Source organism: Dermacentor andersoni, chromosome 7 (genome assembly GCF_023375885.2).
Source record: "Dermacentor andersoni chromosome 7, qqDerAnde1_hic_scaffold, whole genome shotgun sequence".
In the NCBI taxonomy this organism is placed as follows: Eukaryota; Metazoa; Arthropoda; class Arachnida; order Ixodida; family Ixodidae; genus Dermacentor; species Dermacentor andersoni.
The window spans coordinates 6,598,842-6,743,020 of NC_092820.1; the positions used below are offsets into that span (position 1 = coordinate 6,598,842).

Consider the following 144,179-nt stretch of genomic DNA (forward strand, 5'->3'; position numbering starts at 1 on the left):
CCGTTACTTTTCTTCAATGGATCTACGTAGTGGGTACTGGCAAATTGAAGTTGACGAACGGGACCAGGAAAAAACGGCGTTTATAACACCCGACGGTCTCTATCAATTTAAGGTCCTCCCTTTTGGATTGTGTTCCGCTCCGGTCACATTTCAACGCATGATGGACACAGTTTTATCTGACCTCAAGTGGAACTCGTGTTTAGTCTACTTAGACGATGTAGTTGTTTTTTCCACCACGTTTGAACAACACATCCGGTGGCTTGAGGCGGTTCTTCAAGCTATCCGCACCGCCGGCCTCTCCCTGAAGCCCGAAAAATGTCACTTTGGCCACGAGGAGCTCAAATTTCTAGGTCATATTGTCAGCAGCACCGGTGTGCGCCCTGACCTTGACAAAGCCCTGGCAGTTGCTCTGTTCCCGATACCGAAGACAAAACACGATGTCCGCCGATTTTTAGGGCTTTGCGCGTATTACCGCCGTTTTGTACCCAATTTTTGTGAAATTGCCGAACCTTTGCAACGACTCATCAAGAACGACGTCACATTTGTTTGGAGCCCAGCACAATCCGACGCCTTCCACGACCATCAGCGACGTCTACAGACACCACCGATACTTGGTCACTTTGACACCGAGGCTGACACAGAAGTGCATACTGATGCTAGTAACGTTGGTATCGGAGTGACACTCGTACAGTTTCAAGCTGGTGTTGAGCGCGTTATTGCGTATGCCAGCCGAACCTTGTCCGCTGCTGAAAAAAACTACTCAGCAACTGAAAAAGAATGTCTGGCAGTCATATGGGCTATCCAGAAGTTCCGCCCATACCTGTACGGACGCCCCTTCCGTGTCGTCAGCGACCACCACTCTCTCTGCTGGCTGGCGGATCTCAAAGATCCTTCAGGCCGTCTCGCAAGATGGAGCCTTCGGTTGCAGGAATTTGATGTGACCATCGTCTACAAGTCTGGCCAGAAACACACTGACGCCGACTGTCTCTCCCGCGCCCCCGTCGAACCCGCACCACTAGATACTGACGACGATTCTGGTTTTCTTTGTACTCTCCCGTCTTTAAACCTTGCTCACCAGCAACGCCAAGATTCCGAGCTCCAGCCCTTGATTGAATATCTTGAAGGAAGCCGCCCACAACCCCCACGGCTGTTCGCGCGTCACTTGTCCTCTTTCTGCCTACGTGGCGACATCCTATACAAGCGGAACTTTCACCCTACGGCAGCCGTTTTCCTGCTCGTTGTTCCCGCTACTCTCCGCGACGACGTTCTACGTGCATGCCATGACGAACCAAGGTCCGGGCATCTTGGTTTCACGCGTACTCTCGCGAGGATCAAGCAGAAGTACTATTGGCGAAAACTCACAAAAACCGTGAAGCAGTACGTCAGAAGTTGTCGAGATTGCCAGCGCCGCAAAGTTCCACCACTAAAACCAGCCGGTCTGCTTCAGCCTGTCCGACCTCCTTGTTCACCTTTTGAACAAGTCGGGATGGATTTACTCGGCCCATTTCCCAAGTCTTCGGCTGATAACCGCTGGATCGTCGTCGCCACCGATTACCTCACTCGATACTGCGAAACACAAGCCGTTCAGCGAGCTACTGCTTCAGATGTTGCTAACTTCTTTATCAAAAATATCGTCCTTCGACATGGTGCTCCCGCTGTCGTCATCACAGACCGTGGTACGGCCTTCACTGCCCAGTTGGTCCGAGATATTCTGCAGCTGAGCGGAACAACGCACCGTACGGTAACTGCGTATCACCCGAACACTAACGGTTTAACAGAGCGTCTCAACAAAACGGTTGCGGATATGCTTTCCATGTATGTTGCCACGGATCATAAAAATTGGGACGAACTGCTCCCGTATGTGACATTCGCGTACAACACTGCCCTACAAGAAACCACCGGGTTTCCTCCTTTTCGTCTGATCTACGGACGCGACGTCACCACTATGCTCGACGTGATGCTCCTACCAACTTCGTCTCAACCTACCGCACCAGTAACCGACGCCTTTGTTCAGCGTGCCGAAGCGGCGCGGCACCTTGCGTGGCAACGAATTCTATCCCGACAAAGTCAAGATGCTCGTCGATACAACATATGCCATCGAGACGTCACGTACAACCCGGGAGATCTTGCATGGGTTTGGACCCCTATACGTCAACGAGGCCGGTCAGAAAAATTATTGCGCCGATACTTTGGACCCTACATAGTTTTGCGTGGTCTAAGTCCTGTCAACTACGTAGTTATTCCAGCCGACACTTCGCACCACTCCCGTAGACCACGTTCTGACATTGTTCATGTTACCAGGAGGAAGCCTTACCATTCGCGCTGACTCTCATCCACAAACTTTGTGATGCGGCCCCCGTCGTCTCGTCCGTTGTCTTTCTCATTTCTTTTATTTTTTCCTTGTGGCATTTAACATCTCCCCAACTTTATTTATTTCTTTTTTTTTGGAGGGAGGGGTAATGGCACGCACTAGTTACGCTAGAGGTCGAGGAAGAAGAAGTGTGCGCGGCTGCTGCTGCAAACACGAACTGTAAACGGCTGTTCGCTTAGAACTGACTGACTGGCTTTTTCTCTCGTGACAATATGATTACTAAAAATCGGGCCCCGCGATTAACCCCCTTTCTTCTCGTTTATTACACAACGAGGGTCTCGAGTCCGGCAACATTGATGCCTTCAGGTAGCATATGTGGGTTTATTGACCAGTTGCTTTCACCCAAAAAGATCACGTTCTCGTGACGCCTGTGGCAACAAGGACGTTCCACGCCCGCCGCCAAGGTCTGTGAGTGGTGGCGCGGGCTAACACTCCCAGGTTTCTACTATAGGACACATAAATACCCAAGAAAGTGGATGGGAAAACGGCGGCGTGGTAGCTCAATTGGTAGAGTGTCTCACGCGAAATGCGAAGGTTGTGGGTCCGGTTCCCACCCGCAGCAAGTTGTTTATTCATCCACTTTATTTTCCATTATTTATCGTTTCTTAATTTCATTTATTAGGCACAAGTAATTTCCCCTATGTTGTCCTTGGTGTCAGTGTTTGTTGGCGTCTTATGATATGACTAGTAAAAATGAGGCCCCTCGGTTAACCCCCTTTCTTCTCGTTTATTACAAAACAAGGGGCTCGAATCCGGCAACATTGATGCCTTCAGGTAGCATATCTGGGTTTATTGACCAGTTGCCGCCACCCGAAAAGATCACGTTCTCGTGACGCCTGCGGCAACAAGGACGTTCCACGCACGCCGCCAAGGTCTGTAAGTGGTGGCGCTGGCTAACACTCCCAAGTTTCTAGTATAGGACACCTAAATACCCAAGAAAGTGGATGGGAAAACGGCGGCGCGGTAGCTCAATTGGTAGAGCATCGCACGCGAAATGCGAAGGTTGCGGGTTCGGTTCCCACCTGCGGCAAGTTGTTTATTCATCCACTTTATTTTCCATTATTTTTCGTTTCTTTATTTCATTTATTAAGCACAAGTAATTTCCCCTATGTTGTCCTTGGTGTCAGTGTTTGTTGGCTTCTTGTGATATGATTAATAAAAATCGGGCCCCTCGGTTAACCCCCTTTCTTCTCCTTTATTACGTAACGAGGGTCTCGAATACGCCAACATTGATGCCTTCAGGTAGCATATGTGGGTTTATTGACCAGTTGCCTTCACCCAAAAAGATCACGTTCTCGTTACGCCTGCGGCAACAAGGACATTCCACGTCCACCGCCAAGGTCTGTGAGTGGTGGCGTTGGCTAACACTCCCAGGTTTCTACTATTGCACACATAAATACCCAAGAAAGTGGATGGGATAACGGCGGCGCGGTAGCTCAATTGGTAGAGCATTGCACGCGAAATGCGAAGGTTGTGGGTTCAGTTCCCACCTGCGGCAAGTTCTTTATTCATCCGCTTTAATTTCCAAAAATTTATCGTTTCTATATTTCATATATTAAGCACAAGTAATTTCCCCTATGTTGTCCTTGGTGTCAGTGTTTGTTGGCTTCTTGTGATATGATTAATAAAAATCGGGCACCTCGGTTAACAACCTTTCTTCTCCTTTATTACGTAACGAGGGTCTCGAATGCGGCAACATTGATGCCTTCAGGTAGCATATGTGGATTTATTGACCAGTTGCCTTCACCCAAAAAGATCACGTTCTCCTTACGCCTGCGGCAACAAGGACATTCCACGTCCGCCGCCAAGGTCTGTGAGTGGTGGCGTTGGCTAACACTCCCAGGTTTCTACTATAGGACACATAAACACCCAAGAAAGAGGATGGGAAAACGGCGGCGTGTAGCTCAATTGGTGGAGTATCGCACGCGAAATGTGAAGGTTGTTGCTTCGGTTCCCACCTGCGGCAAGTTGTATTTTCATCCACTTTAATTTCCATTAATTTATCGTTTCTTTCTTTCATTTATTAAGCACAAGTGATTTCCCCTATGTTGTCCTTGGTGTCAGTGTTTGTTGGCTTCTTATGATATGACTAGTAAAAATCGGGCCGCTCGGTTAACCTCCTTTCTTCTCGTTTATTACATAACGAGGGTCTCGAATCCGGCAACAGTGATGCCTTCAGGTGGCATATGTGGGTTTATTGACCAGTTGCCTCCACCCAAAAAGATCACGTTCTCGTGACGCCTGCGGCAACAAGGACGTTCCACGTCCGCCGCCAAGTTCTGTGAGTGGTGGAGCTGGCTAATACTCCCAGGTTTCTAGTATAGGACACATAAATACCCAAGAAAGTGGATGGGAAAATGGCGGCGCGGTAGCTCAATTGGTAGAGCATCGCACGCGAAATGCGAAGGTTGTGGGTTCGGTTCCCAGCTGCGGCAAGTTGTTTACTCATCCACTTTATTTTCCAATAATTTATCGTTTCTTTATTTCATTTATTAGGCACAAGTAATTTCCCCTATGTTGTCCTTGGTGTCAGTGTTTGTTGGCTTCTTGTGATATGATTAATAAAAATCGGGCCCCTCGCTTAACCCCCTTTCTGCTCGTTTATTACATAACGAGGGTCTCGAATCCGGCAACAGTGATGCCTTCAGGTAGCATATGTGGGTTTATTGACCAGTTGCCGTCACCCGAAAAGATCACGTTCTCGTGACGCCTGCGGCAACAAGGACGTTCCACGCACGCCGCCAAGGTCTGTAAGTGGTGGCGCTGGCTAACACTCCCAAGTTTCTAGTATCGGACACATAAATACCCAAGAAAGTGGATGGGAATACGGCGGCGCGGTAGCTCAATTGGTAGAGCATCGCACGCGAAATGCGAAGGTTGTGGGTTCGCTTCCCACCGGCGGCAAGTTGTTTCTTCATCCACTTTAGTTTCCATAATTTATCGCTTCTTCATTTCATTTATTAAGCACAAATAATTTCCCCTATGTTGTCCTTGGTGTCAGTGTTTGTTGGCTTCTTGTGATATGATTAATAAAAATCGGGCCCCTCGCTTAACCCCCTTTCTGCTCGTTTATTACATAACGAGGGTCTCGAATCCGGCAACAGTGATGCCTTCAGGTAGCATATGTGGGTTTATTGACCAGTTGCCGTCACCCGAAAAGATCACGTTCTCGTGACGCCTGCGGCAACAAGGACGTTCCACGTCCGCCGCCAAAGTCTGTGAGTGGTGGCGCTGGCTAACACTACCACGTTTCTACTATTGGACACATAAATACCCAAGAAAGTGGATGGGAAAACGGCGGCGCGGTAGCTCAATTGGAAGAGCATCGCACGCGAAATGCGAAGGTTGTGGGTTCGGTTCCCACCTGCGGCAAGTTGTTTATTCATCCACTTTATTTTACAATAATTTATCGTTTCCTTTTTTAATTTATTAAGCACAAGTAATTTCCCCTATGTTGTCCTTGGTGTCAGTGTTTGTTGGCTTCTTATGAGATGACTAGTAAAAATCGGGCCGCTCGGTTAACCCCCTTTCTTCTCGTTTATTACATAACGAGGGGCTCGAATCCGGCAACATTGATGCCTTCAGGTAGCATATGTGGGTTTATTGAGCAGTTGCCTTCACCCAAAAAGACAACGTTCTCGTGACGCCTGCGGCAACAAGGAGGTTCCACGTCCGCCGCCAAGTTCTGTGAGTGGTGGCGCTGGCTAACACTCCCAGGTTTCTAGTATAGGACACCTAAATACCCAAGAAAGTGGATGGGAAAACGGCGGCGCGGTAGCTCAATTGGTAGAGCATCGCACGCGAAATGCGAAGGTTGCGGGTTCGGTTCCCACCTGCGGCAAGTTGTTTATTCATCCACTTTATTTTCCATTATTTTTCGTTTCTTTATTTCATTTATTAAGCACAAGTAATTTCCCCTATGTTGTCCTTGGTGTCAGTGTTTGTTGGCTTCTTGTGATATGATTAATAAAAATCGGGCCCCTCGGTTAACCCCCTTTCTTCTCCTTTATTACGTAACGAGGGTCTCGAATGCGGCAACATTGATGCCTTCAGGAAGCATATGTGGTTTTATTGACCAGTTGCCTTCACCCAAAAAGATCACGTTCTCGTTACGCCTGCGGCAACAAGGACATTCCACGTCCGCCGCCAAGGTCTGTGAGTGGTGGCGTTGGCTAACATTCCCAGGTTTCTACTATTGCACACATAAATACCCAAGAAAGTGGATGGGAAAACGGCGGCGCGGTAGCTCAATTGGTAGAGCATTGCACGCGAAATGCGAAGGTTGTGGGTTCAGTTCCCACCTGCGGCAAGTTGTTTATTCATCCACTTTAATTTCCAAAAATTTATCGTTTCTTTATTTCATATATTAAGCACAAGTAATTTCCCCTATGTTGTCCTTGGTGTCAGTGTTTGTTGGCTTCTTGTGATATGATTAATAAAAATCGGGCCCCTCGGTTAACAACCTTTCTTCTCCTTTATTACGCAACGAGGGTCTCGAATGCGGCAACATTGATGCCTTCAGGTAGCATATGTGGATTTATTGACCAGTTGCCTTCACCCAAAAAGATCACGTTCTCCTTACGCCTGCGGCAACAAGGACATTCCACGTCCGCCGCCAAGGTCTGTGAGTAGTGGCGTTGGCTAACACTCCCAGGTTTCTACTATAGGACACATAAACACCCAAGAAAGAGGATGGGAAAACGGCGGCGTGTAGCTCAATTGGTGGAGTATCGCACGCGAAATGTGAAGGTTGTTGCTTCCGTTCCCACCTGCGGCAAGTTGTATTTTCATCCACTTTAATTTCCATTAATTTATCGTTTCTTTCTTTCATTTATTAAGCACAAGTGATTTCCCCTATGTTGTCCTTGGTGTCAGTGTTTGTTGGCTTCTTATGATATGACTAGTAAAAATCGGGCCGCTCGGTTAACCCCCTTTCTTCTCGTTTATTACATAACGAGGGTCTCGAATCCGGCAACAGTGATGCCTTCAGGTAGCATATGTGGGTTTATTGACCAGTTGCCTCCACCCAAAAAGATCACGTTCTCGTGACGCCTGCGGCAACAAGGACGTTCCACGTCCGCCGCCAAGTTCTGTGAGTGGTGGAGCTGGCTAATACTCCCAGGTTTCTAGTATAGGACACATAAATACCCAAGAAAGTGGATGGGAAAACGGCGGCGCGGTAGCTCAATTGGTAGAGCATCGCACGCGAAATGCGAAGGTTGTGGGTTCGGTTCCCAGCTGCGGCAAGTTGTTTACTCGTCCACTTTATTTTCCAATAATTTATCGTTTCTTTATTTCATTTATTAGGCACAAGTAATTTCCCCTATGTTGTCCTTGGTGTCAGTGTTTGTTGGCTTCTTGTGATATGATTAATAAAAATCGGGCCCCTCGCTTAACCCCCTTTCTGCTCGTTTATTACATAACGAGGGTCTCGAATCCGGCAACAGTGATGCCTTCAGGTAGCATATGTGGGTTTATTGACCAGTTGCCGTCACCCGAAAAGATCACGTTCTCGTGACGCCTGCGGCAACAAGGACGTTCCACGCACGCCGCCAAGGTCTGTAAGTGGTGGCGCTGGCTAACACTCCCAAGTTTCTAGTATCGGACACATAAATACCCAAGAAAGTGGATGGGAATACGGCGGCGCGGTAGCTCAATTGGTAGAGCATCGCACGCGAAATGCGAAGGTTGTGGGTTCGCTTCCCACCGGCGGCAAGTTGTTTTTTCATCCACTTTAGTTTCCATAATTTATCGCTTCTTCATTTCATTTATTAAGCACAAATAATTTCCCCTATGTTGTCCTTGGTGTCAGTGTTTGTTGGCTTCTTGTGATATGATTAATAAAAATCGGGCCCCTCGCTTAACCCCCTTTCTGCTCGTTTATTACATAACGAGGGTCTCGAATCCGGCAACAGTGATGCCTTCAGGTAGCATATGTGGGTTTGTTGACCAGTTGCCGTCACCCGAAAAGATCACGTTCTCGTGACGCCTGCGGCAACAAGGACGTTCCACGTCCGCCGCCAAGTTCTGTGAGTGGTGGCGCTGGCTAATACTACCAGGTTTCTAGTATAGGACACATAAATACCCAAGAAAGTGGATGGGAAAACGGCGGCGCGGTAGGTCAATTGGTAGAGCATCGCACGCGGAATGTGAACGTTGTGGGTTCGGTTCCCACCTGCGGCAACTTGTTTTTTCATCCACTTTATTTTCCATTCATTTATCGTTTCTTTATTTCATTTATTAAGCACAAGTAATTTCTCCTATGTTGTCCTTGGTGTCAGTGTTTGTTGGCTTCTTATGATATGACTAGTAAAAATCGGGCCGCTTGGTTAACCCCCTTTCTTATCGTTTGTTACATAACGAGGGTCTCGAGTCCGGCAACATTGATGCTTTCAGGTAGCATATGTGGGTTGATTGACGAGTTGCCTTCACCCAAAAAGATCACGTTCACGTGACGCCTGCGGGAACAAGGACGTTCCACGTCCGCCGCCAAGTTCTGTGAGTGGTGGCGCTGGCTAACACTCCCAGGTTTCTACTATAGGACACATAAATACCCAAGAAAGTGGATGGGAAACGGCGGCGCGGTAGCTCAATTGGTCGAGCATCGCACGCGAAATGCGAAGATTGTGGGCTTGGTTCCCACCTGCGGCAAGTTGTTTTCTCATCCACTTTAATTTCTATTAATTTATCGTTTCTTTATTTCATTTATTAAGCACAAGTAATTTCCCGTATTTTGTCCTTGGTGTCAGTGTTTGTTGGCTTCTTATGATTAACTAATAAAAATCGGGCCCCTCGGTTAACCCCCTTTCTTCTCGTTTATTACATAACGAGAGTCTTGAATCCGGCAACAATGACGCCTTCAGGTAGCATATGTGGGTTTATTGAGCAGTTGCCTTCACCCAAAAAGATCACGTTCTCCTTACGCCTGCGGCAACAAGGACATTCCACGCCCGCCGCCAAGGTCTGTGAGTGGTGGCGTTGGCTAACACTCCCAGGTTTCAATTATAGGACACATAAACACCCAAGAAAGAGGATGGGAAAACGGCGGCGTGTAGCTCAATTGGTGGAGTATCGCACGCGAAATGTGAAGGTTGTTACTTCGGTTCCCACCTGCGGCAAGTTGTTTATTCATCCACTTTATTTTCCGTTAATTTATCGTTTCTTTTTTTCATTTATTAACCACAAGTGATCCCCTATGGTGTCCTTGGTGTCAGTGTTTTTTGGCTTCTTGCGATATGATTAATAAAAATCGGGCCCCTCGGTTAACCCCCTTTCTTCTCCTTTATTACGTAACGAGGGTTTCGAATGCGGCAACATTGATGCCTTCAGGTAGCATATGTGGGTTTATTGGCCAGTTGCCTTCACCCAAAAAGATCACGTTCTCGTTACGCCTGCGGCAACAAGGACATTCCACGTCCGCCGCCAAGGTCTGTGAGTGGTGGCGTTGGCTAACACTCCCAGGTTTCTACTATTGCACACATAAATACCCAAGAAAGTGGATGGGAAAACGGCGGCGCGGTAGCTCAATTGGTAGAGCATTCCACGCGAAATGCGAAGGTTGTGGGTTCAGTTCCCACCTGCGGCAAGTTGTTTATTCATCCACTTTAATTTCCAAAAACTTATCGTTTCTTTATTTCATATATTAAGCACAAGTAATTTCCCCTATGTTGTCCTTGGTGTCAGTGTTTGTTGGCTTCTTGTGATATGATTAATAAAAATCGGGCCCCTCGGTTAACAACCTTTCTTCTCCTTTATTACGTAACGAGGGTCTCGAATGCGGCAACATTGATGCCTTCAGGTAGCATATGTGGATTTATTGACCAGTTGCCTTCACCCAAAAAGATCACGTTCTCCTTACGCCTGCGGCAACAAGGACATTCCACGTCCGCCGCCAAGGTCTGTGAGTGGTGGCGTTGGCTAACACTCCCAGGTTTCTACTATAGGACACATAAACACCCAAGAAAGAGGATGGGAAAACGGCGGCGTGTAGCTCAATTGGTGGAGTATCGCACGCGAAATGTGAAGGTTGTTGCTTCGGTTCCCACCTGCGGCAAGTTGTATTTTCATCCACTTTAATTTCCATTAATTTATCGTTTCTTTCTTTCATTTATTAAGCACAAGTGATTTCCCCTATGTTGTCCTTGGTGTCAGTGTTTGTTGGCTTCTTATGATATGACTAGTAAAAATCGGGCCGCTCGGTTAACCCCCTTTCTTCTCGTTTATTACATAACGAGGGTCTCGAATCCGGCAACAGTGATGCCTTCAGGTAGCATATGTGGGTTTATTGACCAGTTGCCTCCACCCAAAAAGATCACGTTCTCGTGACGCCTGCGGCAACAAGGACGTTCCACGTCCGCCGCCAAGTTCTGTGAGTGGTGGAGCTGGCTAATACTCCCAGGTTTCTAGTATAGGACACATAAATACCCAAGAAAGTGGATGGGAAAACGGCGGCGCGGTAGCTCAATTGGTAGAGCATCGCACGCGAAATGCGAAGGTTGTGGGTTCGGTTCCCAGCTGCGGCAAGTTGTTTACTCATCCACTTTATTTTCCAATAATTTATCGTTTCTTTATTTCATTTATTAGGCACAAGTAATTTCCCCTATGTTGTCCTTGGTGTCAGTGTTTGTTGGCTTCTTGTGATATGATTAATAAAAATCGGGCCCCTCGCTTAACCCCCTTTCTGCTCGTTTATTACATAACGAGGGTCTCGAATCCGGCAACAGCGATGCCTTCAGGTAGCATATGAGGGTTTATTGACCAGTTGCCGTCACCCGAAAAGATCACGTTCTCGTGACGCCTGCGGCAACAAGGACGTTCCACGCACGCCGCCAAGGTCTGTAAGTGGTGGCGCTGGCTAACACTCCCAAGTTTCTAGTATCGGACACATAAATACCCAAGAAAGTGGATGGGAATACGGTGGCGCGGTAGCTCAATTGGTAGAGCATCGCACGCGAAATGCGAAGGTTGTGGGTTCGCTTCCCACCGGCGGCAAGTTGTTTTTTCATCCACTTTAGTTTCCATAATTTATCGCTTCTTCATTTCATTTATTAAGCACAAATAATTTCCCCTATGTTGTCCTTGGTGTCAGTGTTTGTTGGCTTCTTATGATATGATTAATAAAAATCGGGCCCCTCGCTTAACCCCCTTTCTGCTCGTTTATTACATAACGAGGGTCTCGAATCCGGCAACAGTGATGCCTTCAGGTAGCATATGTGGGTTTATTGACCAGTTGCCGTCACCCGAAAAGATCACGTTCTCGTGACGCCTGCGGCAACAAGGACGTTCCACGTCCGCCGCCAAGTTCTGTGAGTGGTGGCGCTGGCTAATACTACCAGGTTTCTAGTATAGGACACATAAATACCCAAGAAAGTGGATGGGAAAACGGCGGCGCGGTAGGTCAATTGGTAGAGCATCGCACGCGGAATGTGAACGTTGTGGGTTCGGTTCCCACCTGCGGCAACTTGTTTTTTCATCCACTTTATTTTCCATTCATTTATCGTTTCTTTATTTCATTTATTAAGCACAAGTAATTTCTCCTATGTTGTCCTTGGTGTCAGTGTTTGTTGGCTTCTTATGATATGACTAGTAAAAATCGGGCCGCTTGGTTAACCCCCTTTCTTATCGTTTGTTACATAACGAGGGTCTCGAGTCCGGCAACATTGATGCTTTCAGGTAGCATATGTGGGTTTATTGACGAGTTGCCTTCACCCAAAAAGATCACGTTCACGTGACGCCTGCGGGAACAAGGACGTTCCACGTCCGCCGCCAAGTTCTGTGAGTGGTGGCGCTGGCTAACACTCCCAGGTTTCTACTATAGGACACATAAATACCCAAGAAAGTGGATGGGAAACGGCGGCGCGGTAGCTCAATTGGTCGAGCATCGCACGCGAAATGCGAAGATTGTGGGCTTGGTTCCCACCTGCGGCAAGTTGTTTTCTCATCCACTTTAATTTCCATTAATTTATCGTTTCTTTATTTCATTTATTAAGCACAAGTAATTTCCCGTATTTTGTCCTTGGTGTCAGTGTTTGTTGGCTTCTTATGATTAACTAATAAAAATCGGGCCCCTCGGTTAACCCCCTTTCTTCTCGTTTATTACATAACGAGAGTCTTGAATCCGGCAACAATGACGCCTTCAGGTAGCATATGTGGGTTTATTGAGCAGTTGCCTTCACCCAAAAAGATCACGTTCTCCTTACGCCTGCGGCAACAAGGACATTCCACGCCCGCCGCCAAGGTCTGTGAGTGGTGGCGTTGGCTAACACTCCCAGGTTTCTACTATAGGACACATAAACACCCAAGAAAGAGGATGGGAAAACGGCGGCGTGTAGCTCAATTGGTGGAGTATCGCACGCGAAATGTGAAGGTTGTTACTTCGGTTCCCACCTGCGGCAAGTTGTATATTCATCCACTTTAATTTCCATTAATTTATCGTTTCTTTCTTTCATTTATTAAGCACAAGTGATTTCGCCTATGTTGTCCTTGGTGTCAGTGTTTGTTGGCTTCTTATGATATGACTAGTAAAAATCGGGCCGCTCGGTTAACCCCCTTTCTTCTCGTTTATTACATAACGAGGGTCTCGAATCCGGCAACAGTGATGCCTTCAGGTAGCATATGTGGGTTTATTGACCAGTTGCCTCCACCCAAAAAGATCACGTTCTCGTGACGCCTGCGGCAACAAGGACGTTCCACGTCCGCCGCCAAGTTCTGTGAGTGGTGGCGTTGGCAAACACTCCCAGGTTTCTACTATAGGACACATAAATACCCAAGAAAGTGGATGGGAAAACGGCGGCGCGGTAGCTCAATTGGTAGAGCATCGCACGCGAAATGCGAAGGTTGTGGGTTCGGTTCCCACCTGCGGCAAGTTGTTTATTCATCCACTTTATTTTCCAATAATTTATCGTTTCCTTTTTTAATTTATTAAGCACAAGTAATTTCCCCTATGTTGTCCTTGGAATCAGTGTTTGTTGGCTTCTTGTGATATGATTAATAAAAATGGGGCCCCTCGCTTAACCCCCTTTCTGCTCGTTTATTACATAACGAGGGTCTCGAATCCGGCAACAGTGATGCCTTCAGGTAGCATATGTGGGTTTATTGACGAGTTGCCTTCACCCAAAAAGATCACGTTCACTTGACGCCTGCGGGAACAAGGACGTTCCACGTCCGCCGCCAAGTTCTGTGAGTGGTGGCGCTGGCTAACACTCCCAGGTTTCTACTATAGGACACATAAATACCCAAGAAAGTGGATGGGAAACGGCCGCACGGTAGCTCAATTGGTCGAGCATCGCACGCGAAATGCGAAGATTGTGGGCTCGGTTCCCACCTGCGGCAAGTTGTTTTCTCATCCACTTTAATTTCCATTAATTTATCGTTTCTTTATTTCATTTATTAAGCACAAGTAATTTCCCGTATTTTGTCCTTGGTGTCAGTGTTTGTTGGCTTCTTATGATATGACTAGTAAAAATCGCGCCGCTCGGATAGCCCCCTTTCTTCTCATTTATTACATGACGATGGTCTCGAATCCGGAAACATTGATGCCTTCAGGTAGCATATGTGGGTTTATTGAGCAGTTGCCTTCACCCAAAAAGATCACGTTCTCGTGACGCCTGCGGCAACAAGGACGTTCCACGTCCACCGCCAAGGTTTGTGTGTGGTGGCGCTGGCTAACACTCCCAGGTTTCTACTATAGGACACATAAATACCCAAGAAAGTGGATGGGAAAACGGCGGCGTGGCAGCTCAATTGGTAGAGTATCGCACGCGAAATGCGAAGGTTGTGGGTTCGGTTCCAACCTGCGGCAAGTTGTTTTTTCATCCACTTTAATTTCCATTAATTTATCGTTTCTTTATTTCATTTATTAGGCACAAGTAATTTCCCCCATGTTGTCCTTGGTGTCAGTGTTTGTTGGCTTCTTATGATTAACTAATAAAAATCGGGCCCCTCGGTTAACCCCCTTTCTTCTCGTTTATTACATAACGAGAGTCTCGAATCCGGCAACAATGACGCCTTCAGGTAGCATATATGGGTTTATTGAGCACTTGCCTTCACCCAAAAAGATCACGTTCTCGTGACGCCTGCGGCAACAAGGACGTTCCACGTCCGCCGCCAAGTTCTGTGAGTGGTGGCGCTGGCTAACACTCCCAGGTTTCTCCTATAGGACACATAAATACCCAAGAAAGTGGATGGGAAAACGGCGGCGCGGTTGCTCAATTGGTAGAGCATCGCACGCGAAATGCGAAGGTTTTGGGTTCGGTTTCCACCTGCGGCAAGTTGTTTATTCATCCACTTTATTTTCCGTTAATTTATCGTTTCTTTTTTTCATTTATTAACCACAAGTGATCCCCTATGGTGTCCTTGGTGTCAGTGTTTTTTGGCTTCTTGTGATATGATTAATAAAAATCGGGCCCCTCGGTTAACGCCCTTTCTTCTCCTTTATTACGTAACGAGGGTTTCGAATGCGGCAACATTGATGCCTTCAGGTAGCATATGTGGGTTTATTGACCAGTTGCCTTCACCCAAAAAGATCACGTTCTCGTTACGCCTGCGGCAACAAGGACATTCCACGTCCGCCGCCAAGGTCTGTGAGTGGTGGCGTTGGCTAACACTCCCAGGTTTCTACTATTGCACACATAAATACCCAAGAAAGTGGATGGGAAAACGGCGGCGCGGTAGCTCAATTGGTAGAGCATTGCACGCGAAATGCGAAGGTTGTGGGTTCAGTTCCCACCTGCGGCAAGTTGTTTATTCATCCACTTTAATTTCCAAAAACTTATCGTTTCTTTATTTCATATATTAAGCACAAGTAATTTCCCCTATGTTGTCCTTGGTGTCAGTGTTTGTTGGCTTCTTGTGATATGATTAATAAAAATCGGGCCCCTCGGTTAACAACCTTTCTTCTCCTTTATTACGTAACGAGGGTCTCGAATGCGGTAACATTGATGCCTTCAGGTAGCATATGTGGATTTATTGACCAGTTGCCTTCACCCAAAAAGATCACGTTCTCCTTACGCCTGCGGAAACAAGGACATTCCACGTCCGCCGCCAAGGTCTGTGAGTGGTGGCGTTGGCTAACACTCCCAGGTTTCTACTATAGGACACATAAACACCCAAGAAAGAGGATGGGAAAACAGCGGCGTGTAGCTCAATTGGTGGAGTATCGCACGCGAAATGTGAAGGTTGTTGCTTCGGTTCCCACCTGCGGCAAGTTGTATTTTCATCCACTTTAATTTTCATTAATTTATCGTTTCTTTCTTTCATTTATTAAGCACAAGTGATTTCCCCTATGTTGTCCTTGGTGTCAGTGTTTGTTGGCTTCTTATGATATGACTAGTAAAAATCGGGCCGCTCGGTTAACCCCCTTTCTTCTCGTTTATTACATAACGAGGGTCTCGAATCCGGCAACAGTGATGCCTTCAGGTAGCATATGTGGGTTTATTGACCAGTTGCCTCCACCCAAAAAGATCACGTTCTCGTGACGCCTGCGGCAACAAGGACGTTCCACGTCCGCCGCCACGTTCTGTGAGTGGTGGAGCTGGCTAATACTCCCAGGTTTCTAGTATAGGACACATAAATACCGAAGAAAGTGGATGGGAAAACGGCGGCGCGGTAGCTCAATTGGTAGAGCATCGCACGCGAAATGCGAAGGTTGTGGGTTCGGTTCCCAGCTGCGGCAAGTTGTTTACTCATCCACTTTATTTTCCATTAATTTATCGTTTCTTTATTTCATTTATTAGGCACAAGTAATTTCCCCTATGTTGTCCTTGGTGTCAGTGTTTGTTGGCTTCTTGTGATATGATTAATAAAAATCGGGCCCCTCGCTTAACCCCCTTTCTGCTCGTTTATTACATAACGAGGGTCTCGAATCCGGCAACAGTGATGCCTTCAGGTAGCATATGCGGGTTCATTGACCAGTTGCCGTCACCCGAAAAGATCACGTTCTCGTGACGCCTGCGGCAACAAGGACGTTCCACGCACGCCGCCAAGGTCTGTAAGTGGTGGCGCTGGCTAACACTCCCAAGTTTCTAGTATAGGACACATAAATACCCAAGAAAGTGGATGGGAATACGGCGGTGCGGTAGCTCAATTGGCAGAGCATCGCATGCGAAATGCGAAGGTTGTGGGTTCGCTTCCCACCGGCGGCAAGTTGTTTTTTCATCCACTTTAGTTTCCATAATTTATCGCTTCTTCATTTCATTTATTAAGCACAAATAATTTCCCCTATGTTGTCCTTGGTGTCAGTGTTTGTTGGCTTCTTGTGATATGATTAATAAAAATCGGGCCCCTCGCTTAACCCCCTTTCTGCTCGTTTATTACATAACGAGGGTCTCGAATCCGGCAACAGTGATGCCTTCAGGTAGCATATGTGGGTTTATTGACCAGTTGCCTCCACCCAAAAAGATCACGTTCTCGTGACGCCTGCGGGAACAAGGACGTTCCACGTCCGCCGCCAAGTTCTGTGAGTGGCGGCGCTGGCTAACACTCCCAGGTTTCTACTATAGGACAGATAAATACCCAAGAAAGTGGATGGGAAACGGCGGCGCGGTAGCTCAATTGGTCGAGCATCGCACGCGAAATGCGAAGATTGTGGGCTCGGTTCCCACCTGCGGCAAGTTGTTTTCTCATCCACTTTAATTTCCATTAATTTATCGTTTCTTTATTTCATTTATTAAGCACAAGTAATTTCCCGTATTTTGTCCTTGGTGTCAGTGTTTGTTGGCTTCTTATGATATGACTAGTAAAAATCGGGCCGCTCGGATAGCCCCCTTTCTTCTCATTAATTACATGACGATGGTCTCGAATCTGGCAACATTGATGCCTTCAGGTAGCATACGTGGGTTTATTGAGCAGTTGCCTTCCCCCAAAAACATCACGTTCTCGTGACGCCTGCGGCAACAAGGACGTTCCACGTCCACCGCCAAGTTCTGTGAATGGTGGAGCTGGCTAATACTCCCAGGTTTCTAGTATAGGACACATAAATACCCAAGAAAGTGGATGGGAAAACGGCGGCGCGGTAGCTCAATTCGTAGAGCATCGCACGCGAAATGCGAAGGTTGTGGGTTCGGTTCCCAGCTGCGGTAAGTTGTTTACTCATCCACTTTATTTTCCAATAATTTATCGTTTCTTTATTTCATTTATTAGGCACAAGTAATTTCCCCTATGTTGTCCTTGGTGTCAGTGTTTGTTGGCTTCTTGTGATATGATTAATAAAAATCGGGCCCCTCGCTTAACCCCCTTTCTGCTCGTTTATTACATAACGAGGGTCTCGAATCCGGCAACAGTGATGCCTTCAGGTAGCATATGTGGGTTTATTGACCAGTTGCCGTCACCCGAAAAGATCACGTTCTCGTGACGCCTGCGGCAACAAGGACGTTCCACGCACGCCGCCAAGGTCTGTAAGTGGTGGCGCTGGCTAACACTCCCAGGTTTCTACTATAGGACACATAAATACCCAAGAAAGTGGATGGGAAAACGGCGGCGTGGCAGCTCAATTGGTAGAGTATCGCACGCGAAATGCGAAGGTTGTGGGTTCGGTTCCAACCTGCGGCAAGTTGTTTTTTCATCCACTTTTATTTCCATTAATTTATCGTTTCTTTATTTCATTTATTAGGCACAAGTAATTTCCCCCATGTTGTCCTTGGTGTCAGTGTTTGTTGGCTTCTTATGATTAACTAATAAAAATCGGGCCCCTCGGTTAACCCCCTTTCTTCTCGTTTATTACATAACGAGAGTCTCGAATCCGGCAACAATGACGCCTTCAGGTAGCATATATGGGTTTATTGAGCACTTGCCTTCACCCAAAAAGATCACGTTCTCGTGACGCCTGCGGCAACAAGGACGTTCCACGTCCGCCGCCAAGTTCTGTGAGTGGTGGCGCTGGCTAACACTCCCAGGTTTCTCCTATAGGACACATAAATACCCAAGAAAGTGGATGGGAAAACGGCGGCGCGGTTGCTCAATTGGTAGAGCATCGCACGCGAAATGCGAAGGTTTTGGGTTCGGTTTCCACCTGCGGCAAGTTGTTTATTCATCCACTTTATTTTCCGTTAATTTATCGTTTCTTTTTTTCATTTATTAACCACAAGTGATCCCCTATGGTGTCCTTGGTGTCAGTGTTTTTTGGCTTCTTGTGATATGATTAATAAAAATCGGGCCCCTCGGTTAACGCCCTTTCTTCTCCTTTATTACGTAACGAGGGTTTCGAATGCGGCAACATTGATGCCTTCAGGTAGCATATGTGGGTTTATTGACCAGTTGCCTTCACCCAAAAAGATCACGTTCTCGTTACGCCTGCGGCAACAAGGACATTCCACGTCCGCCGCCAAGGTCTGTGAGTGGTGGCGTTGGCTAACACTCCCAGGTTTCTACTATTGCACACATAAATACCCAAGAAAGTGGATGGGAAAACGGCGGCGCGGTAGCTCAATTGGTAGAGCATTGCACGCGAAATGCGAAGGTTGTGGGTTCAGTTCCCACCTGCGGCAAGTTGTTTATTCATCCACTTTAATTTCCAAAAACTTATCGTTTCTTTATTTCATATATTAAGCACAAGTAATTTCCCCTATGTTGTCCTTGGTGTCAGTGTTTGTTGGCTTCTTGTGATATGATTAATAAAAATCGGGCCCCTCGCTTAACCCCCTTTCTGCTCGTTTATTACATAACGAGGGTCTCGAATCCGGCAACAGTGATGCCTTCAGGTAGCATATGCGGGTTCATTGACCAGTTGCCGTCACCCGAAAAGATCACGTTCTCGTGACGCCTGCGGCAACAAGGACGTTCCACGCACGCCGCCAAGGTCTGTAAGTGGTGGCGCTGGCTAACACTCCCAAGTTTCTAGTATAGGACACATAAATACGCAAGAAAGTGGATGGGAATACGGCGGCGCGGTAGCTCAATTGGTAGAGCATCGCATGCGAAATGCGAAGGTTGTGGGTTCGCTTCCCACCGGCGGCAAGTTGTTTTTTCATCCACTTTAGTTTCCATAATTTATCGCTTCTTCATTTCATTTATTAAGCACAAATAATTTCCCCTATGTTGTCCTTGGTGTCAGTGTTTGTTGGCTTCTTGTGATATGATTAATAAAAATCGGGCCCCTCGCTTAACCCCCTTTCTGCTCGTTTATTACATAACGAGGGTCTCGAATCCGGCAACAGTGATGCCTTCAGGTAGCATATGTGGGTTTATTGACCAGTTGCCTCCACCCAAAAAGATCACGTTCTCGTGACGCCTGCGGGAACAAGGACGTTCCACGTCCGCCGCCAAGTTCTGTGAGTGGCGGCGCTGGCTAACACTCCCAGGTTTCTACTATAGGACAGATAAATACCCAAGAAAGTGGATGGGAAACGGCGGCGCGGTAGCTCAATTGGTCGAGCATCGCACGCGAAATGCGAAGATTGTGGGCTCGGTTCCCACCTGCGGCAAGTTGTTTTCTCATCCACTTTAATTTCCATTAATTTATCGTTTCCTTATTTCATTTATTAAGCACAAGTAATTTCCCGTATTTTGTCCTTGGTGTCAGTGTTTGTTGGCTTCTTATGATATGACTAGTAAAAATCGGGCCGCTCGGATAGCCCCCTTTCTTCTCATTAATTACATGACGATGGTCTCGAATCCGGCAACATTGATGCCTTCAGGTAGCATATGTGGGTTTATTGAGCAGTTGCCTTCCCCCAAAAACATCACGTTCTCGTGACGCCTGCGGCAACAAGGACGTTCCACGTCCACCGCCAAGTTCTGTGAGTGGTGGAGCTGGCTAATACTCCCAGGTTTCTAGTATAGGACACATAAATACCCAAGAAAGTGGATGGGAAAACAGCGGCGCGGTAGCTCAATTGGTAGAGCATCGCACGCGAAATGCGAAGGTTGTGGGTTCGGTTCCCAGCTGCGGCAAGTTGTTTACTCATCCACTTTATTTTCCAATAATTTATCGTTTCTTTATTTCATTTATTAGGCACAAGTAATTTCCCCTATGTTGTCCTTGGTGTCAGTGTTTGTTGGCTTCTTGTGATATGATTAATAAAAATCGGGCCCCTCGCTTAACCCCCTTTCTGCTCGTTTATTACATAACGAGGGTCTCGAATCCGGCAACAGTGATGCCTTCAGGTAGCATATGTGGGTTTATTGACCAGTTGCCGTCACCCGAAAAGATCACGTTCTCGTGACGCCTGCGGCAACAAGGACGTTCCACGCACGCCGCCAAGGTCTGTAAGTGGTGGCGCTGGCTAACACTCCCAAGTTTCTAGTATCGGACACATAAATACCCAAGAAAGTGGATGGGAATACGGCGGCGCGGTAGCTGAATTGGTAGAGCATCGCACGCGAAATGCGACGGTTGTGGGTTCGCTTCCCACCGGCGGCAAGTTGTTTTTTCATCCACTTTAGTTTCCATAATTTATCGCTTCTTCATTTCATTTATTAAGCACAAATAATTTCCCCTATGTTGTCCTTGGTGTCAGTGTTTGTTGGCTTCTTGTGATATGATTAATAAAAATCGGGCCCCTCGCTTAACCCCCTTTCTGCTCGTTTATTACATAACGAGGGTCTCGAATCCGGCAACAGTGATGCCTTCAGGTAGCATATGTGGGTTTATTGACAAGTTGCCGTCACCCGAAAAGATCACGTTCTCGTGACGCCTGCGGCAACAAGGACGTTCCACGTCCGCCGCCAAGTTCTGTGAGTGGTGGCGCTGGCTAATACTACCAGGTTTCTAGTATAGGACACATAAATACCCAAGAAAGTGGATGGGAAAACGGCGGCGCGGTAGGTCAATTGGTAGAGCATCGCACGCGGAATGTGAACGTTGTGGGTTCGGTTCCCACCTGCGGCAACTTGTTTTTTCATCCACTTTATTTCCCATTCATTTATCGTTTCTTTATTTCATTTATTAAGCACAAGTAATTTCTCCTATGTTGTCCTTGGTGTCAGTGTTTGTTGGCTTCTTACGATATGACTAGTAAAAATCGGGCCGCTTGGTTAACCCCCTTTCTTATCGTTTGTTACATAACGAGGGTCTCGAGTCCGGCAACATTGATGCTTTCAGGTAGCATATGTGGGTTTATTGACGAGTTGCCTTCACCCAAAAAGATCACGTTCACGTGACGCCTGCGGGAACAAGGACGTTCCACGTCCGCCGCCAAGTTCTGTGAGTGGTGGCGCTGGCTAACACTCCCAGGTTTCTACTATAGGACACATAAATACCCAAGAAAGTGGATGGGAAACGGCGGCGCGGTAGCTCAATTGGTCGAGCATCGCACGCGAAATGCGAAGATTGTGGGCTTGGTTCCCACCTGCGGCAAGTTGTTTTCTCATCCACTTTAATTTCCTATAATTTATCGTTTCTTTATTTCATTTATTAAGCACAAGTAATTTCCCGTATTTTGTCCTTGGTGTCAGTGTTTGTTGGCTTCTTATGATTAACTAATAAAAATCGGGCCCCTCGGTTAACCCCCTTTCTTCTCGTTTATTACATAACGAGAGTCTTGAATCCGGCAACAATGACGCCTTCAGGTAGCATATGTGGGTTTATTGAGCAGTTGCCTTCACCCAAAAAGATCACGTTCTCCTTACGCCTGCGGCAACAAGGACATTCCACGCCCGCCGCCAAGGTCTGTGAGTGGTGGCGTTGGCTAACACTCCCAGGTTTCTACTATAGGACACATAAACACCCAAGAAAGAGGATGGGAAAACGGCGGCGTGTAGCTCAATTGGTGGAGTATCGCACGCGAAATGTGAAGGTTGTTACTTCGGTTCCCACCTGCGGCAAGTTGTATATTCATCCACTTTAATTTCCATTAATTTATCGTTTCTTTCTTTCATTTATTAAGCACAAGTGATTTCCCCTATGTTGCCCTTGGTGTCAGTGTTTGTTGGCTTCTTATGATATGACTAGTAAAAATTGGGCCGCTCGGTTAACCCCCTTTCTTCTCGTTTATTACATAACGAGGGTCTCGAATCCGGCAACAGTGATGCCTTCAGGTAGCATATGTGGGTTTATTGACCAGTTGCCTCCACCCAAAAAGATCACGTTCTCGTGACGCCTGCGGCAACAAGGACGTTCCACGTCCGCCGCCAAGTTCTGTGAGTGGTGGCGTTGGCTAACACTCCCAGGTTTCTACTATAGGACACATAAATACCCAAGAAAGTGGATGGGAAAACGGCGGCGCGGTAGCTCAATTGGTAGAGCATCGCACGCGAAATGCGAAGGTTGTGGGTTCGGTTCCCAGCTGCGGCAAGTTGTTTACTCATCCACTTTATTTTCCATTAATTTATCGTTTCTTTATTTCATTTATTAGGCACAAGTAATTTCCCCTATGTTGTCCTTGGTGTCAGTGTTTGTTGGCTTCTTGTGATATGATTAATAAAAATGGGGCCCCTCGCTTAACCCCCTTTCTGCTCGTTTATTACATAACGAGGGTCTCGAATCCGGCAACAGTGATGCCTTCAGGTAGCATATGTGGGTTTATTGACGAGTTGCCTTCACCCAAAAAGATCACGTTCACTTGACGCCTGCGGGAACAAGGACGTTCCACGTCCGCCGCCAAGTTCTGTGAGTGGTGGCGCTGGCTAACACTCCCAGGTTTCTACTATAGGACACATAAATACCCAAGAAAGTGGATGGGAAACGGCGGCACGGTAGCTCAATTGGTCGAGCATCGCACGCGAAATGCGAAGATTGTGGGCTCGGTTCCCACCTGCGGCAAGTTGTTTTCTCATCCACTTTAATTTCCATTAATTTATCGTTTCTTTATTTCATTTATTAAGCACAAGTAATTTCCCGTATTTTGTCCTTGGTGTCAGTGTTTGTTGGCTTCTTATGATATGACTAGTAAAAATCGCGCAGCTCGGATAGCCCCCTTTCTTCTCATTTATTACATGACGATGGTCTCGAATCCGGAAACATTGATGCCTTCAGGTAGCATATGTGGGTTTATTGAGCAGTTGCCTTCACCCAAAAAGATCACGTTCTCGTGACGCCTGCGGCAACAAGGACGTTCCACGTCCACCGCCAAGGTTTGTGTGTGGTGGCGCTGGCTAACACTCCCAGGTTTCTACTATAGGACACATAAATACCCAAGAAAGTGGATGGGAAAACGGCGGCGTGGCAGCTCAATTGGTAGAGTATCGCACGCGAAATGCGAAGGTTGTGGGTTCGGTTCCAACCTGCGGCAAGTTGTTTTTTCATCCACTTTAATTTCCATTATTTATCGTTTCTTTCTTTCATTTATTAAGCACAAGTGATTTCCCCTATGTTGTCCTTGGTGTCAGTGTTTGTTGGCTTCTTATGATATGACTAGTAAAAATCGGGCCGCTCGGTTAACCCCCTTTCTTCTCGTTTATTACATAACGAGGGTCTCGAATCCGGCAACAGTGATGCCTTCAGGTAGCATATGTGGGTTTATTGACCAGTTGCCTCCACCCAAAAAGATCACGTTCTCGTGACGCCTGCGGCAACAAGGACGTTCCACGTCCGCCGCCACGTTCTGTGAGTGGTGGAGCTGGCTAATACTCCCAGGTTTCTAGTATAGGACACATAAATACCCAAGAAAGTGGATGGGAAAACGGCGGCGCGGTAGCTCAATTGGTAGAGCTTCGCACGCGAAATGCGAAGGTTGCGGGTTCGGTTCCCACCTGCGGCAAGTTGTTTATTCATCCACTTTATTTTCCATTATTTTTCGTTTCTTTATTTCATTTATTAAGCACAAGTAATTTCCCCTATGTTGTCCTTGGTGTCAGTGTTTGTTGGCTTCTTGTGATATGATTAATAAAAATCGGGCCCCTCGGTTAACCCCCTTTCTTCTCCTTTATTACGTAACGAGGGTCTCGAATGCGGCAACATTGATGCCTTCAGGTAGCATATGTGGGTTTATTGACCAGTTGCCTTCACCCAAAAAGATCACGTTCTCGTTACGCCTGCGGCAACAAGGACATTCCACGTCCGCCGCCAAGGTCTGTGAGTGGTGGCGTTGGCTAACACTCCCAGGTTTCTACTATTGCACACATAAATACCCAAGAAAGTGGATGGGAAAACGGCGGCGCGGTAGCTCAATTGGTAGAGCATTGCACGCGAAATGCGAAGGTTGTGGGTTCCGTTCCCACCTGCGGCAAGTTGTTTATTCATCCACTTTAATTTCCAAAAATTTATCGTTTCTTTATTTCATATATTAAGCACAAGTAATTTCCCCTATGTTGTCCTTGGTGTCAGTGTTTGTTGGCTTCTTGTGATATGATTAATAAAAATCGGGCCCCTCGGTTAACAACCTTTCTTCTCCTTTATTACGCAACGAGGGTCTCGAATGCGGCAACATTGATGCCTTCAGGTAGCATATGTGGATTTATTGACCAGTTGCCTTCACCCAAAAAGATCACGTTCTCCTTACGCCTGCGGCAACAAGGACATTCCACGTCCGCCGCCAAGGTCTGTGAGTAGTGGCGTTGGCTAACACTCCCAGGTTTCTACTATAGGACACATAAACACCCAAGAAAGAGGATGGGAAAACGGCGGCGTGTAGCTCAATTGGTGGAGTATCGCACGCGAAATGTGAAGGTTGTTGCTTCGGTTCCCTCCTGCGGCAAGTTGTATTTTCATCCACTTTAATTTCCATTAATTTATCGTTTCTTTCTTTCATTTATTAAGCACAAGTGATTTCCCCTATGTTGTCCTTGGTGTCAGTGTTTGTTGGCTTCTTATGATATGACTAGTAAAAATCGGGCCGCTCGGTTAACCCCCTTTCTTATCGTTTGTTACATAACGAGGGTCTCGAGTCCGGCAACATTGATGCTTTCAGGTAGCATATGTGGGTTTATTGACGAGTTGCCTTCACCCAAAAAGATCACGTTCACGTGACGCCTGCGGGAACAAGGACGTTCCACGTCCGCCGCCAAGTTCTGTGAGTGGTGGCGCTGGCTAACACTCCCAGGTTTCTACTATAGGACACATAAATACCCAAGAAAGTGGATGGGAAACGGCGGCGCGGTAGCTCAATTGGTCGAGCATCGCACGCGAAATGCGAAGATTGTGGGCTTGGTTCCCACCTGCGGCAAGTTGTTTTCTCATCCACTTTAATTTCCATTAATTTATCGTTTCTTTATTTCATTTATTAAGCACAAGTAATTTCCCGTATTTTGTCCTTGGTGTCAGTGTTTGTTGGCTTCTTATGATTAACTAATAAAAATCGGGCCCCTCGGTTAACCCCCTTTCTTCTCGTTTATTACATAACGAGAGTCTTGAATCCGGCAACAATGACGCCTTCAGGTAGCATATGTGGGTTTATTGAGCAGTTGCCTTCACCCAAAAAGATCACGTTCCCCTTACGCCTGCGGCAACAAGGACATTCCACGCCCGCCGCCAAGGTCTGTGAGTGGTGGCGTTGGCTAACACTCCCAGGTTTCTACTATTGGACACATAAACACCCAAGAAAGAGGATGGGAAAACGGCGGCGTGTAGCTCAATTGGTGGAGTATCGCACGCGAAATGTGAAGGTTGTTACTTCGGTTCCCACCTGCGGCAAGTTGTATATTCATCCACTTTAATTTCCATTAATTTATCGTTTCTTTCTTTCATTTATTAAGCACAAGTGATTTCCCCTATGTTGTCCTTGGTGTCAGTGTTTGTTGGCTTCTTATGATATGACTAGTAAAAATCGGGCCGCTCGGTTAACCCCCTTTCTTCTCGTTTATTACATAACGAGGGTCTCGAATCCGGCAACAGTGATGCCTTCAGGTAGCATATGTGGGTTTATTGAGCAGTTGCCTTCACCCAAAAAGATCACGTTCTCCTTACGCCTGCGGCAACAAGGACATTCCACGCCCGCCGCCAAGGTCTGTGAGTGGTGGCGTTGGCTAACACTCCCAGGTTTCTACTATAGGACACATAAACACCCAAGAAAGAGGATGGGAAAACGGCGGCGTGTAGCTCAATTGGTGGAGTATCGCACGCGAAATGTGAAGGTTGTTACTTCGGTTCCCACCTGCGGCAAGTTGTATATTCATCCACTTTAATTTCCATTAAATTATCGTTTCTTTCTTTCATTTATTAAGCACAAGTGATTTCCCCTATGTTGTCCTTGGTGTCAGTGTTTGTTGGCTTCTTATGATATGACTAGTAAAAATCGGGCCGCTCGGTTAACCCCCTTTCTTCTCGTTTATTACATAACGAGGGTCTCGAATCCGGCAACAGTGATGCCTTCAGGTAGCATATGTGGGTTTATTGACCAGTTGCCTCCACCCAAAAAGATCACGTTCTCGTGACGCCTGCGGCAACAAGGACGTTCCACGTCCGCCGCCAAGTTCTGTGAGTGGTGGCGTTGGCTAACACTCCCAGGTTTCTACTATAGGACACATAAATACCCAAGAAAGTGGATGGGAAAACGGCGGCGCGGTAGCTCAATTGGTAGAGCATCGCACGCGAAATGCGAAGGTTGTGGGTTCGGTTCCCAGCTGCGGCAAGTTGTTTACTCATCCACTTTATTTTCCATTAATTTATCGTTTCTTTATTTCATTTATTAGGCACAAGTAATTTCCCCTATGTTGTCCTTGGTGTCAGTGTTTGTTGGCTTCTTGTGATATGATTAATAAAAATGGGGCCCCTCGCTTAACCCCCTTTCTGCTCGTTTATTACATAACGAGGGTCTCGAATCCGGCAACAGTGATGCCTTCAGGTAGCATATGTGGGTTTATTGACGAGTTGCCTTCACCCAAAAAGATCACGTTCACTTGACGCCTGCGGGAGCAAGGACGTTCCACGTCCGCCGCCAAGTTCTGTGAGTGGTGGCGCTGGCTAACACTCCCAGGTTTCTACTATAGGACACATAAATACCCAAGAAAGTGGATGGGAAACGGCGGCACGGTAGCTCAATTGGTCGAGCATCGCACGCGAAATGCGAAGATTGTGGGCTCGGTTCCCACCTGCGGCAAGTTGTTTTCTCATCCACTTTAATTTCCATTAATTTATCGTTTCTTTATTTCATTTATTAAGCACAAGTAATTTCCCGTATTTTGTCCTTGGTGTCAGTGTTTGTTGGCTTCTTATGATATGACTAGTAAAAATCGCGCCGCTCGGATAGCCCCCTTTCTTCTCATTTATTACATGACGATGGTCTCGAATCCGGAAACATTGATGCCTTCAGGTAGCATATGTGGGTTTATTGAGCAGTTGCCTTCACCCAAAAAGATCGCGTTCTCGTGACGCCTGCGGCAACAAGGACGTTCCACGTCCACCGCCAAGGTTTGTGTGTGGTGGCGCTGGCTAACACTCCCAGGTTTCTACTATAGGACACATAAATACCCAAGAAAGTGGATGGGAAAACGGCGGCGTGGCAGCTCAATTGGTAGAGTATCGCACGCGAAATGCGAAGGTTGTGGGTTCGGTTCCAACCTGCGGCAAGTTGTTTTTTCATCCACTTTAATTTCCATTATTTATCGTTTCTTTCTTTCATTTATTAAGCACAAGTGATTTCCCCTATGTTGTCCTTGGTGTCAGTGTTTGTTGGCTTCTTATGATATGACTAGTAAAAATCGGGCCGCTCGGTTAACCCCCTTTCTTCTCGTTTATTACATAACGAGGGTCTCGAATCCGGCAACAGTGATGCCTTCAGGTAGCATATGTGGGTTTATTGACCAGTTGCCTCCACCCAAAAAGATCACGTTCTCGTGACGCCTGCGGCAACAAGGACGTTCCACGTCCGCCGCCACGTTCTGTGAGTGGTGGAGCTGGCTAATACTCCCAGGTTTCTAGTATAGGACACATAAATACCCAAGAAAGTGGATGGGAAAACGGCGGCGCGGTAGCTCAATTGGTAGAGCTTCGCACGCGAAATGCGAAGGTTGCGGGTTCGGTTCCCACCTGCGGCAAGTTGTTTATTCATCCACTTTATTTTCCATTATTTTTCGTTTCTTTATTTCATTTATTAAGCACAAGTAATTTCCCCTATGTTGTCCTTGGTGTCAGTGTTTGTTGGCTTCTTGTGATATGATTAATAAAAATCGGGCCCCTCGGTTAACCCCCTTTCTTCTCCTTTATTACGTAACGAGGGTCTCGAATGCGGCAACATTGATGCCTTCAGGTAGCATATGTGGGTTTATTGACCAGTTGCCTTCACCCAAAAAGATCACGTTCTCGTTACGCCTGCGGCAACAAGGAGATTCCACGTCCGCCGCCAAGGTCTGTGAGTGGTGGCGTTGGCTAACACTCCCAGGTTTCTACTATTGCACACATAAATACCCAAGAAAGTGGATGGGAAAACGGCGGCGCGGTAGCTCAATTGGTAGAGCATTGCACGCGAAATGCGAAGGTTGTGGGTTCCGTTCCCACCTGCGGCAAGTTGTTTATTCATCCACTTTAATTTCCAAAAATTTATCGTTTCTTTATTTCATATATTAAGCACAAGTAATTTCCCCTATGTTGTCCTTGGTGTCAGTGTTTGTTGGCTTCTTGTGATATGATTAATAAAAATCGGGCCCCTCGTTTAACAACCTTTCTTCTCCTTTATTACGCAACGAGGGTCTCGAATGCGGCAACATTGATGCCTTCAGGTAGCATATGTGGATTTATTGACCAGTTGCCTTCACCCAAAAAGATCACGTTCTCCTTACGCCTGCGGCAACAAGGACATTCCACGTCCGCCGCCAAGGTCTGTGAGTAGTGGCGTTGGCTAACACTCCCAGGTTTCTACTATAGGACACATAAACACCCAAGAAAGAGGATGGGAAAACGGCGGCGTGTAGCTCAATTGGTGGAGTATCGCACGCGAAATGTGAAGGTTGTTGCTTCGGTTCCCACCTGCGGCAAGTTGTATTTTCATCCACTTTAATTTCCATTAATTTATCGTTTCTTTCTTTCATTTATTAAGCACAAGTGATTTCCCCTATGTTGTCCTTGGTGTCAGTGTTTGTTGGCTTCTTATGATATGACTAGTAAAAATCGGGCCGCTCGGTTAACCCCCTTTCTTATCGTTTGTTACATAACGAGGGTCTCGAGTCCGGCAACATTGATGCTTTCAGGTAGCATATGTGGGTTTATTGACGAGTTGCCTTCACCCAAAAAGATCACGTTCACGTGACGCCTGCGGGAACAAGGACGTTCCACGTCCGCCGCCAAGTTCTGTGAGTGGTGGCGCTGGCTAACACTCCCAGGTTTCTACTATAGGACACATAAATACCCAAGAAAGTGGATGGGAAACGGCGGCGCGGTAGCTCAATTGGTCGAGCATCGCACGCGAAATGCGAAGATTGTGGGCTTGGTTCCCACCTGCGGCAAGTTGTTTTCTCATCCACTTTAATTTCCATTATTTTTCGTTTCTTTATTTCATTTATTAAGCACAAGTAATTTCCCGTATTTTGTCCTTGGTGTCAGTGTTTGTTGGCTTCTTATGATTAACTAATAAAAATCGGGCCCCTCGGTTAACCCCCTTTCTTCTCGTTTATTACATAACGAGAGTCTTGAATCCGGCAACAATGACGCCTTCAGGTAGCATATGTGGGTTTATTGAGCAGTTGCCTTCACCCAAAAAGATCACGTTCTCCTTACGCCTGCGGCAACAAGGACATTCCACGCCCGCCGCCAAGGTCTGTGAGTGGTGGCGTTGGCTAACACTCCCAGGTTTCTACTATAGGACACATAAACACCCAAGAAAGAGGATGGGAAAACGGCGGCGTGTAGCTCAATTGGTGGAGTATCGCACGCGAAATGTGAAGGTTGTTACTTCGGTTCCCACCTGCGGCAAGTTGTATATTCATCCACTTTAATTTCCATTAATTTATCGTTTCTTTCTTTCATTTATTAAGCACAAGTGATTTCCCCTATGTTGTCCTTGGTGTCAGTGTTTGTTGGCTTCTTATGATATGACTAGTAAAAATCGGGCCGCTCGGTTAACCCCCTTTCTTCTCGTTTATTACATAACGAGGGTCTCGAATCCGGCAACAGTGATGCCTTCAGGTAGCATATGTGGGTTTATTGACCAGTTGCCTCCACCCAAAAAGATCACGTTCTCGTGACGCCTGCGGCAACAAGGACGTTCCACGTCCGCCGCCAAGTTCTGTGAGTGGTGGCGTTGGCTAACACTCCCAGGTTTCTACTATAGGACACATAAATACCCAAGAAAGTGGATGGGAAAACGGCGGCGCGGTAGCTCAATTGGAAGAGCATCGCACGCGAAATGCGAAGGTTGTGGGTTCGGTTCCCAGCTGCGGCAAGTTGTTTACTCATCCACTTTATTTTCCATTAATTTATCGTTTCTTTATTTCATTTATTAGGCACAAGTAATTTCCCCTATGTTGTCCTTGGTGTCAGTGTTTGTTGGCTTCTTGTGATATGATTAATAAAAATCGGGCCCCTCGCTTAACCCCCTTTCTGCTCGTTTATTACATAACGAGGGTCTCGAATCCGGCAACAGTGATGCCTTCAGGTAGCATATGCGGGTTTATTGACCAGTTGCCGTCACCCGAAAAGATCACGTTCTCGTGACGCCTGCGGCAACAAGGACGTTCCACGCACGCCGCCAAGGTCTGTAAGTGGTGGCGCTGGCTAACACTCCCAAGTTTCTAGTATAGGACACATAAATACCCAAGAAAGTGGATGGGAATACGGCGGCGCGGTAGCTCAATTGGTAGAGCATCGCACGCGAAATGCGAAGGTTGTGGGTTCGCTTCCCACCGGCGGCAAGTTGTTTTTTCATCCACTTTAGTTTCCATATTTTATCGCTTCTTCATTTCATTTATTAAGCACAAATAATTTCCCCTATGTTGTCCTTGGTGTCAGTGTTTGTTGGCTTCTTGTGATATGATTAATAAAAATCGGGCCCCTCGCTTAACCCCCTTTCTGCTCGTTTATTACATAACGAGGGTCTCGAATCCGGCAACAGTGATGCCTTCAGGTAGCATATGTGGGTTTATTGACCAGTTGCCTCCACCCAAAAAGATCACGTTCTCGGGACGCCTGCGGGAACAAGGACGTTCCACGTCCGCCGCCAAGTTCTGTGAGTGGCGGCGCTGGCTAACACTCCCAGGTTTCTACTATAGGACAGATAAATACCCAAGAAAGTGGATGGGAAACGGCAGCGCGGTAGCTCAATTGGTCGAGCATCGCACGCGAAATGCGAAGATTGTGGGCTGGGTTCCCACATGCGGCAAGTTGTTTTCTCATCCACTTTATATTTCCATTGATTTATCGTTTCTTTATTTCATTTATTAAGCACAAGTAATTTCCCGTATTTTGTCCTTGGTGTCAGTGTTTGTTGGCTTCTTATGATATGACTAGTAAAAATCGGGCCGCTCGGATAGCCCCCTTTCTTCTCATTAATTACATGACGATGGTCTCGAATCCGGCAACATTGATGCCTTCAGGTAGCATATGTGGGTTTATTGAGCAGTTGCCTTCCCCCAAAAACATCACGTTCTCGTGACGCCTGCGGCAACAAGGACGTTCCACGTCCACCGCCAAGGTTTGTGTGTGGTGGCGCTGGCTAACACTCCCAGGTTTCTACTATAGGACACATAAATACCCAAGAAAGTGGATGGGAAAACGGCGGCGTGGCAGCTCAATTGGTAAAGTATCGCACGCGAAATGCGAAGGTTGTGGGTTCGGTTCCAACCTGCGGCAAGTTGTTTTTTCATCCACTTTAATTTCCTTTAATTTATCGTTTCTTTATTTCATTTATTAGGCACAAGTAATTTCCCCCATGTTGTCCTTGGTGTCAGTGTTTGTTGGCTTCTTATGATTAACTAATAAAAATCGGGCCCCTCGGTTAACCCCCTTTCTTCTCGTTTATTACATAACGAGAGTCTCGAATCCGGCAACAATGACGCCTTCAGGTAGCATATGTGGGTTTATTGAGCAGTTGCCTTCACCCAAAAAGATCACGTTCTCGTGACGCCTGCGGCAACAAGGACGTTCCACGTCCGCCGCCAAGTTCTGTGAGTGGTGGCGCTGGCTAACACTCCCAGGTTTCTACTATTGGACACATAAATACCCAAGAAAGTGGATAGGATAACGGCGGCGTGGTTGCTCAATTGGTAGAGCATCGCACGCGAAATGCGAAGGTTGTGGGTTCGGTTCCCACCTGCGGCAAGGTGTTTATTCATCCACTTTAATTTCCATTAATTTATCGTTTCTTTATTTCATTTATTAGGCACAAGTAATTTCCCCTATGTTGTCCTTGGTGTCAGTGTTTGTTGGCTTCTTATGATGTGACAGATAAAAATCGGCCCCTCGGTGAACCCCCTTTCTTCTCGTTTATTACATAACAAGAGTCTCGAATGCGGCAACATTGATGCCTTCAGGTAGCATATGTGGGTTTATTGACCAGTTGCCTTCACCCAGAAAGATCACGTTCACGTGACGCCGGCGGCAACAAGGACGTTCCACGTCCGCCGCCAAGTTCTGTGAGAGGTGGTGCTGGCTAACACTCCCAGGTTTCTGCTATAGGACACATAAATACCCAAGAAAGTGGATGGGAAAACGGCGGCCCGGTAGCTCAATTGGAAGAGCATCGCACGCGAAATGCGAAGGTTGTGGGTTCGGTTCCCACCTGCAGCAAGTTGTTTATTCATCCACTCTATTTTCCATTATTTATCGTTTCTTTATTTCATTTATTAGGCGCAAGTAATTTCCCCTATGTTGTCCTTGGTGTCAGTGTTTGTTGGCTTCTTATGATATGACTAGTAAAAATGGGGCCGGTCGGTTAACCCCCTTTCTTCTCGTTTATTACGTAACGAGGATCTTGAATCCGGCAACATTGATGCCTTCAGGTAGCATATGTGGGTTTATTGAGCAGTTGCCTTCACCCAAAAAGATCACGTTCTCGTGACGCCTGCGGCAACAAGGACGTTCCACGTCCGCCGCCAAGTTCTGTGAGTGGTGGCGCTGGCTAACACTCCCAGGTTTCTACTATAGGAGACATAAATACCCAAAAAATTGGATGGGAAACGGCAGCGCGGTAGCTAAATTGGTAGAGCATCGCACGCGAAATGCGAAGGTTGTGGGTACGGTTCCCACCTGCAGCAAGTTGTTTATTCATCCACTTTATTTTCCATTATTTATCGTTTCTTTATTTCATTTATTAAGCACAAGTAAATTCCCCTATGTTGTCCTTGGTGTCAGTGTTTGTTGGCTTCTTATGATATGACTAGTAAAAATCGGGCCGCTCGGTTAACCCCCTTTCTTCTCGTTTATTACATAACGAGGGTCTCGAATGCGGCAACATTGATGCCTTCAGGTAACATATGTGGGTTTATTGAGCAGTTGCCTACACCCAAAAAGATCACGTTCTCGTGACGCCTGCGGCAACAAGGACGTTCCACGTCCACCGCCAAGGTTTGTGTGTGGTGGCGCTGGCTAACACTCCCAGGTTTCTACTATAGGACACATAAATACCTAAGAAAGTGGATGGGAAAACGGCGGCGTGGCAGCTCAATTGGTAAAGTATCGCACGCGAAATGCGAAGGTTGTGGGTTCGGTTCCAACCTGCGGCAAGTTGTTTTTTCATCCACTTTAATTTCCATTAATTTATCGTTTCTTTATTTCATTTATTAGGCACAAGTAATTTCCCCCATGTTGTCCTTGGTGTCAGTGTTTGTTGGCTTCTTATGATTAACTAATAAAAATCGGGCCCCTCGGTTAACCCCCTTTCTTCTCGTTTATTACATAACGAGAGTCTCGAATCCGGCAACAATGACTCCTTCAGGTAGCATATGGGGGTTTATTGAGCAGTTGCCTTCACCCAAAAAGATCACGTTCTCGTGACGCCTGCGGCAACAAGGACGTTCCACGTCCGCCGCCAAGTTCTGTGAGTGGTGGCGCTGGCTAACACTCCCAGGTTTCTACTATTGGACACATAAATACCCAAGAAAGTGGATAGGATAACGGCGGCGTCGTTGCTCAATTGGTAGAGCATCGCACGCGAAATGCGAAGGTTTTGGGTTCGGTTTCCACCTCCGGCAAGTTGTTTATTCATCCACTTTATTTTCCGTTAATTTATCGTTTCTTTTTTTCATTTATTAACCACAAGTGATCCCCTATGGTGTCCTTGGTGTCAGTGTTTGTTGGCTTCTTATGATATGACTAGTAAAAATTGGGCCGCTCGGTTAACCCCCTTTCTTCTCGTTTATTACATAACGAGGGTCTCGAATCCGGCAACAATGACGCCTTCAGGTAGCATATGTGGGTTTATTGAGGAGTTGCCTTCACCATAAAAGATCACGTTCTCGTGACGCCTGCGGCAACAAGGACGTTCCACGTCCGCCGCCAAGTTCTGTGAGTGGTGGCGCTGGCTAACACTCCCAGGTTTCTACTATTGGACACATAAATACCCAAGAAAGTGGATAGGATAACGGCGGCGCGGTAGCTCAATTGGTAGAGCATCGCACGCGAAATGCGGAGGTTGTGGGTTCGGTTCCCACCTGCGGCAAGGTGTTTATTCATCCACTTTAATTTCCATTAATTTATCGTTTCTTTATTTCATTTATTAGGCACAAGTAATTTCCCCTATGTTGTCCTTGGTGTCAGTGTTTGTTGGCTTCTTATGATGTGACAGATAAAAATCGGCCCCTCGGTTAACCCCCTTTCTTCTCGTTTATTACATAACGAGAGTCTCGAATGCGGCAACATTGATGCCTTCAGGTAGCATATGTGGGTTTATTGACCAGTTGCCTTCACCCAGAAAGATCACGTTCACGTGACGCCGGCGGCAACAAGGACGTTCCACGTCCGCCGCCAAGTTCTGTGAGTGGTGGTGCTGGCTAACACTCCCAGGTTTCTGCTATAAGACACATAAATACCCAAGAAAGTGGATGGGAAAACGGCGGCCCGGTAGCTCAATTGGAAGAGCATCGCACGCGAAATGCGAAGGTTGTGGGTTCGGTTCCCACCTGCAGCAAGTTGTTTATTCATCCACTCTATTTTCCATTATTTATCGTTTCTTTTTTTCATTTATTAACCACAAGTGATTTCCCCTATGGTGTCCTTGGTGTCAGTGTTTGTTGGCTTCTTATGATATGACTAGTAAAAATCGGGCCGCTCGGTTAACCCCCTTTCTTCTCGTTTATTACATAACGAGGGTCTCGAATCCGGCAACATTGATGCCTTCAGGTAGCATATGTGGGTTTATTGAGCAGTTGCCTTCACCAAAAAGATCACGTTCTCATAACGCCTGCGGCAACAAGGACGTTCCACGTCCGCCGCCAAGTTCTGTGAGTGGTGGCGCTGGCTAACACTCCCAGGTTTCTACTATAGGAGACATAAATACCCAAAAAATTGGATGGGAAACGGCAGCGCGGTAGCTAAATTGGTAGAGCATCGCACGCGAAATGCGAAGGTTGTGGGTACGGTTCCCTCCTGCAGCAAGTTGTTTATTCATCCACTTTATTTTCCATTATTTATCGTTTCTTTATTTCATTTATTAAGCACAAGTAAATTCCCCTATGTTGTCCTTGGTGTCAGTGTTTGTTGGCTTCTTATGATATGACTAGTAAAAATCGGGCCGCTCGGTTAACCCCCTTTCTTCTCGTTTATTACATAACGAGGGTCTCGAATCCGGCAACATTGATGCCTTCAGGTAGCATATGTGGGTTTATTGAGCAGTTGCCTACACCCAAAAAGATCACGTTCTCGTGACGCCTGCGGCAACAAGGACGTTCCACGTCCGCCGCCAAGTTCTGTGAGTGGTGGCGCTGGCTAACACTCCCAGGTTTCTCCTATAGGACACATAAATACCCAAGAATGTGGATGGGAAAACGGCGGCGCGGTTGCTCAATAGGTAGAGCATCGCGCGCGAAATGCGAAGGTTTTGGTTTCGGTTTCCACCTGCGGCAAGTTGTTTATTCATGCACTTTATTTTCCGTTATTTATCGTTTCTTTTTTTCATTTATTAACCACAAGTGATTTCCCCTATGGTGTCCTTGGTGTCAGTGTTTGTTGGCTTCTTATGATATGACTAGTAAAAATCGGGCCGCTCGGTTAACCCCCTTTCTTCTCGTTTATTACATAACGAGGGTCTCGAATCCGGCAACAATGACGCCTTCAGGTAGCATCTGTGGGATTATTGAGCAGTTGCCTTCACCCAAAAAGATCACGTTCTCGTGACGCCTGCGGCAACAACGACGTTCCACGTCCGCCGCCAAGTTCTGTGAGTGGTGGTGCTGGCTAACACTCCCAGGTTTCTACTATTGGACACATAAATACCCAAGAAAGTGGATAGGAAAACGGCGGCGCGGTAGCTCAATTGGTAGAGAATCGCACGCGAAATGCGAAGGTTGTGGGTTCGGTTCCCACCTGCGGCAAGTTGTTTATTCACCCACTTTAATTTCCATTAATTTTTCGTTTCTTTATTTCATTTATTAGGCACAAGTAATTTCCCCTATGTTGCCCTTGGTGTCAGTGTTTGTTGGCTTCTTATGATGTGACTAATAAAAATCGGGCCCCTCGGTTAACCCCCTTTCTTCTCGTTTATTACATAACGAGGGTCTCGAATCCGGCAACATTGATGCCTTCAGGTAGCATATGTGGGTTTATTGAGCAGTTGCCTTCACCAAAAAAGATCACGTTCTCATCACGCCTGCGGCAACAAGGACGTTCCACGTCCGCCGCCAAGTTCTGTGAGTGGTGGCGCTGGCTAACACTCCCAGGTTTCTACTATTGCACACATAAATACCCAAGAAAGTGGATGGGAAAACGGCGGCGCGGTAGCTCAATTGGTAGAGCATCGCACGCGAAATGCGAAGGTTGTGGGTTCGGTTCCCCCCTGCGGCAAGTTGTTTTTTCATCCACTATATTTTCCATTATTTATCGTTTCTTTATTTCATTTATTAAGCACAAGTAATTTCCCCTATGTTGTCCTTGGTGTCAGTGTTTGTTGGCTTCTTATGATGTGACAGATAAAAATCGGCCCCTCGGTTAACCCCCTTTCTTCTCGTTTATTACATAACGAGGGTCTCGAATCCGGCAACAATGACGCCTTCAGGTAGCATCTGTGGGATTATTGAGCAGTTGCCTTCACCGAAAAAGATCACGTTCTCGTGACGCCTGCGGCAACAACGACGTTCCACGTCCGCCGCCAAGTTCTGTGAGTGGTGGTGCTGGCTAACACTCCCAGGTTTCTACTATTGGACACATAAATACCCAAGAAAGTGGATAGGAAAACGGCGGCGCGGTAGCTCAATTGGTAGAGAATCGCACGCGAAATGCGAAGGTTGTGGGTTCGGTTCCCACCTGCGGCAAGTTGTTTATTCACCCACTTTAATTTCCATTAATTTTTCGTTTCTTTATTTCATTTATTAGGCACAAGTAATTTCCCCTATGTTGTCCTTGGTGTCAGTGTTTGTTGGCTTCTTATGATGTGACTAATAAAAATCGGGCCCCTCGGTTAACCCCCTTTCTTCTCGTTTATTACATAACGAGGGTCTCGAATCCGGCAACATTGATGCCTTCAGGTAGCACATGTGGGTTTATTGAGCAGTTGCCTTCACCAAAAAAGATCACGTTCTCATCACGCCTGCGGCAACAAGGACGTTCCACGTCCGCCGCCAAGTTCTGTGAGTGGTGGCGCTGGCTAACACTCCCAGGTTTCTACTATTGCACACATAAATACCCAAGAAAGTGGATGGGAAAACGGCGGCGCGGTAGCTCAATTGGTAGAGCATCGCACGCGAAATGCGAAGGTTGTGGGTTCGGTTCCCACCTGCGGCAAGTTGTTTTTTCATCCACTATATTTTCCATTAATTTATCGTTTCTTTATTTCATTTATTAAGCACAAGTAATTTCCCCTATGTTGTCCTTGGTGCCAGTGTTTGTTGGCTTCTTGTGATATGATTAATAAAAATCGGGCCCCTCGGTTAACAACCTTTCTTCTCCTTTATTACGTAACGAGGGTCTCGAATGCGGGAACATTGATGCCTTCAGGTAGCATATGTGGGTTTATTGACCAGTTGCCCTCACCCAAAAAGATCACGTTCTCGTTACGCCTGCGGCAGCAAGGACATTCCACGTCCGCTGCCAAGGTCTGTGAGTGGTGGCGTTGGCTGACACTCCCAGGTTTCTACTATAGGAGACATAAATACCCAAAAAATTGGATGGGAAACGGCAGCGCGGTAGCTAAATTCGTAGAGCATCGCACGCGAAATGCGAAGGTTGTGGGTTCGCTTCCCACCGACGGCAAGTTGTTTTTTCATCCACTTTAGTTTCCATAATTTATCGCTTCTTCCTTTCATTTATTAAGCACAAATAATTTCCCCTATGTTGTCCTTCGTGTCAGTGTTTGTTGGCTTCTTATGATATGATTAATAAAAATGAGGCCCCTCGGTTAACCCCCTTTCTTCTCGTTTATTACAAAACAAGGGGCTCGAATCCGGCAACATTGATGCCTTCAGGTAGCATATGTGGGTTTATTGACCAGTTGCCGTCACCCGAAAAGATCACGTTCTCGTGAAGCCTGCGGCAACAAGGACGTTCCACGCACGCCGCCAAGGTCTGTAAGTGATGGCGCTGGCTAACACTCCCAGGTTTCTCCTATAGGACACATAAATACCCAAGAAAGTGCATGGGAAAACGGCGGCGCGGTTGCTCAATTGGTAGAGCATCGCGCGTGAAATGCGAAGGTTTTGGCTTCGGTTTCCACCTGCGGCAGGTTGTTTATTCATGCACTTTATTTTCCGTTAATTTATCGTTTCTTTTTTTCATTTATTAACCACAAGTGATTTCCCCTATGGTGTCCTTGGTGTCAGTGTTTGTTGGCTTCTTATGATATGACTAGTAAAAATCGGGCCGCTCGGTTAACCCCCTTTCTTCTCGTTTATTACATAACGAGGGTCTCGAATCCGGCAACAATGACGCCTTCATGTAGCATCTGTGGGATTATTGAGCAGTTGCCTTCACCCAAAAAGATCACGTTCTCGTGACGCCTGCGGCAACAACGACGTTCCACGTCCGCCGCCAAGTTCTGTGAGTGGTGGTGCTGGCTAACACTCCCAGGTTTCTACTATTGGACACATAAATACCCAAGAAAGTGGATAGGAAAACGGCGGCGCGGTAGCTCAATTGGTAGAGAATCGCACGCGAAATGCGAAGGTTGTGGGTTCGGTTCCCACCTGCGGCAAGTTGTTTATTCACCCACTTTAATTTCCATTAATTTTTCGTTTCTTTATTTCATTTATTAGGCACAAGTAATTTCCCCTATGTTGTCCTTGGTGTCAGTGTTTGTTGGCTTCTTATGATGTGACTAATAAAAATCGGGCCCCTCGGTTAACCCCCTTTCTTCTCGTTTATTACATAACGAGGGTCTCGAATCCGGCAACATTGATGCCTTCAGGTAGCATATGTGGGTTTATTGAGCTGTTGCCTTCACCAAAAAAGATCACGTTCTCATCACGCCTGCGGCAACAAGGACGTTCCACGTCCGCCGCCAAGTTCTGTGAGTGGTGGCGCTGGCTAACACTCCCAGGTTTCTACTATTGCACACATAAATACCCAAGAAAGTGGATGGGAAAACGGCGGCGCGGTAGCTCAATTGGTAGAGCATCGCACGCGGAATGCGAAGGTTGTGGGTTCGGTTCCCACCTGCGGCTAGTTGTTTTTTCATCCACTATATTTTCCATTAATTTATCGTTTCTTTATTTCATTTATTAAGCACAAGTAATTTCCCCTATGTTGTCCTTGGTGCCAGTGTTTGTTGGCTTCTTGTGATATGATTAATAAAAATCGGGCCCCTCGGTTAACAACCTTTCTTCTCCTTTATTACGTAACGAGGGTCTCGAATGCGGCAACATTGATGCCTTCAGGTAGCATATGTGGGTTTATTGACCAGTTGCCCTCACCCAAAAAGATCACGTTCTCGTTACGCCTGCGGCAACAAGGACATTCCACGTCCGCTGCCAAGGTCTGTGAGTGGTGGCGTTGGCTGACACTCCCAGGTTTCTACTTTAGGACACATAAACACCCAAGAAAGAGGATGGGAAAACGGCGGCGTGTAGCTCAATTGGTGGAGTATCGCACGCGAAATGTGAAGGTTGTTGGTTCGGTTCCCACCTGCGGCAAGTTGTATTTTAATCCACTTTAATTTCCAATAATTTATCGTTTCTTTTTTTCATTTATTAAGCACAAGTGATTTCCCCTATGTTGTCCTTGGTGTCAGTGTTTGTTGGCTTCTTATGATATGACTAGTAAAAATCGGGCCGCTCGGTTAACCCCCTTTCTTCTCGTTTATTACATAACGAGGGTCTCGAATCCGGCAACAGTGATACCTTCAGGTAGCATACGTGGGTTTATTGACCAGTTGCCGTCACCCGAAAAGATCACGTTCTCGTGACGCCTGCGGCAACATGGACGTTCCACGCACGCCGCCAAGGTCTGTAAGTGGTGGCGCTGGCTAACACTCCCAAGTTTCTAGTATAGGACACATAAATACCCACGAAAGTGGATGGGAATACGGCGGCCCGGTAGCTCAATTGGTAGAGCATCGCACGCGAAATGCGAAGGTTGTGGGTTCGCTTCCCACCGGCGGCAAGTTGTTTTTTCATCCACTTTAGTTTCCATAATTTATCGCTTCTTCATTTCATTTATTAAGCACAAATAATTTCCCCTATGTTGTCCTTCGTGTCAGTGTTTGTTGGCTTCTTATGATATGATTGATAAAAATGAGGCCCCTCGGTTAACCCCCTTTCTTCTCGTTTATTACAAAACAAGGGGCTCGAATCCGGCAACATTGATGCCTTCAGGTAGCAAATGTGCGTTTATTGACCAGTTGCCGTCACCCGAAAAGATCACGTTCTCGTGAAGCCTGCGGCAACAAGGACGTTCCACGCACGCCGCCAAGGTCTGTAAGTGATGGCGCTGGCTAACACTCCCATGTTTCTACCATAGGACACATAAATACCCAAGAAAGTGGATGGGAAAACGGCGGCGCGGTAGCTCAATTGGTAGAGCATCGCACGCGAAATGCGAAGGTTGTGGGTTCGCTTCCCACCGGCGGCAAGTTGTTTTTTCATCCACTTTAGTTTCCATAATTTATCGCTTCTTCATTTCATTTATTAAGCACAAATAATTTCCCCTATGTTGTCCTTCGTGTCAGTGTTTGTTGGCTTCTTATGATATGATTAATAAAAATGAGGCCCCTCGGTTAACCCCCTTTCTTCTCGTTTATTACAAAACAAGGGGCTCGAATCCGGCAACATTGATGCCTTCAGGTAGCATATGTGGGTTTATTGACCAGTTGCCGTCACCCAAAAAGATCACGTTCTCGTTACGCCTGCGGCAACAAGGACATTCCACGTCCGCCGCCAAGGTCTGTGAGTGGTGGCGTTGGCTAACACTCCCAGGTTTCTACTATTGCACACATAAATACCCAAGAAAGTGGATGGGAAAACGGCGGCGCGGTAGCTCAATTGGTCGAGCATCGCACGCGAAATGCGAAGATTGTGGGCTCGGTTCCCACCTGCGGCAAGTTGTTTTCTCATCCACTTTAATTTCCATTAATTTATCGTTTCTTTATTTCATTTATTAAGCACAAGTAATTTCCCGTATTTTGTCCTTGGTGTCAGTGTTTGTTGGCTTCTTATGATATGACTAGTAAAAATCAGGCCGCTCGGATAGCCCCCTTTCTTCTGATTTATTACATGACGATGGTCTCGAATCCGGCAACATTGATGCCTTCAGGTAGCATATGTGGGTTTATTGAGCAGTTGCCTTCACCCAAAAAGATCCCGTTCTCGTGACGCCTGCGGCAACAAGGACGTTCCACGTCCACCGCCAAGGTTTGTGTGTGGTGGCGCTGGCTAACACTCCCAGGTTTCTACTATAGGACACATAAATACCCAAGAAAGTGGATGGGAAAACGGCGGCGTGGCAGCTCAATTGGTAGAGTATCGCACGCGAAATGCGAAGGTTGTGGGTTCGGTTCCCACCTGCGGCTAGTTGTTTTTTCATCCACTATATTTTCCATTAATTTATCGTTTCTTTATTTCATTTATTAAGCACAAGTAATTTCCCCTATGTTGTCCTTGGTGCCAGTGTTTGTTGGCTTCTTGTGATATGATTAATAAAAATCGGGCCCCTCGGTTAACAACCTTTCTTCTCCTTTATTACGTAACGAGGGTCTCGAATGCGGCAACATTGATGCCTTCAGGTAGCATATGTGGGTTTATTGACCAGTTGCCCTCACCCAAAAAGATCACGTTCTCGTTACGCCTGCGGCAACAAGGACATTCCACGTCCGCTGCCAAGGTCTGTGAGTGGTGGCGTTGGCTGACACTCCCAGGTTTCTACTTTAGGACACATAAACACCCAAGAAAGAGGATGGGAAAACGGCGGCGTGTAGCTCAATTGGTGGAGTATCGCACGCGAAATGTGAAGGTTGTTGGTTCGGTTCCCACCTGCGGCAAGTTGTATTTTAATCCACTTTAATTTCCAATAATTTATCGTTTCTTTTTTTCATTTATTAAGCACAAGTGATTTCCCCTATGTTGTCCTTGGTGTCAGTGTTTGTTGGCTTCTTATGATATGACTAGTAAAAATCGGGCCGCTCGGTTAACCCCCTTTCTTCTCGTTTATTACATAACGAGGGTCTCGAATCCGGCAACAGTGATACCTTCAGGTAGCATACGTGGGTTTATTGACCAGTTGCCGTCACCCGAAAAGATCACGTTCTCGTGACGCCTGCGGCAACATGGACGTTCCACGCACGCCGCCAAGGTCTGTAAGTGGTGGCGCTGGCTAACACTCCCAAGTTTCTAGTATAGGACACATAAATACCCACGAAAGTGGATGGGAATACGGCGGCCCGGTAGCTCAATTGGTAGAGCATCGCACGCGAAATGCGAAGGTTGTGGGTTCGCTTCCCACCGGCGGCAAGTTGTTTTTTCATCCACTTTAGTTTCCATAATTTATCGCTTCTTCATTTCATTTATTAAGCACAAATAATTTCCCCTATGTCGTCCTTCGTGTCAGTGTTTGTTGGCTTCTTATGATATGATTGATAAAAATGAGGCCCCTCGGTTAACCCCCTTTCTTCTCGTTTATTACAAAACAAGGGGCTCGAATCCGGCAACATTGATGCCTTCAGGTAGCAAATGTGGGTTTATTGACCAGTTGCCGTCACCCGAAAAGATCACGTTCTCGTGAAGCCTGCGGCAACAAGGACGTTCCACGCACGCCGCCAAGGTCTGTAAGTGATGGCGCTGGCTAACACTCCCATGTTTCTACCATAGGACACATAAATACCCAAGAAAGTGGATGGGAAAACGGCGGCGCGGTAGCTCAATTGGTAGAGCATCGCACGCGAAATGCGAAGGTTGTGGGTTCGCTTCCCACCGGCGGCAAGTTGTTTTTTCATCCACTTTAGTTTCCATAATTTATCGCTTCTTCATTTCATTTATTAAGCACAAATAATTTCCCCTATGTTGTCCTTCGTGTCAGTGTTTGTTGGCTTCTTATGATATGATTAATAAAAATGAGGCCCCTCGGTTAACCCCCTTTCTTCTCGTTTATTACAAAACAAGGGGCTCGAATCCGGCAACATTGATGCCTTCAGGTAGCATATGTGGGTTTATTGACCAGTTGCCGTCACCCAAAAAGATCACGTTCTCGTTACGCCTGCGGCAACAAGGACATTCCACGTCCGCCGCCAAGGTCTGTGAGTGGTGGCGTTGGCTAACACTCCCAGGTTTCTACTATTGCACACATAAATACCCAAGAAAGTGGATGGGAAAACGGCGGCGCGGTAGCTCAATTGGTCGAGCATCGCACGCGAAATGCGAAGATTGTGGGCTCGGTTCCCACCTGCGGCAAGTTGTTTTCTCATCCACTTTAATTTCCATTAATTTATCGTTTCTTTATTTCATTTATTAAGCACAAGTAATTTCCCGTATTTTGTCCTTGGTGTCAGTGTTTGTTGGCTTCTTATGATATGACTAGTAAAAATCAGGCCGCTCGGATAGCCCCCTTTCTTCTGATTTATTACATGACGATGGTCTCGAATCCGGCAACATTGATGCCTTCAGGTAGCATATGTGGGTTTATTGAGCAGTTGCCTTCACCCAAAAAGATCCCGTTCTCGTGACGCCTGCGGCAACAAGGACGTTCCACGTCCACCGCCAAGGTTTGTGTGTGGTGGCGCTGGCTAACACTCCCAGGTTTCTACTATAGGACACATAAATACCCAAGAAAGTGGATGGGAAAACGGCGGCGTGGCAGCTCAATTGGTAGAGTATCGCACGCGAAATGCGAAGGTTGTGGGTTCGGTTCCCACCTGCGGCTAGTTGTTTTTTCATCCACTATATTTTCCATTAATTTATCGTTTCTTTATTTCATTTATTAAGCACAAGTAATTTCCCCTATGTTGTCCTTGGTGCCAGTGTTTGTTGGCTTCTTGTGATATGATTAATAAAAATCGGGCCCCTCGGTTAACAACCTTTCTTCTCCTTTATTACGTAACGAGGGTCTCGAATGCGGCAACATTGATGCCTTCAGGTAGCATATGTGGGTTTATTGACCAGTTGCCCTCACCCAAAAAGATCACGTTCTCGTTACGCCTGCGGCAACAAGGACATTCCACGTCCGCTGCCAAGGTCTGTGAGTGGTGGCGTTGGCTGACACTCCCAGGTTTCTACTTTAGGACACATAAACACCCAAGAAAGAGGATGGGAAAACGGCGGCGTGTAGCTCAATTGGTGGAGTATCGCACGCGAAATGTGAAGGTTGTTGGTTCGGTTCCCACCTGCGGCAAGTTGTATTTTAATCCACTTTAATTTCCAATAATTTATCGTTTCTTTTTTTCATTTATTAAGCACAAGTGATTTCCCCTATGTTGTCCTTGGTGTCAGTGTTTGTTGGCTTCTTATGATATGACTAGTAAAAATCAGGCCGCTCGGTTAACCCCCTTTCTTCTCGTTTATTACATAACGAGGGTCTCGAATCCGGCAACAGTGATACCTTCAGGTAGCATACGTGGGTTTATTGACCAGTTGCCGTCACCCGAAAAGATCACGTTCTCGTGACGCCTGCGGCAACATGGACGTTCCACGCACGCCGCCAAGGTCTGTAAGTGGTGGCGCTGGCTAACACTCCCAAGTTTCTAGTATAGGACACATAAATACCCACGAAAGTGGATGGGAATACGGCGGCCCGGTAGCTCAATTGGTAGAGCATCGCACGCGAAATGCGAAGGTTGTGGGTTCGCTTCCCACCGGCGGCAAGTTGTTTTTTCATCCACTTTAGTTTCCATAATTTATCGCTTCTTCATTTCATTTATTAAGCACAAATAATTTCCCCTATGTTGTCCTTCGTGTCAGTGTTTGTTGGCTTCTTATGATATGATTGATAAAAATGAGGCCCCTCGGTTAACCCCCTTTCTTCTCGTTTATTACAAAACAAGGGGCTCGAATCCGGCAACATTGATGCCTTCAGGTAGCAAATGTGGGTTTATTGACCAGTTGCCGTCACCCGAAAAGATCACGTTCTCGTGAAGCCTGCGGCAACAAGGACGTTCCACGCACGCCGCCAAGGTCTGTAAGTGATGGCGCTGGCTAACACTCCCATGTTTCTACCATAGGACACATAAATACCCAAGAAAGTGGATGGGAAAACGGCGGCGCGGTAGCTCAATTGGTAGAGCATCGCACGCGAAATGCGAAGGTTGTGGGTTCGCTTCCCACCGGCGGCAAGTTGTTTTTTCATCCACTTTAGTTTCCATAATTTATCGCTTCTTCATTTCATTTATTAAGCACAAATAATTTCCCCTATGTTGTCCTTCGTGTCAGTGTTTGTTGGCTTCTTATGATATGATTAATAAAAATGAGGCCCCTCGGTTAACCCCCTTTCTTCTCGTTTATTACAAAACAAGGGGCTCGAATCCGGCAACATTGATGCCTTCAGGTAGCATATGTGGGTTTATTGACCAGTTGCCGTCACCCAAAAAGATCACGTTCTCGTTACGCCTGCGGCAACAAGGACATTCCACGTCCGCCGCCAAGGTCTGTGAGTGGTGGCGTTGGCTAACACTCCCAGGTTTCTACTATTGCACACATAAATACCCAAGAAAGTGGATGGGAAAACGGCGGCGCGGTAGCTCAATTGGTCGAGCATCGCACGCGAAATGCGAAGATTGTGGGCTCGGTTCCCACCTGCGGCAAGTTGTTTTCTCATCCACTTTAATTTCCATTAATTTATCGTTTCTTTATTTCATTTATTAAGCACAAGTAATTTCCCGTATTTTGTCCTTGGTGTCAGTGTTTGTTGGCTTCTTATGATATGACTAGTAAAAATCAGGCCGCTCGGATAGCCCCCTTTCTTCTGATTTATTACATGACGATGGTCTCGAATCCGGCAACATTGATGCCTTCAGGTAGCATATGTGGGTTTATTGAGCAGTTGCCTTCACCCAAAAAGATCCCGTTCTCGTGACGCCTGCGGCAACAAGGACGTTCCACGTCCACCGCCAAGGTTTGTGTGTGGTGGCGCTGGCTAACACTCCCAGGTTTCTACTATAGGCCACATAAATACCCAAGAAAGTGGATGGGAAAACGGCGGCGTGGCAGCTCAATTGGTAGAGTATCGCACGCGAAATGCGAAGGTTGTGGGTTCGGTTCCAACCTGCGGCAAGTTGTATTTTCATCCACTTTATTTCCATTACTTTATCGTTTCTTTATTTCATTTATTAGGCACAAGTAATTTCCCCCATGTTGTCCTTGGTGTCAGTGTTTGTTGGCTTCTTATGATTAACTAATAAAAATCGGGCCCCTCGGTTAACCCCCTTTCTTCTCGTTTATTACATAACGAGAGTCTCGAATCCGGCAACAATGACGCCTTCAGGTAGCATATGTGGGTTTATTGAGCAGTTGCCTTCACCCAAAAAGATCACGTTCTCGTGACGCCTGCGGCAACAAGGACGTTCCACGTCCGCCGCCAAGTTCTGTGAGTGGTGGCGCTGGCTAACACTCCCAGGTTTCTACTATTGGACACATAAATACCCAAGAAAGTGGATAGGATAACGGCGGCGCGGTAGCTCAATTGGTCGAGCATCGCACGCGAAATGCGAAGGTTTTGGGTTCGGTTTCCACCTGCGGCAAGTTGTTTATTCATCCACTTTATTTTCCGTTAATTTATCGTTTCTTTTTTTCATTTATTAACCACAAGTGATCCCCTATGGTGTCCTTGGTGTCAGTGTTTGTTGGCTTCTTATGATATGACTAGTAAAAATCGGGCTGCTCGGTTAACCCCCTTTCTTCTCGTATATTACATAACGAGGGTCTCGAATCCGGCAACAATGACGCCTTCAGGTAGCATATGTGGGTTTATTGAGCAGTTGCCTTCACCCAAAAAGATCACGTACTCGTGACGCCTGCGGCAACAAGGACGTTCCACGTCCGCCGTCAAGTTCTGTGAGTGGTATCGCTGGCTAACACTCCCAGGTTTCTCCTATTGGACACATAAATACCCAAGAAAGTGGATAGGATAACGGCGGCGCGGTTGCTCATTTGGTAGAGCATCGCACGCGAAATGCGAAGGTTTTGGGTTCGGTTTCCACCTGCGGCAAGTTGTTTATTCATCCACTTTATTTTCCGTTAATTTATCGTTTCTTTTTTTCATTTATTAACCACAAGTGATTTCCCCTATGGTGTCCTTGGTGTCAGTGTTTGTTGGCTTCTTATGATGTGACAGATAAAAATCGGCCCCTCGGTTAACCCCCTTTCTTCTCGTTTATTACATAACGAGAGTCTCGAATGCGGCAACATTGATGCCTTCAGGTAGCATATGTGGGTTTATTGACCAGTTGCCTTCACCCAGAAAGATCACGTTCACGTGACGCCGGCGGCAACAAGGACATTCCACGTCCGCCGCCAAGTTCTGTGAGTGGTGGTGCTGGCTAACACTCCCAGGTTTCTGCTATAGGACACATAAATACCCAAGAAAGTGGATGGGAAAACGGCGGCCCGGTAGCTCAATTGGAAGAGCATCGCACGCGAAATGCTAAGGTTGTGGGTTCGGTTCCCACCTGCAGCAAGTTGTTTATTCATCCACTCTATTTTCCATTATTTATCGTTTCTTTATTTCATTTATTAGGCGCAAGTAATTTCCCCTATGTTGTCCTTGGTGTCAGTGTTTGTTGGTTTCTTATGATATGACTAGTAAAAATCGGGCCCCTCGGTTAACCCCCTTTCTTCTCGTTTATTACATAACGAGGGTCTCGAATCCGGCAACATTGATGCCTTCAGGTAGCATATGTGGGTTTATTAAGCAGTTGCCTACACCCAAAAAGATCACGTTCTCGTGACGCCTGCGGCAACAAGGACGTTCCACGTCCGCCGCCAAGTTCTGTGAGTGGTGGCGCTGGCTAACACTTCCAGGTTTCTAGTATAGGACACATGAATACCCAAGAAAGTGGATGGGAAAACGGCGGCGCGGTAGCTCAATTGGTAGAGCATCGCACGCGAAATGCGAAGGTTGTGGGTTCGGTTCCCACCTGCGGCAAGTTGTTTATTCATCCACTATATTTTCCATTAATTTATCGTTTCTTTATTTCATTTATTAAGCACAAGTAATTTCCCCTATGTTGTCCTTGGTGTCAGTGTTTGTTGGCTTCTTGTGATATGATTAATAAAAATCGGGCCCCTCGGTTAACAACCTTTATTCTCCTTTATTACGTAACGAGGGTCTCGAATGCGGCAACATTGATGCCTTCAGGTAGCATATGTGGGTTTATTGACCAGTTGCCCTCACCCAAAAAGATCACGTTCTCGTTACGCCTGCGGCAACAAGGACATTCCACGTCCGCTGCCAAGGTCTGTGAGTGGTGGCGTTGGCTAACACTCCCAGGTTTCTACTATAGGACACATAAACACCCAAGAAAGAGGATGGGAAAACGGCGGCGTGTAGCTCAATTGGTGGAGTATCGCACGCGAAATGTGAAGGTTGTTGGTTCGGTTCCCACCTGCGGCAAGTTGTATTTTCATCCACTTTAATTTCCAATAATTTATCGTTTCTATTTTTCATTTATTAAGCAAGAGTGATTTCCCCTATGTTGTCCTTGGTGTCAGTGTTTGTTGGCTTCTTATGATATGACTAGTAAAAATCGGGCCGCTCGGTTAACCCCCTTTCTTCTCGTTTATTACATAACGAGGGTCTCGAATCCGGCAACAGTGATGCCTTCAGGTAGCATATGTGGGTTTATTGACCAGTTGCCGTCACCCGAAAAGATCACGTTCTCGTGACGCCTGCGGCAACAAGGACGTTCCACGCACGCCGCCAAGGTCTGTAAGTGGTGGCGCTGGCTAACACTCCCAAGTTTCTAGTATAGGACACATAAATACCCAAGAAAGTGGATGGGAATACGGCGGCGCAGTAGCTCAATTGGTAGAGCATCGCACGCGAAATGCGAAGGTTGTGGGTTCGCTTCCCACCGGCGGCAAGTTGTTTTTTCATCCACTTTAGTTTCCATAATTTATCGCTTCTTCATTTCATTTATTAAGCACAAATAATTTCCCCTATGTTGTCCTTGGTGTCAGTGTTTGTTGGCTTCTTATCATATGATTAATAAAAATGAGGCCCCTCGGTTAACCCCCTTTCTTCTCGTTTATTACAAAACAAGGGGCTCGAATCCGGCAACATTGATGCCTTCAGGTAGCATATGTGGGTTTATTGACCAGTTGCCGTCACCCGAAAAGATCACGTTCTCGTGAAGCCTGCGGCAACAAGCACGTTCCACGCACGCCGCCAAGGTCTGTAAGTGATGGCGCTGGCTAACACTCCCAAGTTTCTACTATAGGACACACAAATACCCAAGAAAGTGGATGGGAAAACGGCGGCGCGGTAGCTCAATTAGTAGAGCATCGCACTCAAAATGCGAAGGCTGTGGGTGCGGTTCTTACCTGCGGCAAGTTGTTTTTTCATCCACTTTATTTTCCTTTAATTTATAGTTTCTTTAGTTCATTTATTAAGCACAAATAATTTCCCCTATGTTGTCCTTGGTGTCAGTGTTTGTTGGCTTCTTATGATATGACTAGTAAAAATCGGGCCGCTCGGTTAACCCCCTTTCTTCTCGTTTATTACATAACGAGGGTCTCGAATCCGGCAACAGTGATGCCTTCAGGTAGCATATGTGGGTTTATTGACCAGTTGCGTCACCCGAAAAGATCACGTTCTCGTGACGCCTGCGGCAACAAGGACGTTCCACGTCCGTCCCAAAGTCTGTGAGTGGTGGCGCTGGCTAACACTACCAGGTTTCTACTATTGGACACATAAATACCCAAGAAAGTGGATGGGAAAACGGCGGCGCGGTAGCTCATTTGGAAGAGCATCGCACGCGAAATGCGAAGGTTGTGGGTTCGGTTCCCACCTGCGGCAAGTTGTTTATTCATCCACTTTATTTTCCAATAATTTATCGTTTCCTTTTTTTATTTATTAAGCACAAGTAATTTCCCCTATGTTGTCCATGGTGTCAGTGTTTGTTGGCTTCTTATGAGATGACTAGTAAAAATCGGGCCGCCCGGTTAACCCCCTTTCTTCTCGTTTATTACATAACGAGGGTCTCGAATCCGGCAACAGTGATGCCTTCAGGTAGCATATGTGGGTTTATTGACCAGTTGCCTTCACCCAAAAAGATCACGTTCTCGTTACGCCTGCGGCAACAAGGACATTCCACGTCCGCCGCCAAGGTCTGTGAGTGGTGGCGTTGGCTAACACTCCCAGGTTTCTACTATTGCACACATAAATACCCAAGAAAGTGGATGGGAAAACGGCGGCGCGGTAGCTCAATTGGTAGAGCATTGCACGCGAAATGCGAAGGTTGTGGGTTCGGTTCCCACCTGCGGCAAGTTGTTTATTCATCCACTATATTTTCCATTATTTTTCGTTTCTTTATTTCATATATTAAGCACAAGCAATTTCCCCTATGTTGTCCTTGGAATCAGTGTTTGTTGGCTTCTTGTGATAGGAATAATAAAAATCGGGCCCCTCGGTTAACCCCCTTTCTTCTCATTTATTACATGACGATGTTCTCGAATCCGGCAACATTGATGCCTTCAGGTAGCATATGTGGGTTTATTGAGCAGTTGCCTTCACCCAAAAAGATCACGTTCTCGTGACGCCTGCGGCAACAAGGACGTTCCACGTCCACCGCCAAGGTTTGTGTGTGGTGGCGCTGGCTAACACTCCCAGGTTTCTACTATAGGACACATAAATACCCAAGAAAGTGGATGGGAAAACGGCGGCGTGGCAGCTCAATTGGTAGAGTATCGCACGCGAAATGCGAAGGTTGTGGGTTCGGTTCCAACCTGCGGCAAGTTGTTTTTTCATCCACTTTAATTTCTATTAATTTATCGTTTCTTTATTTCATTTATTAGGCACAAGTAATTTCCCCCATGTTGTCCTTGGTGTCAGTGTTTGTTGGCTTCTTATGATTAACTAATAAAAATCGGGCCCCTCGGTTAACCCCCTTTCTTCTCGTTTATTACATAACGAGAGTCTCGAATCCGGCAACAATGACGCCTTCAGGTAGCATATGTGGGTTTATTGAGCAGTTGCCTTCACCCAAAAAGATCACGTTCTCGTGACGCCTGCGGCAACAAGGACGTTCCACGTCCGCCGCCAAGTTCTGTGAGTGGTGGCGCGGGCTAACACTCCCAGGTTTCTCCTATAGGACACATAAATACCCAAGAAAGTGGATGGGAAAACGGCGGCGCGGTTGCTCAATTGGTAGAGCATCGCACGCGAAATGCGAAGGTTTTGGGTTCGGTTTCCACCTGCGGCAAGTTGTTTATTCATTCACTTTATTTTCCGTTAATTTATCGTTTCTTTTTTTCATTTATTAACCACAAGTGATTTCCCCTATGGTGTCCTTGGTGTCAGTGTTTGTTGGCTTCTTATGATATGACTAGTAAAAATCGGGCCGCTCGGTTAACCCCCTTTCTTCTCGTTTATTACATAACGAGGGTCTCGAATCCGGCAACATTGATGTCTTCAGGTAGCATATGTTGGTTTATTGAGCAGTTGCCTTCACCAAAAAGATCACGTTCTCATAACGCCTGCGGCAACAAGGACGTTCCACGTCCGCCGCCAAGTTCTGTGAGTGGTGGCGCTGGCTAACACTCCCAGGTTTCTACTATAGGACACATAAATACCCAAGAAATTGGATGGGAAAACGGCGGCGCGGTTGCTCAATTGGTAGAGCATCGCACGCGAAATGCGAAGGTTTTGGTTGCGGTTTCCACCTGCGGCAAGTTGTTTATTCATGCACTTTATTTTCCGTTAATTTATCGTTTCTTTTTTTCATTTATTAACCACAAGTGATTTCCCCTATGGTGTCCTTGGTGTCAGTGTTTGTTGGCTTCTTATGATATGACTAGTAAAAATCGGGCCGCTCGGTTAACCCCCTTTCTTCTCGTTTATTACATAACGAGGGTCTCGAATCCGGCAACAATGACGCCTTCAGGTAGCATCTGTGGGATTATTGAGCAGTTGCCTTCACCCAAAAAGATCACGTTCTCGTGACGCCTGCGGCAACAAGGACGTTCCACGTCCGCCGCCAAGTTCTGTGAGTGGTGGTGCTGGCTAACACTCCCAGGTTTCTACTATTGGACACATAAATACCCAAGAAAGTGGATAGGAAAACGGCGGCGCGGTAGCTCAATTGGTAGAGCATCGCACGCGAAATGCGAAGGTTGTGGGTTCGGTTCCCACCTGCGGCAAGTTGTTTATTCACCCACTTTAATTTTCATTAATTTTTCGTTTCTTTATTTCATTTATTAGGCACAAGTAATTTCCCCTATGTTGTCCTTGGTGTCAGTGTTTGTTGGCTTCTTATGATGTGACTAATAAAAATCGGGCCCCTCGGTTAACCCCCTTTCTTCTCGTTTATTACATAACGAGGGTCTCGAATCCGGCAACATTGATGCCTTCAGGTAGCATATGTGGGTTTATTGAGCAGTTGCCTTCACCAAAAAAGATCACGTTCTCATCACGCCTGCGGCAACAAGGACGTTCCACGTCCGCCGCCAAGTTCTGTGAGTGGTGGCGCTGGCTAACACTCCCAGGTTTCTACTATAGGACACATAAATACCCAAGAAAGTGGATGGGAAAACGGCGGCGCGGTAGCTCAATTGGTAGAGCATCGCACGCGAAATGCGAAGGTTGTGGGTTCGGTTCCCACCTGCGGCAAGTTGTTTATTCATCCACTATATTTTCCATTAATTTATCGTTTCTTTATTTCATTTATTAAGCACAAGTAATTTCCCCTATGTTGTCCTTGGTGTCAGTGTTTGTTGGCTTCTTGTGATATGATTAATAAAAATCGGGCCGCTCGGTTAACCCCCTTTCTTCTCGTTTATTACATAACGAGGGTCGCGAGTCCGGCAACAGTGATGCCTTCAGGTAGCATATGTGGGTTTATTGACCAGTTGCCGTCACCCGAAAAGATCACGTTCTCGTGACGCCTGCGGCAACAAGGACGTTCGACGTCCGCCGCCAAAGTCTGTGAGTGGTGGCGCTGGCTAACACTCCCAAGTTTCTACTATAGGACACACAAATACCCAAGAAAGTGGATGGGAAAACGGCGGCGCGGTAGCTCAATTGGAAGAGCATCGCACGCGAAATGCGAAGGTTGTGGGGTCGGTTCCCACCTGCGGCAAGTTGTTTATTCATCCACTATATTTTCCATTAATTTATCGTTTCTTTATTTCATTTATTAAGCACAAGTAATTTCCCCTATGTTGTCCTTGGTGTCAGTGTTTGTTGGCTTCTTGTGATATGATTAATAAAAATCGGGCCGCTCGGTTAACCCCCTTTCTTCTCGTTTATTACATAACGAGGGTCTCGAATCCGGCAACAGTGATGCCTTCAGGTAGCATATGTGGGTTTATTGACCAGTTGCCGTCACCCGAAAAGATCACGTTCTCGTGACGCCTGCGGCAACAAGGACGTTCGACGTCCGCCGCCAAAGTCTGTGAGTGGTGGCGCTGGCTAACACTCCCAAGTTTCTACTATAGGACACACAAATACCCAAGAAAGTGGATGGGAAAACGGCGGCGCGGTAGCTCAATTGGAAGAGCATCGCACGCGAAATGCGAAGGTTGTGGGGTCGGTTCCCACCTGCGGCAAGTTGTTTATTCATCCACTTTATTTTCCAATAATTTATCGTTTCCTTTTTTAATTTATTAAGCACAAATAATTTCCCCTATGTTGTCCTTGGTGTCAGTGTTTGTTGGCTTCTGATGATATGATTAATAAAAATGAGGCCCCTCGGTTAACCCCCTTTCTTCTCGTTTATTACAAAACAAGGGGCTCGAATCCGGCAACATTGATGCCTTCAGGTAGCATATGTGGGTTTATTGACCAGTTGCCGTCACCCGAAAAGATCACGTTCTCGTGAAGCCTGCGGCAACAAGGACGTTCCACGCACGCCGCCAAGGTCTGTAAGTGATGGCGCTGGCTAACACTCCCAAGTTTCTACTACAGGACACACAAATACCCAAGAAAGTGGATGGGAAAACGGCGGCGCGGTAGCTCAATTGGTAGAGCATCGCACTCAAAATGCGAAGGCTGTGGGTGCGGTTCCTACCTGCGGCAAGTTGTTTTTTCATCCACTTTAATTTCCATTAATTTATAGTTTCTTTAGTTCAGTTATTAAGCACAAATAATTTCCCCTATGTTGTCCTTGGTGTCAGTGTTTGTTGGCTTCTTATGATATGACTAGTAAAAATCGGGCCGCTCGGTTAACCCCCTTTCTTCTCGTTTATTACATAACGAGGGTCTCGAATCCGGCAGCAGTGATGCCTTCAGGTAGCATATGTGGGTTTATTGACCAGTTGCCGTCACCCGAAAAGATCACGTTCTCGTGACGCCTGCGGCAACAAGGACGTTCCACGTCCGCCGCCAAGGTCTGTAAGTGATGGCGCTGGCTAACACTCCCAAGTTTCTACTATAGGACACACAAATACCCAAGAAAGTGGATGGGAAAACGGCGGCGCGGTAGCTCAATTGGAAGAGCATCGCACGCGAAATGCGAAGGTTGTGGGTTCGGTTCCCACCTGCGGCAAGTTGTTTATTCATCCACTTTATTTTCCAATAATTTATCGTTTCCTTTTTTAATTTATTAAGCACAAGTAATTTTCCCTATGTTGTCCTTGGAATCAGTGTTTGTTGGCTTCTTGTGATAGGAATAATAAAAATCGGGCCCCTCGGTTAACCCCCTTTCTTCTCATTTATTACATAACGAGGGTCTCGAATGCGGCAACATTGATGCCTTCAGGTAGCATATGTGGGTTTATTGACCAGTTGCCTTCACCCAAAAAGATCACGTTCTCGTGACGCCTGCGGCAACAAGGACGTTCCACGCACGCCGCCAAGGTCTGTAAGTGGTGGCGCTGGCTAACACTCCCAAGTTTCTAGTATAGGACACATAAATACCCAAGAAAGTGGATGGGAATACGGCGGCGCGGTTGCTCAATTGGTAGAGCATCGCACGCGAAATGCGAAGGTTTTGGTTTCGGTTTCCTCCTGCGGCAAGTTGTTTATTCATGCACTTTATTTTCCGTTAATTTATCGTTTCTTTTTTTCATTTATTAACCACAAGTGATTTTCCCTATGGTGTCCTTGGTGTCAGTGTTTGTTGGCTTCTTATGATATGACTAGTAAAAATCGGGCCGCTCGGTTAACCCCCTTTCTTCTCGTTTATTACATAACGAGGGTCTCGAATCCGGCAACATTGATGCCTTCAGGTAGCATATGTGGGTTTATTGAGCAGTTGCCTTCACCAAAAAAGATCACGTTCTCATCACGCCTGCGGCAACAAGGACGTTCCACGACCGCCGCCAAGTTCTGTGAGTGGTGGCGCTGGCTAACACTCCCAGGTTTCTACTATAGGACACATAAATACCCAAGAAAGTGGATGGGAAAACGGCGGCGCGGTAGCTCAATTGGTAGAGCATCGCACGCGAAATGCGAAGGTTGTGGGTTCGGTTCCCACCTGCGGCAAGTTGTTTATTCATCCACTATATTTTCCATTAATTTATCGTTTCTTTATTTCATTTATTAAGCACAAGTAATTTCCCCTATGTTGTCCTTGGTGTCAGTGTTTGTTGGCTTCTTGTGATATGATTAATAAAAATCGGGCCCCTCGGTTAACAACCTTTCTTCTCCTTTATTACGTAACGAGGGTCTCGAATGCCGCAACATTGATGCCTTCAGGTAGCATATGTGGGTTTATTGACCAGTTGCCCTCACCCAAAAAGATCACGTTCTCGTTACGCCTGCGGCAACAAGGACATTCCACGTCCGCTGCCAAGGTCTGTGAGTGGTGGCGTTGGCTAACACTCCCAGGTTTCTACTATAGGACACATAAACACCCAAGAAAGAGGATGGGAAAACGGCGGCGTGTAGCTCAATTGGTGGAGTATCGCACGCGAAATGTGAAGGTTGTTGGTTCGGTTCCCACCTGCGGCAAGTTGTATTTTCATCCACTTTAATTTCCAATAATTTATCGTTTCTTTTTTTCATTTATTAAGCACAAGTGATTTCCCCTATGTTGTCCTTGGTGTCAGTGTTTGTTGGCTTCTTATGATATGACTAGTAAAAATCGGGCCGCTCGGTTAACCCCCTTTCTTCTCGTTTATTACATAACGAGGGTCTCGAATCCGGCAACAGTGATGCCTTCAGGTAGCATATGTGGGTTTATTGACCAGTTGCCGTCACCCGAAAAGATCACGTTCTCGTGACGCCTGCGGCAACAAGGACGTTCCACGTCCGCCGCCAAAGTCTGTGAGTGGTGGCGCTGGCGAACACTCCCAAGTTTCTACTATAGGACACACAAATACCCAAGAAAGTGGATGGGAAAACGGCGGCGTGGTAGCTCAATTGGAAGAGTATCGCACGCGAAATGCGAAGGTTGTGGGTTCGGTTCCCACCTGCGGCAAGTTGTTTATTCATCCACTTTATTTTCCAATAATTTATCGTTTCATTTTTTAATTTATTAAGCACAAATACTTTCCCCTATGTTGTCCTTGGTGTCAGTGTTTGTTGGCTTCTGATGATATGATTAATAAAAATGAGGCCCCTCGGTTAACCCCCTTTCTTCTCGTTTATTACAAAACAAGGGGCTCGAATCCGGCAACATTGATGCCTTCAGGTAGCATATGTGGGTTTATTGACCAGTTGCCGTCACCCGAAAAGATCACGTTCTCGTGAAGCCTGCGGCAACAAGGACGTTCCACGCACGCCGCCAAGGTCTGTAAGTGATGGCGCTGGCTAACACTCCCAGGTTTCTAGTATAGGACACCTAAATACCCAAGAAAGTGGATGGGAAAACGGCGGCGTGGTAGCTCAATTGGTAGAGTGTCTCACGCGAAATGCGAAGGTTGTGGGTCCTGTTCCCACCCGCAGCAAGTTGTTTATTCATCCACTTTATTTTCCATTAATTATCGTTTCTTAATTTCATTTATTAGGCACAAGTAATTTCCCCTATGTTGTCCTTGGTGTCAGTGTTTGTTGGCGTCTTATGATATGACTAGTAAAAATGAGGCCCCTCGGTTAACCCCCTTTCTTCTCGTTTATTACATAACGAGGGTCTCGAATCCGGCAACAGTGATGCCTTCAGGTAGCATATGTGGGTTTATTGACCAGTTGCCGTCACCCGAAAAGATCACGTTCTCGTGACGCCTGCGGCAACAAGGACGTTCCACGTCCGCCGCCAAAGTCTGTGAGTGGTGGCGCTGGCGAACACTCCCAAGTTTCTACTATAGGACACACAAATACCCAAGAAAGTGGATGGGAAAACGGCGGCGCGGTAGCTCAATTGGTAGAGCATCGCACTCAAAATGCGAAGGCTGTGGGTGCGGTTCCTACCTGCGGCAAGTTGTTTTTTCATCCACTTTAATTTCCATTAATTTATAGTTTCTTTAGTTCAGTTATTAAGCACAAATAATTTCCCCTATGTTGTCCTTGGTGTCAGTGTTTGTTGGCTTCTTATGATATGACTAGTAAAAATCGGGCCGCTCGGTTAACCCCCTTTCTTCTCGTTTATTACATAACGAGGGTCTCGAATCCGGCAACAGTGATGCCTTCAGGTAGCATATGTGGGTTTATTGACCAGTTGCCGTCACCCGAAAAAATCACGTTCTCGTGACGCCTGCGGCAACAAGGACGTTCCACGTCCGCCGCCAAGGTCTGTAAGTGATGGCGCTGGCTAACACTCCCAAGTTTCTACTATAGGACACACAAATACCCAAGAAAGTGGATGGGAAAACGGCGGCGCGGTAGCTCAATTGGAAGAGCATCGCACGCGAAATGCGAAGGTTGTGGGTTCGGTTCCCACCTGCGGCAAGTTGTTTATTCATCCACTTTAATTTCCAATAATTTATCGTTTCCTTTTTTAATTTATTAAGCACAAGTAATTTCCCCTATGTTGTCCTTGGTGTCAGTGTTTGTTGGCTTCTTATGTGATGACTAGTAAAAATCGGGCCGCTCGGTTAACCCCCTTTCTTCTCGTTTATTACATAACGAGGGTCTCGAATCCGGCAACATTGATGCCTTCAGGTAGCATATGTGGGTTTATTGAGCAGTTGCCTTCAACCAAAAAGACCACGTTCTCGTGACGCCTGCGGCAACAAGGAGGTTCCACGTCCGCCGCCAAGTTCTGTGAGTGGTGGCGCTGGCTAACACTCCCAGGTTTCTAGTATAGGACACCTAAATACCCAAGAAAGTGGATGGGAAAACGGCGGCGTGGTAGCTCAATTGGTAGAGTGTCTCACGCGAAATGCGAAGGTTGTGGGTCCTGTTCCCACCCGCAGCAAGTTGTTTATTCATCCACTTTATTTTCCATTAATTATCGTTTCTTAATTTCATTTATTAGGCACAAGTAATTTCCCCTATGTTGTCCTTGGTGTCAGTGTTTGTTGGCGTCTTATGATATGACTAGTAAAAATGAGGCCCCTCGGTTAACCCCCTTTCTTCTCGTTTATTATATAACGAGGGTCTCGAATCCGGCAACAGTGATGCCTTCAGGTAGCATATGTGGGTTTATTGACCAGTTGCCGTCACCCGAAAAGATCACGTTCTCGTGACGCCTGCGGCAACAAGGACGTTGCACGTCCGCCGCCAAGGTCTGTAAGTGATGGCGCTGGCTAACACTCCCAAGTTTCTACTATAGGACACACAAATACCCAAGAAAGTGTATGGGAAAACGGCGGCGCGGTAGCTCAATTGGTAGAGCATCGCACGCGAAATGCGAAGGTTGTGGGTTCGGTTCCAGCCTGCGGCAAGTTGTTTATTCATCCACTATATTTTCCATTAATTAATCGTTTCTTTATTTCATTTATTAAGCACAAGTAATTTCCCCTATGTTGTCCTTGGGGTCAGTGTTTGTTGGCTTCTTGTGATATGATTAATAAAAATCGGGCCCCTCGGTTAACAACCTTTCTTCTCCTTTATTACGTAACGAGGGTCTCGAATGCGGCAACATTGATGCCTTCAGGTAGCATATGTGGGTTTATTGACCAGTTGCCCTCACCCAAAAAGATCACGTTCTCGTTACGCCTGCGGCAACAAGGACATTCCACGTCCGCTGCCAAGGTCTGTGAGTGGTGGCGTTGGCTAACACTCCCAGGTTTCTACTATAGGACACATAAACACCCAAGAAAGAGGATGGGAAAACGGCGGCGTATAGCTCAATTGGTAGAGCATCGCACGCGAAATGCGAAGGTTGTGGGTTCGCTTCCCACCGGCGGCAAGTTGTTTTTTCATCCACTTTAATTTCCAAAAATTTATCGTTTCTTTATTTCATTTATTAAGCACAAGTAATTTCCCCTATGTAGTCCTTGGTGTCAGTGTTTGTTGGCTTCTTATGATATGTCTAGTAAATATCGGGCCGCTCGGTTAACCCCCTTTCTTCTCGTTTATTACATAACGAGGGTCTCGAATCCGGCAACAGTGATGCCTTCAGGTAGCATATGTGGGTTTATTGACCAGTTGCCGTCACCCGAAAAGATCACGTTCTCGTGACGCCTGCGGCAACAAGGACGTTCCACGCACGCCGCCAAGGTCTGTAAGTGGTGGCGCTGGCTAACACTCCCAAGTTTCTAGTATAGGACACATAAATACCCAAGAAAGTGGATGGGAATACGGCGGCGCGGTAGCTCAATTGGTAGAGCACCGCACGCGAAATGCGAAGGTTGTGGGTTCGCTTCGCACCGGCGGCAAGTTGTTTTTTCATCCACTTTAGTTTCCATAATTTATCGCTTCTTCATTTCATTTATTAAGCACAAATAATTTCACCTATGTTGTCCTTGGTGTCAGTGTTTGTTGGCTTCTTATGATATGATTAATAAAAATGAGGCCCCTCGGTTAACCCCCTTTCTTCTCGTTTATTACAAAACAAGCGGCTCGAATCCGGCAACATTGATGCCTTCAGGTAGCATATGTGGGTTTATTGACCAGTTGCCGTCACCCGAAAAGATCACGTTCTCGTGAAGCCTGCGGCAACAAGGACGTTCCACGCACGCCGCCAAGGTCTGTAAGTGATGGCGCTGGCTAACACTCCCAAGTTTCTACTATAGGACACACAAATACCCAAGAAAGTGGATGGGAAAACGGCGGCGCGGTAGCTCAATTGGTAGAGCATCGCACTCAAAATGCGAAGGCTGTGCGTGCGGTTCCTACCTGCGGCAAGTTGTTTTTTCATCCACTTTAATTTCCATTAATTTATAGTTTCTTTAGTTCGTTTATTAAGCACAAATAATTTCCCCTATGTTGTCCTTGGTGTCAGTGTTTGTTGGCTTCTTATGATATGACTAGTAAAAATCAGGCCGCTCGGTTAACCCCCTTTCTTCTCGTTTATTACATAACGAGGGTCTCGAATCCGGCAACAGTGATGCCTTCAGGTAGCATATGTGGGTTTATTGACCAGTTGCCGTCACCCGAAAAGACCACGTTCTCGTGACGCCTGCGGCAACAAGGACCTTCCACGTCCGCCGCCAAAGTCTGTGAGTGGTGGCGCTGGCTAACACTAAAAGGTTTCTACTATTGGACACATAAATACCCAAGAAATGGATGGGAAAACGGCGGCGCGGTAGCTCAATTGGAAGAGCATCGCACGCGAAATGCGAAGGTTGTGGGTTCGGTTCCCACCTGCGGCAAGTTGTTTATTCATCCACTTTATTTTCCAATAATTTATCGTTTCCTTTTTTAATTTATTAAGCACAAGTAATTTCCCCTATGTTGTCCTTGGTGTCAGTGTTTGTTGGCTTCTTATGAGATGACTAGTAAAAATCGGGCCGCTCGGTTAACCCCCTTTCTTCTCGTTTATTACATAACGAGGGTCTCGAATCCGGCAACATTGATGCCTTCAGGTAGCATATGTGGGTTTATTGAGCAGTTGCCTTCAACCAAAAAGACCACGTTCTCGTGACGCCTGCGGCAACAAGGAGGTTCCACGTCCGCCGCCAAGTTCTGTGAGTGGTGGCGCTGGCTAACACTCCCAGGTTTCTAGTATAGGACACCTAAATACCCAAGAAAGTGGATGGGAAAACGGCGGCGCGGTAGCTCAATTGGTAGAGCATCGCACGCGAAATGCGAAGGTTGCGGGTTCGGTTCCCACCTGCGGCAAGTTGTTTATTCATCCACTTTATTTTCCATTATTTTTCGTTTCTTTATTTCATTTATTAAGCACAAGTAATTTCCCCTATGTTGTCCTTGGTGTCAGTGTTTGTTGGCTTCTTGTGATATGATTAATAAAAATCGGGCCCCTCGGTTAACCCCCTTTCTTCTCCTTTATTACGTAACGAGGGTCTCGAATGCGGCAACATTGATGCCTTGAGGTAGCATATGTGGGTTTATTGACCAGTTGCCTTCACCCAAAAAGATCACGTTCTCGTTACGCCTGCGTTAACAAGGACATTCCACGTCCGCCGCCAAGGTCTGTGAGTGGTGGCGTTGGCTAACACTCCCAGGTTTCTACTATTGCACACATAAATACCCAAGAAAGTGGATGGGAAATTGGCGGCGCGGTAGCTCAATCGGTAAAGCATCGCACGCGAAATGCGAAGGTTGTGGGTAGGGTTCCCACCTCCGACAAGTAGTTTTTTCATCCACTTATTTTCCCTTAATTTATTGTTTCTTTATTTCATTTATTAGCACAAGTAATTTCCCATATGTTGTCCTTGGTGTCAGTGTTTCTTGGCTTCTGATGAGATGACTAGTAAAAATCGGGCCGCTCGGTTAACCCCTTTCTTCTCGTTTATTACATAACGAGGGTCTCGAATCCGGCAACATTGATGCCTTCAGGTAGCATATGTGGGTTTATTGAGCAGTTGCCTTCACCAAAAAAGATCACGTTCTCATCACGCCTGCGGCAACAAGGACGTTCCACGTCCGCCGCCAAGTTCTGTGAGTGGTGGCGCTGGCTAACACTCCCAGGTTTCTACTATTGGACACATAAATACCCAAGAAAGTGGATGGGAAAACGGCGGCGCGGTAGCTCAATTGGAAGAGCATCGCACGCGAAATGCGAAGGTTGTGGGTACGGTTCCCACCTGCGGCAAGTTGTTTATTCATCCACTTTAATTTCCAATAATTTATCGTTTCCTTTTTTAATTTATTAAGCACAAGTAATTTCCCCTATGTTGTCCTTGGTGTCAGTGTTTGTTGGCTTCTTATGTGATGACTAGTAAAAATCGGGCCGCTCGGTTAACCCCCTTTCTTCTCGTTTATTACATAACGAGGGTCTCGAATCCGGCAACATTGATGCCTTCAGGTAGCATATGTGGGTTTATTGAGCAGTTGCCTTCAACCAAAAAGACCACGTTCTCGTGACGCCTGCGGCAACAAGGAGGTTCCACGTCCGCCGCCAAGTTCTGTGAGTGGTGGCGCTGGCTAACACTCCCAGGTTTCTAGTATAGGACACCTAAATACCCAAGAAAGTGGATGGGAAAACGGCGGCGCGGTAGCTCAATTGGTAGAGCATCGCACGCGAAATGCGAAGGTTGCGGGTTCGGTTCCCACCTGCGGCAAGTTGTTTATTCATCCACTTTATTTTCCATTATTTTTCGTTTCTTTATTTCATTTATTAACCACAAGTGATTTCCCCTATGGTGTCCTTGGTGTCAGTGTTTGTTGGCTTCTTATGATATGACTAGTAAAAATCGGGCCGCTCGGTTAACCCCCTTTCTTCTCGTTTATTACATAACGAGGGTCTCGAATGCGGCAACATTGATGCCTTCAGGTAGCATATGTGGGTTTATTGAGCAGTTGCCTTCACCAAAAAAGATCACGTTCTCATCACGCCTGCGGCAACAAGGACGTTCCACGTCCGCCGCCAAGTTCTGTGAGTGGTGGCGCTGGCTAACACTCCCAGGTTTCTACTATAGGACACATAAATACCCAAGAAAGTGGATGGGAAAACGGCGGCGCGGTAGCTCAATTGGTAGAGCATCGCACGCGAAATGCGAAGGTTGTGGGTTCGGTTCCCACCTGCGGCAAGTTGTTTATTCATCCACTATATTTTCCATTTATTTATCGTTTCTTTATTTCATTTATTAAGCACAAGTAATTTCCCCTATGTTGTCCTTGGTGTCAGTGTTTGTTGGCTTCTTGTGATATGATTAATAAAAATCGGGCCCCTCGGTTAACAACCTTTCTTCTCCTTTATTACGTAACGAGGGTCTCGAATGCCGCAACATTGATGCCTTCAGGTAGCATATGTGGGTTTATTGACCAGTTGCCCTCACCCAAAAAGATCACGTTCTCGTTACGCCTGCGGCAACAAGGACATTCCACGTCCGCTGCCAAGGTCTGTGAGTGGTGGCGTTGGCTAACACTCCCAGGTTTCTACTATAGGACACATAAACACCCAAGAAAGAGGATGGGAAAACGGCGGCGTGTAGCTCAATTGGTGGAGTATCGCACGCGAAATGTGAAGGTTGTTGGTTCGGTTCCCACCTGCGGCAAGTTGTATTTTCATCCACTTTAATTTCCAATAATTTATCGTTTCTTTTTTTCATTTATTAAGCACAAGTGATTTCCCCTATGTTGTCCTTGGTGTCAGTGTTTGTTGGCTTCTTATGATATGACTAGTAAAAATCGGGCCGCTCGGTTAACCCCCTTTCTTCTCGTTTATTACATAACGAGGGTCTCGAATCCGGCAACATGATGCCTTCAGGTAGCATATGTGGGTTTATTGACCAGTTGCCGTCACCCGAAAAGATCACGTTCTCGTGACGCCTGCGGCAACAAGGACGTTCCACGTCCGCCGCCAAAGTCTGTGAGTGGTGGCGCTGGCTAACACTCCCAAGTTTCTACTATAGGACACACAAATACCCAAGAAAGTGGATGGGAAAACGGCGGCGCGGTAGCTCAATTGGAAGAGCATCGCACGCGAAATGCGAAGGTTGTGGGTTCGGTTCCCACCTGCGGCATGTTGTTTATTCATCCACTTTATTTTCCAATAATTTATCGTTTCCTTTTTTAATTTATTAAGCACAAATAATTTCCCCTATGTTGTCCTTGGTGTCAGTGTTTGTTGGCTTCTGATGATATGATTAATAAAAATGAGGCCCCTCGGTTAACCCCCTTTCTTCTCGTTTATTACAAAACAAGGGGCTCGAATCCGGCAACATTGATGCCTTCAGGTAGCATATGTGGGTTTATTGACCAGTTGCCGTCACCCGAAAAGATCACGTTCTCGTGAAGCCTGCGGCAACAAGGACGTTCCACGCACGCCGCCAAGGTCTGTAAGTGATGGCGCTGGCTAACACTCCCAAGTTTCTACTATAGGACACACAAATACCCAAGAAAGTGGATGGGAAAACGGTGGCGCGGTAGCTCAATTGGTAGAGCATCGCACTCAAAATGCGAAGGCTGTGGGTGCGGTTCCTACCTGCGGCAAGTTGTTTTTTCATCCACTTTAATTTCCATTAATTTATAGTTTCTTTAGTTCAGTTATTAAGCACAAATAATTTCCCCTATGTTGTCCTTGGTGTCAGTGTTTGTTGGCTTCTTATGATATGACTAGTAAAAATCGGGCCGCTCGGTTAACCCCCTTTCTTCTCGTTTATTACATAACGAGGGTCTCGAATCCGGCAACAGTGATGCCTTCAGGTAGCATATGTGGGTTTATTGACCAGTTGCCGTCACCCGAAAAAATCACGTTCTCGTGACGCCTGCGGCAACAAGGACGTTCCACGTCCGCCGCCAAGGTCTGTAAGTGATGGCGCTGGCTAACACTCCCAAGTTTCTACTATAGGACACACAAATACCCAAGAAAGTGGATGGGAAAACGGCGGCGCGGTAGCTCAATTGGAAGAGCATCGCACGCGAAATGCGAAGGTTGTGGGTTCGGTTCCCACCTGCGGCAAGTTGTTTATTCATCCACTTTATTTTCCAATAATTTATCGTTTCCTTTTTTAATTTATTAAGCACAAGTAATTTCCCCTATGTTGTCCTTGGAATCAGTGTTTGTTGGCTTCTTGTGATAGGAATAATAAAAATCGGGCCCCTCGGTTAACCCCCTTTCTTCTCATTTATTACATAACGAGGGTCTCGAATGCGGCAACATTGATGCCTTCAGGTAGCATATGTGGGTTTATTGACCAGTTGCCGTCACCCGAAAAAATCACGTTCTCGTGACGCCTGCGGCAACAAGGACGTTCCACGTCCGCCGCCAAGGTCTGTAAGTGATGGCGCTGGCTAACACTCCCAAGTTTCTACTATAGGACACACAAATACCCAAGAAAGTGGATGGGAAAACGGCGGCGCGGTAGCTCAATTGGTAGAGTGTCTCACGCGAAATGCGAAGGTTGTGGGTCCTGTTCCCACCCGCAGCAAGTTGTTTATTCATCCACTTTATTTTCCATCAATTATCGTTCCTTAATTTCATTTATTAGGCACAAGTAATTTCCCCTATGTTGTCCTTGGTGTCAGTGTTTGTTGGCGTCTTATGATATGACTAGTAAAAATGAGGCCCCTCGGTTAACCCCCTTTCTTCTCGTTTATTATATAACGAGGGTCTCGAATCCAGCAACAGTGATGCCTTCAGGTAGCATATGTGGGTTTATTGACCAGTTGCCGTCACCCGAAAAGATCACGTTCTCGTGACGCCTGCGGCAACAAGGACGTTGCACGTCCGCCGCCAAGGTCTGTAAGTGATGGCGCTGGCTAACACTCCCAAGTTTCTACTATAGGACACACAAATACCCAAGAAAGTGTATGGGAAAACGGCGGCGCGGTAGCTCAATTGGTAGAGCATCGCACGCGAAATGCGAAGGTTGTGGGTTCGGTTCCCACCTGCGGCAAGTTGTTTATTCATCCACTATATTTTCCATTAATTAATCGTTTCTTTATTTCATTTATTAAGCACAAGTAATTTCCCCTATGTTGTCCTTGGTGTCAGTGTTTGTTGGCTTCTTGCGATATGATTAATAAAAATCGGGCCCCTCGGTTAACAACCTTTCTTCTCCTTTATTACGTAACGAGGGTATCGAATGCGGCAACATTGATGCCTTCAGGTAGCATATGTGGGTTTATTGACCAGTTGCCCTCACCCAAAAAGATCACGTTCTCGTTACGCCTGCGGCAACAAGGACATTCCACGTCCGCTGCCAAGGTCTGTGAGTGGTGGCGTTGGCTAACACTCCCAGGTTTCTAGTATAGGACACATAAACACCCAAGAAAGAGGATGGGAAAACGGCGGCATATAGCTCAAATGGTAGAGCATCGCACGCGAAATGCGAAGGTTGTGGGTTCGCTTCCCACCGGCGGCAAGTTGTTTTTTCATCCACTTTAATTTCCAAAAATTTATCGTTTCTTTATTTCATTTATTAAGCACAAGTAATTTCCCCTATGTAGTCCTTGGTGTCAGTGTTTGTTGGCTTCTTATGATATGACTAGTAAATATCGGGCCGCTCGGTTAACCCCCTTTCTTCTCGTTTATTACATAACGAGGGTCTCGAATCCGGCAACAGGGATGCCTTCAGGTAGCATATGTGGGTTTATTGACCAGTTGCCGTCACCCGAAAAGATCACGTTCTCGTGACGCCTGCGGCAACAAGGACGTTCCACGCACGCCGCCAAGGTCTGTAAGTGGTGGCGCTGGCTAACACTCCCAAGTTTCTAGTATAGGACACATAAATACCCAAGAACGTGGATGGGAATACGGCGGCGCGGTTGCTCAATTGGTAGAGCATCGCACGCGAAATGCGAAGGTTGTGGGTTCGGTTCCCACCTGCGGCAAGTTGTTTATTCACCCACTTTAATTTTCATTAATTTTTCGTTTCTGTATTTCATTTATTAGGCACAAGTAATTTCCCCCATGTTGTCCTTGGTGTCAGTGTTTGTTGGCTTCTTATGATGTGACTAATAAAAATCGGGCCCCTCGGTTAACCCCCTTTCTTCTCGTTTATTACATAACGAGGGTCTCGAATCCGGCAACATTGATGCCTTCAGGTAGCATATGTGGGTTTATTGACCAGTTGCCGTCACCCGAAAAGATCACGTTCTCGTGAAGCCTGCGGCAACAAGGACGTTCCACGCACGCCGCCAAGGTCTGTAAGTGATGGCGCTGGCTAACACTCCCAAGTTTCTACTATAGGACACACAAATACCCAAGAAAGTGGATGGGAAAACGGCGGCGCGGTAGCTCAATTGGTAGAGCATCGCACTCAAAATGCGAAGGCTGTGCGTGCGGTTCCTACCTGCGGCAAGTTGTTTTTTCATCCACTTTAATTTCCATTAATTTATAGTTTCTTTAGTTCGTTTATTAAGCACAAATAATTTCCCCTATGTTGTCCTTGGTGTCAGTGTTTGTTGGCTTCTTATGATATGACTAGTAAAAATCAGGCCGCTCGGTTAACCCCCTTTCTTCTCGTTTATTACATAACGAGGGTCTCGAATCCGGCAACAGTGATGCCTTCAGGTAGCATATGTGGGTTTATTGACCAGTTGCCGTCACCCGAAAAGACCACGTTCTCGTGACGCCTGCGGCAACAAGGACCTTCCACGTCCGCCGCCAAAGTCTGTGAGTGGTGGCGCTGGCTAACACTAAAAGGTTTCTACTATTGGACACATAAATACCCAAGAAATGGATGGGAAAACGGCGGCGCGGTAGCTCAATTGGAAGAGCATCGCACGCGAAATGCGAAGGTTGTGGGTTCGGTTCCCACCTGCGGCAAGTTGTTTATTCATCCACTTTATTTTCCAATAATTTATCGTTTCCTTTTTTAATTTATTAAGCACAAGTAATTTCCCCTATGTTGTCCTTGGTGTCAGTGTTTGTTGGCTTCTTATGAGATGACTAGTAAAAATCGGGCCGCTCGGTTAACCCCCTTTCTTCTCGTTTATTACATAACGAGGGTCTCGAATCCGGCAACATTGATGCCTTCAGGTAGCATATGTGGGTTTATTGAGCAGTTGCCTTCAACCAAAAAGACCACGTTCTCGTGACGCCTGCGGCAACAAGGAGGTTCCACGTCCGCCGCCAAGTTCTGTGAGTGGTGGCGCTGGCTAACACTCCCAGGTTTCTAGTATAGGACACCTAAATACCCAAGAAAGTGGATGGGAAAACAGCGGCGCGGTAGCTCAATTGGTAGAGCATCGCACGCGAAATGCGAAGGTTGCGGGTTCGGTTCCCACCTGCGGCAAGTTGTTTATTCATCCACTTTATTTTCCATTATTTTTCGTTTCTTTATTTCATTTATTAAGCACAAGTAATTTCCCCTATGTTGTCCTTGGTGTCAGTGTTTGTTGGCTTCTTGTGATATGATTAATAAAAATCGGGCCCCTCGGTTAACCCCCTTTCTTCTCCTTTATTACGTAACGAGGGTCTCGAATGCGGCAACATTGATGCCTTGAGGTAGCATATGTGGGTTTATTGACCAGTTGCCTTCACCCAAAAAGATCACGTTCTCGTTACGCCTGCGGCAACAAGGACATTCCACGTCCGCCGCCAAGGTCTGTGAGTGGTGGCGTTGGCTAACACTCCCAGGTTTCTACTATTGCACACATAAATACCCAAGAAAGTGGATGGGAAATTGGCGGCGCGGTAGCTCAATCGGTAAAGCATCGCACGCGAAATGCGAAGGTTGTGGGTAGGGTTCCCACCTCCGACAAGTAGTTTTTTCATCCACTTATTTTCCCTTAATTTATTGTTTCTTTATTTCATTTATTAGCACAAGTAATTTCCCATATGTTGTCCTTGGTGTCAGTGTTTCTTGGCTTCTTATGAGATGACTAGTAAAAATCGGGCCGCTCGGTTAACCCCTTTCTTCTCGTTTATTACATAACGAGGGTCTCGAATCCGGCAACATTGATGCCTTCAGGTAGCATATGTGGGTTTATTGAGCAGTTGCCTTCACCAAAAAAGATCACGTTCTCATCACGCCTGCGGCAACAAGGACGTTCCACGTCCGCCGCCAAGTTCTGTGAGTGGTGGCGCTGGCTAACACTCCCAGGTTTCTACTATTGGACACATAAATACCCAAGAAAGTGGATGGGAAAACGGCGGCGCGGTAGCTCAATTGGAAGAGCATCGCACGCGAAATGCGAAGGTTGTGGGTACGGTTCCCACCTGCGGCAAGTTGTTTATTCATCCACTTTAATTTCCAATAATTTATCGTTTCCTTTTTTAATTTATTAAGCACAAGTAATTTCCCCTATGTTGTCCTTGGTGTCAGTGTTTGTTGGCTTCTTATGTGATGACTAGTAAAAATCGGGCCGCTCGGTTAACCCCCTTTCTTCTCGTTTATTACATAACGAGGGTCTCGAATCCGGCAACATTGATGCCTTCAGGTAGCATATGTGGGTTTATTGAGCAGTTGCCTTCAACCAAAAAGACCACGTTCTCGTGACGCCTGCGGCAACAAGGAGGTTCCACGTCCGCCGCCAAGTTCTGTGAGTGGTGGCGCTGGCTAACACTCCCAGGTTTCTAGTATAGGACACCTAAATACCCAAGAAAGTGGATGGGAAAACGGCGGCGCGGTAGCTCAATTGGTAGAGCATCGCACGCGAAATGCGAAGGTTGCGGGTTCGGTTCCCACCTGCGGCAAGTTGTTTATTCATCCACTTTATTTTCCATTATTTTTCGTTTCTTTATTTCATTTATTAACCACAAGTGATTTCCCCTATGGTGTCCTTGGTGTCAGTGTTTGTTGGCTTCTTATGATATGACTAGTAAAAATCGGGCCGCTCGGTTAACCCCCTTTCTTCTCGTTTATTACATAACGAGGGTCTCGAATGCGGCAACATTGATGCCTTCAGGTAGCATATGTGGGTTTATTGAGCAGTTGCCTTCACCAAAAAAGATCACGTTCTCATCACGCCTGCGGCAACAAGGACGTTCCACGTCCGCCGCCAAGTTCTGTGAGTGGTGGCGCTGGCTAACACTCCCAGGTTTCTACTATAGGACACATAAATACCCAAGAAAGTGGATGGGAAAACGGCGGCGCGGTAGCTCAATTGGTAGAGCATCGCACGCGAAATGCGAAGGTTGTGGGTTCGGTTCCCACCTGCGGCAAGTTGTTTATTCATCCACTATATTTTCCATTTATTTATCGTTTCTTTATTTCATTTATTAAGCACAAGTAATTTCCCCTATGTTGTCCTTGGTGTCAGTGTTTGTTGGCTTCTTGTGATATGATTAATAAAAATCGGGCCCCTCGGTTAACAACCTTTCTTCTCCTTTATTACGTAACGAGGGTCTCGAATGCCGCAACATTGATGCCTTCAGGTAGCATATGTGGGTTTATTGACCAGTTGCCCTCACCCAAAAAGATCACGTTCTCGTTACGCCTGCGGCAACAAGGACATTCCACGTCCGCTGCCAAGGTCTGTGAGTGGTGGCGTTGGCTAACACTCCCAGGTTTCTACTATAGGACACATAAACACCCAAGAAAGAGGATGGGAAAACGGCGGCGTGTAGCTCAATTGGTGGAGTATCGCACGCGAAATGTGAAGGTTGTTGGTTCGGTTCCCACCTGCGGCAAGTTGTATTTTCATCCACTTTAATTTCCAATAATTTATCGTTTCTTTTTTTCATTTATTAAGCACAAGTGATTTCCCCTATGTTGTCCTTGGTGTCAGTGTTTGTTGGCTTCTTATGATATGACTAGTAAAAATCGGGCCGCTCGGTTAACCCCCTTTCTTCTCGTTTATTACATAACGAGGGTCTCGAATCCGGCAACATAATGCCTTCAGGTAGCATATGTGGGTTTATTGACCAGTTGCCGTCACCCGAAAAGATCACGTTCTCGTGACGCCTGCGGCAACAAGGACGTTCCACGTCCGCCGCCAAAGTCTGTGAGTGGTGGCGCTGGCTAACACTCCCAAGTTTCTACTATAGGACACACAAATACCCAAGAAAGTGGATGGGAAAACGGCGGCGCGGTAGCTCAATTGGAAGAGCATCGCACGCGAAATGCGAAGGTTGTGGGTTCGGTTCCCACCTGCGGCAAGTTGTTTATTCATCCACTTTATTTTCCAATAATTCATCGTTTCCTTTTTTAATTTATTAAGCACAAATAATTTCCCCTATGTTGTCCTTGGTGTCAGTGTTTGTTGGCTTCTGATGATATGATTAATAAAAATGAGGCCCCTCGGTTAACCCCCTTTCTTCTCGTTTATTACAAAACAAGGGGCTCGAATCCGGCAACATTGATGCCTTCAGGTAGCATATGTGGGTTTATTGACCAGTTGCCGTCACCCGAAAAGATCACGTTCTCGTGAAGCCTGCGGCAACAAGGACGTTCCACGCACGCCGCCAAGGTCTGTAAGTGATGGCGCTGGCTAACACTCCCAAGTTTCTACTATAGGACACACAAATACCCAAGAAAGTGGATGGGAAAACGGTGGCGCGGTAGCTCAATTGGTAGAGCATCGCACTCAAAATGCGAAGGCTGTGGGTGCGGTTCCTACCTGCGGCAAGTTGTTTTTTCATCCACTTTAATTTCCATTAATTTATAGTTTCTTTAGTTCAGTTATTAAGCACAAATAATTTCCCCTATGTTGTCCTTGGTGTCAGTGTTTGTTGGCTTCTTATGATATGACTAGTAAAAATCGGGCCGCTCGGTTAACCCCCTTTCTTCTCGTTTATTACATAACGAGGGTCTCGAATCCGGCAACAGTGATGCCTTCAGGTAGCATATGTGGGTTTATTGACCAGTTGCCGTCACCCGAAAAAATCACGTTCTCGTGACGCCTGCGGCAACAAGGACGTTCCACGTCCGCCGCCAAGGTCTGTAAGTGATGGCGCTGGCTAACACTCCCAAGTTTCTACTATAGGACACACAAATACCCAAGAAAGTGGATGGGAAAACGGCGGCGCGGTAGCTCAATTGGAAGAGCATCGCACGCGAAATGCGAAGGTTGTGGGTTCGGTTCCCACCTGCGGCAAGTTGTTTATTCATCCACTTTATTTTCCAATAATTTATCGTTTCCTTTTTTAATTTATTAAGCACAAGTAATTTCCCCTATGTTGTCCTTGGAATCAGTGTTTGTTGGCTTCTTGTGATAGGAATAATAAAAATCGGGCCCCTCGGTTAACCCCCTTTCTTCTCATTTATTACATAACGAGGGTCTCGAATGCGGCAACATTGATGCCTTCAGGTAGCATATGTGGGTTTATTGACCAGTTGCCGTCACCCGAAAAAATCACGTTCTCGTGACGCCTGCGGCAACAAGGACGTTCCACGTCCGCCGCCAAGGTCTGTAAGTGATGGCGCTGGCTAACACTCCCAAGTTTCTACTATAGGACACACAAATACCCAAGAAAGTGGATGGGAAAACGACGGCGCGGTAGCTCAATTGGTAGAGTGTCTCACGCGAAATGCGAAGGTTGTGGGTCCTGTTCCCACCCGCAGCAAGTTGTTTATTCATCCACTTTATTTTCCATCAATTATCGTTCCTTAATTTCATTTATTAGGCACAAGTAATTTCCCCTATGTTGTCCTTGGTGTCAGTGTTTGTTGGCGTCTTATGATATGACTAGTAAAAATGAGGCCCCTCGGTTAACCCCCTTTCTTCTCGTTTATTATATAACGAGGGTCTCGAATCCAGCAACAGTGATGCCTTCAGGTAGCATATGTGGGTTTATTGACCAGTTGCCGTCACCCGAAAAGATCACGTTCTCGTGACGCCTGCGGCAACAAGGACGTTGCACGTCCGCCGCCAAGGTCTGTAAGTGATGGCGCTGGCTAACACTCCCAAGTTTCTACTATAGGACACACAAATACCCAAGAAAGTGTATGGGAAAACGGCGGCGCGGTAGCTCAATTGGTAGAGCATCGCACGCGAAATGCGAAGGTTGTGGGTTCGGTTCCCACCTGCGGCAAGTTGTTTATTCATCCACTATATTTTCCATTAATTAATCGTTTCTTTATTTCATTTATTAAGCACAAGTAATTTCCCCTATGTTGTCCTTGGTGTCAGTGTTTGTTGGCTTCTTGTGATATGATTAATAAAAATCGGGCCCCTCGGTTAACAACCTTTCTTCTCCTTTATTACGTAACGAGGGTACCGAATGCGGCAACATTGATGCCTTCAGGTAGCATATGTGGGTTTATTGACCAGTTGCCCTCACCCAAAAAGATCACGTTCTCGTTACGCCTGCGGCAACAAGGACATTCCACGTCCGCTGCCAAGGTCTGTGAGTGGTGGCGTTGGCTAACACTCCCAGGTTTCTAGTATAGGACACATAAACACCCAAGAAAGAGGATGGGAAAACGGCGGCATATAGCTCAAATGGTAGAGCATCGCACGCGAAATGCGAAGGTTGTGGGTTCGCTTCCCACCGGCGGCAAGTTGTTTTTTCATCCACTTTAATTTCCAAAAATTTATCGTTTCTTTATTTCATTTATTAAGCACAAGTAATTTCCCCTATGTAGTCCTTGGTGTCAGTGTTTGTTGGCTTCTTATGATATGACTAGTAAATATCGGGCCGCTCGGTTAACCCCCTTTCTTCTCGTTTATTACATAACGAGGGTCTCGAATCCGGCAACAGGGATGCCTTCAGGTAGCATATGTGGGTTTATTGACCAGTTGCCGTCACCCGAAAAGATCACGTTCTCGTGACGCCTGCGGCAACAAGGACGTTCCACGCACGCCGCCAAGGTCTGTAAGTGGTGGCGCTGGCTAACACTCCCAAGTTTCTAGTATAGGACACATAAATACCCAAGAACGTGGATGGGAATACGGCGGCGCGGTTGCTCAATTGGTAGAGCATCGCACGCGAAATGCGAAGGTTGTGGGTTCGGTTCCCACCTGCGGCAAGTTGTTTATTCACCCACTTTAATTTTCATTAATTTTTCGTTTCTGTATTTCATTTATTAGGCATAAGTAATTTCCCCCATGTTGTCCTTGGTGTCAGTGTTTGTTGGCTTCTTATGATGTGACTAATAAAAATCGGGCCCCTCGGTTAACCCCCTTTCTTCTCGTTTATTACATAACGAGGGTCTCGAATCCGGCAACATTGATGCCTTCAGGTAGCATATGTGGGTTTATTGAGCAGTTGCCTTCACCAAAAAAGATCACGTTCTCATCACGCCTGCGGCAACAAGGACGTTCCACGTCCGCCGCCAAGTTCTGTGAGTGGTGGTGCTGGCTAACACTCCCAGGTTTCTACTATTGGACACATAAATACCCAAGAAAGTGGATGGGAAAACGGCGGCGCGGTAGCTCAATTGGAAGAGCATCGCACGCGAAATGCGAAGGTTGTGGGTACGGTTCCCACCTGCAGCAAGTTGTTTATTCATCCACTTTATTTTCCATTATTTATAGTTTCTTTATTTCATTTATTAAGCACAAGTAATTTCCCCTATGTAGTCCTTGGTGTCAGTGTTTGTTGGCTTCTTATGATATGACTAGTAAATATCGGGCCGCTCGGTTAACCCCCTTTCTTCTCGTTTATTACATAACGAGGGTCTCGAATCCGGCAACAGTGATGCCTTCAGGTAGCATATGTGGGTTTATTGACCAGTTGCCGTCACCCGAAAAGATCACGTTCTCGTGACGCCTGCGGCAACAAGGACGTTCCACGCACGCCGCCAAGGTCTGTAAGTGGTGGCGCTGGCTAACACTCCCAAGTTTCTAGTATAGGACACATAAATACCCAAGAAAGTGGATGGGAATACGGCGGCGCGGTTGCTCAATTGGTAGAGCATCGCACGCGAAATGCGAAGGTTTTGGTTTCGGTTTCCACCTGCGGCAAGTTGTTTATTCATGCACTTTATTTTCCGTTAATTTATCGTTTCTTTTTTTCATTTATTAACCACAAGTGATTTCCCCTAGGGTGTCCTTGGTGTCAGTGTTTGTTGGCTTCTTATGATATGACTAGTAAAAATCGGGCCGCTCGGTTAACCCCCTTTCTTCTCGTTTATTACATAACGAGGGTCTCGAATCCGGCAACAATGACGCCTTCAGGTAGCATCTGTGGGATTATTGAGCAGTTGCCTTCACCCAAAAAGATCACGTTCTCGTGACGCCTGCGGCAACAAGGACGTGACGCCTGCGGCCATGTCCGCCGCCAAGTTCTGTGAGTGGTGGTGCTGGCTAACACTCCCAGGTTTCTACTATTGGACACATAAATACCCAAGAAAGTGGATAGGAAAACGGCGGCGCGGTAGCTCAATTGGTAGAGCATCGCACGCGAAATGCGAAGGTTGTGGGTTCGGTTCCCACCTGCGGCAAGTTGTTTATTCACCCACTTTAATTTTCATTAATTTTTCGTTTCTTTATTTCATTTATTAGGCACAAGTAATTTCCCCTATGTTGTCCTTGGAGTCAGTGTTTGTTGGCTTCTTATGATGTGACTAATAAAAATCGGGCCCCTCGGTTAACCCCCTTTCTTCTCGTTTATTACATAACGAGGGTCTCGAATCCGGCAACATTGATGCCTTCAGGTAGCATATGTGGGTTTATTGAGCAGTTGCCTTCACAAAAAAAGATCACGTTCTCATCACGCCTGCGGCAACAAGGACGTTCCACGTCCGCCGCCAAGTTCTGTGAGTGGTGGCGCTGGCTAACACTCCCAGGTTTCTACTATAGGACACATAAATACCCAAGAAAGTGGATGGGAAAACGGCGGCGCGGTAGCTCAATTGGTAGAGCATCGCACGCGAAATGCGAAGGTTGTGGGTTCGGTTCCCACCTGCGGCAAGTTGTTTATTCATCCACTATATTTTCCATTAATTTATCGTTTCTTTATTTCATTTATTAAGCACAAGTAATTTCCCCTATGTTGTCCTTGGTGTCAGTGTTTGTTGGCTTCTTGTGATATGATTAATAAAAATCGGGCCCCTCGGTTAACAACCTTTCTTCTCCTTTATTACGTAACGAGTGTCTCGAATGCCGCAACATTGATGCCTTCAGGTAGCATATGTGGGTTTATTGACCAGTTGCCCTCACCCAAAAAGATCACGTTCTCGTTACGCCTGCGGCAACAAGGACATTCCACGTCCGCTGCCAAGGTCTGTGAGTGGTGGCGTTGGCTAACACTCCCAGGTTTCTACTATAGGACACAAAAACACCCAAGAAAGAGGATGGGAAAACGGCGGCGTGTAGCTCAATTGGTGGAGTATCGCACGCGAAATGTGAAGGTTGTTGGTTCGGTTCCCACCTGCGGCAAGTTGTATTTTCATCCACTTTAATTTCCAATAATTTATCGTTTCTTTTTTTCATTTATTAAGCACAAGTGATTTCCCCTATGTTGTCCTTGGTGTCAGTGTTTGTTGGCTTCTTATGATATGACTAGTAAAAATCGGGCCGCTCGGTTAACCCCCTTTCTTCTCGTTTATTACATAACGAGGGTCTCGAATCCGGCAACAGTGATGCCTTCAGGTAGCATATGTGGGTTTATTGAGCAGTTGCCTTCACAAAAAAAGATCACGTTCTCATCACGCCTGCGGCAACAAGGACGTTCCACGTCCGCCGCCAAGTTCTGTGAGTGGTGGCGCTGGCTAACACTCCCAGGTTTCTACTATAAGACACATAAATACCCAAGAAAGTGGATGGGAAAACGGCGGCGCGGTAGCTCAATTGGTAGAGCATCGCACGCGAAATGCGAAGGTTGTGGGTTCGGTTCCCACCTGCGGCAAGTTGTTTATTCATCCACTATATTTTCCATTAATTTATCGTTTCTTTATTTCATTTACTAAGCACAAGTAATTTCCCCTATGTTGTCCTTGGTGTCAGTGTTTGTTGGCTTCTTGTGATATGATTAATAAAAATCGGGCCCCTCGGTTAACAACCTTTCTTCTCCTTTATTACGTAACGAGTGTCTCGAATGCCGCAACATTGATGCCTTCAGGTAGCATATGTGGGTTTATTGACCAGTTGCCCTCACCCAAAAAGATCACGTTCTCGTTACGCCTGCGGCAACAAGGACATTCCACGTCCGCTGCCAAGGTCTGTGAGTGGTGGCGTTGGCTAACACTCCCAGGTTTCTACTATAGGACACAAAAACACCCAAGAAAGAGGATGGGAAAACGGCGGCGTGTAGCTCAATTGGTGGAGTATCGCACGCGAAATGTGAAGGTTGTTGGTTCGGTTCCCACCTGCGGCAAGTTGTATTTTCATCCACTTTAATTTCCAATAATTTATCGTTTCTTTTTTTCATTTATTAAGCACAAGTGATTTCCCCTATGTTGTCCTTGGTGTCAGTGTTTGTTGGCTTCTTATGATATGACTAGTAAAAATCGGGCCGCTCGGTTAACCCCCTTTCTTCTCGTTTATTACATAACGAGGGTCTCGAATCCGGCAACAGTGATGCCTTCAGGTAGCATATGTGGGTTTATTGACCAGTTGCCTCCACCCAAAAAGATCACGTTCTCGTGACGCCTGCGGCAACAAGGACGTTCCACGTCCGCCGCCAAAGTCTGTGAGTGGTGGCGCTGGCTAACACTCCCAAGTTTCTACTATAGAACACACAAATACCCAAGAAAGTGGATGGGAAAACGGCGGCGCGGTAGCTCAATTGGAAGAGCATCGCACGCGAAATGCGAAGGTTGTGGGTTCGGTTCCCACCTGCGGCAAGTTGTTTATTCATCCACTTTATTTTCCAATAGTTTATCGTTTCCTTTTTTAATTTATTAAGCACAAATAATTTCCCCTATGTTGTCCTTGGTGTCAGTGTTTGTTGGCTTCTGATGATATGATTAATAAAAATGAGGCCCCTCGGTTAACCCCCTTTCTTCTCGTTTATTACATAACGAGGGTCTCGAATCCGGCAACAGTGATGCCTTCAGGTAACATATGTGGGTTTATTGACCAGTTGCCGTCACCCGAAAAGATCACGTTCTCGTGACGCCTGCGGCAACAAGGACGTTCCACGTCCGCCGCCAAGGTCTGCAAGTGATGGCGCTGGCTAACACTCCCAAGTTTCTACTATAGGACACACAAATACCCAAGAAAGTGGATGGGAAAACGGCGGCGCGGTAGCTCAATTGGAAGAGCATCGCACGCGAAATGCGAAGGTTGTGGGTTCGGTTTCCACCTGCGGCAAGTTGTTTATTCATCCACTTTATTTTCCAATAATTTATCGTTTCCTTTTTTAATTTATTAAGCACAAGTAATTTTCCCTATGTTGTCCTTGGAATCAGTGTTTGTTGGCTTCTTGTGATAGGAATAATAAAAATCGGGCCCCTCGGTTAACAACCTTTCTTCTCCTTTATTACGTAACGAGGGTCTCGAATGCGGCAACATTGATGCCTTCAGGTAGCATATGTGGGTTTATTGACCAGTTGCCCTCACCCAAAAAGATCACGTTCTCGTTACGCCTGCGGCAACAAGGACATTCCACGTCCGCTGCCAAGGTCTGTGAGTGGTGGCGTTGGCTGACACTCCCAGGTTTCTACTTTAGGACACATAAACACCCAAGAAAGAGGATGGGAAAACGGCGGCGTGTAGCTCAATTGGTGGAGTATCGCACGCGAAATGTGAAGGTTGTTGGTTCGGTTCCCACCTGCGGCAAGTTGTATTTTAATCCACTTTAATTTCCAATAATTTATCGTTTCTTTTTTTCATTTATTAAGCACAAGTGATTTCCCCTATGTTGTCCTTGGTGTCAGTGTTTGTTGGCTTCTTATGATATGACTAGTAAAAATCGGGCCGCTCGGTTAACCCCCTTTCTTCTCGTTTATTACATAACGAGGGTCTCGAATCCGGCAACAGTGATACCTTCAGGTAGCATACGTGGGTTTATTGACCAGTTGCCGTCACCCGAAAAGATCACGTTCTCGTGACGCCTGCGGCAACATGGACGTTCCACGCACGCCGCCAAGGTCTGTAAGTGGTGGCGCTGGCTAACACTCCCAAGTTTCTAGTATAGGACACATAAATACCCACGAAAGTGGATGGGAATACGGCGGCCCGGTAGCTCAATTGGTAGAGCATCGCACGCGAAATGCGAAGGTTGTGGGTTCGCTTCCCACCGGCGGCAAGTTGTTTTTTCATCCACTTTAGTTTCCATAATTTATCGCTTCTTCATTTCATTTATTAAGCACAAATAATTTCCCCTATGTTGTCCTTCGTGTCAGTGTTTGTTGGCTTCTTATGATATGATTGATAAAAATGAGGCCCCTCGGTTAACCCCCTTTCTTCTCGTTTATTACAAAACAAGGGGCTCGAATCCGGCAACATTGATGCCTTCAGGTAGCAAATGTGCGTTTATTGACCAGTTGCCGTCACCCGAAAAGATCACGTTCTCGTGAAGCCTGCGGCAACAAGGACGTTCCACGCACGCCGCCAAGGTCTGTAAGTGATGGCGCTGGCTAACACTCCCATGTTTCTACCATAGGACACATAAATACCCAAGAAAGTGGATGGGAAAACGGCGGCGCGGTAGCTCAATTGGTAGAGCATCGCACGCGAAATGCGAAGGTTGTGGGTTCGCTTCCCACCGGCGGCAAGTTGTTTTTTCATCCACTTTAGTTTCCATAATTTATCGCTTCTTCATTTCATTTATTAAGCACAAATAATTTCCCCTATGTTGTCCTTCGTGTCAGTGTTTGTTGGCTTCTTATGATATGATTAATAAAAATGAGGCCCCTCGGTTAACCCCCTTTCTTCTCGTTTATTACAAAACAAGGGGCTCGAATCCGGCAACATTGATGCCTTCAGGTAGCATATGTGGGTTTATTGACCAGTTGCCGTCACCCAAAAAGATCACGTTCTCGTTACGCCTGCGGCAACAAGGACATTCCACGTCCGCCGCCAAGGTCTGTGAGTGGTGGCGTTGGCTAACACTCCCAGGTTTCTACTATTGCACACATAAATACCCAAGAAAGTGGATGGGAAAACGGCGGCGCGGTAGCTCAATTGGTCGAGCATCGCACGCGAAATGCGAAGATTGTGGGCTCGGTTCCCACCTGCGGCAAGTTGTTTTCTCATCCACTTTAATTTCCATTAATTTATCGTTTCTTTATTTCATTTATTAAGCACAAGTAATTTCCCGTATTTTGTCCTTGGTGTCAGTGTTTGTTGGCTTCTTATGATATGACTAGTAAAAATCAGGCCGCTCGGATAGCCCCCTTTCTTCTGATTTATTACATGACGATGGTCTCGAATCCGGCAACATTGATGCCTTCAGGTAGCATATGTGGGTTTATTGAGCAGTTGCCTTCACCCAAAAAGATCCCGTTCTCGTGACGCCTGCGGCAACAAGGACGTTCCACGTCCACCGCCAAGGTTTGTGTGTGGTGGCGCTGGCTAACACTCCCAGGTTTCTACTATAGGACACATAAATACCCAAGAAAGTGGATGGGAAAACGGCGGCGTGGCAGCTCAATTGGTAGAGTATCGCACGCGAAATGCGAAGGTTGTGGGTTCGGTTCCCACCTGCGGCTAGTTGTTTTTTCATCCACTATATTTTCCATTAATTTATCGTTTCTTTATTTCATTTATTAAGCACAAGTAATTTCCCCTATGTTGTCCTTGGTGCCAGTGTTTGTTGGCTTCTTGTGATATGATTAATAAAAATCGGGCCCCTCGGTTAACAACCTTTCTTCTCCTTTATTACGTAACGAGGGTCTCGAATGCGGCAACATTGATGCCTTCAGGTAGCATATGTGGGTTTATTGACCAGTTGCCCTCACCCAAAAAGATCACGTTCTCGTTACGCCTGCGGCAACAAGGACATTCCACGTCCGCTGCCAAGGTCTGTGAGTGGTGGCGTTGGCTGACACTCCCAGGTTTCTACTTTAGGACACATAAACACCCAAGAAAGAGGATGGGAAAACGGCGGCGTGTAGCTCAATTGGTGGAGTATCGCACGCGAAATGTGAAGGTTGTTGGTTCGGTTCCCACCTGCGGCAAGTTGTATTTTAATCCACTTTAATTTCCAATAATTTATCGTTTCTTTTTTTCATTTATTAAGCACAAGTGATTTCCCCTATGTTGTCCTTGGTGTCAGTGTTTGTTGGCTTCTTATGATATGACTAGTAAAAATCGGGCCGCTCGGTTAACCCCCTTTCTTCTCGTTTATTACATAACGAGGGTCTCGAATCCGGCAACAGTGATACCTTCAGGTAGCATACGTGGGTTTATTGACCAGTTGCCGTCACCCGAAAAGATCACGTTCTCGTGACGCCTGCGGCAACATGGACGTTCCACGCACGCCGCCAAGGTCTGTAAGTGGTGGCGCTGGCTAACACTCCCAAGTTTCTAGTATAGGACACATAAATACCCACGAAAGTGGATGGGAATACGGCGGCCCGGTAGCTCAATTGGTAGAGCATCGCACGCGAAATGCGAAGGTTGTGGGTTCGCTTCCCACCGGCGGCAAGTTGTTTTTTCATCCACTTTAGTTTCCATAATTTATCGCTTCTTCATTTCATTTATTAAGCACAAATAATTTCCCCTATGTCGTCCTTCGTGTCAGTGTTTGTTGGCTTCTTATGATATGATTGATAAAAATGAGGCCCCTCGGTTAACCCCCTTTCTTCTCGTTTATTACAAAACAAGGGGCTCGAATCCGGCAACATTGATGCCTTCAGGTAGCAAATGTGGGTTTATTGACCAGTTGCCGTCACCCGAAAAGATCACGTTCTCGTGAAGCCTGCGGCAACAAGGACGTTCCACGCACGCCGCCAAGGTCTGTAAGTGATGGCGCTGGCTAACACTCCCATGTTTCTACCATAGGACACATAAATACCCAAGAAAGTGGATGGGAAAACGGCGGCGCGGTAGCTCAATTGGTAGAGCATCGCACGCGAAATGCGAAGGTTGTGGGTTCGCTTCCCACCGGCGGCAAGTTGTTTTTTCATCCACTTTAGTTTCCATAATTTATCGCTTCTTCATTTCATTTATTAAGCACAAATAATTTCCCCTATGTTGTCCTTCGTGTCAGTGTTTGTTGGCTTCTTATGATATGATTAATAAAAATGAGGCCCCTCGGTTAACCCCCTTTCTTCTCGTTTATTACAAAACAAGGGGCTCGAATCCGGCAACATTGATGCCTTCAGGTAGCATATGTGGGTTTATTGACCAGTTGCCGTCACCCAAAAAGATCACGTTCTCGTTACGCCTGCGGCAACAAGGACATTCCACGTCCGCCGCCAAGGTCTGTGAGTGGTGGCGTTGGCTAACACTCCCAGGTTTCTACTATTGCACACATAAATACCCAAGAAAGTGGATGGGAAAACGGCGGCGCGGTAGCTCAATTGGTCGAGCATCGCACGCGAAATGCGAAGATTGTGGGCTCGGTTCCCACCTGCGGCAAGTTGTTTTCTCATCCACTTTAATTTCCATTAATTTATCGTTTCTTTATTTCATTTATTAAGCACAAGTAATTTCCCGTATTTTGTCCTTGGTGTCAGTGTTTGTTGGCTTCTTATGATATGACTAGTAAAAATCAGGCCGCTCGGATAGCCCCCTTTCTTCTGATTTATTACATGACGATGGTCTCGAATCCGGCAACATTGATGCCTTCAGGTAGCATATGTGGGTTTATTGAGCAGTTGCCTTCACCCAAAAAGATCCCGTTCTCGTGACGCCTGCGGCAACAAGGACGTTCCACGTCCACCGCCAAGGTTTGTGTGTGGTGGCGCTGGCTAACACTCCCAGGTTTCTACTATAGGACACATAAATACCCAAGAAAGTGGATGGGAAAACGGCGGCGTGGCAGCTCAATTGGTAGAGTATCGCACGCGAAATGCGAAGGTTGTGGGTTCGGTTCCCACCTGCGGCTAGTTGTTTTTTCATCCACTATATTTTCCATTAATTTATCGTTTCTTTATTTCATTTATTAAGCACAAGTAATTTCCCCTATGTTGTCCTTGGTGCCAGTGTTTGTTGGCTTCTTGTGATATGATTAATAAAAATCGGGCCCCTCGGTTAACAACCTTTCTTCTCCTTTATTACGTAACGAGGGTCTCGAATGCGGCAACATTGATGCCTTCAGGTAGCATATGTGGGTTTATTGACCAGTTGCCCTCACCCAAAAAGATCACGTTCTCGTTACGCCTGCGGCAACAAGGACATTCCACGTCCGCTGCCAAGGTCTGTGAGTGGTGGCGTTGGCTGACACTCCCAGGTTTCTACTTTAGGACACATAAACACCCAAGAAAGAGGATGGGAAAACGGCGGCGTGTAGCTCAATTGGTGGAGTATCGCACGCGAAATGTGAAGGTTGTTGGTTCGGTTCCCACCTGCGGCAAGTTGTATTTTAATCCACTTTAATTTCCAATAATTTATCGTTTCTTTTTTTCATTTATTAAGCACAAGTGATTTCCCCTATGTTGTCCTTGGTGTCAGTGTTTGTTGGCTTCTTATGATATGACTAGTAAAAATCAGGCCGCTCGGTTAACCCCCTTTCTTCTCGTTTATTACATAACGAGGGTCTCGAATCCGGCAACAGTGATACCTTCAGGTAGCATACGTGGGTTTATTGACCAGTTGCCGTCACCCGAAAAGATCACGTTCTCGTGACGCCTGCGGCAACATGGACGTTCCACGCACGCCGCCAAGGTCTGTAAGTGGTGGCGCTGGCTAACACTCCCAAGTTTCTAGTATAGGACACATAAATACCCACGAAAGTGGATGGGAATACGGCGGCCCGGTAGCTCAATTGGTAGAGCATCGCACGCGAAATGCGAAGGTTGTGGGTTCGCTTCCCACCGGCGGCAAGTTGTTTTTTCATCCACTTTAGTTTCCATAATTTATCGCTTCTTCATTTCATTTATTAAGCACAAATAATTTCCCCTATGTTGTCCTTCGTGTCAGTGTTTGTTGGCTTCTTATGATATGATTGATAAAAATGAGGCCCCTCGGTTAACCCCCTTTCTTCTCGTTTATTACAAAACAAGGGGCTCGAATCCGGCAACATTGATGCCTTCAGGTAGCAAATGTGGGTTTATTGACCAGTTGCCGTCACCCGAAAAGATCACGTTCTCGTGAAGCCTGCGGCAACAAGGACGTTCCACGCACGCCGCCAAGGTCTGTAAGTGATGGCGCTGGCTAACACTCCCATGTTTCTACCATAGGACACATAAATACCCAAGAAAGTGGATGGGAAAACGGCGGCGCGGTAGCTCAATTGGTAGAGCATCGCACGCGAAATGCGAAGGTTGTGGGTTCGCTTCCCACCGGCGGCAAGTTGTTTTTTCATCCACTTTAGTTTCCATAATTTATCGCTTCTTCATTTCATTTATTAAGCACAAATAATTTCCCCTATGTTGTCCTTCGTGTCAGTGTTTGTTGGCTTCTTATGATATGATTAATAAAAATGAGGCCCCTCGGTTAACCCCCTTTCTTCTCGTTTATTACAAAACAAGGGGCTCGAATCCGGCAACATTGATGCCTTCAGGTAGCATATGTGGGTTTATTGACCAGTTGCCGTCACCCAAAAAGATCACGTTCTCGTTACGCCTGCGGCAACAAGGACATTCCACGTCCGCCGCCAAGGTCTGTGAGTGGTGGCGTTGGCTAACACTCCCAGGTTTCTACTATTGCACACATAAATACCCAAGAAAGTGGATGGGAAAACGGCGGCGCGGTAGCTCAATTGGTCGAGCATCGCACGCGAAATGCGAAGATTGTGGGCTCGGTTCCCACCTGCGGCAAGTTGTTTTCTCATCCACTTTAATTTCCATTAATTTATCGTTTCTTTATTTCATTTATTAAGCACAAGTAATTTCCCGTATTTTGTCCTTGGTGTCAGTGTTTGTTGGCTTCTTATGATATGACTAGTAAAAATCAGGCCGCTCGGATAGCCCCCTTTCTTCTGATTTATTACATGACGATGGTCTCGAATCCGGCAACATTGATGCCTTCAGGTAGCATATGTGGGTTTATTGAGCAGTTGCCTTCACCCAAAAAGATCCCGTTCTCGTGACGCCTGCGGCAACAAGGACGTTCCACGTCCACCGCCAAGGTTTGTGTGTGGTGGCGCTGGCTAACACTCCCAGGTTTCTACTATAGGCCACATAAATACCCAAGAAAGTGGATGGGAAAACGGCGGCGTGGCAGCTCAATTGGTAGAGTATCGCACGCGAAATGCGAAGGTTGTGGGTTCGGTTCCAACCTGCGGCAAGTTGTATTTTCATCCACTTTATTTCCATTACTTTATCGTTTCTTTATTTCATTTATTAGGCACAAGTAATTTCCCCCATGTTGTCCTTGGTGTCAGTGTTTGTTGGCTTCTTATGATTAACTAATAAAAATCGGGCCCCTCGGTTAACCCCCTTTCTTCTCGTTTATTACATAACGAGAGTCTCGAATCCGGCAACAATGACGCCTTCAGGTAGCATATGTGGGTTTATTGAGCAGTTGCCTTCACCCAAAAAGATCACGTTCTCGTGACGCCTGCGGCAACAAGGACGTTCCACGTCCGCCGCCAAGTTCTGTGAGTGGTGGCGCTGGCTAACACTCCCAGGTTTCTACTATTGGACACATAAATACCCAAGAAAGTGGATAGGATAACGGCGGCGCGGTAGCTCAATTGGTCGAGCATCGCACGCGAAATGCGAAGGTTTTGGGTTCGGTTTCCACCTGCGGCAAGTTGTTTATTCATCCACTTTATTTTCCGTTAATTTATCGTTTCTTTTTTTCATTTATTAACCACAAGTGATCCCCTATGGTGTCCTTGGTGTCAGTGTTTGTTGGCTTCTTATGATATGACTAGTAAAAATCGGGCTGCTCGGTTAACCCCCTTTCTTCTCGTATATTACATAACGAGGGTCTCGAATCCGGCAACAATGACGCCTTCAGGTAGCATATGTGGGTTTATTGAGCAGTTGCCTTCACCCAAAAAGATCACGTACTCGTGACGCCTGCGGCAACAAGGACGTTCCACGTCCGCCGTCAAGTTCTGTGAGTGGTATCGCTGGCTAACACTCCCAGGTTTCTCCTATTGGACACATAAATACCCAAGAAAGTGGATAGGATAACGGCGGCGCGGTTGCTCATTTGGTAGAGCATCGCACGCGAAATGCGAAGGTTTTGGGTTCGGTTTCCACCTGCGGCAAGTTGTTTATTCATCCACTTTATTTTCCGTTAATTTATCGTTTCTTTTTTTCATTTATTAACCACAAGTGATTTCCCCTATGGTGTCCTTGGTGTCAGTGTTTGTTGGCTTCTTATGATGTGACAGATAAAAATCGGCCCCTCGGTTAACCCCCTTTCTTCTCGTTTATTACATAACGAGAGTCTCGAATGCGGCAACATTGATGCCTTCAGGTAGCATATGTGGGTTTATTGACCAGTTGCCTTCACCCAGAAAGATCACGTTCACGTGACGCCGGCGGCAACAAGGACATTCCACGTCCGCCGCCAAGTTCTGTGAGTGGTGGTGCTGGCTAACACTCCCAGGTTTCTGCTATAGGACACATAAATACCCAAGAAAGTGGATGGGAAAACGGCGGCCCGGTAGCTCAATTGGAAGAGCATCGCACGCGAAATGCTAAGGTTGTGGGTTCGGTTCCCACCTGCAGCAAGTTGTTTATTCATCCACTCTATTTTCCATTATTTATCGTTTCTTTATTTCATTTATTAGGCGCAAGTAATTTCCCCTATGTTGTCCTTGGTGTCAGTGTTTGTTGGTTTCTTATGATATGACTAGTAAAAATCGGGCCCCTCGGTTAACCCCCTTTCTTCTCGTTTATTACATAACGAGGGTCTCGAATCCGGCAACATTGATGCCTTCAGGTAGCATATGTGGGTTTATTAAGCAGTTGCCTACACCCAAAAAGATCACGTTCTCGTGACGCCTGCGGCAACAAGGACGTTCCACGTCCGCCGCCAAGTTCTGTGAGTGGTGGCGCTGGCTAACACTTCCAGGTTTCTAGTATAGGACACATGAATACCCAAGAAAGTGGATGGGAAAACGGCGGCGCGGTAGCTCAATTGGTAGAGCATCGCACGCGAAATGCGAAGGTTGTGGGTTCGGTTCCCACCTGCGGCAAGTTGTTTATTCATCCACTATATTTTCCATTAATTTATCGTTTCTTTATTTCATTTATTAAGCACAAGTAATTTCCCCTATGTTGTCCTTGGTGTCAGTGTTTGTTGGCTTCTTGTGATATGATTAATAAAAATCGGGCCCCTCGGTTAACAACCTTTATTCTCCTTTATTACGTAACGAGGGTCTCGAATGCGGCAACATTGATGCCTTCAGGTAGCATATGTGGGTTTATTGACCAGTTGCCCTCACCCAAAAAGATCACGTTCTCGTTACGCCTGCGGCAACAAGGACATTCCACGTCCGCTGCCAAGGTCTGTGAGTGGTGGCGTTGGCTAACACTCCCAGGTTTCTACTATAGGACACATAAACACCCAAGAAAGAGGATGGGAAAACGGCGGCGTGTAGCTCAATTGGTGGAGTATCGCACGCGAAATGTGAAGGTTGTTGGTTCGGTTCCCACCTGCGGCAAGTTGTATTTTCATCCACTTTAATTTCCAATAATTTATCGTTTCTATTTTTCATTTATTAAGCAAGAGTGATTTCCCCTATGTTGTCCTTGGTGTCAGTGTTTGTTGGCTTCTTATGATATGACTAGTAAAAATCGGGCCGCTCGGTTAACCCCCTTTCTTCTCGTTTATTACATAACGAGGGTCTCGAATCCGGCAACAGTGATGCCTTCAGGTAGCATATGTGGGTTTATTGACCAGTTGCCGTCACCCGAAAAGATCACGTTCTCGTGACGCCTGCGGCAACAAGGACGTTCCACGCACGCCGCCAAGGTCTGTAAGTGGTGGCGCTGGCTAACACTCCCAAGTTTCTAGTATAGGACACATAAATACCCAAGAAAGTGGATGGGAATACGGCGGCGCAGTAGCTCAATTGGTAGAGCATCGCACGCGAAATGCGAAGGTTGTGGGTTCGCTTCCCACCGGCGGCAAGTTGTTTTTTCATCCACTTTAGTTTCCATAATTTATCGCTTCTTCATTTCATTTATTAAGCACAAATAATTTCCCCTATGTTGTCCTTGGTGTCAGTGTTTGTTGGCTTCTTATCATATGATTAATAAAAATGAGGCCCCTCGGTTAACCCCCTTTCTTCTCGTTTATTACAAAACAAGGGGCTCGAATCCGGCAACATTGATGCCTTCAGGTAGCATATGTGGGTTTATTGACCAGTTGCCGTCACCCGAAAAGATCACGTTCTCGTGAAGCCTGCGGCAACAAGCACGTTCCACGCACGCCGCCAAGGTCTGTAAGTGATGGCGCTGGCTAACACTCCCAAGTTTCTACTATAGGACACACAAATACCCAAGAAAGTGGATGGGAAAACGGCGGCGCGGTAGCTCAATTAGTAGAGCATCGCACTCAAAATGCGAAGGCTGTGGGTGCGGTTCTTACCTGCGGCAAGTTGTTTTTTCATCCACTTTATTTTCCTTTAATTTATAGTTTCTTTAGTTCATTTATTAAGCACAAATAATTTCCCCTATGTTGTCCTTGGTGTCAGTGTTTGTTGGCTTCTTATGATATGACTAGTAAAAATCGGGCCGCTCGGTTAACCCCCTTTCTTCTCGTTTATTACATAACGAGGGTCTCGAATCCGGCAACAGTGATGCCTTCAGGTAGCATATGTGGGTTTATTGACCAGTTGCGTCACCCGAAAAGATCACGTTCTCGTGACGCCTGCGGCAACAAGGACGTTCCACGTCCGTCCCAAAGTCTGTGAGTGGTGGCGCTGGCTAACACTACCAGGTTTCTACTATTGGACACATAAATACCCAAGAAAGTGGATGGGAAAACGGCGGCGCGGTAGCTCATTTGGAAGAGCATCGCACGCGAAATGCGAAGGTTGTGGGTTCGGTTCCCACCTGCGGCAAGTTGTTTATTCATCCACTTTATTTTCCAATAATTTATCGTTTCCTTTTTTTATTTATTAAGCACAAGTAATTTCCCCTATGTTGTCCATGGTGTCAGTGTTTGTTGGCTTCTTATGAGATGACTAGTAAAAATCGGGCCGCCCGGTTAACCCCCTTTCTTCTCGTTTATTACATAACGAGGGTCTCGAATCCGGCAACAGTGATGCCTTCAGGTAGCATATGTGGGTTTATTGACCAGTTGCCTTCACCCAAAAAGATCACGTTCTCGTTACGCCTGCGGCAACAAGGACATTCCACGTCCGCCGCCAAGGTCTGTGAGTGGTGGCGTTGGCTAACACTCCCAGGTTTCTACTATTGCACACATAAATACCCAAGAAAGTGGATGGGAAAACGGCGGCGCGGTAGCTCAATTGGTAGAGCATTGCACGCGAAATGCGAAGGTTGTGGGTTCGGTTCCCACCTGCGGCAAGTTGTTTATTCATCCACTATATTTTCCATTATTTTTCGTTTCTTTATTTCATATATTAAGCACAAGCAATTTCCCCTATGTTGTCCTTGGAATCAGTGTTTGTTGGCTTCTTGTGATAGGAATAATAAAAATCGGGCCCCTCGGTTAACCCCCTTTCTTCTCATTTATTACATGACGATGTTCTCGAATCCGGCAACATTGATGCCTTCAGGTAGCATATGTGGGTTTATTGAGCAGTTGCCTTCACCCAAAAAGATCACGTTCTCGTGACGCCTGCGGCAACAAGGACGTTCCACGTCCACCGCCAAGGTTTGTGTGTGGTGGCGCTGGCTAACACTCCCAGGTTTCTACTATAGGACACATAAATACCCAAGAAAGTGGATGGGAAAACGGCGGCGTGGCAGCTCAATTGGTAGAGTATCGCACGCGAAATGCGAAGGTTGTGGGTTCGGTTCCAACCTGCGGCAAGTTGTTTTTTCATCCACTTTAATTTCTATTAATTTATCGTTTCTTTATTTCATTTATTAGGCACAAGTAATTTCCCCCATGTTGTCCTTGGTGTCAGTGTTTGTTGGCTTCTTATGATTAACTAATAAAAATCGGGCCCCTCGGTTAACCCCCTTTCTTCTCGTTTATTACATAACGAGAGTCTCGAATCCGGCAACAATGACGCCTTCAGGTAGCATATGTGGGTTTATTGAGCAGTTGCCTTCACCCAAAAAGATCACGTTCTCGTGACGCCTGCGGCAACAAGGACGTTCCACGTCCGCCGCCAAGTTCTGTGAGTGGTGGCGCGGGCTAACACTCCCAGGTTTCTCCTATAGGACACATAAATACCCAAGAAAGTGGATGGGAAAACGGCGGCGCGGTTGCTCAATTGGTAGAGCATCGCACGCGAAATGCGAAGGTTTTGGGTTCGGTTTCCACCTGCGGCAAGTTGTTTATTCATTCACTTTATTTTCCGTTAATTTATCGTTTCTTTTTTTCATTTATTAACCACAAGTGATTTCCCCTATGGTGTCCTTGGTGTCAGTGTTTGTTGGCTTCTTATGATATGACTAGTAAAAATCGGGCCGATCGGTTAACCCCCTTTCTTCTCGTTTATTACATAACGAGGGTCTCGAATCCGGCAACATTGATGTCTTCAGGTAGCATATGTTGGTTTATTGAGCAGTTGCCTTCACCAAAAAGATCACGTTCTCATAACGCCTGCGGCAACAAGGACGTTCCACGTCCGCCGCCAAGTTCTGTGAGTGGTGGCGCTGGCTAACACTCCCAGGTTTCTACTATAGGACACATAAATACCCAAGAAATTGGATGGGAAAACGGCGGCGCGGTTGCTCAATTGGTAGAGCATCGCACGCGAAATGCGAAGGTTTTGGTTGCGGTTTCCACCTGCGGCAAGTTGTTTATTCATGCACTTTATTTTCCGTTAATTTATCGTTTCTTTTTTTCATTTATTAACCACAAGTGATTTCCCCTATGGTGTCCTTGGTGTCAGTGTTTGTTGGCTTCTTATGATATGACTAGTAAAAATCGGGCCGCTCGGTTAACCCCCTTTCTTCTCGTTTATTACATAACGAGGGTCTCGAATCCGGCAACAATGACGCCTTCAGGTAGCATCTGTGGGATTATTGAGCAGTTGCCTTCACCCAAAAAGATCACGTTCTCGTGACGCCTGCGGCAACAAGGACGTTCCACGTCCGCCGCCAAGTTCTGTGAGTGGTGGTGCTGGCTAACACTCCCAGGTTTCTACTATTGGACACATAAATACCCAAGAAAGTGGATAGGAAAACGGCGGCGCGGTAGCTCAATTGGTAGAGCATCGCACGCGAAATGCGAAGGTTGTGGGTTCGGTTCCCACCTGCGGCAAGTTGTTTATTCACCCACTTTAATTTTCATTAATTTTTCGTTTCTTTATTTCATTTATTAGGCACAAGTAATTTCCCCTATGTTGTCCTTGGTGTCAGTGTTTGTTGGCTTCTTATGATGTGACTAATAAAAATCGGGCCCCTCGGTTAACCCCCTTTCTTCTCGTTTATTACATAACGAGGGTCTCGAATCCGGCAACATTGATGCCTTCAGGTAGCATATGTGGGTTTATTGAGCAGTTGCCTTCACCAAAAAAGATCACGTTCTCATCACGCCTGCGGCAACAAGGACGTTCCACGTCCGCCGCCAAGTTCTGTGAGTGGTGGCGCTGGCTAACACTCCCAGGTTTCTACTATAGGACACATAAATACCCAAGAAAGTGGATGGGAAAACGGCGGCGCGGTAGCTCAATTGGTAGAGCATCGCACGCGAAATGCGAAGGTTGTGGGTTCGGTTCCCACCTGCGGCAAGTTGTTTATTCATCCACTATATTTTCCATTAATTTATCGTTTCTTTATTTCATTTATTAAGCACAAGTAATTTCCCCTATGTTGTCCTTGGTGTCAGTGTTTGTTGGCTTCTTGTGATATGATTAATAAAAATCGGGCCGCTCGGTTAACCCCCTTTCTTCTCGTTTATTACATAACGAGGGTCGCGAGTCCGGCAACAGTGATGCCTTCAGGTAGCATATGTGGGTTTATTGACCAGTTGCCGTCACCCGAAAAGATCACGTTCTCGTGACGCCTGCGGCAACAAGGACGTTCGACGTCCGCCGCCAAAGTCTGTGAGTGGTGGCGCTGGCTAACACTCCCAAGTTTCTACTATAGGACACACAAATACCCAAGAAAGTGGATGGGAAAACGGCGGCGCGGTAGCTCAATTGGAAGAGCATCGCACGCGAAATGCGAAGGTTGTGGGGTCGGTTCCCACCTGCGGCAAGTTGTTTATTCATCCACTATATTTTCCATTAATTTATCGTTTCTTTATTTCATTTATTAAGCACAAGTAATTTCCCCTATGTTGTCCTTGGTGTCAGTGTTTGTTGGCTTCTTGTGATATGATTAATAAAAATCGGGCCGCTCGGTTAACCCCCTTTCTTCTCGTTTATTACATAACGAGGGTCTCGAATCCGGCAACAGTGATGCCTTCAGGTAGCATATGTGGGTTTATTGACCAGTTGCCGTCACCCGAAAAGATCACGTTCTCGTGACGCCTGCGGCAACAAGGACGTTCGACGTCCGCCGCCAAAGTCTGTGAGTGGTGGCGCTGGCTAACACTCCCAAGTTTCTACTATAGGACACACAAATACCCAAGAAAGTGGATGGGAAAACGGCGGCGCGGTAGCTCAATTGGAAGAGCATCGCACGCGAAATGCGAAGGTTGTGGGGTCGGTTCCCACCTGCGGCAAGTTGTTTATTCATCCACTTTATTTTCCAATAATTTATCGTTTCCTTTTTTAATTTATTAAGCACAAATAATTTCCCCTATGTTGTCCTTGGTGTCAGTGTTTGTTGGCTTCTGATGATATGATTAATAAAAATGAGGCCCCTCGGTTAACCCCCTTTCTTCTCGTTTATTACAAAACAAGGGGCTCGAATCCGGCAACATTGATGCCTTCAGGTAGCATATGTGGGTTTATTGACCAGTTGCCGTCACCCGAAAAGATCACGTTCTCGTGAAGCCTGCGGCAACAAGGACGTTCCACGCACGCCGCCAAGGTCTGTAAGTGATGGCGCTGGCTAACACTCCCAAGTTTCTACTACAGGACACACAAATACCCAAGAAAGTGGATGGGAAAACGGCGGCGCGGTAGCTCAATTGGTAGAGCATCGCACTCAAAATGCGAAGGCTGTGGGTGCGGTTCCTACCTGCGGCAAGTTGTTTTTTCATCCACTTTAATTTCCATTAATTTATAGTTTCTTTAGTTCAGTTATTAAGCACAAATAATTTCCCCTATGTTGTCCTTGGTGTCAGTGTTTGTTGGCTTCTTATGATATGACTAGTAAAAATCGGGCCGCTCGGTTAACCCCCTTTCTTCTCGTTTATTACATAACGAGGGTCTCGAATCCGGCAGCAGTGATGCCTTCAGGTAGCATATGTGGGTTTATTGACCAGTTGCCGTCACCCGAAAAGATCACGTTCTCGTGACGCCTGCGGCAACAAGGACGTTCCACGTCCGCCGCCAAGGTCTGTAAGTGATGGCGCTGGCTAACACTCCCAAGTTTCTACTATAGGACACACAAATACCCAAGAAAGTGGATGGGAAAACGGCGGCGCGGTAGCTCAATTGGAAGAGCATCGCACGCGAAATGCGAAGGTTGTGGGTTCGGTTCCCACCTGCGGCAAGTTGTTTATTCATCCACTTTATTTTCCAATAATTTATCGTTTCCTTTTTTAATTTATTAAGCACAAGTAATTTTCCCTATGTTGTCCTTGGAATCAGTGTTTGTTGGCTTCTTGTGATAGGAATAATAAAAATCGGGCCCCTCGGTTAACCCCCTTTCTTCTCATTTATTACATAACGAGGGTCTCGAATGCGGCAACATTGATGCCTTCAGGTAGCATATGTGGGTTTATTGACCAGTTGCCTTCACCCAAAAAGATCACGTTCTCGTGACGCCTGCGGCAACAAGGACGTTCCACGCACGCCGCCAAGGTCTGTAAGTGGTGGCGCTGGCTAACACTCCCAAGTTTCTAGTATAGGACACATAAATACCCAAGAAAGTGGATGGGAATACGGCGGCGCGGTTGCTCAATTGGTAGAGCATCGCACGCGAAATGCGAAGGTTTTGGTTTCGGTTTCCTCCTGCGGCAAGTTGTTTATTCATGCACTTTATTTTCCGTTAATTTATCGTTTCTTTTTTTCATTTATTAACCACAAGTGATTTTCCCTATGGTGTCCTTGGTGTCAGTGTTTGTTGGCTTCTTATGATATGACTAGTAAAAATCGGGCCGCTCGGTTAACCCCCTTTCTTCTCGTTTATTACATAACGAGGGTCTCGAATCCGGCAACATTGATGCCTTCAGGTAGCATATGTGGGTTTATTGAGCAGTTGCCTTCACCAAAAAAGATCACGTTCTCATCACGCCTGCGGCAACAAGGACGTTCCACGACCGCCGCCAAGTTCTGTGAGTGGTGGCGCTGGCTAACACTCCCAGGTTTCTACTATAGGACACATAAATACCCAAGAAAGTGGATGGGAAAACGGCGGCGCGGTAGCTCAATTGGTAGAGCATCGCACGCGAAATGCGAAGGTTGTGGGTTCGGTTCCCACCTGCGGCAAGTTGTTTATTCATCCACTATATTTTCCATTAATTTATCGTTTCTTTATTTCATTTATTAAGCACAAGTAATTTCCCCTATGTTGTCCTTGGTGTCAGTGTTTGTTGGCTTCTTGTGATATGATTAATAAAAATCGGGCCCCTCGGTTAACAACCTTTCTTCTCCTTTATTACGTAACGAGGGTCTCGAATGCCGCAACATTGATGCCTTCAGGTAGCATATGTGGGTTTATTGACCAGTTGCCCTCACCCAAAAAGATCACGTTCTCGTTACGCCTGCGGCAACAAGGACATTCCACGTCCGCTGCCAAGGTCTGTGAGTGGTGGCGTTGGCTAACACTCCCAGGTTTCTACTATAGGACACATAAACACCCAAGAAAGAGGATGGGAAAACGGCGGCGTGTAGCTCAATTGGTGGAGTATCGCACGCGAAATGTGAAGGTTGTTGGTTCGGTTCCCACCTGCGGCAAGTTGTATTTTCATCCACTTTAATTTCCAATAATTTATCGTTTCTTTTTTTCATTTATTAAGCACAAGTGATTTCCCCTATGTTGTCCTTGGTGTCAGTGTTTGTTGGCTTCTTATGATATGACTAGTAAAAATCGGGCCGCTCGGTTAACCCCCTTTCTTCTCGTTTATTACATAACGAGGGTCTCGAATCCGGCAACAGTGATGCCTTCAGGTAGCATATGTGGGTTTATTGACCAGTTGCCGTCACCCGAAAAGATCACGTTCTCGTGACGCCTGCGGCAACAAGGACGTTCCACGTCCGCCGCCAAAGTCTGTGAGTGGTGGCGCTGGCGAACACTCCCAAGTTTCTACTATAGGACACACAAATACCCAAGAAAGTGGATGGGAAAACGGCGGCGTGGTAGCTCAATTGGAAGAGTATCGCACGCGAAATGCGAAGGTTGTGGGTTCGGTTCCCACCTGCGGCAAGTTGTTTATTCATCCACTTTATTTTCCAATAATTTATCGTTTCATTTTTTAATTTATTAAGCACAAATACTTTCCCCTATGTTGTCCTTGGTGTCAGTGTTTGTTGGCTTCTGATGATATGATTAATAAAAATGAGGCCCCTCGGTTAACCCCCTTTCTTCTCGTTTATTACAAAACAAGGGGCTCGAATCCGGCAACATTGATGCCTTCAGGTAGCATATGTGGGTTTATTGACCAGTTGCCGTCACCCGAAAAGATCACGTTCTCGTGAAGCCTGCGGCAACAAGGACGTTCCACGCACGCCGCCAAGGTCTGTAAGTGATGGCGCTGGCTAACACTCCCAGGTTTCTAGTATAGGACACCTAAATACCCAAGAAAGTGGATGGGAAAACGGCGGCGTGGTAGCTCAATTGGTAGAGTGTCTCACGCGAAATGCGAAGGTTGTGGGTCCTGTTCCCACCCGCAGCAAGTTGTTTATTCATCCACTTTATTTTCCATTAATTATCGTTTCTTAATTTCATTTATTAGGCACAAGTAATTTCCCCTATGTTGTCCTTGGTGTCAGTGTTTGTTGGCGTCTTATGATATGACTAGTAAAAATGAGGCCCCTCGGTTAACCCCCTTTCTTCTCGTTTATTACATAACGAGGGTCTCGAATCCGGCAACAGTGATGCCTTCAGGTAGCATATGTGGGTTTATTGACCAGTTGCCGTCACCCGAAAAGATCACGTTCTCGTGACGCCTGCGGCAACAAGGACGTTCCACGTCCGCCGCCAAAGTCTGTGAGTGGTGGCGCTGGCGAACACTCCCAAGTTTCTACTATAGGACACACAAATACCCAAGAAAGTGGATGGGAAAACGGCGGCGCGGTAGCTCAATTGGTAGAGCATCGCACTCAAAATGCGAAGGCTGTGGGTGCGGTTCCTACCTGCGGCAAGTTGTTTTTTCATCCACTTTAATTTCCATTAATTTATAGTTTCTTTAGTTCAGTTATTAAGCACAAATAATTTCCCCTATGTTGTCCTTGGTGTCAGTGTTTGTTGGCTTCTTATGATATGACTAGTAAAAATCGGGCCGCTCGGTTAACCCCCTTTCTTCTCGTTTATTACATAACGAGGGTCTCGAATCCGGCAACAGTGATGCCTTCAGGTAGCATATGTGGGTTTATTGACCAGTTGCCGTCACCCGAAAAAATCACGTTCTCGTGACGCCTGCGGCAACAAGGACGTTCCACGTCCGCCGCCAAGGTCTGTAAGTGATGGCGCTGGCTAACACTCCCAAGTTTCTACTATAGGACACACAAATACCCAAGAAAGTGGATGGGAAAACGGCGGCGCGGTAGCTCAATTGGAAGAGCATCGCACGCGAAATGCGAAGGTTGTGGGTTCGGTTCCCACCTGCGGCAAGTTGTTTATTCATCCACTTTAATTTCCAATAATTTATCGTTTCCTTTTTTAATTTATTAAGCACAAGTAATTTCCCCTATGTTGTCCTTGGTGTCAGTGTTTGTTGGCTTCTTATGTGATGACTAGTAAAAATCGGGCCGCTCGGTTAACCCCCTTTCTTCTCGTTTATTACATAACGAGGGTCTCGAATCCGGCAACATTGATGCCTTCAGGTAGCATATGTGGGTTTATTGAGCAGTTGCCTTCAACCAAAAAGACCACGTTCTCGTGACGCCTGCGGCAACAAGGAGGTTCCACGTCCGCCGCCAAGTTCTGTGAGTGGTGGCGCTGGCTAACACTCCCAGGTTTCTAGTATAGGACACCTAAATACCCAAGAAAGTGGATGGGAAAACGGCGGCGTGGTAGCTCAATTGGTAGAGTGTCTCACGCGAAATGCGAAGGTTGTGGGTCCTGTTCCCACCCGCAGCAAGTTGTTTATTCATCCACTTTATTTTCCATTAATTATCGTTTCTTAATTTCATTTATTAGGCACAAGTAATTTCCCCTATGTTGTCCTTGGTGTCAGTGTTTGTTGGCGTCTTATGATATGACTAGTAAAAATGAGGCCCCTCGGTTAACCCCCTTTCTTCTCGTTTATTATATAACGAGGGTCTCGAATCCGGCAACAGTGATGCCTTCAGGTAGCATATGTGGGTTTATTGACCAGTTGCCGTCACCCGAAAAGATCACGTTCTCGTGACGCCTGCGGCAACAAGGACGTTGCACGTCCGCCGCCAAGGTCTGTAAGTGATGGCGCTGGCTAACACTCCCAAGTTTCTACTATAGGACACACAAATACCCAAGAAAGTGTATGGGAAAACGGCGGCGCGGTAGCTCAATTGGTAGAGCATCGCACGCGAAATGCGAAGGTTGTGGGTTCGGTTCCAGCCTGCGGCAAGTTGTTTATTCATCCACTATATTTTCCATTAATTAATCGTTTCTTTATTTCATTTATTAAGCACAAGTAATTTCCCCTATGTTGTCCTTGGGGTCAGTGTTTGTTGGCTTCTTGTGATATGATTAATAAAAATCGGGCCCCTCGGTTAACAACCTTTCTTCTCCTTTATTACGTAACGAGGGTCTCGAATGCGGCAACATTGATGCCTTCAGGTAGCATATGTGGGTTTATTGACCAGTTGCCCTCACCCAAAAAGATCACGTTCTCGTTACGCCTGCGGCAACAAGGACATTCCACGTCCGCTGCCAAGGTCTGTGAGTGGTGGCGTTGGCTAACACTCCCAGGTTTCTACTATAGGACACATAAACACCCAAGAAAGAGGATGGGAAAACGGCGGCGTATAGCTCAATTGGTAGAGCATCGCACGCGAAATGCGAAGGTTGTGGGTTCGCTTCCCACCGGCGGCAAGTTGTTTTTTCATCCACTTTAATTTCCAAAAATTTATCGTTTCTTTATTTCATTTATTAAGCACAAGTAATTTCCCCTATGTAGTCCTTGGTGTCAGTGTTTGTTGGCTTCTTATGATATGTCTAGTAAATATCGGGCCGCTCGGTTAACCCCCTTTCTTCTCGTTTATTACATAACGAGGGTCTCGAATCCGGCAACAGTGATGCCTTCAGGTAGCATATGTGGGTTTATTGACCAGTTGCCGTCACCCGAAAAGATCACGTTCTCGTGACGCCTGCGGCAACAAGGACGTTCCACGCACGCCGCCAAGGTCTGTAAGTGGTGGCGCTGGCTAACACTCCCAAGTTTCTAGTATAGGACACATAAATACCCAAGAAAGTGGATGGGAATACGGCGGCGCGGTAGCTCAATTGGTAGAGCACCGCACGCGAAATGCGAAGGTTGTGGGTTCGCTTCGCACCGGCGGCAAGTTGTTTTTTCATCCACTTTAGTTTCCATAATTTATCGCTTCTTCATTTCATTTATTAAGCACAAATAATTTCACCTATGTTGTCCTTGGTGTCAGTGTTTGTTGGCTTCTTATGATATGATTAATAAAAATGAGGCCCCTCGGTTAACCCCCTTTCTTCTCGTTTATTACAAAACAAGCGGCTCGAATCCGGCAACATTGATGCCTTCAGGTAGCATATGTGGGTTTATTGACCAGTTGCCGTCACCCGAAAAGATCACGTTCTCGTGAAGCCTGCGGCAACAAGGACGTTCCACGCACGCCGCCAAGGTCTGTAAGTGATGGCGCTGGCTAACACTCCCAAGTTTCTACTATAGGACACACAAATACCCAAGAAAGTGGATGGGAAAACGGCGGCGCGGTAGCTCAATTGGTAGAGCATCGCACTCAAAATGCGAAGGCTGTGCGTGCGGTTCCTACCTGCGGCAAGTTGTTTTTTCATCCACTTTAATTTCCATTAATTTATAGTTTCTTTAGTTCGTTTATTAAGCACAAATAATTTCCCCTATGTTGTCCTTGGTGTCAGTGTTTGTTGGCTTCTTATGATATGACTAGTAAAAATCAGGCCGCTCGGTTAACCCCCTTTCTTCTCGTTTATTACATAACGAGGGTCTCGAATCCGGCAACAGTGATGCCTTCAGGTAGCATATGTGGGTTTATTGACCAGTTGCCGTCACCCGAAAAGACCACGTTCTCGTGACGCCTGCGGCAACAAGGACCTTCCACGTCCGCCGCCAAAGTCTGTGAGTGGTGGCGCTGGCTAACACTAAAAGGTTTCTACTATTGGACACATAAATACCCAAGAAATGGATGGGAAAACGGCGGCGCGGTAGCTCAATTGGAAGAGCATCGCACGCGAAATGCGAAGGTTGTGGGTTCGGTTCCCACCTGCGGCAAGTTGTTTATTCATCCACTTTATTTTCCAATAATTTATCGTTTCCTTTTTTAATTTATTAAGCACAAGTAATTTCCCCTATGTTGTCCTTGGTGTCAGTGTTTGTTGGCTTCTTATGAGATGACTAGTAAAAATCGGGCCGCTCGGTTAACCCCCTTTCTTCTCGTTTATTACATAACGAGGGTCTCGAATCCGGCAACATTGATGCCTTCAGGTAGCATATGTGGGTTTATTGAGCAGTTGCCTTCAACCAAAAAGACCACGTTCTCGTGACGCCTGCGGCAACAAGGAGGTTCCACGTCCGCCGCCAAGTTCTGTGAGTGGTGGCGCTGGCTAACACTCCCAGGTTTCTAGTATAGGACACCTAAATACCCAAGAAAGTGGATGGGAAAACGGCGGCGCGGTAGCTCAATTGGTAGAGCATCGCACGCGAAATGCGAAGGTTGCGGGTTCGGTTCCCACCTGCGGCAAGTTGTTTATTCATCCACTTTATTTTCCATTATTTTTCGTTTCTTTATTTCATTTATTAAGCACAAGTAATTTCCCCTATGTTGTCCTTGGTGTCAGTGTTTGTTGGCTTCTTGTGATATGATTAATAAAAATCGGGCCCCTCGGTTAACCCCCTTTCTTCTCCTTTATTACGTAACGAGGGTCTCGAATGCGGCAACATTGATGCCTTGAGGTAGCATATGTGGGTTTATTGACCAGTTGCCTTCACCCAAAAAGATCACGTTCTCGTTACGCCTGCGGCAACAAGGACATTCCACGTCCGCCGCCAAGGTCTGTGAGTGGTGGCGTTGGCTAACACTCCCAGGTTTCTACTATTGCACACATAAATACCCAAGAAAGTGGATGGGAAATTGGCGGCGCGGTAGCTCAATCGGTAAAGCATCGCACGCGAAATGCGAAGGTTGTGGGTAGGGTTCCCACCTCCGACAAGTAGTTTTTTCATCCACTTATTTTCCCTTAATTTATTGTTTCTTTATTTCATTTATTAGCACAAGTAATTTCCCATATGTTGTCCTTGGTGTCAGTGTTTCTTGGCTTCTGATGAGATGACTAGTAAAAATCGGGCCGCTCGGTTAACCCCTTTCTTCTCGTTTATTACATAACGAGGGTCTCGAATCCGGCAACATTGATGCCTTCAGGTAGCATATGTGGGTTTATTGAGCAGTTGCCTTCACCAAAAAAGATCACGTTCTCATCACGCCTGCGGCAACAAGGACGTTCCACGTCCGCCGCCAAGTTCTGTGAGTGGTGGCGCTGGCTAACACTCCCAGGTTTCTACTATTGGACACATAAATACCCAAGAAAGTGGATGGGAAAACGGCGGCGCGGTAGCTCAATTGGAAGAGCATCGCACGCTAAATGCGAAGGTTGTGGGTACGGTTCCCACCTGCGGCAAGTTGTTTATTCATCCACTTTAATTTCCAATAATTTATCGTTTCCTTTTTTAATTTATTAAGCACAAGTAATTTCCCCTATGTTGTCCTTGGTGTCAGTGTTTGTTGGCTTCTTATGTGATGACTAGTAAAAATCGGGCCGCTCGGTTAACCCCCTTTCTTCTCGTTTATTACATAACGAGGGTCTCGAATCCGGCAACATTGATGCCTTCAGGTAGCATATGTGGGTTTATTGAGCAGTTGCCTTCAACCAAAAAGACCACGTTCTCGTGACGCCTGCGGCAACAAGGAGGTTCCACGTCCGCCGCCAAGTTCTGTGAGTGGTGGCGCTGGCTAACACTCCCAGGTTTCTAGTATAGGACACCTAAATACCCAAGAAAGTGGATGGGAAAACGGCGGCGCGGTAGCTCAATTGGTAGAGCATCGCACGCGAAATGCGAAGGTTGCGGGTTCGGTTCCCACCTGCGGCAAGTTGTTTATTCATCCACTTTATTTTCCATTATTTTTCGTTTCTTTATTTCATTTATTAACCACAAGTGATTTCCCCTATGGTGTCCTTGGTGTCAGTGTTTGTTGGCTTCTTATGATATGACTAGTAAAAATCGGGCCGCTCGGTTAACCCCCTTTCTTCTCGTTTATTACATAACGAGGGTCTCGAATGCGGCAACATTGATGCCTTCAGGTAGCATATGTGGGTTTATTGAGCAGTTGCCTTCACCAAAAAAGATCACGTTCTCATCACGCCTGCGGCAACAAGGACGTTCCACGTCCGCCGCCAAGTTCTGTGAGTGGTGGCGCTGGCTAACACTCCCAGGTTTCTACTATAGGACACATAAATACCCAAGAAAGTGGATGGGAAAACGGCGGCGCGGTAGCTCAATTGGTAGAGCATCGCACGCGAAATGCGAAGGTTGTGGGTTCGGTTCCCACCTGCGGCAAGTTGTTTATTCATCCACTATATTTTCCATTTATTTATCGTTTCTTTATTTCATTTATTAAGCACAAGTAATTTCCCCTATGTTGTCCTTGGTGTCAGTGTTTGTTGGCTTCTTGTGATATGATTAATAAAAATCGGGCCCCTCGGTTAACAACCTTTCTTCTCCTTTATTACGTAACGAGGGTCTCGAATGCCGCAACATTGATGCCTTCAGGTAGCATATGTGGGTTTATTGACCAGTTGCCCTCACCCAAAAAGATCACGTTCTCGTTACGCCTGCGGCAACAAGGACATTCCACGTCCGCTGCCAAGGTCTGTGAGTGGTGGCGTTGGCTAACACTCCCAGGTTTCTACTATAGGACACATAAACACCCAAGAAAGAGGATGGGAAAACGGCGGCGTGTAGCTCAATTGGTGGAGTATCGCACGCGAAATGTGAAGGTTGTTGGTTCGGTTCCCACCTGCGGCAAGTTGTATTTTCATCCACTTTAATTTCCAATAATTTATCGTTTCTTTTTTTCATTTATTAAGCACAAGTGATTTCCCCTATGTTGTCCTTGGTGTCAGTGTTTGTTGGCTTCTTATGATATGACTAGTAAAAATCGGGCCGCTCGGTTAACCCCCTTTCTTCTCGTTTATTACATAACGAGGGTCTCGAATCCGGCAACATGATGCCTTCAGGTAGCATATGTGGGTTTATTGACCAGTTGCCGTCACCCGAAAAGATCACGTTCTCGTGACGCCTGCGGCAACAAGGACGTTCCACGTCCGCCGCCAAAGTCTGTGAGTGGTGGCGCTGGCTAACACTCCCAAGTTTCTACTATAGGACACACAAATACCCAAGAAAGTGGATGGGAAAACGGCGGCGCGGTAGCTCAATTGGAAGAGCATCGCACGCGAAATGCGAAGGTTGTGGGTTCGGTTCCCACCTGCGGCATGTTGTTTATTCATCCACTTTATTTTCCAATAATTTATCGTTTCCTTTTTTAATTTATTAAGCACAAATAATTTCCCCTATGTTGTCCTTGGTGTCAGTGTTTGTTGGCTTCTGATGATATGATTAATAAAAATGAGGCCCCTCGGTTAACCCCCTTTCTTCTCGTTTATTACAAAACAAGGGGCTCGAATCCGGCAACATTGATGCCTTCAGGTAGCATATGTGGGTTTATTGACCAGTTGCCGTCACCCGAAAAGATCACGTTCTCGTGAAGCCTGCGGCAACAAGGACGTTCCACGCACGCCGCCAAGGTCTGTAAGTGATGGCGCTGGCTAACACTCCCAAGTTTCTACTATAGGACACACAAATACCCAAGAAAGTGGATGGGAAAACGGTGGCGCGGTAGCTCAATTGGTAGAGCATCGCACTCAAAATGCGAAGGCTGTGGGTGCGGTTCCTACCTGCGGCAAGTTGTTTTTTCATCCACTTTAATTTCCATTAATTTATAGTTTCTTTAGTTCAGTTATTAAGCACAAATAATTTCCCCTATGTTGTCCTTGGTGTCAGTGTTTGTTGGCTTCTTATGATATGACTAGTAAAAATCGGGCCGCTCGGTTAACCCCCTTTCTTCTCGTTTATTACATAACGAGGGTCTCGAATCCGGCAACAGTGATGCCTTCAGGTAGCATATGTGGGTTTATTGACCAGTTGCCGTCACCCGAAAAAATCACGTTCTCGTGACGCCTGCGGCAACAAGGACGTTCCACGTCCGCCGCCAAGGTCTGTAAGTGATGGCGCTGGCTAACACTCCCAAGTTTCTACTATAGGACACACAAATACCCAAGAAAGTGGATGGGAAAACGGCGGCGCGGTAGCTCAATTGGAAGAGCATCGCACGCGAAATGCGAAGGTTGTGGGTTCGGTTCCCACCTGCGGCAAGTTGTTTATTCATCCACTTTATTTTCCAATAATTTATCGTTTCCTTTTTTAATTTATTAAGCACAAGTAATTTCCCCTATGTTGTCCTTGGAATCAGTGTTTGTTGGCTTCTTGTGATAGGAATAATAAAAATCGGGCCCCTCGGTTAACCCCCTTTCTTCTCATTTATTACATAACGAGGGTCTCGAATGCGGCAACATTGATGCCTTCAGGTAGCATATGTGGGTTTATTGACCAGTTGCCGTCACCCGAAAAAATCACGTTCTCGTGACGCCTGCGGCAACAAGGACGTTCCACGTCCGCCGCCAAGGTCTGTAAGTGATGGCGCTGGCTAACACTCCCAAGTTTCTACTATAGGACACACAAATACCCAAGAAAGTGGATGGGAAAACGGCGGCGCGGTAGCTCAATTGGTAGAGTGTCTCACGCGAAATGCGAAGGTTGTGGGTCCTGTTCCCACCCGCAGCAAGTTGTTTATTCATCCACTTTATTTTCCATCAATTATCGTTCCTTAATTTCATTTATTAGGCACAAGTAATTTCCCCTATGTTGTCCTTGGTGTCAGTGTTTGTTGGCGTCTTATGATATGACTAGTAAAAATGAGGCCCCTCGGTTAACCCCCTTTCTTCTCGTTTATTATATAACGAGGGTCTCGAATCCAGCAACAGTGATGCCTTCAGGTAGCATATGTGGGTTTATTGACCAGTTGCCGTCGCCCGAAAAGATCACGTTCTCGTGACGCCTGCGGCAACAAGGACGTTGCACGTCCGCCGCCAAGGTCTGTAAGTGATGGCGCTGGCTAACACTCCCAAGTTTCTACTATAGGACACACAAATACCCAAGAAAGTGTATGGGAAAACGGCGGCGCGGTAGCTCAATTGGTAGAGCATCGCACGCGAAATGCGAAGGTTGTGGGTTCGGTTCCCACCTGCGGCAAGTTGTTTATTCATCCACTATATTTTCCATTAATTAATCGTTTCTTTATTTCATTTATTAAGCACAAGTAATTTCCCCTATGTTGTCCTTGGTGTCAGTGTTTGTTGGCTTCTTGCGATATGATTAATAAAAATCGGGCCCCTCGGTTAACAACCTTTCTTCTCCTTTATTACGTAACGAGGGTATCGAATGCGGCAACATTGATGCCTTCAGGTAGCATATGTGGGTTTATTGACCAGTTGCCCTCACCCAAAAAGATCACGTTCTCGTTACGCCTGCGGCAACAAGGACATTCCACGTCCGCTGCCAAGGTCTGTGAGTGGTGGCGTTGGCTAACACTCCCAGGTTTCTAGTATAGGACACATAAACACCCAAGAAAGAGGATGGGAAAACGGCGGCATATAGCTCAAATGGTAGAGCATCGCACGCGAAATGCGAAGGTTGTGGGTTCGCTTCCCACCGGCGGCAAGTTGTTTTTTCATCCACTTTAATTTCCAAAAATTTATCGTTTCTTTATTTCATTTATTAAGCACAAGTAATTTCCCCTATGTAGTCCTTGGTGTCAGTGTTTGTTGGCTTCTTATGATATGACTAGTAAATATCGGGCCGCTCGGTTAACCCCCTTTCTTCTCGTTTATTACATAACGAGGGTCTCGAATCCGGCAACAGGGATGCCTTCAGGTAGCATATGTGGGTTTATTGACCAGTTGCCGTCACCCGAAAAGATCACGTTCTCGTGACGCCTGCGGCAACAAGGACGTTCCACGCACGCCGCCAAGGTCTGTAAGTGGTGGCGCTGGCTAACACTCCCAAGTTTCTAGTATAGGACACATAAATACCCAAGAACGTGGATGGGAATACGGCGGCGCGGTTGCTCAATTGGTAGAGCATCGCACGCGAAATGCGAAGGTTGTGGGTTCGGTTCCCACCTGCGGCAAGTTGTTTATTCACCCACTTTAATTTTCATTAATTTTTCGTTTCTGTATTTCATTTATTAGGCACAAGTAATTTCCCCCATGTTGTCCTTGGTGTCAGTGTTTGTTGGCTTCTTATGATGTGACTAATAAAAATCGGGCCCCTCGGTTAACCCCCTTTCTTCTCGTTTATTACATAACGAGGGTCTCGAATCCGGCAACATTGATGCCTTCAGGTAGCATATGTGGGTTTATTGACCAGTTGCCGTCACCCGAAAAGATCACGTTCTCGTGAAGCCTGCGGCAACAAGGACGTTCCACGCACGCCGCCAAGGTCTGTAAGTGATGGCGCTGGCTAACACTCCCAAGTTTCTACTATAGGACACACAAATACCCAAGAAAGTGGATGGGAAAACGGCGGCGCGGTAGCTCAATTGGTAGAGCATCGCACTCAAAATGCGAAGGCTGTGCGTGCGGTTCCTACCTGCGGCAAGTTGTTTTTTCATCCACTTTAATTTCCATTAATTTATAGTTTCTTTAGTTCGTTTATTAAGCACAAATAATTTCCCCTATGTTGTCCTTGGTGTCAGTGTTTGTTGGCTTCTTATGATATGACTAGTAAAAATCAGGCCGCTCGGTTAACCCCCTTTCTTCTCGTTTATTACATAACGAGGGTCTCGAATCCGGCAACAGTGATGCCTTCAGGTAGCATATGTGGGTTTATTGACCAGTTGCCGTCACCCGAAAAGACCACGTTCTCGTGACGCCTGCGGCAACAAGGACCTTCCACGTCCGCCGCCAAAGTCTGTGAGTGGTGGCGCTGGCTAACACTAAAAGGTTTCTACTATTGGACACATAAATACCCAAGAAATGGATGGGAAAACGGCGGCGCGGTAGCTCAATTGGAAGAGCATCGCACGCGAAATGCGAAGGTTGTGGGTTCGGTTCCCACCTGCGGCAAGTTGTTTATTCATCCACTTTATTTTCCAATAATTTATCGTTTCCTTTTTTAATTTATTAAGCACAAGTAATTTCCCCTATGTTGTCCTTGGTGTCAGTGTTTGTTGGCTTCTTATGAGATGACTAGTAAAAATCGGGCCGCTCGGTTAACCCCCTTTCTTCTCGTTTATTACATAACGAGGGTCTCGAATCCGGCAACATTGATGCCTTCAGGTAGCATATGTGGGTTTATTGAGCAGTTGCCTTCAACCAAAAAGACCACGTTCTCGTGACGCCTGCGGCAACAAGGAGGTTCCACGTCCGCCGCCAAGTTCTGTGAGTGGTGGCGCTGGCTAACACTCCCAGGTTTCTAGTATAGGACACCTAAATACCCAAGAAAGTGGATGGGAAAACGGCGGCGCGGTAGCTCAATTGGTAGAGCATCGCACGCGAAATGCGAAGGTTGCGGGTTCGGTTCCCACCTGCGGCAAGTTGTTTATTCATCCACTTTATTTTCCATTATTTTTCGTTTCTTTATTTCATTTATTAAGCACAAGTAATTTCCCCTATGTTGTCCTTGGTGTCAGTGTTTGTTGGCTTCTTGTGATATGATTAATAAAAATCGGGCCCCTCGGTTAACCCCCTTTCTTCTCCTTTATTACGTAACGAGGGTCTCGAATGCGGCAACATTGATGCCTTGAGGTAGCATATGTGGGTTTATTGACCAGTTGCCTTCACCCAAAAAGATCACGTTCTCGTTACGCCTGCGGCAACAAGGACATTCCACGTCCGCCGCCAAGGTCTGTGAGTGGTGGCGTTGGCTAACACTCCCAGGTTTCTACTATTGCACACATAAATACCCAAGAAAGTGGATGGGAAATTGGCGGCGCGGTAGCTCAATCGGTAAAGCATCGCACGCGAAATGCGAAGGTTGTGGGTAGGGTTCCCACCTCCGACAAGTAGTTTTTTCATCCACTTATTTTCCCTTAATTTATTGTTTCTTTATTTCATTTATTAGCACAAGTAATTTCCCATATGTTGTCCTTGGTGTCAGTGTTTCTTGGCTTCTTATGAGATGACTAGTAAAAATCGGGCCGCTCGGTTAACCCCTTTCTTCTCGTTTATTACATAACGAGGGTCTCGAATCCGGCAACATTGATGCCTTCAGGTAGCATATGTGGGTTTATTGAGCAGTTGCCTTCACCAAAAAAGATCACGTTCTCATCACGCCTGCGGCAACAAGGACGTTCCACGTCCGCCGCCAAGTTCTGTGAGTGGTGGCGCTGGCTAACACTCCCAGGTTTCTACTACTGGACACATAAATACCCAAGAAAGTGGATGGGAAAACGGCGGCGCGGTAGCTCAATTGGAAGAGCATCGCACGCGAAATGCGAAGGTTGTGGGTACGGTTCCCACCTGCGGCAAGTTGTTTATTCATCCACTTTAATTTCCAATAATTTATCGTTTCCTTTTTTAATTTATTAAGCACAAGTAATTTCCCCTATGTTGTCCTTGGTGTCAGTGTTTGTTGGCTTCTTATGTGATGACTAGTAAAAATCGGGCCGCTCGGTTAACCCCCTTTCTTCTCGTTTATTACATAACGAGGGTCTCGAATCCGGCAACATTGATGCCTTCAGGTAGCATATGTGGGTTTATTGAGCAGTTGCCTTCAACCAAAAAGACCACGTTCTCGTGACGCCTGCGGCAACAAGGAGGTTCCACGTCCGCCGCCAAGTTCTGTGAGTGGTGGCGCTGGCTAACACTCCCAGGTTTCTAGTATAGGACACCTAAATACCCAAGAAAGTGGATGGGAAAACGGCGGCGCGGTAGCTCAATTGGTAGAGCATCGCACGCGAAATGCGAAGGTTGCGGGTTCGGTTCCCACCTGCGGCAAGTTGTTTATTCATCCACTTTATTTTCCATTATTTTTCGTTTCTTTATTTCATTTATTAACCACAAGTGATTTCCCCTATGGTGTCCTTGGTGTCAGTGTTTGTTGGCTTCTTATGATATGACTAGTAAAAATCGGGCCGCTCGGTTAACCCCCTTTCTTCTCGTTTATTACATAACGAGGGTCTCGAATGCGGCAACATTGATGCCTTCAGGTAGCATATGTGGGTTTATTGAGCAGTTGCCTTCACCAAAAAAGATCACGTTCTCATCACGCCTGCGGCAACAAGGACGTTCCACGTCCGCCGCCAAGTTCTGTGAGTGGTGGCGCTGGCTAACACTCCCAGGTTTCTACTATAGGACACATAAATACCCAAGAAAGTGGATGGGAAAACGGCGGCGCGGTAGCTCAATTGGTAGAGCATCGCACGCGAAATGCGAAGGTTGTGGGTTCGGTTCCCACCTGCGGCAAGTTGTTTATTCATCCACTATATTTTCCATTTATTTATCGTTTCTTTATTTCATTTATTAAGCACAAGTAATTTCCCCTATGTTGTCCTTGGTGTCAGTGTTTGTTGGCTTCTTGTGATATGATTAATAAAAATCGGGCCCCTCGGTTAACAACCTTTCTTCTCCTTTATTACGTAACGAGGGTCTCGAATGCCGCAACATTGATGCCTTCAGGTAGCATATGTGGGTTTATTGACCAGTTGCCCTCACCCAAAAAGATCACGTTCTCGTTACGCCTGCGGCAACAAGGACATTCCACGTCCGCTGCCAAGGTCTGTGAGTGGTGGCGTTGGCTAACACTCCCAGGTTTCTACTATAGGACACATAAACACCCAAGAAAGAGGATGGGAAAACGGCGGCGTGTAGCTCAATTGGTGGAGTATCGCACGCGAAATGTGAAGGTTGTTGGTTCGGTTCCCACCTGCGGCAAGTTGTATTTTCATCCACTTTAATTTCCAATAATTTATCGTTTCTTTTTTTCATTTATTAAGCACAAGTGATTTCCCCTATGTTGTCCTTGGTGTCAGTGTTTGTTGGCTTCTTATGATATGACTAGTAAAAATCGGGCCGCTCGGTTAACCCCCTTTCTTCTCGTTTATTACATAACGAGGGTCTCGAATCCGGCAACATGATGCCTTCAGGTAGCATATGTGGGTTTATTGACCAGTTGCCGTCACCCGAAAAGATCACGTTCTCGTGACGCCTGCGGCAACAAGGACGTTCCACGTCCGCCGCCAAAGTCTGTGAGTGGTGGCGCTGGCTAACACTCCCAAGTTTCTACTATAGGACACACAAATACCCAAGAAAGTGGATGGGAAAACGGCGGCGCGGTAGCTCAATTGGAAGAGCATCGCACGCGAAATGCGAAGGTTGTGGGTTCGGTTCCCACCTGCGGCAAGTTGTTTATTCATCCACTTTATTTTCCAATAATTTATCGTTTCCTTTTTTAATTTATTAAGCACAAATAATTTCCCCTATGTTGTCCTTGGTGTCAGTGTTTGTTGGCTTCTGATGATATGATTAATAAAAATGAGGCCCCTCGGTTAACCCCCTTTCTTCTCGTTTATTACAAAACAAGGGGCTCGAATCCGGCAACATTGATGCCTTCAGGTAGCATATGTGGGTTTATTGACCAGTTGCCGTCACCCGAAAAGATCACGTTCTCGTGAAGCCTGCGGCAACAAGGACGTTCCACGCACGCCGCCAAGGTCTGTAAGTGATGGCGCTGGCTAACACTCCCAAGTTTCTACTATAGGACACACAAATACCCAAGAAAGTGGATGGGAAAACGGTGGCGCGGTAGCTCAATTGGTAGAGCATCGCACTCAAAATGCGAAGGCTGTGGGTGCGGTTCCTACCTGCGGCAAGTTGTTTTTTCATCCACTTTAATTTCCATTAATTTATAGTTTCTTTAGTTCAGTTATTAAGCACAAATAATTTCCCCTATGTTGTCCTTGGTGTCAGTGTTTGTTGGCTTCTTATGATATGACTAGTAAAAATCGGGCCGCTCGGTTAACCCCCTTTCTTCTCGTTTATTACATAACGAGGGTCTCGAATCCGGCAACAGTGATGCCTTCAGGTAGCATATGTGGGTTTATTGACCAGTTGCCGTCACCCGAAAAAATCACGTTCTCGTGACGCCTGCGGCAACAAGGACGTTCCACGTCCGCCGCCAAGGTCTGTAAGTGATGGCGCTGGCTAACACTCCCAAGTTTCTACTATAGGACACACAAATACCCAAGAAAGTGGATGGGAAAACGGCGGCGCGGTAGCTCAATTGGAAGAGCATCGCACGCGAAATGCGAAGGTTGTGGGTTCGGTTCCCACCTGCGGCAAGTTGTTTATTCATCCACTTTATTTTCCAATAATTTATCGTTTCCTTTTTTAATTTATTAAGCACAAGTAATTTCCCCTATGTTGTCCTTGGAATCAGTGTTTGTTGGCTTCTTGTGATAGGAATAATAAAAATCGGGCCCCTCGGTTAACCCCCTTTCTTCTCATTTATTACATAACGAGGGTCTCGAATGCGGCAACATTGATGCCTTCAGGTAGCATATGTGGGTTTATTGACCAGTTGCCGTCACCCGAAAAAATCACGTTCTCGTGACGCCTGCGGCAACAAGGACGTTCCACGTCCGCCGCCAAGGTCTGTAAGTGATGGCGCTGGCTAACACTCCCAAGTTTCTACTATAGGACACACAAATACCCAAGAAAGTGGATGGGAAAACGACGGCGCGGTAGCTCAATTGGTAGAGTGTCTCACGCGAAATGCGAAGGTTGTGGGTCCTGTTCCCACCCGCAGCAAGTTGTTTATTCATCCACTTTATTTTCCATCAATTATCGTTCCTTAATTTCATTTATTAGGCACAAGTAATTTCCCCTATGTTGTCCTTGGTGTCAGTGTTTGTTGGCGTCTTATGATATGACTAGTAAAAATGAGGCCCCTCGGTTAACCCCCTTTCTTCTCGTTTATTATATAACGAGGGTCTCGAATCCAGCAACAGTGATGCCTTCAGGTAGCATATGTGGGTTTATTGACCAGTTGCCGTCACCCGAAAAGATCACGTTCTCGTGACGCCTGCGGCAACAAGGACGTTGCACGTCCGCCGCCAAGGTCTGTAAGTGATGGCGCTGGCTAACACTCCCAAGTTTCTACTATAGGACACACAAATACCCAAGAAAGTGTATGGGAAAACGGCGGCGCGGTAGCTCAATTGGTAGAGCATCGCACGCGAAATGCAAAGGTTGTGGGTTCGGTTCCCACCTGCGGCAAGTTGTTTATTCATCCACTATATTTTCCATTAATTAATCGTTTCTTTATTTCATTTATTAAGCACAAGTAATTTCCCCTATGTTGTCCTTGGTGTCAGTGTTTGTTGGCTTCTTGTGATATGATTAATAAAAATCGGGCCCCTCGGTTAACAACCTTTCTTCTCCTTTATTACGTAACGAGGGTACCGAATGCGGCAACATTGATGCCTTCAGGTAGCATATGTGGGTTTATTGACCAGTTGCCCTCACCCAAAAAGATCACGTTCTCGTTACGCCTGCGGCAACAAGGACATTCCACGTCCGCTGCCAAGGTCTGTGAGTGGTGGCGTTGGCTAACACTCCCAGGTTTCTAGTATAGGACACATAAACACCCAAGAAAGAGGATGGGAAAACGGCGGCATATAGCTCAAATGGTAGAGCATCGCACGCGAAATGCGAAGGTTGTGGGTTCGCTTCCCACCGGCGGCAAGTTGTTTTTTCATCCACTTTAATTTCCAAAAATTTATCGTTTCTTTATTTCATTTATTAAGCACAAGTAATTTCCCCTATGTAGTCCTTGGTGTCAGTGTTTGTTGGCTTCTTATGATATGACTAGTAAATATCGGGCCGCTCGGTTAACCCCCTTTCTTCTCGTTTATTACATAACGAGGGTCTCGAATCCGGCAACAGGGATGCCTTCAGGTAGCATATGTGGGTTTATTGACCAGTTGCCGTCACCCGAAAAGATCACGTTCTCGTGACGCCTGCGGCAACAAGGACGTTCCACGCACGCCGCCAAGGTCTGTAAGTGGTGGCGCTGGCTAACACTCCCAAGTTTCTAGTATAGGACACATAAATACCCAAGAACGTGGATGGGAATACGGCGGCGCGGTTGCTCAATTGGTAGAGCATCGCACGCGAAATGCGAAGGTTGTGGGTTCGGTTCCCACCTGCGGCAAGTTGTTTATTCACCCACTTTAATTTTCATTAATTTTTCGTTTCTGTATTTCATTTATTAGGCACAAGTAATTTCCCCCATGTTGTCCTTGGTGTCAGTGTTTGTTGGCTTCTTATGATGTGACTAATAAAAATCGGGCCCCTCGGTTAACCCCCTTTCTTCTCGTTTATTACATAACGAGGGTCTCGAATCCGGCAACATTGATGCCTTCAGGTAGCATATGTGGGTTTATTGAGCAGTTGCCTTCACCAAAAAAGATCACGTTCTCATCACGCCTGCGGCAACAAGGACGTTCCACGTCCGCCGCCAAGTTCTGTGAGTGGTGGTGCTGGCTAACACTCCCAGGTTTCTACTATTGGACACATAAATACCCAAGAAAGTGGATGGGAAAACGGCGGCGCGGTAGCTCAATTGGAAGAGCATCGCACGCGAAATGCGAAGGTTGTGGGTACGGTTCCCACCTGCAGCAAGTTGTTTATTCATCCACTTTATTTTCCATTATTTATAGTTTCTTTATTTCATTTATTAAGCACAAGTAATTTCCCCTATGTAGTCCTTGGTGTCAGTGTTTGTTGGCTTCTTATGATATGACTAGTAAATATCGGGCCGCTCGGTTAACCCCCTTTCTTCTCGTTTATTACATAACGAGGGTCTCGAATCCGGCAACAGTGATGCCTTCAGGTAGCATATGTGGGTTTATTGACCAGTTGCCGTCACCCGAAAAGATCACGTTCTCGTGACGCCTGCGGCAACAAGGACGTTCCACGCACGCCGCCAAGGTCTGTAAGTGGTGGCGCTGGCTAACACTCCCAAGTTTCTAGTATAGGACACATAAATACCCAAGAAAGTGGATGGGAATACGGCGGCGCGGTTGCTCAATTGGTAGAGCATCGCACGCGAAATGCGAAGGTTTTGGTTTCGGTTTCCACCTGCGGCAAGTTGTTTATTCATGCACTTTATTTTCCGTTAATTTATCGTTTCTTTTTTTCATTTATTAACCACAAGTGATTTCCCCTAGGGTGTCCTTGGTGTCAGTGTTTGTTGGCTTCTTATGATATGACTAGTAAAAATCGGGCCGCTCGGTTAACCCCCTTTCTTCTCGTTTATTACATAACGAGGGTCTCGAATCCGGCAACAATGACGCCTTCAGGTAGCATCTGTGGGATTATTGAGCAGTTGCCTTCACCCAAAAAGATCACGTTCTCGTGACGCCTGCGGCAACAAGGACGTGACGCCTGCGGCCACGTCCGCCGCCAAGTTCTGTGAGTGGTGGTGCTGGCTAACACTCCCAGGTTTCTACTATTGGACACATAAATACCCAAGAAAGTGGATAGGAAAACGGCGGCGCGGTAGCTCAATTGGTAGAGCATCGCACGCGAAATGCGAAGGTTGTGGGTTCGGTTCCCACCTGCGGCAAGTTGTTTATTCACCCACTTTAATTTTCATTAATTTTTCGTTTCTTTATTTCATTTATTAGGCACAAGTAATTTCCCCTATGTTGTCCTTGGAGTCAGTGTTTGTTGGCTTCTTATGATGTGACTAATAAAAATCGGGCCCCTCGGTTAACCCCCTTTCTTCTCGTTTATTACATAACGAGGGTCTCGAATCCGGCAACATTGATGCCTTCAGGTAGCATATGTGGGTTTATTGAGCAGTTGCCTTCACAAAAAAAGATCACGTTCTCATCACGCCTGCGGCAACAAGGACGTTCCACGTCCGCCGCCAAGTTCTGTGAGTGGTGGCGCTGGCTAACACTCCCAGGTTTCTACTATAGGACACATAAATACCCAAGAAAGTGGATGGGAAAACGGCGGCGCGGTAGCTCAATTGGTAGAGCATCGCACGCGAAATGCGAAGGTTGTGGGTTCGGTTCCCACCTGCGGCAAGTTGTTTATTCATCCACTATATTTTCCATTAATTTATCGTTTCTTTATTTCATTTATTAAGCACAAGTAATTTCCCCTATGTTGTCCTTGGTGTCAGTGTTTGTTGGCTTCTTGTGATATGATTAATAAAAATCGGGCCCCTCGGTTAACAACCTTTCTTCTCCTTTATTACGTAACGAGTGTCTCGAATGCCGCAACATTGATGCCTTCAGGTAGCATATGTGGGTTTATTGACCAGTTGCCCTCACCCAAAAAGATCACGTTCTCGTTACGCCTGCGGCAACAAGGACATTCCACGTCCGCTGCCAAGGTCTGTGAGTGGTGGCGTTGGCTAACACTCCCAGGTTTCTACTATAGGACACAAAAACACCCAAGAAAGAGGATGGGAAAACGGCGGCGTGTAGCTCAATTGGTGGAGTATCGCACGCGAAATGTGAAGGTTGTTGGTTCGGTTCCCACCTGCGGCAAGTTGTATTTTCATCCACTTTAATTTCCAATAATTTATCGTTTCTTTTTTTCATTTATTAAGCACAAGTGATTTCCCCTATGTTGTCCTTGGTGTCAGTGTTTGTTGGCTTCTTATGATATGACTAGTAAAAATCGGGCCGCTCGGTTAACCCCCTTTCTTCTCGTTTATTACATAACGAGGGTCTCGAATCCGGCAACAGTGATGTCTTCAGGTAGCATATGTGGGTTTATTGAGCAGTTGCCTTCACAAAAAAAGATCACGTTCTCATCACGCCTGCGGCAACAAGGACGTTCCACGTCCGCCGCCAAGTTCTGTGAGTGGTGGCGCTGGCTAACACTCCCAGGTTTCTACTATAAGACACATAAATACCCAAGAAAGTGGATGGGAAAACGGCGGCGCGGTAGCTCAATTGGTAGAGCATCGCACGCGAAATGCGAAGGTTGTGGGTTCGGTTCCCACCTGCGGCAAGTTGTTTATTCATCCACTATATTTTCCATTAATTTATCGTTTCTTTATTTCATTTACTAAGCACAAGTAATTTCCCCTATGTTGTCCTTGGTGTCAGTGTTTGTTGGCTTCTTGTGATATGATTAATAAAAATCGGGCCCCTCGGTTAACAACCTTTCTTCTCCTTTATTACGTAACGAGTGTCTCGAATGCCGCAACATTGATGCCTTCAGGTAGCATATGTGGGTTTATTGACCAGTTGCCCTCACCCAAAAAGATCACGTTCTCGTTACGCCTGCGGCAACAAGGACATTCCACGTCCGCTGCCAAGGTCTGTGAGTGGTGGCGTTGGCTAACACTCCCAGGTTTCTACTATAGGACACAAAAACACCCAAGAAAGAGGATGGGAAAACGGCGGCGTGTAGCTCAATTGGTGGAGTATCGCACGCGAAATGTGAAGGTTGTTGGTTCGGTTCCCACCTGCGGCAAGTTGTATTTTCATCCACTTTAATTTCCAATAATTTATCGTTTCTTTTTTTCATTTATTAAGCACAAGTGATTTCCCCTATGTTGTCCTTGGTGTCAGTGTTTGTTGGCTTCTTATGATATGACTAGTAAAAATCGGGCCGCTCGGTTAACCCCCTTTCTTCTCGTTTATTACATAACGAGGGTCTCGAATCCGGCAACAGTGATGCCTTCAGGTAGCATATGTGGGTTTATTGACCAGTTGCCTCCACCCAAAAAGATCACGTTCTCGTGACGCCTGCGGCAACAAGGACGTTCCACGTCCGCCGCCAAAGTCTGTGAGTGGTGGCGCTGGCTAACACTCCCAAGTTTCTACTATAGGACACACAAATACCCAAGAAAGTGGATGGGAAAACGGCGGCGCGGTAGCTCAATTGGAAGAGCATCGCACGCGAAATGCGAAGGTTGTGGGTTCGGTTCCCACCTGCGGCAAGTTGTTTATTCATCCACTTTATTTTCCAATAGTTTATCGTTTCCTTTTTTAATTTATTAAGCACAAATAATTTCCCCTATGTTGTCCTTGGTGTCAGTGTTTGTTGGCTTCTGATGATATGATTAATAAAAATGAGGCCCCTCGGTTAACCCCCTTTCTTCTCGTTTATTACATAACGAGGGTCTCGAATCCGGCAACAGTGATGCCTTCAGGTAACATATGTGGGTTTATTGACCAGTTGCCGTCACCCGAAAAGATCACGTTCTCGTGACGCCTGCGGCAACAAGGACGTTCCACGTCCGCCGCCAAGGTCTGCAAGTGATGGCGCTGGCTAACACTCCCAAGTTTCTACTATAGGACACACAAATACCCAAGAAAGTGGATGGGAAAACGGCGGCGCGGTAGCTCAATTGGAAGAGCATCGCACGCGAAATGCGAAGGTTGTGGGTTCGGTTTCCACCTGCGGCAAGTTGTTTATTCATCCACTTTATTTTCCAATAATTTATCGTTTCCTTTTTTAATTTATTAAGCACAAGTAATTTTCCCTATGTTGTCCTTGGAATCAGTGTTTGTTGGCTTCTTGTGATAGGAATAATAAAAATCGGGCCCCTCGGTTAACCCCCTTTCTTCTCATTTATTACATAACGAGGGTCTCGAATGCGGCAACATTGATGCCTTCAGGTAGCATATGTGGGTTTATTGACCAGTTGCCTTCACCCAAAAAGATCACGTTCTCGTGACGCCTGCGGCAACAAGGACGTTCCACGTCCGCCGCCAAGGTCTCTGAGTCGTGGCGCTGGCTAACACTCCCAGGTTTCTACTATAGGACACATAAATACCCAAGAAAGTGGATGGGAAAACGGCGGCGTGGTAGCTCAATTGGTAGAGCATCGCACGCGAAATGCGAAGGTTGTGGGTTCGGTTCCCACCTGCGGCAAGTTGTTTATTCATCCACTATATTTTCCATTAATTAATCGTTTCTTTATTTCATTTATTAAGCACAAGTAATTTCCCCTATGTTGTCCTTGGTGTCAGTGTTTGTTGGCTTCTTGTGATATGATTAATAAAAATCGGGCCCCTCGGTTAACAACCTTTCTTCTCCTTTATTACGTAACGAGGGTCTCGAATGCGGCAACATTGATGCCTTCAGGTAGCATATGTGGGTTTATTGACCAGTTGCCCTCACCCAAAAAGATCACGTTCTCGTTACGCCTGCGGCAACAAGGACATTCCACGTCCGCTGCCAAGGTCTGTGAGTGGTGGCGTTGGCTAACACTCCCAGGTTTCTACTATAGGACACACAAACACCCAAGAAAGAGGATGGGAAAACGGCGGCGTATAGCTCAATTGGTAGAGCATCGCACGCGAAATGCGAAGGTTGTGGGTTCGCTTCCCACCGGCGGCAAGTTGTTTTTTCATCCACTTTAATTTCCAAAAATTTATCGTTTCTTTATTTCATTTATTAGGCGCAAGTAATTTCCCCTATGTAGTCCTTGGTGTCAGTGTTTGTTGGCTTCTTATGATATGACTAGTAAATATCGGGCCGCTCGGTTAACCCCCTTTCTTCTCGTTTATTACATAACGAGGGTCTCGAATCCGGCAACAGTGATGCCTTCAGGTAGCATATGTGGGTTTATTGACCAGTTGCCGTCACCCGAAAAGATCACGTTCTCGTGACGCCTGCGGCAACAAGGACGTTCCACGCACGCCGCCAAGGTCTGTAAGTGGTGGCGCTGGCTAACACTCCCAAGTTTCTAGTATAGGACACATAAATACCCAAGAAAGTGGATGGGAATACGGCGGCGCGGTAGCTCAATTGGTAGAGCACCGCACGCGAAATGCGAAGGTTGTGGGTTCGCTTCGCACCGGCGGCAAGTTGTTTTTTCATCCAGTTTAGTTTCCATAATTTATCGCTTCTTCATTTCATTTATTAAGCACAAATAATTTCACCTATGTTGTCCTTGGTGTCAGTGTTTGTTGGCTTCTTATGATATGATTAATAAAAATGAGGCCCCTCGGTTAACCCCCTTTCTTCTCGTTTATTACAAAACAAGGGGCTCGAATCCGGCAACATTGATGCCTTCAGGTAGCATATGTGGGTTTATTGACCAGTTGCCGTCACCCGAAAAGATCACGTTCTCGTGAAGCCTGCGGCAACAAGGACGTTCCACGCACGCCGCCAAGGTCTGTAAGTGATGGCGCTGGCTAACACTCCCAAGTTTCTACTATAGGACACACAAATACCCAAGAAAGTGGATGGGAAAACGGCGGCGCGGTAGCTCAATTGGTAGAGCATCGCACTCAAAATGCGAAGGCTGTGCGTGCGGTTCCTACCTGCGGCAAGTTGTTTTTTCATCCACTTTAATTTCCATTAATTTATAGTTTCTTTAGTTCGTTTATTAAGCACAAATAATTTCCCCTATGTTGTCCTTGGTGTCAGTGTTTGTTGGCTTCTTATGATATGACTAGTAAAAATCAGGCCGCTCGGTTAACCCCCTTTCTTCTCGTTTATTACATAACGAGGGTCTCGAATCCGGCAACAGTGATGCCTTCAGGTAGCATATGTGGGTTTATTGACCAGTTGCCGTCACCCGAAAAGACCACGTTCTCGTGACGCCTGCGGCAACAAGGACGTTCCACGTCCGCCGCCAAAGTCTGTGAGTGGTGGCGCTGGCTAACACTACCAGGTTTCTACTATTGGACACATAAATACCCAAGAAATGGATGGGAAAACGGCGGCGCGGTAGCTCAATTGGAAGAGCATCGCACGCGAAATGCGAAGGTTGTGGGTTCGGTTCCCACCTGCGGCAAGTTGTTTATTCATCCACTTTATTTTCCAATAATTTATCGTTTCCTTTTTTAATTTATTAAGCACAAGTAATTTCCCCTATGTTGTCCTTGGTGTCAGTGTTTGTTGGCTTCTTATGAGATGACTAGTAAAAATCGGGCCGCTCGGTTAACCCCCTTTCTTCTCGTTTATTACATAACGAGGGTCTCGAATCCGGCAACATTGATGCCTTCAGGTAGCATATGTGGGTTTATTGAGCAGTTGCCTTCAACCAAAAAGACCACGTTCTCGTGACGCCTGCGGCAACAAGGAGGTTCCACGTCCGCCGCCAAGTTCTGTGAGTGGTGGCGCTGGCTAACACTCCCAGGTTTCTAGTATAGGACACCTAAATACCCAAGAAAGTGGATGGGAAAACGGCGGCGCGGTAGCTCAATTGGTAGAGCATCGCACGCGAAATGCGAAGGTTGCGGGTTCGGTTCCCACCTGCGGCAAGTTGTTTATTCATCCACTTTATTTTCCATTATTTTTCGTTTCTTTATTTCATTTATTAAGCACAAGTAATTTCCTCTATGTTGTCCTTGGTGTCAGTGTTTGTTGGCTTCTTGTGATATGATTAATAAAAATCGGGCCCCTCGGTTAACCCCCTTTCTTCTCCTTTATTACGTAACGAGGGTCTCGAATGCGGCAACATTGATGCCTTGAGGTAGCATATGTGGGTTTATTGACCAGTTGCCTTCACCCAAAAAGATCACGTTCTCGTTACGCCTGCGGCAACAAGGACATTCCACGTCCGCCGCCAAGGTCTGTGAGTGGTGGCGTTGGCTAACACTCCCAGGTTTCTACTATTGCACACATAAATACCCAAGAAAGTGGATGGGAAAACGGCGGCGCGGTAGCTCAATTGGTAGAGCATTGCACGCGAAATGCGAAGGATGTGGGTTCAGTTCCCACCTGCGGCAAGTTGTTTATTCATCCACTTTAATTTCCAAAAATTTATCGTTTCTTTATTTCATATATTAAGCACAAGTAATTTCCCCTATGTTGTCCTTGGTGTCAGTGTTTGTTGGCTTCTTGTGATATGATTAATAAAAATCGGGCCCCTCGGTTAACAACCTTTCTTCTCCTTTATTACGTAACGAGGGTCTCGAATGCGGCAACATTGATGCCTTCAGGTAGCATATGTGGATTTATTGACCAGTTGCCTTCACCCAAAAAGATCACGTTCACGTGACGCCTGCGGGAACAAGGACGTTCCACGTCCGCCGCCAAGTTCTGTGAGTGGTGGCGCTGGCTAACACTCCCAGGTTTCTACTATAGGACACATAAATACCCAAGAAAGTGGATGGGAAAACGGCGGCGCGGTAGCTCAATTGGTAGAGCATTGCACGCGAAATGCGAAGGATGTGGGTTCAGTTCCCACCTGCGGCAAGTTGTTTATTCATCCACTTTAATTTCCAAAAATTTATCGATTCTTTATTTCATATATTAGGCACAAGTAATTTCCCCTATGTTGTCCTTGGTGTCAGTGTTTGTTGGCTTCTTATGATATGATTAATAAAAATGAGGCCCCTCGGTTAACCCCCTTTCTTCTCGTTTATTACAAAACAAGGGGCTCGAATCCGGCAACATTGATGCCTTCAGGTAGCATATGTGGGTTTATTGACCAGTTGCCGTCACCCGAAAAGATCACGTTCTCGTGAAGCCTGCGGCAACAAGGACGTTCCACGCACGCCGCCAAGGTCTGTAAGTGATGGCGCTGGCTAACACTCCCAAGTTTCTACTATAGGACACACAAATACCCAAGAAAGTGGATGGGAAAACGGCGGCGCGGTAGCTCAATTGGTAGAGCATCGCACTCAAAATGCGAAGGCTGTGCGTGCGGTTCCTACCTGCGGCAAGTTGTTTTTTCATCCACTTTAATTTCCATTAATTTATAGTTTCTTTAGTTCGTTTATTAAGCACAAATAATTTCCCCTATGTTGTCCTTGGTGTCAGTGTTTGTTGGCTTCTTATGATATGACTAGTAAAAATCAGGCCGCTCGGTTAACCCCCTTTCTTCTCGTTTATTACATAACGAGGGTCTCGAATCCGGCAACAGTGATGCCTTCAGGTAGCATATGTGGGTTTATTGACCAGTTGCCGTCACCCGAAAAGACCACGTTCTCGTGACGCCTGCGGCAACAAGGACGTTCCACGTCCGCCGCCAAAGTCTGTGAGTGGTGGCGCTGGCTAACACTACCAGGTTTCTACTATTGGACACATAAATACCCAAGAAATGGATGGGAAAACGGCGGCGCGGTAGCTCAATTGGAAGAGCATCGCACGCGAAATGCGAAGGTTGTGGGTTCGGTTCCCACCTGCGGCAAGTTGTTTATTCATCCACTTTATTTTCCAATAATTTATCGTTTCCTTTTTTAATTTATTAAGCACAAGTAATTTCCCCTATGTTGTCCTTGGTGTCAGTGTTTGTTGGCTTCTTATGAGATGACTAGTAAAAATCGGGCCGCTCGGTTAACCCCCTTTCTTCTCGTTTATTACATAACGAGGGTCTCGAATCCGGCAACATTGATGCCTTCAGGTAGCATATGTGGGTTTATTGAGCAGTTGCCTTCAACCAAAAAGACCACGTTCTCGTGACGCCTGCGGCAACAAGGAGGTTCCACGTCCGCCGCCAAGTTCTGTGAGTGGTGGCGCTGGCTAACACTCCCAGGTTTCTAGTGTAGGACACCTAAATACCCAAGAAAGTGGATGGGAAAACGGCGGCGCGGTAGTTCAATTGGTAGAGCATCGCACGCGAAATGCGAAGGTTGCGGGTTCGGTTCCCACCTGCGGCAAGTTGTTTATTCATCCACTTTATTTTCCATTATTTTTCGTTTCTTTATTTCATTTATTAAGCACAAGTAATTTCCCCTATGTTGTCCTTGGTGTCAGTGTTTGTTGGCTTCTTGTGATATGATTAATAAAAATGGGGCCCCTCGGTTAACCCCCTTTCTTCTCCTTTATTACGTAACGAGGGTCTCGAATGCGGCAACATTGATGCCTTGAGGTAGCATATGTGGGTTTATTGACCAGTTGCCTTCACCCAAAAAGATCACGTTCTCGTTACGCCTGCGGCAACAAGGACATTCCACGTCCGCCGCCAAGGTCTGTGAGTGGTGGCGTTGGCTAACACTCCCAGGTTTCTACTATTGCACACATAAATACCCAAGAAAGTGGATGGGAAAACGGCGGCGCGGTAGCTCAATTGGTAGAGCATTGCACGCGAAATGCGAAGGATGTGGGTTCAGTTCCCACCTGCGGCAAGTTGTTTATTCATCCACTTTAATTTCCAAAAATTTATCGTTTCTTTATTTCATATATTAAGCACAAGGAATTTCTCCTATGTTGTCCTTGGTGTCAGTGTTTGTTGGCTTCTTGTGATATGATTAATAAAAATCGGGCCCCTCGGTTAACAACCTTTCTTCTCCTTTATTACGTAACGAGGGTCTCGAATGCGGCAACATTGATGCCTTCAGGTAGCATATGTGGATTTATTGACCAGTTGCCTTCACCCAAAAAGATCACGTTCACGTGACGCCTGCGGGAACAAGGACGTTCCACGTCCGCCGCCAAGTTCTGTGAGTGGTGGCGCTGGCTAACACTCCCAGGTTTCTACTATAGGACACATAAATACCCAAGAAAGTGGATGGGAAACGGCGGCGCGGTAGCTCAATTGGTCGAGCATCGCACGCGAAATGCGAAGATTGTGGGCTCGGTTCCCACCTGCGGCAAGTTGTGTTCTCATCCACTTTAATTTCCATTAATTTATCGTTTCTTTATTTCATTTATTAAGCACAAGTAATTTCCCGTATTTTGTCCTTGGTGTCAGTGTTTGTTGGCTTCTTATGATATGACTAGTAAAAATCGGGCCGCTCGGATAGCCCCCTTTCTTCTCATTTATTACATGACGATGGTCTCGAATCCGGCAACATTGATGCCTTCAGGTAGCATATGTGGGTTTATTGAGCAGTTGCCTTCACCCAAAAAGATCACGTTCTCGTGACGCCTGCGGCAACAAGGACGTTCCACGTCCACCGCCAAGGTTTGTGTGTGGTGGCGCTGCCTAACACTCCCAGGTTTCTACTATAGGACACATAAATACCCAAGAAAGTGGATGGGAAAACGGCGGCGTGGCAGCTCAATTGGTAGAGTATCGCACGCGAAATGCGAAGGTTGTGGGTTCGGTTCCAACCTGCGGCAAGTTGTTTTTTCATCCACTTTAATTTCCACTATTTTTAGCGTTTCTTTATTTCATTTATTAGGCACAAGTAATTTCCCCCATGTTGTCCTTGGTGTCAGTGTTTGTTGGCTTCTTATGATTAACTAATAAAAATCGGGCCCCTCGGTTAACCCCCTTTCTTCTCGTTTATTACATAACGAGAGTCTCGAATCCGGCAACAATGACGCCTTCAGGTAGCATATGTGGGTTTATTGAGCAGTTGCCTTCACCCAAAAAGATCACGTTCTCGTGACGCCTGCGGCAACAAGGACGTTCCACGTCCGCCGCCAAGTTCTGTGAGTGGTGGCGCTGGCTAACACTCCCAGGTTTCTCCTATAGGACACATAAATACCCAAGAAAGTGGATGGGAAAACGGCGGCGCGGTTGCTCAATTGGTAGAGCATCGCACGCGAAATGCGAAGGTTTTGGGTTCGGTTTCCACCTGCGGCAAGTTGTTTATTCATCCACTTTATTTTCCGTTAATTTATCGTTTCTTTTTTTCATTTATTAACCACAAGTGATCCCCTATGGTGTCCTTGGTGTCAGTGTTTGTTGGCTTCTTATGATATGACTAGTAAAAATCGGGCCGCTCGGTTAACCCCCTTTCTTCTCGTTTATTACATAACGAGGGTCTCGAATCCGGCAACTATGACGCCTTCAGGTAGCATATGTGGGTTTATTGAGCAGTTGCCTTCACCAAAAAGATCACGTTCTCGTGACGCCTGCGGCAACAAGGACGACGTTCCACGTCCGCCGCCTAGTTCTGTGAGTGGTGGCGCTGGCTAACACTCCCAGGTTTCTACTATAGGACACATAAATACCCAAGAAAGTGGATAGGATAACGGCGGCGCGGTAGCTCAATTGGTAGAGCATCGCACGCGAAATGCGAAGGTTGTGGGTTCGGTTCCCACCTGCGGCAAGGTGTTTATTCATCCACTTTAATTTCCATTATTTATCGTTTCTTTGTTTCATTTATTCGGCACAAGTAATTTCCCCTATGTTGTCCTTGGTGTCAGTGTTTGTTGGCTTCTTATGATGTGACAGATAAAAATCGGCCCCTCGGTTAACCCCCATTCTTCTCGTTTATTACATAACGAGAGTCTCGAATGCGGCAACATTGATGCCTTCAGGTAGCATATGTGGGTTTATTGACCAGTTGCCTTCACCCAGAAAGATCACGTTCACGTGACGCCGGCGGCAACAAGGACGTTCCACATCCGCCGCCAAGTTCTGTGAGTGGTGGTGCTGGCTAACACTCCCAGGTTTCTGCTATAGGACACATAAATACCCAAGAAAGTGGATGGGAAAACGGCGGCCCGGTAGCTCAATTGGAAGAGCATCGCACGCGAAATGCGAAGGTTGTGGGTTCGGTTCCCACCTGCAGCAAGTTGTTTATTCATCCACTCTATTTTCCATTATTTATCGTTTCTTTATTTCATTTATTAGGCGCAAGTAATTTCCCCTATGTTGTCCTTGGTGTCAGTGTTTGTTGGCTTCTTATGATATGACTAGTAAAAATGAGGCCGCTCGGTGAACCCCCTTTCTTCTCGTTTATTACATAACGAGGGTCTCGAATCTGGCAACATTGATGCCTTCAGGTAGCATATGTGGGTTTATTGAGCAGTTGCCTTCACCCAAAAAGATCACGTTCTCGTGACGCCTGCGGCAACAAGGACGTTCCACGTCCGCCGCCAAGTTCTGTGAGTGGTGGCGCTGGCTAACACTCCCAGGTTTCTACTATTGGACACATAAATACCCAAGAAAGTGGATAGGAAAACGGCGGCGTGGTAGCTCAATTGGTAGAGCATCGCACGCGAAATGCGAAGGTTGTGGGTTCGGTTCCCACCTGCGGCAAGTTGTTTATTCATCCACTTTAATTTCCGTTAATTTATCGTTTCTTTTTTTCATTTATTAACCACAAGTGATTTCCCCTATGGTGTCCTTGGTGTCAGTGTTTGTCGGCTTCTTATGATATGACTAGTAAAAATCGGGCCGCTCGGTTAACCCCCTTTCTTCTCGTTTATTACATAACGAGGGTCTCGAATCCGGCAACATTGATGCCTTCAGGTAGCATATGTGGGTTTATTGAGCAGTTGCCTTCACCAAAAAAGATCACGTTCTTATCACGCCTGCGGCAACAAGGACGTTCCAAGTCCGCCGCCAAGTTCTGTGAGTGGTGGCGCTGGCTAACACTCCCAGGTTTCTACTATAGGACACATAAATACCCAAGAAATTGGATGGGAAACGGCAGCGCGGTAGCTAAATTGGTAGAGCATCGCACGCGAAATGCGAAGGTTGTGGGTACGGTTCCCACCTGCAGCAAGTTGTTTATTCATCCACTTTATTTTCCATTATTTATCGTTTCTTTATTTCATTTATTAAGCACAAGTAATTTCCCCTATGTTGTCCTTGGTGTCAGTGTTTGTTGGCTTCTTATGATATGACTAGTAAAAATCGGGCCGCTCGGTTAACCCCCTTTCTTCTCGTTTATTACATAACGAGGGTCTCGAATCCGGCAACAATGACGCCTTCAGGTAGCATATGTGGGTTTATTGAGCAGTTGCCTTCACCCAGAAAGATCACGTTCACGTGACGCCGGCGGCAACAAGGACGTTCCACGTCTGCCGCAAGGTCAGTGAGTGGTGGCGCTGGCTAACACTCCCAGGGTTCTGCTAGGACACATAAATACCCAAGAAAGTGGATGGGGAAACAGCGCCGCGGTAGCTCAATTGGTAGAGCATCGCACGCGAAATGCGAAGGCTGTGGGTTCGGTGCCGACCTGCGGCAAGCTATTTTTTCATCCACTTTAATTTCCATTATTTATCATTTCTTCATTTCATTTATTAAGCACAAGTAATTTCCCCTATGTTGTCCTTGGCGTCAATGTTTGTTGGCTTCTTATGATACGACTAATAAAAATCGGGCCCCTCGGTTAACCCCCTTTCTTCTCGTTAATTACATAACGAGGGTCTCGAATCCGGCAACATTGATGCCTTCAGGTAGCATATGTGGGTTTATTGACCAGTTGCCTTCACCCAAAAAAGATCACGGTCTCGTGACGCCTGCGGCAAAAAAGACGTTCCACGTCTGCCGCAAGGTCAGTGAGTGGTGGCGCTGGCTAACACTCCCAGGGTTCTGCTAGGACACATAAATACCCAAGAAAGTGGATGGGGAAACAGCGCCGCGGTAGCTCAATTGGTATGGCATCGCACGCGAAATGTGAAGGCTGTGGGTTTGGTGCCCACCTGCGGCAAGCTGTTTTCTCTTCCACTTTAATTTCCATTATTTATCATTTCTTCATTTCATTTATTAAGCACAAGTAATTTCCCCTATGTTGTCCTTTGTGTCAATGTTTGTTGGCTTCTTATGATATGACTAATAAAAATCGGGCCCCTCGGTTAACCCCCTTTCTTCTCGTTAATTACATAACGAGGGTCTCGAATCCGGCAACATTGATGCCTTCAGGTAGTATATGTCGGTTTATTGACCAGTTGCCTTCACACAAGAAAGATCACGGTCTCGTGACGCCTGCGGCAAAAAAGACGTTCCACGTCTGCCGCAAGGTCAGTGAGTGGTGGCGCTGGCTAACACTCCCAGGGTTCTGCTAGGACACATAAATACCCAAGAAAGTGGATGGGGAAACAGCGCTGCGGTAGCTCAATTGGTAGAGCATCGCACGCGAAATGCGAAGGCTGTGGGTTCGGTGCCCACCTGCGGCAAGCTGTTTTTTCATCCACTTTATTTTCCAATAATTTATCGTTTCCTTTCTTCATTTATTAGGCACAAGTAATTTCCCCTATGTTGTCCTTGGTGTCAGTGTTTGTTGGCTTCTTATGATATGACTAGTAAATATCGGGCCGCTCGGTTAACCCCCTTTCTTCTCGTTTATTACATAACGAGGGTCTCGAATCCGGCAACATTGATGGCTTCTGGTAGCATATGTGGGTTTATTGAGCAGTTGCCTTCGCCCAAAAAGATCACGTTCTCGTGACGCCTGCGGCAACAAGGACGTTCCACGTCCGCCGCCAAGTTCTGTGAGTGGTGGCGCTGGCTAACACTCCCAGGTTTCTAGTATAGGACACATAAATACCAAGAAAGTGGATGGGAAAACGGCGGCGCGGTAGCTCAATTGGTAGAGCATCGCACGCGAAATGCGAAGGTTGTGGGTTCGGTTCCCACCTGCGGCAAGTTGTATTTTCATCCACTTTATTTCCATTAATTTATCGTTTCTTTATTTCATTTATTAAGCAGAAGTATTTTCCCCTATTTTGTCCTTGGTGTCAGTGTTTGTAGGCTTCTTATGATATGACTAGGAAAAATCGGGCCGCTCGGTTAGCCCCCTTTCTTCTCGTTTATTACTTAACGAGGGTCTCGAATCCGGCAACTTGATGCCTTCAGGTAGCATATGTGGGTTTATTGAGCAGTTGCCTTCACCCAAAAAGATCACGTTCTCGTGACGCCTGCGGCAACAAGGACGTTCCACGTCCGCCGCCAAGTTCTGTGAGTGGTGGCGCTGGCTAACCCTCCCAGGTTTCTAGTATAGGACACATAAACACCCAAGAAAGTGGATGGGAAAACGGCGGCGTGGTAGCTCAATTGGTGGAGTATCGCACGCGAAATGTGAAGGTAGTGGGTTCGGTTCCCACCTGCGGCAAGTTGTATTTTCATCCACTTTATTTCCATTAATTTATCGTTTCTTTATTTCATTTATTAAGCACAAGTAATTTCCCCTATGTTGTCCTTGGGGTCAGTGTTTGTAGGCTTCTTATGATATGACTAGGAAAAATCGGGCCGCTCGGTTAGCCCCCTTTCTTCTCGTTTATTACTTAACGAGGGTCTCGAATCCGGCAACATTGATGCCTTCAGGTAGCATATGTGGGTTTATTGAGCAGTTGCCTTCACCCAAAAAAAACACGTTCTCGTGACGCCTGCGGCAACAAGGACGTTCCACGTCCGCCGCCAAGTTCTGTGAGTGGTGGCGCTGGCTAACACTCCCAGGTTTCTAGTATAGGACACATAAATACCAAGAAAGTGGATGGGAAAACGGCGGCGCGGTAGCTCAATTGGTAGAGCATCGCGCGCGAAATGCGAAGGTTGTGGGTTCGGTTCCCACCTGCGGCAAGTTGTATTTTCATCCACTTTATTTCCATTAATTTATCGTTTCTTTATTTCATTTATTAAGCACAAGTATTTTCCCCTATTTTGTCCTTGGTGTCAGTGTTTGTGGGCTTCTTATGATATGACTAGGAAAAATTGGGCCGCTCGGTTAGCCCCCTTTCTTCTCGTTTATTACTTAACGAGGGTCTCGAATCCGGCAACTTGATGCCTTCAGGTAGCATATGTGGGTTTATTGAGCAGTTGCCTTCACCCAAAAAGATCACGTTCTCGTGACGCCTGCGGCAACAAGGACGTTCCACGTCCGCCGCCAAGTTCTGTGAGTGGTGGCGCTGGCTAACCCTCCCAGGTTTCTACTATAGGACACATAAACACCCAAGAAAGTGGATGGGAAAACGGCGGCGTGGTAGCTCAATTGGTGGAGTATCGCACGCGAAATGTGAAGGTTGAGGGTTCGGTTCCCACCTGCGGCAAGTTGTATTTTCATCCACTTTATTTCCATTAATTTATCGTTTCTTTATTTCATTTATTAAGCACAAGTATTTTCCCCTATTTTGTCCTTGGTGTCAGTGTTTGTAGGCTTCTTATGATATGACTAGGAAAAATCGGGCCGCTCGGTTAGCCCCCTTTCTTCTCGTTTATTACTTAACGAGGGTCTCGAATCCGGCAACTTGATGCCTTCAGGTAGCATATGTGGGTTTATTGAGCAGTTGCCTTCACCCAAAAAGATCACGTTCTCGTGACGCCTGCGGCAACAAGGACGTTCCACGTCCGTCGCCAAGTTCTGTGAGTGGTGGCGCTGGCTAACACTCCCAGGTTTCTAGTATAGGACACATAAATACCAAGAAAGTGGATGGGAAGACGGCGGCGCGGTAGCTCAATTGGTAGACCATCGCACGCGAAATGCGAAGGTTGTGGGTTCGGTTCCCACCTGGGGCAAGTTGTATTTTCATCAACTTTATTTCCATTAATATATCGTTTCTTTATTTCATTTATTAAGCACAAGTAATTTCCCCTATGTTGTCCTTGGTGTCAGTGTTTGTAGGCTTCTTATGATATGACTAGGAAAAATCGGGCCGCTCGGTTAGCCCCCTTTCTTCTCGTTTAATACTTAACGAGGGTCTCGAATCCGGCAACATTGATGCCTTCAGGTAGCATATGTGGGTTTATTGAGCAGTTGCCTTCACCCAAAAAGATCACGTTCTCGTGACGCCTGCGGCAACAAGGACGTTCCACGTCGGCCGCCAAGTTCTATGAGTGGTGGCGCTGGCTAACACTCCCAGGCTTCTACTATTGGACACATAAATACCCAAGAATGTGGATGGGAAAACGGCGGCGCGGTAGCTCAATTGGTAGAGCATCGCACGCGACATGCGAAGGTTCTGGGTTCGGTTCCCACCTGCGGCAAGTTGTTTATTCATCCAGTTTATTTTCCAATAATTTATCGTTTCCTTTTTTCATTTATTAGGCACAAGTAATTTCCCCTATGTTGTCCTTGGTGTCAGTGTTTGTTGGCTTCTTATGATATGACTAGTAAATATCGGGCCGCTCGGTTAACCCACTTTCTTCTCGTTTATTACATAACGAGGGTCTCGAATCCGGCAACATTGATGGCTTCTGGTAGCATATGTGGGTTTATTGAGCAGTTGCCTTCGCCCAAAAAGATCACGTTCCCGTGACGCCTGCGGCAACAAGGACGTTCCACGTCCGCCGCCAAGTTCTGTGAGTGGTGGCGCTGGCTAACACTCCCAGGTTTCTACTATAGGACACATAAACACCCAATAAAGTGGATGGGAAAACGGCGGCGCGGTAGCTCAATTGGTAGAGCATCGCACGCGACATGCGAAGGTTCTGGGTTCGGTTCCCACCTGCGGCAAGTTGTTTATTCATCCACTTTATTTTCCAATAATTTATCGTTTCCTTTTTTCATTTATTAGGCACAAGTAATTTCCCCTATGTTGTCCTTGGTGTCAGTGTTTGTTGGCTTCTTATGATATGACTAGTAAATATCGGGCCGCTCGGTTAACCCCCTTTCTTCTCGTTTATTACATAACGAGGGTCTCGAATCCGGCAACATTGATGGCTTCTGGTAGCATATGTGGGTTTATTGAGCAGTTGCCTTCACCCAAAAAGATCACGTTCTCGTGACGCCTGCGGCAACAAGGACGTTCCACGTCCGCCGCCAAGTTCTGTGAGTGGTGGCGCTGGCTAACCCTCCCAGGTTTCTAGTATAGGACACATAAACACCCAAGAAAGTGGATGGGAAAACGGCGGCGTGGTAGCTCAATTGGTGGAGTATCGCACGCGAAATGTGAAGGTAGTGGGTTCGGTTCCCACCTGCGGCAAGTTGTATTTTCATCCACTTTATTTCCATTAATTTATCGTTTCTTTATTTCATTTATTAAGCACAAGTAATTTCCCCTATGTTGTCCTTGGGGTCAGTGTTTGTAGGCTTCTTATGATATGACTAGGAAAAATCGGGCCGCTCGGTTAGCCCCCTTTCTTCTCGTTTATTACTTAACGAGGGTCTCGAATCCGGCAACATTGATGCCTTCAGGTAGCATATGTGGGTTTATTGAGCAGTTGCCTTCACCCAAAAAAAAACACGTTCTCGTGACGCCTGCGGCAACAAGGACGTTCCACGTCCGCCGCCAAGTTCTGTGAGTGGTGGCGCTGGCTAACACTCCCAGGTTTCTAGTATAGGACACATAAATACCAAGAAAGTGGATGGGAAAACGGCGGCGCGGTAGCTCAATTGGTAGAGCATCGCGCGCGAAATGCGAAGGTTGTGGGTTCGGTTCCCACCTGCGGCAAGTTGTATTTTCATCCACTTTATTTCCATTAATTTATCGTTTCTTTATTTCATTTATTAAGCACAAGTATTTTCCCCTATTTTGTCCTTGGTGTCAGTGTTTGTGGGCTTCTTATGATATGACTAGGAAAAATTGGGCCGCTCGGTTAGCCCCCTTTCTTCTCGTTTATTACTTAACGAGGGTCTCGAATCCGGCAACTTGATGCCTTCAGGTAGCATATGTGGGTTTATTGAGCAGTTGCCTTCACCCAAAAAGATCACGTTCTCGTGACGCCTGCGGCAACAAGGACGTTCCACGTCCGCCGCCAAGTTCTGTGAGTGGTGGCGCTGGCTAACCCTCCCAGGTTTCTACTATAGGACACATAAACACCCAAGAAAGTGGATGGGAAAACGGCGGCGTGGTAGCTCAATTGGTGGAGTATCGCACGCGAAATGTGAAGGTTGAGGGTTCGGTTCCCACCTGCGGCAAGTTGTATTTTCATCCACTTTATTTCCATTAATTTATCGTTTCTTTATTTCATTTATTAAGCACAAGTATTTTCCCCTATTTTGTCCTTGGTGTCAGTGTTTGTAGGCTTCTTATGATATGACTAGGAAAAATCGGGCCGCTCGGTTAGCCCCCTTTCTTCTCGTTTATTACTTAACGAGGGTCTCGAATCCGGCAACTTGATGCCTTCAGGTAGCATATGTGGGTTTATTGAGCAGTTGCCTTCACCCAAAAAGATCACGTTCTCGTGACGCCTGCGGCAACAAGGACGTTCCACGTCCGTCGCCAAGTTCTGTGAGTGGTGGCGCTGGCTAACACTCCCAGGTTTCTAGTATAGGACACATAAATACCAAGAAAGTGGATGGGAAGACGGCGGCGCGGTAGCTCAATTGGTAGACCATCGCACGCGAAATGCGAAGGTTGTGGGTTCGGTTCCCACCTGGGGCAAGTTGTATTTTCATCAACTTTATTTCCATTAATATATCGTTTCTTTATTTCATTTATTAAGCACAAGTAATTTCCCCTATGTTGTCCTTGGTGTCAGTGTTTGTAGGCTTCTTATGATATGACTAGGAAAAATCGGGCCGCTCGGTTAGCCCCCTTTCTTCTCGTTTAATACTTAACGAGGGTCTCGAATCCGGCAACATTGATGCCTTCAGGTAGCATATGTGGGTTTATTGAGCAGTTGCCTTCACCCAAAAAGATCACGTTCTCGTGACGCCTGCGGCAACAAGGACGTTCCACGTCGGCCGCCAAGTTCTATGAGTGGTGGCGCTGGCTAACACTCCCAGGCTTCTACTATTGGACACATAAATACCCAAGAATGTGGATGGGAAAACGGCGGCGCGGTAGCTCAATTGGTAGAGCATCGCACGCGACATGCGAAGGTTCTGGGTTCGGTTCCCACCTGCGGCAAGTTGTTTATTCATCCAGTTTATTTTCCAATAATTTATCGTTTCCTTTTTTCATTTATTAGGCACAAGTAATTTCCCCTATGTTGTCCTTGGTGTCAGTGTTTGTTGGCTTCTTATGATATGACTAGTAAATATCGGGCCGCTCGGTTAACCCACTTTCTTCTCGTTTATTACATAACGAGGGTCTCGAATCCGGCAACATTGATGGCTTCTGGTAGCATATGTGGGTTTATTGAGCAGTTGCCTTCGCCCAAAAAGATCACGTTCCCGTGACGCCTGCGGCAACAAGGACGTTCCACGTCCGCCGCCAAGTTCTGTGAGTGGTGGCGCTGGCTAACACTCCCAGGTTTCTACTATAGGACACATAAACACCCAATAAAGTGGATGGGAAAACGGCGGCGCGGTAGCTCAATTGGTAGAGCATCGCACGCGACATGCGAAGGTTCTGGGTTCGGTTCCCACCTGCGGCAAGTTGTTTATTCATCCACTTTATTTTCCAATAATTTATCGTTTCCTTTTTTCATTTATTAGGCACAAGTAATTTCCCCTATGTTGTCCTTGGTGTCAGTGTTTGTTGGCTTCTTATGATATGACTAGTAAATATCGGGCCGCTCGGTTAACCCCCTTTCTTCTCGTTTATTACATAACGAGGGTCTCGAATCCGGCAACATTGATGGCTTCTGGTAGCATATGTGGGTTTATTGAGCAGTTGCCTTCGCCCAAAAAGATCACGTTCCTGTGACGCCTGCGGCAACAAGGACGTTCCACGTCCGCCGCCAAGTTCTGTGAGTGGTGGCGCTGGCTAACACTCCCAGGTTTCTACTATAGGACACATAAACACCCAATAAAGTGGATGGGAAAACGGCGGCGCGGTAGCTCAATTGGTAGAGCATCGCACGCGACATGCGAAGGTTCTGGGTTCGGTGCCCACCTGCGGCAAGTTGTTTATTCATCCACTTTATTTTCCGTTAATTTATCGTTTCTTTATTTCATTTATTAAGCACAAAGAATTTCCCCTATGTTGTCCTTGGTGTCAGTGTTTGTTGGCTTCTTGTGATATGATTAATAAAAATCGGGCCGCTCGGTTAACCCCCTTTCTTCTCGTTTATTACATAATGAGGGTCTCGAATCCGGCAACATTGATGCCTTCAGGAAGCATATGAGGGTTTATTGAGCAGTTGCCTTCGCCCAAAAAGATCACGTTCTCGTGACGCCTGCGGCAACAAGGACGTTCCACGTCCGCTGCCAAGTTCTGTGAGTGGTGGCGCTGGCTAACCCTCCCAGGTTTCTACTATAGGACACATAAATACCCAAGAAAGTGGATGGGAAAACGGCGGCGCGGTAGCTCAATTGGTTGAGCATCGCACGCGAAATGTGAACGTTGTGGGTTCGGTTCTCACCTGCGGCAAGTTGTTTTTTCATCCACTTCATTTTCCATTATTTTTCGTTTCTTCATTTCATTTATTAAGCACAAGTAATTTCCCCTATGTTGTCCTTGGCGTCAGTGTTTGTTGGCTTCTTATGATATGACTAGTAAAAATCGGGCCGCTCGGTTAACCCCCTTTTTCTCGTTTATTACACAACGAGGCTCTCGAATCCGGCAACATTGATGCCTTCAGGTAGCATATGTGGGTTTATTGAGCAGTCGCCTTCGCCCAAAAAGATCACGGTCTCGTGACGCCTGCGGCAACAAGGACGTTCCACGTCCGCCGCCAAGTTCTGTGAGTGGTGGCGCTGGCTAACACTTCCAGGTTTCTAGTATAGGACACATAAATACCAAGAAAGTGGATGGGAAAACGGCGGCGCAGTAGTTCAATTGGTGGAGCATCGCACGCGAAATGCAAAGGTTGTGGGTTCGGTTCCCACCTGGGGCAAGTTGTATTTTCATCAACCTTATTTCCATTAATTTATCGTTTCTTTATTTCATTTATTAAGCACAAGTAATTTCCCCTATGTTGTCCTTGGTGTCAGTGTTTGTTGGCTTCTTATGATATGACTAGTAAATATCGGGCCGCTCGGTTAACCCCCTTTCTTCTCGTTTATTACATAACGAGGGTCTCGAATCCGGCAACATTGATGGCTTCTGGTAGCATATGTGGGTTTATTGAGCAGTTGCCTTCGCCCAAAAAGATCACGTTCCCGTGACGCCTGCGGCAACAAGGACGTTCCACGTCCGCCGCCAAGTTCTGTGAGTGGTGGCGCTGGCTAACACTCCCAGGTTTCTACTATAGGACACATAAACACCCAATAAAGTGGATGGGAAAACGGCGGCGCGGTAGCTCAATTGGTAGAGCATCGCACGCGAAATGCGAAGGTTGTGGGTTCGGTTCCCACCTGCGGCAAGTTGTTTATTCATCCACTTTATTTTCCATTATTTATCGTTTCTTTATTTCATTTATTAAGCACAAGTAATTTCCCCTATGTTGTCCTTGGTGTCAGTGTTTCTTGGCTTCTTGTGATATGATTAATAAAAATCGGGCCCCTCGGTTAACCCCCTTTCTTCTCGTTTATTACATAACGAGAGTCCCGAATCCGGCCAAATTGACGCCTTCAGGTAGCATCTGTGGGTTTATTGACCAGTTGCCTTCACCCAAAAAGATCACGTTCTCGTGACGCCTGCGGCAACAAGGACGTTCCACGTCCGCCGCCAAGTTCTGGGAGTGGTGGCACAGGCTAACACTCCCAGGTTTCTACTATTGGACACATAAATACCCAAGAAAGTGGATGGGAAAACGGCGGCGCGGTAGCTCAATAGGTAGAGCATCGCACGCGAAATGCAAAGGTTGTGGATACGGTTCCCACCTGCAGCAAGTTTTTTATTCATCCACTTTATTTTCCATTAATTTATCGTTTCTTTATTTCATTTATTAAGCACAAGTAATTTCCCCTATGTTGTCCTTGGTGTCAGTGTTTGTTGGCTTCTTATGATATGACTAGTAAAAATCGGGCCGCTCGGTTATCCCCCTCTCTTCTCCTTTATTACATAACGAGGGTCTCGAATCCGGCAACATTGATGCCTTCAGGTAGCTCAATTGGTAGAGCATCGCACGCGAAATGCGTAGGTTGTGGGCTCGGTTCCCACCTGCGGCAAGTTGTTTATTCATCCACTTTATTTTCCAATAATTTATCGTTTCCTTTTTTCATTTATTAAGCACAAGTAATTTCCCCTATGTTGTCCTTGGTATCAGTGTTTGTTGGCTTCTTATGATGTGACTAGTAAAAATCGGGTCGCTCGGTTAACCCCCTTTCTTCTCGTTTATTACATAACGAGGGTCTCGAATCCGGCAACATTGATGCCTTCAGGTTGCATATGGGGGTTTATTGACCAGTTGCCTTCCCCCAAAAAGATCACATTCTTGTGACGCCTGCGGCAACAAGGACGTTCCACGTCCGCCGCCAAGCTCTGTGAGTGGTGGCGCTGGCTAACACTCCCAGGTTTCTAGTATAGGACACATAAATACCCAAGAAAGTGGATGGGAAAACGGCGGCGCGGTAGCTCAATTGGTTGAGCATCGCACGCGAAATGCGAAGGTTGTTGGTTCGGTTCTCACCTGCGGCAAGTTGTTTATTCATCCACTTTATATTCAATTAATTCATCGTTTCTTTATTTCATTTATTAGGCACAAGTTTCTTCCCTTATGTTGTCCTTGGTGTCATGTTTGTTGGCTTCTTGTGATATGATTAATAAAAATTGGGCCCCTCGGTTAACCCCCTCTCTTCTCGTTTATTACATAACGAGGGTCTCGAATCCTGCAACATTGATGCCTTCAGATAGCTCAATTGGTAGAGCATCGCATGCGAAATGTGAAGGTTGCGGGTTCGGTTCCCACCTGCGGCAATTTGTTTTTTGATCCACTTTAATTTCCATTTTTTATCGTTTCTTTATTTCATTTATTAAGCACAAGTAATTTCCCCTATGTTGTCCTTGGTGTCAGTGTTTTTTGGCTTCTTGTGAAATCACTAGTAAAATTCGGGCCGCTCAGTTAGCCCCCTTTCTTCTCGTTTATTACATAACGAGAGTCTCGAATCAGGCAACATTGATGCTTTCAGGTAGCATATGTGGGTTTATTGACCAGTTGCCTTCACCCAAAAAGAACACGTTCTCGTGACGCCTGCGGCAACAAGGACGTTCCACGTCCGCCGCCAAGGTGTGTGAGTGGTGGCGCTGGTTAACACTCGCAGGTTTCTAGTATAGGACACATAAATACCCAAGAAAGTGGATGGGAAAACGGCGGCACGGTAGCTCAATTGGTAGAGCATCGCACGCGAAATGCGAAGGTTGTGGGTTCGGTTCCCACCTGCGGCAAGTTGTTTATTCATCCACTTTAATTTCCATTAATTTATCGTTTCTTTATTTTATTTATTAGGCACAAGTAATTTCCCCTATGCTGTCCTTGGTGTCAGTGTTCGTTGGCTTCTTATGATGTGACTAATAAAAATCGGGCCCCTCGGTTAACCCCCTTTCTTCTCGTTTATTACATAATGAGGGTCTCGAATCCGGCAACATTGATGCCTTCAGGTAGCATATGTGGGTTTATTGACCAGTTGCCTTCACCCAAAAAGAACACGTTCTCGTGACGCCTGCGGCAACAAGGACGTTCCACGTCCGCCGCCAAGTTCTGTGAGTGGTGGCGCTGGCTAACACTCCCAGGTTTCTAGTATAGGACACATAAATACCAAGAAAGTGGGTGGGAAAACGACGGCGCGGTAGCTCAATTGGTAGAGCATCGCACGCGAAATGCGAAGGTTGTGGGTTCGGTTCCCACCTGCGGCAAGTTGTATTTTCATCCACTTTATTTCCATTAATTTATCGTTTCTTTATTTCATTTATTAAGCACAAAGAATTTCCCCTATGTTGTCCTTGGTGTCAGTGTTTGTTGGCTTCTTGTGGTATGATTAATAAAAATCGGGCCGCTCGGTTAGCCCCCTTTCTTCTCGTTTATTACATAATGAGGGTCTCGAATCCGGCAACATTGATGCCTTCAGGAAGCATATGTGGGTTTATTGAGCAGTTGCCTTCGCCCAAAAAGATCACGTTCTCGTGACGCCTGCGGCAACAAGGACGTTCTACGTCCGCCGCCAAGTTCTGTGAGTGGTGGCGCTGGCTAACACTCCCAGGCTTCTACTATTCGACACATAAACACCCAAGAAAGTGGATGGGAAAATGGCGGCTCAATTGGTTGAGCATCGCACGCGAAATGTGAACGTTGTGGGTTCGGTTCTCACCCTGCGGCAAGTTCTTTTTTCATCCACTTTATTTTCCATTAATTTATCGTTTCTTTATTTCATTTATTAAGCACAAGTAATTTCCCCTATGTTGTCCTTGGTGTCAGTGTTTGTTGGCTTCTTATGATATGACTAGTAAAAATCAGGCCGCTCAGTTAACCCCCTTTCTTCTCGTTTATTACATAACGAGGGTCCGCCGCCAAGTTCTGTGAGTGGTGGCGCTGGCTAACCCTCCCAGGTTTCTACTATAGGACACATAAATACCCAAGAAAGTGGATGGGAAAACGGCGGCGCGGTAGCTCAATTGGTTGAGCATCGCACGCGAAATGTGAACGTTGTGGGTTCGGTTCTCACCTGCGGCAAGTTGTTTTTTCATCCACTTCATTTTCCATTATTTTTCGTTTCTTTATTTCATTTATTAAGCACAAGTAATTTCCCCTATGTTGTCCTTGGCGTCAGTGTTTGTTGGCTTCTTATGATATGACTAGTAAAAATCGGGCCGCTCGGTTAACCCCCTTTTTCTCGTTAATTACATAACGAGGCTCTCGAATCCGGCAACATTGATGCCTTCAGGTAGCATATGTGGGTTTATTGAGCAGTTGCCTTCGCCCAAAAAGGTCACGGTCTCTTGACGCCTGCGGCAACAAGGACGTTCCACGTCCGCCGCCAAGTTCTGTGAGTGGTGGCGCTGGCTAACACTTCCAGGTTTCTAGTATAGGACACATAAATACCAAGAAAGTGGATGGGAAAACGGCGGCGCAGTAGTTCAATTGGTAGAGCATCGCACGCGAAATGCAAAGGTTGTGGGTTCGGTTCCCACCTGGGGCAAGTTGTATTTTCATCAACTTTATTTCCATTAATTTATCGTTTCTTTATTTCATTTATTAAGCACAAGTAATTTCCCCTATGTTGTCCTTGGTGTCAGTGTTTGTAGGCTTCTTATGATAAGACTAGGAAAAATCGGGCCGCTCGGTTAGCCCCCTTTCTTCTCGTTTATTACTTAACGAGGGTCTCGAATCCGGCAACATTGATGCCTTCAGGTAGCATATGTGGGTTTATTGAGCAGTTGCCTTCACCCAAAAAGATCAACTTCTCGTGACGCCTGCGGCAACAAGGACGTTCCACGTCCGCCGCCAAGTTCTGTGAGTGGTGGCGCTGGCTAACACTCCCAGGTTTCTAGTATAGGACACATAAATACCAAGAAAGTGGATATGAAAACGGCGGCGCGGTAACTCAATTGGTACAGCATCGCACGCGAAATGCGAAGGTTGTGGGTTCGGTTCCCACCTGCGGCAAGTTGTATTTTCATCCACTTTTTTTCATTAATTTATCGTTTCTTTATTTCATTTATTAAGCACAAGTTTTTTCCCGTAAGTTGTCCTTGGTGTCAGTGTTTGTTGGCTTCTTATGATATGACTAGTAAAAATCGGGCCGCTCGGTTAGCCCCCTTTCTTCTCGTTTATTACATAACGAGGATCTCGAATCCGGCAACATAGATGCCTTCAGGTAGCATATGTGGGTTTATTGAGCAGTTGCCTTCACCCAAAAAGATCACGTTCTCGTGGCGCCTGCGGCAACAAGGACGTTCCACGTCCGCCGCCAAGTTCTGGGAGTGGTGGCACAGGCTAACACTCCCAGGTTTCTACTATTGGACACATAAATACCCAAGAAAGTGGATGGGAAAACGGCGGCGCGGTAGCTCAATAGGTAGAGCATCGCACGCGAAATGCAAAGGTTGTGGATACGGTTCCCACCTGCAGCAAGTTTTTTATTCATCCACTTTATTTTCCATTATTTTTCGTTTCTTTATTTCATTTATTAAGCACAAGTAATTTCCCCTATGTTGTCCTTGGTGTCAGTGTTTGTTGGCTTCTTATGATATGACTAGTAAAAATCGGGCCGCTCGGTTATCCCCCTCTCTTCTCCTTTATTACATAACGAGGGTCTCGAATCCGGCAACATTGATGCCTTCAGGTAGCTCAATTGGTAGAGCATCGCACGCGAAATGCGTAGGTTGTGGGCTCGGTTCCCACCTGCGGCAAGTTGTTTATTCATCCACTTTATTTTCCAATAATTTATCGTTTCCTTTTTTCATTTATTAAGCACAAGTAATTTCCCCTATGTTGTCCTTGGTGTCAGTGTTTGTTGGCTTCTTATGATGTGACTAGTAAAAATCGGGTCGCTCGGTTAACCCCCTTTCTTCTCGTTTATTACATAACGATTGTCTCGAATCCGGCAACATTGATGCCTTCAGGTTGCATATGGGGGTTTATTGACCAGATGCCTTCCCCCAAAAAGATCACATTCTCGTGACGCCTGCGGCAACAAGGACGTTCCACGTCCGCCGCCAAGCTCTGTGAGTGGTGGCGCTGGCTAACACTCCCAGGTTTCTAGTATAGGACACATAAATACCCAAGAAAGTGGATGGGAAAACGGCGGCGCGGTAGCTCAATTGGTTGAGCATCGCACGCGAAATGCGAAGGTTGTGGGTTCGGTTCTCACCTGCGGCAAGTTGTTTATTCATCCACTTTATTTTCCATTAATTTATCGTTTCTTTATTTCATTTATTAAGCACAAGTAATTTCCCCTATGTTGTCCTTGGTGTCAGTGTTTGTTGGCTTCTTATGATATGACTAGTAAAAATCAGGCCGCTCAGTTAACCCCCTTTCTTCTCGTTTATTACATAACGAGGGTCTCGAATACGGCAACATTGATGCCTTCAGGTAGCATATGTGGGTTTATTGAGCAGTTGCCTTCACCCAAAAAGATCACGTTCTCGTGACGCCTGCGGCAACAAGGACGTTCCACGTCCGCCGCCAAGTTCTGTGAGTGGTGGCACTGGCTAAAACTCCCAGGTTTCTAGTATAGGACACATAAATACAAAGAAAGTGGATGGGAAAACGGCGGCGGAGTAGCTCATTTGGTAGAGCATTGCACGCGAAATGCAAAGGTTGTGGGTTTGGTTCCCACCTGGGGCAAGTTGTATTTTCATCAACTTTATTTCCATTAATTTATCGTTTGTTTATTTCAGTTATTAAGCACAAGTAATTTCCCCTATGTTGTCCTTGGTGTCAGTGTTTGTAGGCTTCTTATGATATGACTAGGAAAAATCGGGCCGCTCGGTTAGCCCCCTTTCTTCTCGTTTATTACTTAACGAGGGTCTCGAATCCGGCAACATTGATGCCTTCAGGTAGCATATGTGGCTTTATTGAGCAGTTGCCTTCACCCAAAAAGATCACGTTCTCGTGACGTCTGCGGCAACAAGGACGTTCCACGTCCGCCGCCAAGTTCTGTGAGTGGTGGCGCTGGCTAACCCTCCCAGGTTTCTACTATAGGACACATAAACACCCAAGAAAGTGGATGGGAAAACGGCGGCGTAGTACACTCTAAGAACAGTTTACATCCTTTGGCTTGCCCCTTCTGCCACACAAAAATAATCGTCATCTGCCTTGACGCGTTTCCTTTCTTTATCGCTGCGAGCCCGGAACTTTCCAGTAACGAACGGCACGCGCGTTATCAGCATAGAACAGTTTACACCCTTTGGAGTGCCCCTTCTGATAACGCGCGTGCCGTTCGTCACTGGAAAGTTCCGGGCTTGCAGCGATAAAGAAAGGAAACGCATCAAGGCAGATGACGATTATTTTTGTGTGGCAGAAGGGGCAAGCCAAAGGGTGTAAACTGTTCTTAGAGTGTAGCTCAATTGGTGGAGTATCGCACGCGAAATGTGAAGGTTGTGGGTTCGGTTCCCACTTGCGGCAAGTTGTTTATTCATCCACTTTATTTTCCGTTAATTTATCGTTTCTTTATTTCATTTATTAAGCACAAAGAATTTCCCCTATGTTGTCCTTGGTGTCAGTGTTTGTTGGCTTCTTGTGATATGATTAATAAAAATCGGGCCACTCGGTTAACCCCCTTTCTGCTCATTTATTACATAATGAGGGTCTCGAATCCGGCAACATTGGTGCCTTCAGGTAGCATATGTGGGTTTATTGAGCAGTTGCCTTCGCCCAAAAAGATCACGTTCTCGTGACGCCTGCGGCAACAAGGACGTTCCACGTCCGCCGCCAAGTTCTGTGAGTGGTGGCGCTGGCTAACCCTCCCAGGTTTCTACTATAGGACACATAAACACCCAAGAAAGTGGATGGGAAAACGGCGGCGTGGTAGCTCAATTGGTGGAGTATCGCACGCGAAATGTGAAGGTTGTGGGTTCGGTTCCCACTTGCGGCAAGTTGTTTATTCATCCACTTTATTTTCCGTTAATTTATCGTTTCTTTATTTCATTTATTAAGCACAAAGAATTTCCCCTATGTTGTCCTTGGTGTCAGTGTTTGTTGGCTTCTTGTGATATGATTAATAAAAATCGGGCCGCTCGGTTAACCCCCTTTCTTCTCGTTTATTACATAACGAGGGTCTCGAATACGGCAACATTGATGCCTTCAGGTAGCATATGTGGGTTTATTGAGCAGTTGCCTTCACCCAAAAAGATCACGTTCTCGTGACGCCTGCGGCAACAAGGACGTTCCACGTCCGCCGCCAAGTTCTGTGAGTGGTGGCACTGGCTAAAACTCCCAGGTTTCTAGTATAGGACACATAAATACAAAGAAAGTGGATGGGAAAACGGCGGCGCAGTAGCTCAATTGGTAGAGCATTGCACGCGAAATGCAAAGGTTGTGGGTTTGGTTCCCACCTGGGGCAAGTTGTATTTTCATCAACTTTATTTCCATTAATTTATCGTTTCTTTATTTCATTTATTAAGCACAAGTAATTTCCCCTATGTTGTCCTTGGTGTCAGTGTTTGTAGGCTTCTTATGATATGACTAGGAAAAATCGGGCCGCTCGGTTAGCCCCCTTTCTTCTCGTTTATTACTTAACGAGGGTCTCGAATCCGGCAACATTGATGCCTTCAGGTAGCATATGTGGGTTTATTGAGCAGTTGCCTTCACCCAAAAAGATCACGTTCTCGTGACGTCTGCGGCAACAAGGACGTTCCACGTCCGCCGCCAAGTTCTGTGAGTGGTGGCGCTGGCTAACCCTCCCAGGTTTCTACTATAGGACACATAAACACCCAAGAGAGTGGATGGGAAAACGGCGGCGTGGTACACTCTAAGAACAGTTTACACCCTTTGGCTTGCCCCTTCTGCCACACAAAAATAATCGTCATCTGCCTTGACCCGTTTCCTTTCTTTATCGCTGCGAGCCCAGAACTTTCCAGTAACGAACGGCACCCGCGTTATCAGCATAGAACAGTTTACACCCTTTGGAGTGCCCCTTCTGATAACGCGCGTGCCGTTCGTCACTGGAAAGTTCCGGGCTTGCAGCGATAAAGAAAGGAAACGCATCAAGGCAGATGACGATTA

The 144,179-nt window shown here is 46.5% G+C and overlaps 9 non-coding genes across 9 annotated transcripts; all 9 read left to right on the forward strand.

The window, feature by feature from the left end:
• Positions 1–39,843: 39,843 nt before the first annotated feature.
• TRNAP-CGG (transfer RNA proline (anticodon CGG)) lies at positions 39,844–39,916 on the forward strand. Its single transcript has one exon. It is a non-coding gene; the product is annotated as a tRNA-Pro (tRNA).
• A 14,913-nt stretch (positions 39,917–54,829) lies between these two features.
• On the forward strand, positions 54,830–54,902 carry TRNAL-CAA (transfer RNA leucine (anticodon CAA)). The gene has a single exon. It is a non-coding gene; the product is annotated as a tRNA-Leu (tRNA).
• Positions 54,903–58,110: 3,208 nt separating this feature from the next.
• On the forward strand, positions 58,111–58,183 carry TRNAL-CAA (transfer RNA leucine (anticodon CAA)). The gene has a single exon. It is a non-coding gene; the product is annotated as a tRNA-Leu (tRNA).
• A 6,951-nt stretch (positions 58,184–65,134) lies between these two features.
• Positions 65,135–65,207, forward strand: TRNAL-CAA (transfer RNA leucine (anticodon CAA)). The gene has a single exon. It is a non-coding gene; the product is annotated as a tRNA-Leu (tRNA).
• Positions 65,208–72,159: 6,952 nt separating this feature from the next.
• Positions 72,160–72,232, forward strand: TRNAL-CAA (transfer RNA leucine (anticodon CAA)). Its single transcript has one exon. It is a non-coding gene; the product is annotated as a tRNA-Leu (tRNA).
• Positions 72,233–93,716: 21,484 nt separating this feature from the next.
• On the forward strand, positions 93,717–93,789 carry TRNAL-CAA (transfer RNA leucine (anticodon CAA)). The gene has a single exon. It is a non-coding gene; the product is annotated as a tRNA-Leu (tRNA).
• Positions 93,790–96,997: 3,208 nt separating this feature from the next.
• TRNAL-CAA (transfer RNA leucine (anticodon CAA)) lies at positions 96,998–97,070 on the forward strand. Its single transcript has one exon. It is a non-coding gene; the product is annotated as a tRNA-Leu (tRNA).
• A 6,951-nt stretch (positions 97,071–104,021) lies between these two features.
• On the forward strand, positions 104,022–104,094 carry TRNAL-CAA (transfer RNA leucine (anticodon CAA)). The gene has a single exon. It is a non-coding gene; the product is annotated as a tRNA-Leu (tRNA).
• A 6,952-nt stretch (positions 104,095–111,046) lies between these two features.
• On the forward strand, positions 111,047–111,119 carry TRNAL-CAA (transfer RNA leucine (anticodon CAA)). Its single transcript has one exon. It is a non-coding gene; the product is annotated as a tRNA-Leu (tRNA).
• The last annotated feature ends 33,060 nt before the right edge of the window (positions 111,120–144,179 follow it).